Consider the following 144,179-nt stretch of genomic DNA (forward strand, 5'->3'; position numbering starts at 1 on the left):
CCCCCGACCAGTCGGCAACCGGCGAGTGGTGCAAGTGGACCAGACCACTACGTCTCGGCGAGCGGCGGGTACCAGCTTTCAAGCGACGTGGACTAAACGTTAGTCGACTTTAACGAAAATTAAATCTCGCGTAATTTCGCCGCAATTAAGCGGCAGACCGGTAATTTGCGTGCCGCTACGTGGCAATCTTTCGCGGTATTTTTAGCGAGCGCGAGCGCGCGCGAGGGAGAAAGAGAGAGCGTGATCTCGGTTTCAGGATCGAGATAAGCGGATCTCGCGAAGAAATAAGTAGCCTACGACGGTTCGCGTGGCCGGAGATTGGTCTGACGCCGACGTCGTTCACCACCGCGCCGAGAGTGGGGCGGTATTTTATGCCGTCGAGCCCTGGGTGTTGTGCATCGCGTACCCACAGGTGCATCTCGGCCGGTCGGTCGAACCTGCCGATTCCGCGCGAGGTAAACATGAAATCGCGTCGGGGCGGTCGCGTCAGTTCGCGTGTGCTGTCGAAACGTTATCGGCGCGATAAACGGCGGATTTCAAAGGTGCGAGCCCGATGTTATCGCGGATAACCGATGCGCGAGGTTAATTCGGTGGCCCCGGTACCGAAAGATCGGCGTTGAAACGTCGGACCGACGCGAAAACAAACTCTCCTTCTGTTTGGAACTTTGCGATTTTTCGGGCACCGTGTAATTTCGTGGAGAAAACCGCGCCACGATTTTTGTAACGATGGATGGCATCGAGGAATAATGGGAGATAACGGCGGCGCAATCTTCACCGAAGGGTCCGGACGCCTCGAAAGTAATATCGGAATAAAACGTGCCGTAGGTTAAATTCACATTTTTATACGAACCACGTATTTATTATTTTACGTAGACGCTCGTGCCGCTGCGGACGAGATCGCGAGATAAAACGAGCGTGATTTTACAGAAAACTTATCACGTCTATTCCGGTCGGCAATACAAGTGATACTTGGACAAACGAACAGAAGCGATCAATCGATTACTACTTGTTTCAAGGTATTTGTAATGCAGATAAGAACGATTAAATATTCAGTGCTGTTTTACAGCTCACGTGTTATCGCAACAACAAAACGACTTGCCGATAATTAAAAAAATCCATACTTAAATCAATATAACAAAAATAACCGGATTATTCTACAAAATTAATTAAAATTACTCGACGTTGCGCGACCAGTTCGCGAACTCATTGTTCAACCTGCTGAATATAATAAAAATTATGATCGCAGCCGATGTTCTGAACCAAGATAGAGTGAAGTCACGCTATTGGGGAAACCAGCCGATCGTCGCGTCGCACTTACACGCGTGAAGCTGCCTCGGGATCGAGAGGGTAGGCGCGCTCGATCGGTCGGAAAAAAAGGCCGAACCGCTTGTTATTCGCGTGCCGGCGAGATCCCGTCGCCGGTACCCGGGGATGTCGGGATCACGGGGCGATGGTGGGGCAGGACGGTGCTCGCCGCGGCGCGGGGAGCGCGGGAGCGCGCGACGTGCCGTGCTTTGGGGTTCCGTCTGGTGGAGGTGCCGGCGGTTTGTGAGAGGAGCCGACTGATGCCGATGCGCTCGTGTCGCGCCGCGGCCGAGCCGGCGAGAGAGCAAACGGGCACACAAGGCGCGCGCGGGGCCCAGGCCAGGCGCACATCGCACTCGTAACGCGCGCAAGCCACAACGCACTCGGCCACACGCTCACGCTCCGCGCCGCCAGTCAGCCGACGGTCGTCGCCGGTGTTCTCACGGTGGTCTCCGCCGTATGGCCATGCGTCACCCCGCCGACCTGGCCACGATCGCAGGAGCACACATCGCCGATCGCCGAGTCGCCAACCCGGCGCGCGCGTGGACGAGCGGCAGGCGCGCCGTGACTCAACCGCGAGCGGTGCAACAGGCGCATCGCCGAGCGAGCGCATCAACCGGGCCCCGGAAGATCGTCCCGTCGAGATCGCGCGTCGGTTTCGCCGCCACGGAAAACTTTCGTCGAGTTAACCGCGCGTACAGCGGCCCCGTCGGCCGTGCGAAGTCGGGGTACGCCTGAGAAGCAGCGCCAGTGAGAGGATCTATTCGGTCCAAGTATATAACTCTTTATCCTCCCTGAGTCTACGCCACGTGGAAAATCTCGGCCGAGACGAAGGTAGTGCTTTGTTTCCGACGTTCAGACGCGAGTGTTATCGCTTACGGTCGTTCTCTCGCTCGTCCGACGATTACAGTCCGCGCGTCGGTTCCGATTTCACGACGCGTCGAATTCCGTACAGCCGGTCGTCCGATGGCGATTTCTTTTTTTTTTTTTTTTTTGCCGAGTGACACGAAAAAGACGTTCGTAGAGTGATCACGATCGAGCGGAGTGCCGGGAGTAGCCGAAAAGGATAATACAGCTCTCTCGTTCCGAGAACGTTTCCGATGGACTGCCGTTCGCAGAAATTGTGAAGTGACACGCGTTGTAAATTGCCGAGCCTCGTACGTCGCGACCGTTCGCGGTACCAGTCTGACGCCTGCGGCTGCAAGAAGAAGGAAGCCTCTGCCTCGGAATCGCGGACGCGTCGCCGTTTGCGCTATCGAGCCGCGGACACCCGCGAGGGAGACGGCGATGCGAACGCTCTTTGGCGTGATTACGTAAACGGGCCCGCGTCAGAGGTGGTTTTTCTCGCGGGAGGAAGTGGACCGAGCTGCGGCGCCAGCCAGAGAGCCCGTCCCTCTCCGCGCGCGGCCGAGGGAAAGAGAGAAAAGCGGAGGAACGCCGCGAGACACGTGTCCATTATCGGCAATTGCGCCGATCGAGAAAATCCTGTCCTATCACCGAAACGACGATTTCTCCGAGCTCGCGATCGACTGGTTCTGCGGAGGAAGCCGACGTAAACATCGCGGGAGATACCACCACGGCGATGACGAAGACGAGGGATCGACGAGCAACGACGTAGGCCCCGCCGCGCGATCAGTCAATTGTTTGACTTTATCGCCAGGAGGCGACGAGATAACGCGCGAAGAGCTCGGTGACAGTCGCGATCGCGCGACGACACGTCATTCTCCCGGGCGACGAGAAGAATATCGCTGCCCGAAGACGACGTTCGAAACCCGTTGCGTTCGACACCGGGAACCCGGAGGGTATTCCACGCCGAGCCGGAACGCGGTCGGAAGGAAGCGCGCACACAGGCCTCCTACCTGATCGGTGGTAATGCACGCAAATTATGCGTCTCGCGGCTCCGAACGAACGGAAACTAGAGGCAAGAACGAGCGAGAAGCGCGTACGCGCACCGAGATAACACGCCCGCCGCGTTTTCTTCAACCGCGATCTTTCCCTCCGTTTCGCGTTACCGCGGCGAGGTGCTTCGTGACTTAAACGCGGATCCGTCGAGTCGGCCGGTGCCCGCCTTGGTGTCAACGTGTCCGCTCGCGATCAAACGCCGTCGCTTATATTTGCGTAACGCGAAACACGCGCTCTCGCGTGTGTGTAAGTGTGCCATGCGAGAAAACCTCGCCGCGCCGCGCCTTTGAAATTCGTCCGAAAAGGGGGAGGGCCCCACCTCCCCCGACGGCGGATCCCTCGCGATCCATGCGATTCGGGGAAGCTTTACGGTGGACGTCCGCCCGTGATTTTCTCGGAAAGTCTGCCGGGAGAACGGTCGGCGGCGATAATTATGCGCTCCGACGCGGGATATCGCGCCGATGCAACGTAAGAGAGCATTTTAGACTTACGTCAGGGGAGTGAATGGAGGTCGGCGCGAGATTTGAGAACGGCGAAAGTCATCGGAGTTCAAGGCAAACAAATTTTTCTCATTAGTGGTTTGTCCGGCGTGACAACGACGAGGAAGAGGAGCGAGTGACTTTTCCCTCGGCGGTACGCGCGAAACGCTCCGGTACCGTTACTCGAGCTCGTACAGCTGAGAGAATCCCATTTGCTTAGATCTCGAAAGGCAAACTCGTCGACAATAATACATCGAGGAGTGTACACGTCGAGTAACTCGCGCGACTCGTTTTCTTTTTTTTTTTCCCTTCTTTTTTTTTTCTTTTTCACTTTGTAAGAAGCGCTCGCGAGCATCCTCGATCGCGACATTTGATAGGATCTTCGTATGAGAGAATCTGCGATTCTGAAAAGCTCCGGACTCTAACGTGAGGAAGGCCACGAGAAAACTTGAGCGATCTGCCCACGGAAATCGAACCTCCTCGACAGGCCTCGAGTTGCAGCCGGGAGTCTCCCTACATTGCTTCGTTCCGGTAAGTGTTCTCGAGAAATTACGCCTAAGCGATTGCACGTGACGTAAAACTAAATATGTTTGCATATTTAATTGGAATATTTTCGATTCCCGCGACACGTATCCGACGTATGAACTCGACTGACGGCCGGTATGTTTCTCTTAATTATCGTATAAATTACGAATGCGCGGCGGCGGCGCGGCGATCTGGATCTATTCTCACAGCGTGAAAATATTCCACGGCGATTATTCAGGTTTGCAGAATCGTTGACAGGATAATTTATCGATTGACCGCAGCCGCGGCCATCGTGTCGCGCCGTTAATTTTTTTTTCCGCCTGCGTGTCGAAATTAACATAATCAGGTATACGAGCTCGGGAACAAGGCTCCGCGCTAACTAGTCTCGGATAGATAAGAAAAAAAAAAAAAAAAAAAAAAAATGAGGAGGGCGGTAAAAACGGGCGGGAAACGCGATATCCTTGCGGACGCGTGCGTGAGAGGCTTTATCCCAACGTCATCGCCCGTGTCGGCACGAATAATACTATTTCGCCGAGTAATTTACGTTAAGCGAAGATTGAGGAATTAAACGAGAGATTAAGATGGAGTTCTCGAAACAAAGAAGAAAAGACGATGTAAAAAAATACGGTGAGGTGCGTCTCTAGAGCTGCACGTTTTTCGCTCGACAAATTTTATCTTCAATTATTCGTTACCTAATTTAAAAGAAAACGCGAACGAGTGAAATCGCACCGCGCAGACGACGCCAGCGCGAAACCCGAGATCGTAAATCGTGGTTGCACCGTTTCGCGGGATACGCCCCGTTAACTCGCGGGTTAAACGGCGCAGTCCGCCCATGTTTCGGGGTGAACCGACGCTCTTCTTATTCGATCTTTACTCTCGCTCTCTTCCACCGTCGGAATCGGTACGCGGAATCGGGGGAGGAGATCGTGCTCGACCTCTCGTCGATTTCCGATCGGGTTAAGCAAACATTGGCCGGGGTTCTCACCTCTATCGCGATAATGGCTGTTATTTCGGCAGCTTCCCGGTTCCCCGCGTTCACGTCCTCCCACCCCCGCTGTCTCTCTCTCTCGAGTTTCACGTATATACGCGTACGCGTAGATTGCAGAGGCCGATCGCGCGGCGGGTTTGATTGCATGGCGCGCGCGACCGTCGATTTATTAACGCTCTGAGCGCTCGGCGGTCCCTCCCCCGTCCCACCTGCACCTCCCGTCGATCTCACGGAGCAAAATCGCCTACCCCGAGGTAACATTCTTGCGTCCTCTCTCTCCCGTGGAATATGGTCAACGGGTTCACTGCGCGCGATAGGCCTCGGCCGCTCGCCATACATTTCCGTCGTATCAACCGAGCTTTCAATCCGGAGAGATCAAGGCGCGCGCAATACCGCGGCTCGTGTTCTCTTATCCCTAATGAAGCGACGTATCACTCACTCCGCGCTGCCGCGAGATCGCGGTTTTATTAATCGCCGCTGTCCGCGGCGTATACGACCGGCCATCCATTAAGTCATATTTTACTATTGGTTTTGCGTGCGGCGTGCACGTGTTGCACGCGCCTCGGACGGCTCTCCTCTGCAAACGTACGCGGTGTATCTAGGCACGATGCCCGGCGGGAGACGGCAGCGCGAGGTGTGCAATGAAGTGCACATCCGACATGCGGCCGCGTCTGGACGTCGGCTACGGTGAGCATCATCTGACAAGTATCGCGATGAACGACGCAACATATTCCGCGCAACATGTTACCACGTGTCAATAGCGGCTTTCAGAGATTTTTTTCTTTTTTTTTTTTTTTTTTTTTACATCTGCTCGCATACGCGCTCAGCGACACTTCCAAACCGGTATTACCCCCTCGTATAAAGCAGGTACGCGTAAATGAACATTACGCTACGGAACGAGCCGAGGCCGAGTAAGTCACGGAGCTTTTCGCCTCACAAGCCGATTCACTTTTAAGTCCCGTTAATCTAATCGCGGTCGCCTAACGCGAAAGTTATCCTCGACACTAAGAGAATATCGAAAAATTGCTTTAAAATTCGAAAAAAAAAGAAAAAGAAAATTTGGACTTAGATTGATTTAATTATTCAAGATATACACGCGTCGCGTTAAAAGTTCACGGAATATTTCCCCAAACGTGTGCAAATCTTTAGATGAAAAATGTATACGAATATGATTGCGTGTAAAAGATAACGAAGTCATCCGAGGTAATCTATATGTGGCTCGCGTCACTTTTTCCAGATTGCGTTATAACGTTCTTTTGGAACGGCGAGGGGGCTTATCGTTGCAAGTCAGAGCGCCGCGATCGGGGCGTTATCCTCGACTGGCGCCTTCGTTAACCGAGGCAATGATAGCGCGGATTTCGCCAACGTCCCGGTGAAATTAATTACAATTCTCCATCGGTCGCGTTCGGTGAGATCTGCCCGTCGGCAATTGGAACTAAATTAAGCGGCTTGAGTACGGCCGCGCGGTTTGTTTAGCCACGTCCGTCCGCACGGCCGAAAACAAAAAAAGACAAAAACACGCGCGCGTGTAAAACGCGGAATGCAACGCGGGGATGGGGATCAGCTGTGAATGAAACTAACCACTATACGCCGCGCTGGCTGAATGGAGCGACCGCTGCGAGGAGAGCGGAGTATATTTCCGTGCGTGTTTATAGACGCGGATGCGGCCGGCGATGCTGCCGGGAACATTTGAAACGTAGCAGATCCGTCGCGCCGGATTCAAGGGGTGGCTCGCAGGCCGGGAAAAGGGCCTCTCGCCCCGGTGTGACTGTTGTCAGTTGGCAAATAACGACTATTTTCAGTCGCGCCGCTCGCGAGGATATGTCGGGTGAAAACCACACCGTGGTTGTCGCGCGCGCGGAATTTATGCTCGGCCAGACGTGCGACAAGAGTTATTCTCTGTATAGGTAGTCGATGGCGGCTCTCGTTATTGTCGCGCGGCTATTATTCCGGCGGTCGTCAATTCCGTCGACGTCGCCGGCGTTCGCGGGGTCCATCGATCTCGCGTACGCGATGACAAATGTCTCTCGATGGAGATATATATGTCAAGCCCACGTCGGCCCCGTCGCTATTCCCATCGAGAAACGACGATCCTACGCGGAGTAACAAACGGCGCTTTCAATAGAGACATCCTGTCGAGACAGACGCACCTGTATTCTTTCGCGCTGCCCACGTAGGCGCCACGTCCTGTCAGGACGCAGAAGAAGAGGCGTAGAACGGCCCTGTCTTTTATCTGGGGAATGCGATAACGGGCTGTCCGATAATATTCCTCGGAGCGTCACGGGTACCCGAGGATCGCAGCCGCGTCTCCGGTATTTCCCTTTTCTTTCTACTGCACCCCACGAAGGCGTACGCGTGTCTGTGTTATCGAGAAAGGCACGAAATGGTCTCTTATCAGTCGTCAGACGATATCAGTCGCCGATTTTTAACAAAATGTATCTGTAAGATTCTTGTGGGTAAAAAATAAAAAAAAGAAAAATAAAGAAAAGAAAAAAAAACTCTTTCCGCATTATCTAGCGTTTATCTGCCATCCGCAAGAGATTAGTAATCTTACCGCATTTCGCGGCGCGCGATTGTTGGCCGGTATTTTTCTCGGGCGCGTCGAGCAGGTTACGTCAACCAAGCGGAAGCGATAAGCGAAAAGCGAGCGTAATCCCACCGTTCGCATCTTTTCCGCTCGACGATTTTGACGTACGATCCGGGAGCCGTGGGAAGTTGCGACGCTCGCGGATTCGACCGACGTTCTTAGCGGCGCTCACGGGAGAAAGTTTACGAGAGCGCGACTCTTCTTCTCAAGGAAGCCGGGACAGCGATCGTCGGATAGTCGATTATCGATTTTGACGACGGAACCGGCCGTAGATCGGCCTTACGGTACCGTTCACCTACCGTTACCGGCACACGCCTCGGACCAATGGCGGGTCGCGGGCCCGTCGATTGGTTGATCGCGACGCAATTAACGAGATAAATTTACTTGCGAGGTGGAACGACCGGCCGCGGCTGCGAGCGGAGACCCCGATCGAAATCGTATATACCGGCCGGCTTTTCTCAGCGATCCCGCGACAGCCGCGATAATTGCGAGCGTCGCTAAGTCGATCACCGGCCGATCGACCGAAATAGCCCTTTGGAGGGCTGGGAGGATTAATTAGTCACGCCGCGTGCCGCGCGTGACAGCCCGACGGTGCTGTCCGTCTCACCGTCTCGCGCGAAATCCCCGTCGCGTTTTCGTCGCGGCTGCTTATCCGCTTCAACGTTTTAAGCCGACAAGCGTGCGCGCGCCCGACGCGCGAGGCGCGCAGCGAATTCGCACACCTCGACTACGAGCGATCGTCCCCGCGGATGAATCACGTCGACTAAACGCGAGCCCCGGTTTTAGACGCGCCGTTAGAAATAACAAACCGCGCGATCCAATTCCGCAGACGTTTTCACGGCCTCGTCGAAGCGCCCCGTCTTTGATTCGACTAACTGGCTCTCGTACCTCTTTCCACCGTTCCCGATATCAGATTGATCAATGAAGACGTCTCGCGTGGATTAGATCGACGTATATTTCCGACGTGTTTAGCGATTCGCTCTGGGGTTCGGAAGGCTTCATTTTCGGCGTTCCAATTTTATTCGGGAAAGCGCATCGGCAAAATACGTGCCGCGCAACGCCTTTTGATCTTTCGTTATTTCAGGAGGCAATATATCATTTCGCGACGCATTTCCTGAGCTCCTATGATCTGCTCGTCAACGGTGCAACGGTCGAATCCGATCTCCGCGCCGAGATAAGCTATATAACTGCACCCGCGTGAGTTTAAATGTATAAGATTTATTTGTATATTACTTAACTCACGTTCGCACGCATCCGCTATAATTGTATCTATTTACAGTGTTACATTACTTACATCCTAACCGTCTACTTCTATCTGCGTTTACGGAACTCGCGCACAATTCTTTTTATCCGTCCCGGGCGAGCGGTCAGATTTTGCATCTTCGAGGCGTTTACGGTGCTTCGAACTTATACCGGGCGATACATTATCGCGTTGTCAATTAGCGTTTGACGCGCCACGCGGATAATTAGGAACGATTCGCCGGTGTATTTCGAAGCGTCCCGGAGACGAGAGGCTAGGAGGGAGGGAGGGGTGCAGTTGTCACTCGAGTTGACAAAAGATACGAGCCACGCGCATTCTCGCCCTTACCGGGAACGAAAGTATTCCAATGAAAAATAAACCCGGTGAAGCATTCGCGACGACGTTGACGCCACAAGTAGTGGAATACCGGGGCTGAAGAAGCGCGCGCGTTTCCGAGTGACGGCGAAGCACTTCGATGACGTGCCGGCGTATTCAAATTTAAGTACGGAATACTTGACGCGGGTAAGACGGGGCGGCGTAACACCGCGCGAAGCATTATAATTCCCGTTTTTGTGGACACTTTCTCTTCACGACTCGTGTATCCCATATCCTATCCCGAGATCTCCCGGGAATTCACGCGGGGGAGGGGAAATTTTTTCAAGACGCGCCGCTCGCGTGCACGAGCGTGGAATCCGTGTCGAAATCGTAAACGCAGCGTGAATCCGATGCCCGCCTGCGAACGCAGTTTAGCGTCGAATTCCGTGCGCGGCAGTTCCCTTCCCGTTCGATTAAAAAAAAACTTACGAGCGCACCGGCACCTGGCCACACTCCGGCCGGACGAGCGCGCAAATAGGATTGACGGGGCCTAAAGTAGCGTTCGCTTTGCTTTGACACACCTGCGTATCGCGCAATCTTTTCTTATTAGCCGCGTATTTATCGCGACGACGAACATTCTGCGCGCGAGATAACGCGCGCGTCAGGCTCTTAAGCGGTCGATCGACGACGCTCGCGGACTCGACCATCGAAACCGCAATTCTCGTAGGCGTGACTTATGACAACGGATGCTCTTCCGCGGCCGAGACACCGTCGTAACTCTGCGCGACTAATTGGACGCAGCGGGACGTCGATCGGCCCGAGGACGTCATTAGCAGTTATCCCGCGCGGAAACGGAAGTGGAGGATCCCTCGCGATAGTGATTCACTATTACGTCACGCAAACATAATCACTAAATCGTACGCAGTGCTCGCGCGCGAGCAGCGGGGCGTTTGCAACTCGTCTCGGTCGTGTAGAAACGTCGGCAAATGGGAGATATATGTATTTTGCGGCCTGCGAGCGCACTTTCCGCGAGTCGCGACGATCAATTCGAGCACTTCCCGTTTAGCACTTCCAAAAAGCCGCAACTTTATTGTAAACGATCGTCGTTTAACCGAGGGAACACCTGCGCGTATAATGTACCTTGCTCTTCTCAATAACAACGTTTCGCGGTGTACGAGTCACTACGGTCTGCGGCGACGGCGGCATGCGTGCGCTAAAGGCCTACACAAATTGCATAGCCGTAAACTAAAGCAGTAACGTAAGAATAGGCCAATAAAAAAGTGTATTATATATAAAAAACACTTTCTTATATATAGAAGTGACTCGTACACCGCAAAACTCTTTTACTGAAGGGCAAGGTACACCGCAAAATTTACTACAAGCTGTACTAAATTTCACCGTCGATATATTCAGCCCGCGAATGAATTATGCATATCTATAACTACAATGCATAAGAATAGCGATCGCACCGACAGACGAAACGCCGTCTAGGGTTTAGCGTCGCGGGAGTGTCGTAATTCATAACGGTCGCCGTACGGGAAGGATCGTTATCAAAGAATTTTTGCGATATCGCCGCGAGTGAGCCTTCGCCGCGGTGATTTCCGCCTCGAAAATTGCATCGCCGTTGCGCCGCGGCGTTTCTTTCATCCCACCCGTCGAGTCTCGTTATTTCGACTAATTTAGAATTTATCCGCAAACGTTTCGCGAACGCGCGCGAGCCACGCGATATGCGGCTCGGTTCGGCGCGGCCTTTCGCGGCGAACTTTGTGCGATCTCGTCGCCACGGTAAGTACCGTTGCGAGAGGTGTAAATTAAACGGCGATTAGCGGGTGAAACTGCGACAGGCTTCTGTCTGTAAAGTAATTATTATCAAGACGTTCGCGATAAGTTTACGAGCCTTGCGAAGACTCGTTGCGTAAAGCATTGAAATTTCCGTCTCGCGCTTTTGACGCTGCAGCTCCGTCGGAGCAAAAATTATTAATAAATATTACCGTGAGAAGTAAACGCGGGACGAACGATCGAATTTAGAAAGTGCTACTTTCAATTAGATAACGCGACGAATAACGTTATCGTAGCCTAAGTTGTAAATTCGCGCGTTTTATTGTTCGCCGTTTCAAGTTTTACTTCGTTAACGATTGTTTCGCGACATAATTATCTTATGCTTCTGCGCTTTACGATCTTTTCCTCCGCTGTCATAATCTTTCTTACAATCAGTTTATTATTTCTCGAAATAATTTTATGTTTGTTTAACGCGCACGATTATTTACCGCCTATAAAACGGGCCGGTGAGGAGGCGCTTTTTACGATACTCCGCGAAAAGTGCCGATTGACATTTTCCAGACATGCCGTTAGCGCGTCGATTTAACGTTACGCCGTTGGCCGCAAGCACGACAAGACGTCCTTTTATTAGACCTCTGCGACGGTATTGAACGACAGCGTTATGAATTCCCAACGCAACGATTCGATTGTATAACCAATTTTATTTCGCGGAACTGCAATTTTGTCTGTGTAAATACGCGGGGGAATAATTTAACGACGAGCGATCCGGGAAAAAGTTTACCCGGCCCCGGGAATTTCGTTCCTAGCATATTTTTCGACGTCGTCGCATTTCACTTCGTCGCATGCCTCGAGTGAATTTAACGCGTCCAATCGTTTTCTGCACTTAATAAATTTGACGGATCGTCGCGCCTGTAAACACGTCATCGGAGATACGCTTATCAAAACCATAAACGGCACGGAATTAGCCGGTAGCCCGAGATGATCGGAACTTTATACGTCGCTCCGCGATAAGTGGCGTCGTAAACGCGATCGAGTGCATCGTGCCCCGGCGCGATACGTTTCGGCACGCCTCGCTCGGGAGAGTCCGCTGACGAAACAGATCTCGATTCTCTCTCGAAAGCGAATATCCCATAATTATTGTAAACACGTTTTTCCAACTTTAATGGTGATCTGTGTGCCGTGCGCGATCGGAGGGAGTTACGCCTAAAGCTTTAAGGAATTGCGCAAGGTGAGACGCGGAGGTATAAAACGTTACGGGCGATAAATCACACGGCTGAGATAGAATAAGGGTGAAAAAATCCGCGGTCAATATACGGTTTGCACAAAACGCGCGAGGCTTTTAACCGCCTTCGGTTGGCCCCGTCGCGTTTTGCTTCGGCCGCGTACGTCCACCCCGTTTATTGAAAGCAGCCGCGCTGTTCTTTACAAAGTTTGGCGCGGCAAAACCGGCCCCGAGGGCGCAGTCTCGCGACAGCGTGTTCCACGAATGACAATTGATTTTATAAGTAACGATGTCACTTTACGCCCACTTATGATATACGGGCCACACGGCCGAGATTGCCCGTGCGGATCCGAGGCGACGATAAAATTTTAACGCGGGCATAAAAGCGCCACCGTCCGCCTCTCGATACTCAAACGGGAGAGACCAGACGGAGGATATTCGAGAATACGATCCTTGGCCGCAGCGCGACGGCTGTCAGAGCATAAATAACGGAAATCCAACGGCGGTTGTTTCGCGCGCGACCGATGAATATTTACGCCGACATTTAGACTTCCATTACCCCGTTCGCGTATACGGCGCCCGCGACGACGGTAGAACAATAGTCGATGTAACAGTCGCGAAGAATCAATCCCCCGTTATTTATCCGGACAAATAAACGGCTAAGGGCTCGTAGATAAAATAGATCGGAGAAAGAAGAAGGAAAAAAAAAAAAAAATATATTGACCGGTCCAAAAATTCCAGTTTTTCGTCGCGTGAACATTTCCCCGCGGATTTGATTTATCCCGGGCTCTCACCGCCGCCAGAGAGATATCCTTTATTTCCGCGATACGATTTCTCTATAGTATGTGTATTAAAGACGGTAACGATTTATGGGTCGGATTTGTGTTACTCGGCGGTACGTGGCGGATTTAATCCGACGTGCACGATCGTCGGCGCGATCTCGGTAAAAATTCCGATCGCCCGGGCATGATCTTTATCTGGCCAATGGAAAAAAGAAAGAAAGAAAAAAAAAAAACCCAATTACCGGCGCACGATCGTTATCAGCGCGGAAAAATTCTGACGGCCCGTACACGATCGTCCCGTTTCCTCGAAAAAAATCTGATTACCGGGAAGTGAGCGAGGACAGCCGGCATTAATCGGCCGCTAATCGCGCCCGCGCGGGAAGTACCGTTCGATTAATGCCGAGAGCGAGGAGGCGACGTGCATCGCCCGCGTGGATGATGGACCTAATTTATGATTACCCTCGCGAAATCCGCGCGATAATGCGCGTACGCGAATCGCACGGATGACTAAGAGACTCATTAGCCGCGCGGGGATTATATTTCCTACGTTTCGCGGGACGCGCTTTATTAACGCGTACATTCCGTCTGTGAACTGCATCAATTAGAAACGTCGCAAATACACACGCGGGACTTGATAGACGCGTAATTAGCGAATACCGGCCGCTTATCCGATCTCCGCTGACTCCGGTATCCGATGCTAAATTATACGCGCTTCTCACGTCCCAACTGGCGACACGAGACGCCACGTGCTCTCGTTTGCGTTATTTGTTGTCATTAATTAACGTAATGATCCTTCGGCTCTTCCTACCAATAACTTTGTGCTTTACGCGAGGCGATTTTCACGACACGTCGACGAGAGGCATGCTAAAGTTCTCACAAGCCCGGATTTCCGGTCTATTCTGGCTTTCGTACGGCGTCGGACCACCTACGTACATACATACACACGTCGAACGTCGACGGGCATCCCGCAATAAGTCACCGAATACCGTAGCCAGCGGCTATATGCGTTCCAGCATTACCGTCTCATTTGATTCGCACTGTCCATAATTTCGGTCTCGCGAAAGAATAATGGCAAAATACGCAGACTCACCCGCAGGGGATCGATCCCGTGGATGCACCTGCCGGTTTTACAGGACATTCGAACTTAGTTTAATCGCGCGCGAGACAATGAACGGTTATTTTCCATCCATCCTTTTATATTATTTTCAATATTACGCAGACGCATTGGTATATAAGGTATAAATATACTTGCGAACACATATAATTTAGGATTCGAACGCTAAACAGCGAGATAAAAGTTATCGATGCTCAGACACGTCTAAAACCTGGTTGTTAGTACTTTGATTAAAAGCTATACAGTTCTTTAATTAAAACGAATGAAGTGGATATGTATATGTACTCTGTTGGTTTCTCTAACTTGGAAATTAAATAGTAGAAGTTCTATTTAATGTTCTCTTACCGCAGATAATAGCGACAGATAATAAATAATCGCGTTTAAATTAGATTTCAATAACCTACTCGGGCTTATCTACAATCAGCTGCGTTTCCGTTCGAAGAAGAGGTGTACGTAGGGTACAGATATCTGATACGAATACGGGAAAGTAATCGCCATAAATATTTAACGCTCGCGGAAAGAATCAATCAATACAATCGCGACACTAAATCTCTGTCAATAATGGTATCGATAAAAAAAAAAAATCAACTTCATTTCCCAGGAGTACATTGAAATAGTTACGTGGTATCTTGATATGCAAATCATCACAATCGTAGGCCACTGATTAATATCGCGCATTAAATTCACACGAGCAATTTGATTGACGCAATTAAAAAGAAGTTTTTTTTTTTCCTTCAGAGGTAATGCGCGCGATGCGACGTCGAGTGTTCCGCGATTTTGCAATCGTTTCATTTGAAAGTCACCCGTGATGTTAAGTCGACAATTTCTCGTAACGTTTCTCATAATGTCAGATACACATCGCGTGGAAGCCACTGATTTCTCTTATAAGCTCGGCTTCACGCGAACGCGAGTCGCGCGGGACAGACGCGGAAAAGGGACGGCGGACGATTTATACGACAACTCAACGTCGCCGCGTTGGCGATTTAGATTTAGGACCCGGTGGGGAAAATCCTGATAAATTCTCAGACGAAAAAGTAGCGGTTTCTCGGGGCTCGCGGATGGAAACGCGCGCGTCCGCAAATACGATTATCACCTATAAATTTACGGATGGACATAAACTTCTTCGGGATACCGCTTCGTCGATTATCAGTCGAAACAAAACCGTCATAAATGTGGGATATACCCGTAGGATTTCAACCGTAAAGTCGACTTCTCGCGCGCTTAAAATCGCGACAATGTAAGCTGCACGACCGGCTATTAATCAGGCGTTCGACCGTATCCTTCCGCTCTAAATGTCCTCTCGAAAAGCTCGCTGAACTCTCACTACATTCGGCTCGTTTATCAAGTGTATTTTTTTTTTTTTTTATTTACTCACGTATTAAGAGCCGTTTAAATCATCGGTGAGCCGGCGCATCGGATTACTAATTGGACGGATCGATTGTTTCCGCTCTTATATCGGGCTAATCGATCTGCTCGCTTGAAAAACTTTGTCCGTATAATGACACCACGGCCTGATTTACGAACTCGCATTTCGATAAGGCGAGTTTCTAGATGTGACACGAACCTCATCGTTCCTCGAGCCGATAATCTTAGGGTCGTTTGAGCTCGAAAGCTAATACGTACGATTGGGACGCTATATTATACTAATTGTTTTATATTTTGTATTAAATTTCTTCCGGAAAAGTATTGATTTTTAACAGAGCGATGACGTTGCCTCTATTACATTCCGTTTAGATTAATTTTGCAAATTTGCTGTTTGCTCTCGGAGAACGTGTACGTAATGATAGGCGAGCAGCGTTTACTCCCGGTTCCATGTGTTTCACCGACACACGTGCGATAATTCACGGAAGTACGTGCGCGTAGGCGGCCGCGACGTACGATCGGCACGGCGAAAGATCGGAGAAATCGATCGATATTGGTAACAGATTATCAAACGTAATTTCAAACGATTGTCCGATTGTTGAGAACGAGAACGCTCAATCATTTCTCGTATGTTATATTTACGCGTTTACCTGCTGCGTCATTACGATCCTTGATCGTTACACGCGCATACTTCATACTGGCAGGCACAATGCACCGATCCGGTCGCGGCAATTGATCCATTAATTAAACTTACGTAAGACGTGCACGCACCATTTATCACTTCGTGATTTGAATCTCGTAAAGGGAGAAGAAAAATGTGAATTTTATTATGAACTTTTCGGCACGGTTCTCCAATATTGGTCGATCTCTCGAGTAAGAGGCGTAATCGAATAGTCGCACGTTATCTTTTATGGCCCCTTCTCCCTTCTCGGACTCTTGGGACGCCGGGGCTCTTTATTCTCGAGCGTAGGATCTCTCAAAACTTGTTCCCTAATGTCTACGGAGAGCGAGCTCGGCAAACAAAGCGCATTAGTATAATTATCGGGCCACCCCTAGGACCAGAGGTGTGGGAAAATGTTCACTATGTGTAACCTATCGATACCTGATGTTTATTCAATCAATTATGATCCCCCGTGCGCGGATTGGTATGTAAAATCATTCCACTAACCGACAATGATCCTTAGAACAATTGACAATGAAGCCTCATAATCTAACGTTTGAAAGATTAACTGAAGTGACGTTGTTGTTTGTACTTTCAGTTCATATTATTAAAATTCCCTTACTAATCAGGTTCAATGACGACTTGGCATTTGCGTTTGAAAAGTATAAAAATACGTGTCCAATTTTATGTCTGTTAAATATAACGTGAATCAAATCTATTAAATTTTACATTTATAGGAATAACAATTTTTTTTTAACTTTTTTTTTTTTAATTTGAGAATAAAATCTCGTGCAATAATTTCAAGAAATTTTTCTAATTGGTGTAATCTAATTTTTTTTTTTTTTTTTGCAATGCTCGTTGGTAAGATTTTTATTTTCCGTATCGTGGTACTCAATTGAACGAATGGAAGGCAATGCTGTCATCGTCATTTATCTGATTTACCGAGCGTTGACATTAACGTCAATGATCAGTTTACGACTATCGCTTCGAAGTGTGAAATCTTCCGACCATCGTTATCTCCCGTTCGATTGAAGTCTCTGTCATGATTTTCTCCTCACTTCGCTTTCGAAGAGTCGCGCGCTCTTCGAGGAGTATCGCGTAGTATTCCGCGCGATGAAACGCGTCTAGCTTAAGTAATTGTGAGAAAATTTTACGGACGGCAAAATGATTAATGATTATGTTTGAAACGCGAATAGGACCAATCGGGGGAGAGAGAAATGGCTCTCGTTAAGAAACAAATCGTAAATATGCCCGAGACAATCGCTAAACAGTCACCTTTAGTTGTCTCTGCCTTGTTCCAAGCACGAACGTTTCGTAGTTCGACGGTCATTATTGTCGGCGTGTCGCTCGAAGGCAACAGTGAAACGTGAAAATAAGACTCGAAAGTTATTGAGCAGTAACGTTTAACTCGACCGATCACGATAGGTGATTAAAGCGAAGTTCGTCCACTAAAATTAATCGCGCGGTGAATAATCAGTTTCATAATTACGGCGTCTTTTACAACAGATATAATTTAAATTAATTTAGTAGTTAGGAAAATAGCTTCTTTCTATATTCACCCTTACGCAATTTAAGATCCTCGAAAAGGAAAAAAGATTTAGAGAAAAATTTTAGTAGAAAAAAAAAGATGGAATGCGAGATATCCCGAATTAGATAGAATTTCGATGTAAAATACACATCCCGTACGTTCGCCTACCGGGGTTCGATTCTAACGAGTCATCGGGTATCTACCGGGTTCATCGCCGTCGGGTTCCACGCGCAGCGGCTTCGATACGCATATATCGATTGATACGCCACCAGTTTGATAGCTATCTAAGCTGGAGGCACAAGGTACCCTGGTTAGTAGTCATCTGGAACGAGTAGCCGAGTAATTTGCCGGCGACCGCCTCGAGAGATACCGAGCCGGCGGTGTGCACGGGAACGCTCCGGAACGCAAGCAATGCGTTCCTCGAAAATATCCGGAGTTCACTATGACGTCGCGTCACGATGCGCCGGCCACGCTTCTTGCTAACGATAGAGCATCGGATCCGCGCTGATAAATGATCGGTTGGGTCGAAAGTGTCTAGCGATTTCGAGCGGATTCGCTCCTTGGACTATATTCTAGTCTCGCGTTCATCAATCTCCGGCGTTTAGAGATGAAATTTATATTTCCAAGATGATATCTCGAGCTCAGATATTAACACTGAAAAAATATTTTCATCTCCGAGAATTTTTTTTTTTTTTTTTTCTTTTTTTTCTCTCGTAACGCGGTTAACTTGTAAAGATGATCTTACATTAATCACGCGAGAGGATATCGGTTTCAAGGCTGCCGATCGCTACGACGAATCGCGCCGCGACGAGCACCGCTCCGTCGTGTCGTTTCGCCGATAGAATCTGTGGAAAGCTGGTTCTCCCTGCGGTGTTTCCCTGGTTTCCAGCCGTTCCGTGAGCAAAGGACTTCGTTGAAAGAGAGAGGGGAAACAAACAAAAAAAAAAAAAAGAAGAAAGAAAAGAAAAAGATGCCCGGAGCGTCAGGTCTCCCGTTCTTTCTCTCTTTTTCGAGAGCAGGTTTACGAGACATTTATTTCCGCTCGGTTGGCGATTCACAGGGCGTATCGGAGAAGTAGCGGCGGAGTTTCCCCGTTCATCGCGCGCTCGTAAATCTCTCGGTCAACGAGACCGGGGAGACATATTTCGCGAATGAATTATCGGACGAGCTTCGCCGCTTCGAGAGAGAGAACCGTCGCGCTGACAAATTGGTAGAATTAGAGCTCGGGCACGCGATTTTCGCTACGTTTTCGCGCGCAATTGCGTAGAGAGCGCACGCGAAACAGACAGATGGACTTATGATTAAATTTACGGTGGTCTCACTTTCTACACAATATGTATGTATATGCGACTAGACGATATCTCAAAAACAAAATTAAAATCTAGACAATCACAAGTAGAATTTCTTTTTTTTTTTTAATCTATTATACGGAGATTTTTTGCGATTGCGTAATGGTAATTCGCCGGGTGAGAATACATATTTCGCGTAGATGAATCACTTGGAGGTCTGCCGTTTCTAAATGGTGTCTCTACCACTGACCCTCGAGTGTGCCTATGCAACTTATTCAGCTCATGTTCCGAGAAAAGTAATTGTTACCGACTTCAAAGCACCACTAAAACGACGCGCCAGCTATGTTATTCCACGCGAGAGTGACCGGCCGTTACGGCCAACCTTTAATGCGGTGCGTACAAATAGATTATATAAAGCTATTTTTCAGCCGATGATTTCATTGTTCGGTGCAGTTTTGCACGCGCAAAAATATAGCAACGTGATTCAATGCAGAGTTCGTGAAATGAAAGATCAAAACCTCAATTCCCTCGTATCGTCGCAAGTGCCAAGGGCTCGCGAGCAAGCTAACCGATACTTGGTATAATTCTAAAAATTAATCCGGCACAAAAATCAAATTTTAAAAAATCGAGCGTTATTGAGCGAGGGAATAAAATCGGGATAATAAACGCGCTCCACGATTCTACTTCCCACATAATCGAAAATTACGAGGCCGCGTCGAAGAAGCTTGGGGAGTCGTCACGGGGGACATCCGGAGTAGTCGGCATTATCTTGCATGAGTAGACACGTAGACGGGCCGCGTAAGGGGAGGGTGAACAACTCGGAACAACTCACTCAACCTGATCCGAAGCCGGCAGGCATCAACATGGTTTCTCCGCGCCGCGTGTGCTGCGTCTGTCCGGTTTCGTTCTTTCATCCGTCCGCCCGACCGACCGACCGAGTATCCGTCGGTTCCTCGTCCTACCGGCCGCCGTTCCTGGACCGGGTGACCCTTTACGTGTGTTTTGACGCGATTAGTGGCGGCGCGAACAATGCGAACCGTTGTTCTCGCGACGCGTGATTCTCGCGTGTGAATCCCGCCCCGTCTTGGTCCTTCGCCAAGGACACGATCGACTGCCGTACCGCAACGGAAGCGCGGAGGCTCCTCTGAAAGAAGTTTCTGTTGGAAGTTCAAAGGTCTTTACTACTCGGACTACGAGTTGGCACCCGGTCATCGCACGCGTCGACGTACCTCGGGTCTATTATTACCCGGCGCGTCGCTCCGCCGTTAAGTGCATTCTTTTAAAGAAAATTAGTGAAAATTTCGCGAGCGGACTCCGCGAGGCTCTGTAAGTATTTCGTTAATTTTTTTTCACTCTCCCCTTTTGCTTTTGTCCTTCAGCTTAAATGCAATTAATATTCCTATAATAAATTTATCGTCACTTTCTCTTTAACTTCACTTTCCGGCGCGGCTCATTTTTCCCTATATTAATTAAATATTAATTAACTATCGATGGTTATCGGGGGCTGGGTGAGCTGCCGCCGCCCGGAATAATATAATTGAAAGTATCAATTACCCTGTTACGAAATATTGGCGTTATTAACGAGGATATGCAAAGTATGAAATTAATGAAACACGACGTATTTCGCCCGTGCGCAACATTGCCGTCCGGCGTAATGTAAAATTTACGCCGCGAAATTAATCGGGCACGCCGTCGGCGTATTAACTGCGTATTAATCCACTATCGGTTATTAAACGTCCGTATAAGTGAAACGGGAACCACCGCGTGGCCGGCGAGCCGCCACTGTGTAATTTGCTACCGCGTTTTAATTGACCAACGATATTGCCCCCCTCCCTTCCCCCTTTCTCGCGAGAAATAAGAAACGATGCGTGACTAGGGGATTAAGTTTGGCGCGACTTAGGATATCTGGGTGGCAATGGCGGGTAAAATAATTAATTTGTTATTCCCGCATTACATGCATCGGCATTCTGAGGGATTACCAAACCGAATATCGATTCCCGCCGATGTGACAAAGCTATCGGCGGCGCGTGTCGTGTGGAATAATAATTATCTCCGCGGCGGAGAGTCCAAACGGGATCGCTTTCGAATTCCGGCTGCAGGCCGTAATTTGCAATACTGACAGATAATATACAATCTTGACGCGATAATACGGCCCCCTCCCTCCTTTCTCGCGTTGCCGCAAACGCGCGCGGACAGGCGTAAGAACATGGTGCCGGCAATTAAACTCTTTTGCATCGGCACCGGCCGACGCATGAAACGCGAGCGCAATCGTCCATCATTGTCGAAACTATCTATCGCGTCGGGGTAAAGCGATTACCCGCTTCGGAGACAGATGTGACTTCACCGCGACACGCGAGACACGATGTTTGATCGGTTTCGCGAACATCGCCGCCTATCTATCTATCGGCTCTCGCTCGGCGTGGCGTCGCGCGGGGAAACGTGATCTGCAAGTCCCCGCGGAACTTCTGTCGGAATATTTTGTACTTTTCATGCGTGTATATGTTACGCGGCGTGTCCCGATCTCTGCTCGTTTCTTTCTTTTTTTTTTTTTTCTCCATCGGCTGCGACAGCCGAGAGCCTGTGGTCAGCCGAGCATGTGACGATTGACGCACGCTCTTTCGCGCCGCGGCGCGCATATTAAGACCCCGCGCGCTCGCGAGATTCCTTCTGCGCTATTAATTTTCCACGCCGTTAATCCCGATCCCCGGCGTTCAGGCAGCGATCGCGTATTATTCGACGGGTATGCCCGTAGCGGGAGACTTGTCGCGTCCGTGATTTTTTTTCACCGAGACAACGACGGAGGTGCATTCTGCCATACTTCTGAGAACGTACGGTGTCCGATATTCCCTCCCCGGCTTGTCACACGAGTCGCCCGCCGATTTTCAAGAGCTCACCGCGATACCGCCGCGAGCCGATATTAAATAACGCGATCGCCGCGTCGCTCTTCATCGGAATACTTCTCGAAATAATCAGAAACAAAAGCGACCCGGCGGCAGGAACTTCTCGCGCTGAAATATATATCCCCCGAGAATAATCCCGAGCGTGCGTTTTGCCCGCGGAGAATTCTAACGACCCGCGCCAGGCACGCTCGTTATCAAACTTGGGCGTACCGGCTCGTACAACGGCTTTTGAAGCATCCATTTGTTCCTAATATTTTGTCTACGGCGCCGCCGGTCGTGTAAACGATCGTGCCGCGTAATGTATAAATCATCGGGCTCGAGTGTGCGTAAGGGCGCGCGTATTTACGCGTTTACGCGACGCGCCCCCGCTACCTGCCGCGTTTGGCACCTGTGTTCCGGCCGCAAAAAGAACTTCATAAATTGCGTGTAACGATATTTATAGTGCAGTTTCCAAGTCAATAATATCGGACGGAAGCGGAGCGAAATGGAAAGTACGGCGCGCGAAAGACGAGAGCCGATCGTAAAAGCCGCGACTTCCGTGGAAATTCCAGAGCGTATTTCTCACGGAGACAGTAAACGCATTTACGGCGTTCCGACGGAGTGTACTCGTTTCTTGTACGTCGTTATCGGATTACGCGTGGATTACGAAAGTCATACCAAGCGGTAGCCCGGCTCGCGGCAGAAAGAGTCGCGAAAAGAATACCGTTGACAAAGTCGACGAACGCGCGGGGGAACGGTCGTTTTCGTTATTAACGCATCGTCACCGCCGGTCGACACCGGCATTAATTAAAACGCGACACCGCGGCGGTAATCCGACAGGCAAATTACCGCGGATACACGAACCTTTATCCGACCATTGATGACGCGTCGAAGCGATTTTGCCGTCGAGTTTAAGTTGTCGCCGCATTTGGCGGCCGGCGCGCTGTCGTGTTTTGATACTACTCGACTGACCGCGCGAACACGATGTCGAGAGATAGCGTTTTTCGGTTAGGTAAGGATAAAATCTCGTTCGCATCCGTGTTATCCGTTGAAGCCCGAATGTAATCGGACGTCTCCAGTATCAAACGTTCCTCCGACCATTTTTTTTTTTTTTTTTTTTCTTGTATAACGACAAAGTGATATATATTTATTATGAACGAGAGCGTAGGAAGCGTCGATCGGTCCGTATATGGCTCGTCCTTATTACTTCGGATCCTTTTCGCGTGAAATTGTGTCGCGTCGAGCACCATTTCGAGACGGGTCAGTCATTTGGACAAGAAATTCCACCGGCAACGAGTTTTCTTTGTGGATTTAAGCGATATCTTTAAGTATTTCTTTTTACCATTTTCCCCGCGCAGGGAAATCCGTGTGTTCCCCTGCTTTGAATTCAAACTACGTGTAGAAGAGACGGTAGGAAAGTCGTTTTAATTTGTTCGGACAGACAAAATGCACATGGGGAGTTAAGGAATGCGGCATCTGGCTGCTCGTTCGCCATCAGCTGGCGTCTGACAAATTGAATTTACCTCGGTTCGATGGAGGGAGATTATCGTGTCACGACACGCCTTCTTTACGCTTCTAACTCGCAGGGAAAATCAAAATCGTGAGAGGGCCTCCGCGTCGAGCGCCAATAAACTCGCTATGTTATTGCGACGGTACGATAAGCCGTCAAGGAGATGAAAGGAGTCGCCGAAGGTGCCCCGGCGCCCTGAGGACTGTCACTCGGATATTAATGTCGATATCTGATCCCGTCCGATGTATATAACTGCCCTCAGTATCACCGTCACGGTATCTTACTCCAGATATGGCCGTGCGTGCTATGCGCGCGGATGTATAGACTTTACGTTGGAACTTTTTTTTCTTTCTTTCTTTCTTTTTTTTTTCTCTCTCGAGCCCGCTCAGACAGACAGTCTGGTGAAAACGCAGGTTTATTCTAACGAGCACTTTACGAGGCCGGAGAATCTCCGAGGCGTATTGACGCTTGCAAATTACCGCGCGAGATTTTCGCTGCCATGGCCACCGGCCAGCCAAGGCCGTTTCGCAGAAACGTAGAAAACGTCTAGCGGCCGCCCGGAACGGCTTTCTTTCAATGGGAAGAATCACCATTGTCAGCGCGCAGATCTTTCCTCGTGTTTCTCTATCTTGAACTTTAAGAAATTTTCGGAGAATAGTCTCGAGGTGCGAGCACACATTCAGTTGACTAACAAGCTACAATACCGTGTCGTAAAACTCGTTACATACACGAGACGAAAGAAAACGCAGAAAGGAAGAGAGAGAGAGAGACATCGTGTAGCGGCAGCGACACGCGAGATTTTTCAAATGTCTACATTTCAGCGGTAACAAATTAACATATCCGCCGCGGTACTTTACACGCACGGCAGGTATTCCCGAAGCACTTGTAATCGCCCCATTCATGCACTTAAATGCTTTGCAATCGCAGAAGGGGGCTACTCAGACGCGTTTAAGCGATACGGCCACTGAGGTAGGCGAATCCTTATTATCCACTCAGACTACATCCTTGTCAAGGAAGAAAATCTTAGCAAGCGGATAAACGGCAAGCCAGCGCTATTTGAAAGGAAACATTAAGTCGCGACTGCACTTGAGCACGCACGGGCTGAGCATGCACGAGCACGCGAAAAGAAGAAGAAAGTAATCTTTCTTAGCTAGGAATTTTCTACGCGGTAATAAAGTAACAAACACATTAATATTATAAACGTTACTTAAGAAGAAGAAACAGTGGATGCTATAAGCGATTATTTAATTATTTAACGTGTTACTTAATAGCCCTGTTTAAAAAGAAGATGCAAAAATTTCATTGTTACGGTTGCTGCCGTTTTTTTTCCGCTATGCCGCTTTGTTTTTTCGCTTCGTTCATTTCGTGCCGCGAGAGTAAAAGTCAGCTTACTTTTTTTCTTTTTATATTTTATTTTTACACCAACTGCGTATCGCTCGAATACCGACAAAGTCCAACGTTTGTTCGTGTATTTCACTTCTAGCAGTTGAACGAGTTAGAAAATAAATAATTTATACACTGAATATGTTGAATATAAAGTCGAATATTAATTTCACGAGTCGCGCGCTCTGCAATGTCTAGCGTCGTAAAAAATACCGAAGTTGAAGCAGTGACTCATACGCGATTCGATAACGAGAGGGATACGCGAGCGGGTTGTCGGCCGGATAGAAACGTAAAATATCGAGTCGCTAGAGAGCGCGGTTTCGTATTGAGGAATTTTGCTAACCTGATGAGCAAACACGCCGGCCAGCCAAGTGGCTATTGACTAGGCTGACCGTTTAATGGCGCCGGAAATACCGCGCGAAACGGTCACACTCTCGCGTACTTTTAACGCCGCTTCTCGCAGGTAGTCACCGGACTCTTTATGCACCACGTCTGGGAGAGAAAGGATATGCCCAGCACATGCGTAGCATCCTTAAGCGCCAAACGTCGAGACGAGATTTCGAGAAAGTTGGAAAGTATTGCTCGGGTTTCAAACAAGCAACAATTAATGATTCCGTCTCATTAAGAACCCGAGGAAAGATTCGTTTCATGCGAAATTACTTTAGTTATATAATTTGTTCCCCTCGCATTTGAATTAAAATTTCGTTTTTAACAGACCTACCTATCTACCGAGAGTCTCACTTAAAAAAAAAAAAAAAAAGAATGAAATGAAAAGAAAATCTTTGTTAAGCACTGGAAAGGAAACGTAGTCTAGAAAGAAAGGACACCGTTGATTAAATCTACCGTTTAGCTACGTCCGGTAAATTATTACGGTGGCAACGCAAAATCTCCACTTAGAAACGGTGGTGTTGCTTTCTTGAACCGGTACCCTTGTCCGGGAGCGGGAACGAGGATCGAAAGTCGGCGCGATAGACGGGTAGAGTTAAGAGAAGCTCATTGATCGTCGCGCGATGTAACGACGCCGGACCCGCTGTGGACGTTATGTCGCTCTTCTCTCTCTCTCTTTTTGTTCTACGACAGGCGTGCGAGTTACAACGGTGTTACCGCTGGCAATTACTGGCAACATCTTCGTTTGCCCGAGTCGCCCACGGGGCGGATTACGAGGAACTGTCATTGTCGGAAATGATCGCGCCGATTTAAATCTGTCCCGTTCGCCGTCCGTTACCATTATCAAGTCATACGTTACGGCGATAATAATCGTCTCTCTCCCCCGCCACCCTTTTTAAGCCACGGTATTAGCGGCAGAACTGGTTTGTGTCCTTTTTTTTAATTGCCCCGGCGCAGCTAAACGCGCGCCGGTTGAATCCTACCCAGAAAAATGCGCAACAAAGGTTGGCATTAAAAATATACGTAAACGATCGTAATTGCCGTACGCAAAAGTTATCTTTGTAGACGAGTTGAAAATTGCCGATCTCATTACGGCGCATTTATTTTGAATTCCGATCTCCTCCGTGGCGTTTTGCGATTCGTTCGATTTTAATTTTATTCAGGGCGCGCGCGCGCGCGCGCGTATCTTTGCAAATCTGTTATTAGTCCCGTGTGGTCGCGTTTTGTAACTCCCGTCGTATCCTGCAATTTGAAGACACGGTTCGCCAGAGCCGGGCACTGAACGCCGAGTCCCATTACCCAACGATACTTTTTTTACACCGGCGCTTTATCGGCCGCCTACGGAAGTGCCGCGTGTTTGTCTATCAATTTCGATGCCGATTACCACTGGTAGTCATTTGCATAATCGCTCGTAATGGCGCTCGTTTAACGTATCGCGCAATTTAATTTGTTCAGGAGTAACAGCCGTGCCTCGGGAAACCGACGAATCCCCGGTGATTCTGATATTATGTTAAAGTTTTCGGCAAGATCGGCGCGATTGCGGGGTGTAACGTCGCGTAATACGAGTGAACGTGCCGCTTTTGCCCTGGTTCTAAAGATTATCGGCTATCCGCGTTCGTTCGTACCTCGTGGAATGTCGTTAATTAAGTGCGTAAACGTCTCGCTATTGAGCGTACCTGTCATTTCGCGGCGCCAGGTCGCTGATTTCGTTACATTGCGCGCATAATCGCGCGCGCGTTGCTGCACCTTGCCGGTCTCGCGAACGTTACCGGCCACGCGTTGATTTATTTGCTCTGAATGGCGCCTGTACGGATGACGGGTGATCAATAAAGACGGCATACCGCGTGACAAGCGTGAAAGCTGGTCCCGTCTACCGGTGGCAGTGTCGCGCGGTACACTACAACATCATTAACCCACTTTTTCATTATATCCGCGGCGATCGCCGTTACCTTGGGTACTCGCGTGCTACCTCGGGTTAGAATTTCGTGGAAACGCGGGCGCACAGAAAACTACGTTGCGAAACGCGTCCCCGGGGAATGCCTCTCCACGTTGGAGCCCTCACCTGACGAGCAAGCGCGTCTAATCGATCGATAGATCTCGTAATAGCTAGCTACGATGACTCCAATCGAGTCATCAAGTCGATAACAAGACGTTTTTATTCGTTGGTCGACATTATTTATTGCATTCTTGACAGCCGAGCCGTATTTTCTCGTCATTTGATAATCACGTTAAATTATAAATGTTGCTGTAAACATTCTTTTTTTTTTTTTTCTGTTAAGTGTGTTGCAATCGATTCATTATTTTTTTCCTTCTCCTCTCGAAACGTTTTGTTATTTCGCGAGCTGAGGCACAAATTGTTGCACGCGCTAATTGGTAGGTTCGAACGAATTTTATCATCGAGCGGTGCGCCTCGAAGAGAGACGGCACAGGCTCGTGTGATTCGCCTGTCGGGAATGCGTTCTAGTATCCTCGCCAGATAGGATTCTGAGCAGTGGTTAAGACGTAAAGGTAACGGCCCGCCTGCTGTGCACCCTGTCGCGACGGGTCAGCTATTCTCATGTTCCTACTACGTGCACACACGTTCCGAGCGAATAGAAGCGGCATGAAATCGCACACGAAGAATTTCCACTCTCCGGCACGGTAGAATTTAAAATGTCGAGGACAAAAAAGAAATTCGTAAAACTAAAGCGTCGAATAATTTTGAATTTATACTTCTCGTACTTATATAAAATAAGAATATAAAAAAAATAAAAATAAAAAAGTAAGTAAAAATAGATATGTATTTTTTAGGCACGACTTGCGTTTTTAAAGAGCTAGGACTTATTTGGATTTCAATCGTGGATTTTAAACGGTTAAGCAAGTCGAGCCGTCGTAATTCGATTCGCGTCTCTAGGGATCGGTATCGAAAAGGAAGTTTAAAAGAAAATGTAAGAGTACCGGTTGCTCAAACAACGAAAGCCTTAATCAGTGCAAGATCATATATCAAATTTTATCGAGCGTGTAATACGAATGAGGGTCGCCGCATTATTAAATTTCTATACTGCGAATTAACGGTGATATAGTTTTATTCGCTACGGTAAGAATTCCACGTTGCGGTTACACACACGTGTTGGTCTGTTTAACGAAACGTTCAGAAAAAGATAAGAAAAAAAATCAGGAAAGCTTACGAAGACGCGTAGTGCGTGTATTTCGGGTCATAAAACAAATCCCGCATTCGTGCATTCTTTTTTTTTTTCCCTCACGCACACGCCGACTGATTTATACGCGGCAACACCCTGTTTCGTAATCCACGTAAGCTTTACATTTCTGAGATTCAAGATTAAACACGTGGTGTTTCTTGTCGCCGATTTCACCGGTTAAGGGGAGAAAAAAAGAACTGGTTACTGCTCTAAAGGGTTGATCGTCATCTGGCAATACTTTCACCCGAGGAAAGTACACAGCTTTCGTCGCAATAAAATATTGTTTTCACAGCTGAGATACATTTTTCGCCGCCAAGCTTTTTGTTGTCGTTAACATTAGTGGAGCGACAATGTTTTTTAACAATTTACCGACCTACCCGTTCCTGGGGGTATCTCATAAAACGGGGAATCGGCCGTAAAATCGCATACCAAAATTTAATTTTAATGCGAAGATTGTATTTTTTTTTTTTTTTTAATTAATCTCGAGAGAGCTAAGAAGTTAATAAACCGTCGGAATCTTTTTCTGAGGGTCTGTAACACGAAACGGGATGCTGTTTCAAACGCGCGTGTGAATACAGTCACGTGGCATAGTGTGATACTTAACATATATTTTCATAAATTAAGTTTTCGTTCTTCTTCTAACGTTCATTTATAAATACTCAAGGAGGTTCATTGAAATGACCGCAGGTGGTCGCTAAGCTTTTCTTTAATTTTTAAAATTTTACTCCCGTCGTAGTTTTGAATAAAAATTATTACCGTTGAAAGTATTATTTTAAATTTTAGTGCACCATTTGTGAAACTCTTGCGATACGGAATTAATTTTATTTTTTTTATCGCACAAGAGAGATCTCTAATAAAATGTTTAAGCTGTAAAAATAATAAATAAGTTTCTGTAATGCCGCATATCTTTACGTCAAGCCGCGTATAAATCGAAGTCGATATAGAGATTAGCTCGTATTAACATCTACAATTTTCTCTGGCGTCAAAGCAAGCATCGGGTTCAAAATCGGAACATCTTTCCGATCAAAGCTATGATTCCGCGAAAATCTTGGCACGACGCGCACATGACGCGCGGAAGGTGCCAGATCGCGAACATCGCTCTATATTATCTTTCGGCATCTCACGGGTATCACGGTAATTTATGTAAGCGAACCGTCGTAATGTCGATTTCTGAAGAATCCGATAAATCGATATACACGAGCTATTTTGAAGTATTTATTATTAGCACAATTAAAATAAAATAAATAAAAAAAAATTATGGAAATCTCGCTATCGAATTGTATTATCTAAAATTATTAATTAACTAATTACGAGGATCGCGAAGCGTAATCGATGCTGGATAAGATACGCGGGCACGTTCCAACGCGGCGTGCACTGCAACCAAAAGTGTTACAGCCGTGGCGTGACTCGGGATCGATTAGGGACGCTTCTCCTGCGGCGCAGCAAAGGACGGGGAGCCAAAGGGTCTCTCCGGTGCGCATGGTCTTTTTGTTTTTCCGGCGAATAGCTAGCGCGCCAGAAGGAATCCACGACCTTGCCGCCCACAATCCCGTCGACTGTCAGAACTGTCAGTGTTTCGCAGGTGTGGTCGTGTTGCTCGTTTCTGTCTCGTCGTGTATTTTGTATTTCCATCATTGTGTCGTCGTTATTATACTTGCAAGTTTACGTGCGGTAAACCGCCTCCCCAAGTTTCGTCATTTCCCGTGGCATAAATCATTTCGAGATAATTTCAAATTTTTTTAATCGAAAACAAAATAGTTAAGTGTTAAATTAAAATTAATATTGATTTTTCTAACGTCGTGCCGTAAAGAGGAATTCGCGATAATAGCGAAGTAAGCTGCTTTGATCTTAAATCAGATGCTATTTTACTTTGAGATCTTGTGATTCAAGATATTTGATACATCATATATTATATTTTATGCGATTACACGTGAAATGGCTCGTGAGCACGGTAAGACGACATTCATTTAACGCGCATTCAGCTCCGGCCCGCAGTTTGTGCAGTCGTTTGTGACACACACGTGTCGTGCGCGCCGCGCATTAGACGAATTACAGGTCGAGATCCGGTGGTTCGTTAGCGAGATAAAGCATTCTCCAGCGCGGGCAACTCGTCAACCGTAGAAAGCCATCTGACACTCTCCGTCGCGGTATTATTCTTTTGTAAGTCACGCCATAAGAAATTATGAGACCGCCAGTTCGGCAAAATTAAAAGTATCATGTCAACGTTATTAAATCACGTATATCAGAAATTACGCGAGACAATTACGCGCAGAGAAAATGTATAGTGTAATCTCTCAAATCAGGATCTCTTTTCAGTATAACCGAATTCCCTGAAATCGTGAAAAAAAGAAAGAAAGGAAAAAAAAAAAAAAATAAAAATAAAAACCACGACGAGCGATGCCAAGATTACGACGCGACTTATAACTTATAATAATAAAACGGCCTCGTCTCGCGTTGTTATTCCCTTTGTTTTAAAAATTCCGAGATATAATCCCATCAGATTCGTTGATCGTCATGTAGAATCGCAATGTTCAGTCGCGCCGTGCGTGTACCGTTGCCCGGGTGTATTTTTCAAGGCGCGCACGACAATCTTTAATCGGCGATATCGAGCCTTCGTAAGGCGAACTGTATCTTTCCGGCTTTTATCGCGCCACTTCGACGACCGGGGGCCCCCATAATGCCACAAATGAGGTCCAGTCTCTCTCGAGTATACGCGGCAACAACTACGTAATCGTCGGTATCACGAAATGGCTCGCTTAATGCCGGATTTGAGGTAGCCAGTTTCATTAAGTGCCCTACATCCGCCTTCGCACCAGTTCTCGACTCGCTCCCAGATGCTATCTGACCGCGTTCTTCTCCCCCCCGGTTTTTAATAAACGGTCTCGTTCGGTAATCATCATTTCCATCATTCGCTCAACCAAGTTATCTCGCGATACGCGGATTGCCCGACGATTAATTCTACTCTTTTTAACGATTTCTCGCGCGCCTTCCCCTCCGCTTTTTAATTATACCGGAGTTATTAAAATTGCAATAACATCCGGCGGCAGTAACAATGAACGGCGCAGTATTTGCGCACGGTTGAATCAGATCTCCTAGCGCTTTGTAAACGATAAGAAATTCCTACCTATCAATCCCTCGCTAATTTGCCGTAAATAGTGGTCGCCTTCGAGCGTAGGGCTAAAATATCAAATTCCTCGAAACACGATAGCGTGAGGTGGCGATTTTAGGAGGCCCGAAAAGCGCCGCGTCAGTCGGAGACTTTCCCGACGGAATTCGGTAGGTATATGCTTTGAAAACGGATAAGCTACGGCCCGGCATTTTCGGCACGGGTTTCCCCGTAGCTCGTGCTAATCCAAGACATCGCCCGGCGCGTCGCGACGTGGAATCGTGAGATCTCGAGAACAAACACGCACCGGAGGCATGCTCCTTTCCTATCTGATGGACTGTTTGTTCTCTCTCGCTCGTCCGTCTAAAATCCACATAATTACTGTGAGAACCGAGCGCCCGAGAGCCAACCGTGTAACGCTGCATGAGAAAGGAAGAGGAGATTCGAGGACCGTGCCCTCAAAGGGATACGTTTGCTTAGGTGGTGGCCGATCCTTTTGTTTCTGTATCTTGTCTTCTCTCGCGAGAGAAGGGTTGCCGTCTTCCCTTCCGTTGGAGTGGAGCCACTCGGGAACGGGGAGCCTCCGTCGACTCCATCGTCGGTCGCCCGGCGATCGCTAACGCGCGCGCGGCTGTGTGAACGGAATGTAACTCTTGTGTACGGCGTGTCGCGGGCTGGCATGGTCAAATATTGAGGAACATGTGAACGGTAAATAATCGGGGGGGCCTTACGAAGGAGTTAAGCCCGGGCGACTCCCGTGTCTCCTGGTATTTACCTCAATTTAACGGGGGCCGAGAATTCGTTTCTACGAGCGGACGATCGTCGCGCGGATGCATTTCTATTTACTGCTCATAAATAAAAAAGTATCCAGTGAGAATGGATATATACGTGTTGTCTCGGACCGCACTCTGCCTACATCTCTCCGTTCTTAGCTCGAACACCCTCGGCGAATTGATAGGGATTAAGGGTGTGATCTCGGACGTTATCATCTCGCGGATGTCTTTCAACTCGGAATGACTCACGCGCGCGACATTCAATAGACGGGCAACTTTTTGGTTTTTTAAATATTTTTATTTAATTTTCTTTTTTTTTTTTTTTATTCTATCTCGCATTATTCGCTCTGGACAATGGGCTTGTCGATCGGTGTGAATGGAACCGAGATACCGAGAATCGTATAACAATCCAAAGATTTAATATTAAAAAAAAGAAAAAAAGAAAAACTACCTGAATGTGCTGATTGAAAGCTTTAGCCGCCCCCGAGCTTTATTGTTGTCGCGTTGTCGCACCAGCAATAACACGACTGTTAACAATAACGATACTTATTATTAACTGTTCGTGTATTAATTTACTCCGAGAAACAAGCCGTTGGTAATGCATCATCGATGTCGGACATATCGGTGTGGATGCAAATATATCGGATGACATGTGACATATTCAATCGGAGCCGGTTCACGGGCTTGCCGTGCCCCACGTTAACGTATTCACCGGTCGATGCGTTCTCTTCGGAGCGCCGGGGAGAGTTGATAAAGCAGCAACTCGTTCGTAACCCGGGCTTGTAGACGACTTTACGGTATGGTAATGCTTCGGTACTCGCGGCGCGTGACATACTATTGTAACAACGCTCGTAAAACGGATGCAAATGCACGGGGCGTTGCTAAATGCCTTCAATCGTACATTAGACACGCTACAGCTATAGAACCTGCGCCGGGACAAGATTCCAACGGGCTCGTACGCGAGGGGAAGGCACACCGAGTTCCCTCGTTGACTGTTGCGCAAGGCGAAAACGGGCAGATTGATAAACGGAGACGGCATAATATAATTCACCGAGCGAGATCGATTCGCGACGTGATGTGCTATCTAGAAAGAGAGGCGAGAGAACACTTGAAATTTTTTAAGCCGCTCCGAACTGAGTTACGGACTATTGACAGGAGGCGAGAGAATTATTATCCCTCACCGGCGACGGTTGCGACCGCTACCAACGAGGTGCGATTTGTGCGTCGCCAGTGCAAGTTTCCCTGGTGCCCGCCTACAACCGTTTCTTTGCGATGGTAGCCCGCGGTTAGATACGATCTACGAGTCAATTCGTGGGCCGTTCTTGTCTGCGACACGCACCCAGAGAGCCCATTTTGCGCCGCGAATAAAATATTTACTGACGTTTATTTACGACTCGAGGCTGAGAACGATAAGATACCGCCGAATTTTTTTTTTTTCTCTTTTTTTTTCCAATTTCGGAAAAGTCGAATTTCTACGCACAATCCGGGTCCATTGTTGCCGAGAAATGCCGCGCGGGCTCGCGTGACAGCCCTAGATGGAATTACTTTTATTTATTACACGTGAAACGTAGAAATTGGCATCTCGTAATATCGCCTTGCGAGCGTGTATAGTTATATTGAAATAATTATTTTAGCCGTAGGGCCGCGATTTATTGATTACAACTTTCAAACGTAATTCAAGCAGTAAAAGGAAGCTATTAATGCATTAACCGAGGTGGCGAGAAGGTGAATGAGAATAAACGAAGTGAGAAAAACATTTAGAAGGAGCGGCTCCTTTTACATTGAAACCCCACTCGGCATTTATCATCACTGTAACGCTCTAATCCCTCGATTAAGGCTCGGCGCGCGATGAAACTGGATTGCCGGAGGTACATTTACTGGAATTTCTGCCTTCTCGACGATTTAATCTACGTTGCGTTACATCTATTGCGACCCGACGAAAAATAAGGCTCGATAAAATTAATCACTTGTCAGATTATCGCGATCTTTAAAGAAGCGCGAGCGTTTCGCAACGTTGCATAACGTCTCTTACACGAAGAGTTGATTAATAAAAATTACGCGACGACATGTATATCCGAGGGATTTTTCTTTTGACAAATTGAGCGAGCGCGATATACATTTCACACGTGATCCATCTCCTCGTTAACGGTTTTCGCTACCGTGTTACGAGGCCCGTCATTATGTTCCGCGAGAAAGGCCTGTATAACGATCATAATTAATATTTCGTCTAATTATATCGCTCCCAGCACGTCCTCGTGCGGATCGCTCGGCGAAAGAATTCTCGTTACGATGTCATGAAACAGGTTCACGGGGTACGTAGCATTTCACTTACGATAATTGCGAATAATAATAAATAATACGGTGGCGAGTTAATATCGTACAGCGTAAGCGATTTTCCTCATAATGCGCGACCACGGACGCGACGTGCCTAATGATACGGTAAAACCTTAACGATAGTTCGCGTGATAAGATCACCGAGATACCAATCTTTGCGAAACCGCGGGCACATGCAGAATTCAAGCTGCGTCTCGTGTCGCGCGTATGACCTCGCGAAATTTTTTAATCGGCCGTAGTCCGATCCAAAGGTCTTCTTTGAAAAGTAAACGTCATACCGCAGCTATTATAATAATTGGAGGGAAAAGCGAATGGCCGCGCATTATAATTTCTCGCTAAGTGATTATTCGCGTACATCGACGTAACGTCTCCTCGTCGATTATCGACGCTTCGAGTCTTCGTTCGGCCTCTACTATCAAATTGATTTTCACCTTTCGGATTTAGCTCCGGCGGGGTGACATGTTATATATTAGTTCTATCAAATGTTTGAAAGATTTTGAGAGAGAAGCGCGCCGACGTAAATATATGTAAATATAACTCCCCGGGTGTAAAATCGCGGCGCGGTCCCATTTCACGGGGCGCGTCTCATTATGCCGAAATAATAAATCGACGTGATAAAAGGGCATGAAATCAATCGGAGTCGCGGCGCAGAAATAGCCAGGGTGCCGGTCGCTAATGCACGCGGGCTCGCAGAGATCCCGATGTACCGACGCGATTTATCACTGTAAAGCGGGCCGATGGGTGTTAGCTGTCAGGTCGGCCGACCACCGATTTGTCAACCGGCGGCTGGCTCCGCCGCGCTTTGACTAACTTTGTCGCGGTGGAATCGTGGTGGCCGGTCGATGCCGGTAGGCGATGGCATCTTGGCTTCGCGCTAATGCGACCGTCAGAATGACAACCTCGAGAGTACATAAAAGCGCAGATCGTATATCAAGCCCGGTCCCCCCCCCTTCCGTCCGTCTTAATCCTCTAGCTCGTGCCATTTTAGTTGCATCCTTCGCTCAAGTCTCGAGGGAACTCTACGGTTTTTGCGATTTGTTATCGCGTGGCAATAATTAACGTTATTTATACTCGGTTACTTAAAAAAAAAAAAAAGAGAGAGAGAGGAAGAGAAAAGTATACGCGAATTAAAATATAGTCTAATTGTCCTGTCGCGGAGAACATTGTCCAAATAGGAATCGATTCAATTTATTAGTTGCTTCTATTTAAAGCGAAATATTCCGAGTCGTTTATAGTCGGGATTCAATTTACTCGCGTCGTGTGCGGCGGCGACGTAGAGACCGAAGAAATTTACCGTGTAAAATCCTTTACGCCTGATCATTTAAATTACTAGTGTACGGCATATAGATCGGCTTAATCGCTTCGTAATATTCATTGACTCGGTACCTCCCGTTACAAGTATTTTGCGAAATGGAACGCCCAGCATCAGTTATAACTCACGAAACTCGTATTAACTCCTCACCGTTCCGCTACGGACGCGTCGTATTTCATTCCGCGCGAGATGTTATAAATTACCGGTCGTATTTTTAAGTCAAATTATTACATTCTTACGATACGAAATAGTTTACGTAAGCTGTATCGCCGTAATTGGATAAATCGCAGGTCCCAGTGCGCGATAATTGGACAAGTGAAATCCACTTAATTAGCAAATTGCCGTAAATATGTAGGCTTACGTCAATAAATAAAATGCTGTTTGTACAAACGCGGAACTTTGCGCGCTTTGTCTCCTTGTCATCGCACCGTCGTCGCCAAGGGAAGGGAAAGAAAAAAAAAAAGAAAAGAATTACGGTCTTTACGGTAAATCCGTAAACGGGAGCTTTTACATTCCGGTGGCTGGTTGGTATGCCGTCGAGCGCGGCTCCTCGCAAATTTGCAGTCTCTTTACTGCGTAATGACATTACGCCGTTACGGCATTCTCGTGTTTTCACCCTGGTTTATGCATATATGCACGAGGGGGAGGCGGTGGAGGCGGACGGCAAGAAAGAGAGAAGGCGGAGGTGAGAGACGCGCGTTTCTCCGACAGGTAGGGATAATGAGAGGGCGGCCGATGGTGCCGGTTTAATCATCTCGCGAAACACCTAACGGCTGTTACTCACGACGTCGTTGACCACGGATCGCCGTCGCCGCCGCAGCGAAGAATCGAATTCCCGGCGCGAGTCTGCTCAATGAGAAAACGCTCCTCGCTATGAATCATCCCGTAAGTTAGTCGGGCGCTTTTTCGGGCCAATCGTGATACCCACAATTGGCAGCCTCGGGTGAATTTGCACGCACAACTCTAAACTACCTCAATTTCTGACACGAGATAGGTTTGAAACACTTTCATATATATTCTTTTTTTTTTTTTTTTTTGTGCTTTTTTATTTAATATCTAGTATTACGGTGGTCAACGCAGGTACGTAGACGAGGATTACGCAATATATAATAAAGAATGTAACAAAGACGACGGATGTGAAATGCTACACCGGGGTCAGTTAAAATGCCATCTTATCGCGTGGCGTTATCGCGAGACACCGTACTCGAGGTAAGAAATAACACTCGGACCGAAACGGCGAACGTTCGCGGGGAAAAAATGAGGTGCAATCTGGCGATCTTTAATGGCCGGCGATTACATGGACATTGTGCAGTCGGTAATTACACCTTGCGTGCACAGTGATGCACGGGAGGACAACACGTCGCCGACACGTGCGCGCTTTAATTTTCATTCATGAAACCGATAGCGCCCGGCGTAATTACTGGGTTACATGATATATGTACGTACAATCGTTATCGTATCGATTTCCGATTGCTATTGGTGCACGAAATCGTCGTCGACGCCGGACTCTTGTTGCTCATATAAAACCTCAGCATCCTCGATTCACCGTGACTCGATCTCGGTCGCTCCTCGATACGGAGGGAATGAGAGAGAAGAGATCGAGTTTCTCTCGGAAGCCACGATTAGGCGCGGGTCGAATTAGGCGTAAAAGGAGCGCGACCTCGTGCCCGTGCACGGCACACGGTAAATTACCGAACGACAAGCGGCGAGATCAGATCTGACACAACATTTTTACGCTCGTCCGACGGCGCGTACGAGGCCCCCATTACTTATTCGTAATAGGATTAGAGGCATCGCGGCGGTGGTGCAATCCGTACGTTAAGAGAAGTCCGAAGCGGACCGCGGCGCGGCGAAAATTGATAAAACAGCGCGTCTCCGAAAGCTGTACCGCGGTGCCTCGCTTTACGGGGCGTTAGGCCATGAAATTGTAATTTAATTGCTTCTACCGCGAATCGTTTCTGTGGCAGTGATTGCGGTCGGTCGGTCGGTCGGTCGGTCGGTCGGTCGGTCGCAATTTGCATCCTAAATTAAAAATTCTCCCGAAGACCCCGAACTCGTCGACTATCGCGAATCGAGCGGCGCGATAGGCCTGCACGCTGACATGTTGTTCGTTAATTATGCATGAGCGGCTTCCTATTATAATATTCGGCCGATGTTCAGGCAAACAATGTACAAAACACCCTCATCTAATTATGCTACTGCGTGTGGCCGAGTTGCGTTTAGGGGACATTACGATCTGCCGCCTTAACGAGCTGAATCGCACACATCGACATCAATAAGGTTTTAATTTAAATAATGTTTCCTTCGGAGAATGTGCAAAAAAGCGTTGGAAAATATTAATATCCGTGTATTCACATCTCTCTAGAGAGAGTTTTTTTTTTCTTTTATTTCTTTTTTTTTTCCCTACAGTCAATTAAAGTGTTGATTTACGGTTGCCGGGTCACCGAGCTCTGAATGAATTAATTATCGCGATGGATTATTATTTTGCTCGTAAACACGACTAATTAAAAGGCTGCGCTTGCACCTCGCTCGTTTTTTACGACTTCTTGCAAAAAGCTCGCTCCCGTGGGTGAACGTTTACATTATTTATTGCACAAGCGTATACACTTTAAGTAACTCGATTACAACCGAATTTACATAATCGGGTCGAGAGCGCTTGAGCCGGCTTGTAAATCCCGAGTATTGGAGGTAAATTGGTTTCCTACTTTCATTAAAATACCGAAAAACCTCATTTTATATATATGTATATATATTCAAACGATAGTATCAAATTCCTGAAAATTAGCCAAATTAATAGAAGCACGCGGATAAATACGTAAGAAGGCTAATACTTCGTATAGTACTTCTCGCTTTCGAACGGCACGGATTGTGAGAGACTACAGCGATAACAACTGCCAGCACACTCTGGCTTTTCAACGAATGGCCATTACAGATCGCAATTTATCGGTTTGTTGAGCTGTCCCACGTGGATCATTCTCGCAAGATAAACACGTACAAACGCTGTCCATCGTGTGCCGCGCAAGGATTCATCATTCTACCTCATACCCTTCTCCCACCCGAGTTCATCTTTTTCTCTCATCTCCTCGCGCGCGATTTGTCTTACTTCGAGTCCGCCGCGACGGCTGTCACTCCGTTGACACCGAGATCACGCTCGATTATGTTCCCCTCGCGATATTCGTCACGATAATGGAAAGCTAGTTTTGCCGTTGTGCCCACAGAGCGCCGAATGAAATTTGCATAAACATTAGTCACGTTCCCTTTCTTATATTTCGATACGTATCGGCGAATAGATTACGGATGCCAGTCGCGCGGCGTGACGAGGAATCGTCAGCGACTCGCAAAAAAGAAAAAAAAAAAAAAAGAAAAAAGAAAAGAAAGAAAAAAAATGGGACACTCGATAATGGACAGATAATAAGCACAAAATAATAGTCTTATTAGTGAAATTACAATTTCAAATAGCCTTGATGACGCTACTGATGGGTCAATATTGATTGGCATTAAAAAAGAAAAACGCTACGTGACGTCCTCGTGCCGAACAGCGGGCGCCGTGAGAATTCGAAAAAGGTAAATCACTTCGCGGGGACCGGTAACGAAAGGAAAATAAATGACGCAAATAAAGCGATGCCTCGAAATACAGCCGAAATGGTCTCTGTTTGCCTTTGAAGTTTACCGAGACGTTGACATCGATGCGGCTATAGTGATGCAAATGAGATCTACCTCCGACTTCTGTGGGGAGCCTCTCCACGCTCGCCCGTGTTTGAGGGAATACAAGTGAATTTAACGTCGATTTAAATCCCGTAATATTCGATAAGCCCGCGGCATTATTGGCGTCGATGCGCAAAAATATACCGCCGGGGCGTGTCTATATTTTATTATAAACAACCGTTTGAGCGAAAGCAGTGTCCACTCCGAGATGACGCAAGGAGCCGTGACGTTTACGTGCTGATACTGGCGCGATTTTTACGACGGCCCCGGTATTCCAAACAATCCGTGAGTTCTAGTGTTTATGGCGCGTCTGGTAGCTTTTACTATTGCGTACTTCCGGTAATTTCAGCGGTTAACATTATTGCTTATGTGTATATATGCACGCGGCGTGTAGCTATGTATATAATCTGTATAACGTTGTTCTCTTTCTTTCTCGAAGAATCGGGATAAAAAGTTAGTAAGATTCTTAATAAAGTTGTGAAATTCTCATCTTTTTATTTTTTTATTTTTTTTTATTTTTGCCCTCCCTAAAAATATCGCGCTAGACTTAAAAACCTTTTACTGCCGGAATTTTCTAAATCACATAATGCAAATTAAAATGTTAAAAGTTTAACTGTTGCCGTTGATGGGTTCCAATGGGCGCGCTTTCTCCCGTATCTTCTTTAACCTCGTATTAAAGCATATCGCGGCGTAAATGTAGTATAGTCATTAAATTCTCCAAGACTCAAAGTTAACGGCCTGTGAAACTCGGTCACTGGGAACGCACGCCAGCTGCGCCAAAAAGAGTCGCAGAGGCGAAAAGTAGCGGAGAAGAATAAAACGGTTAAGTGACGAGCGCAAATGCCGTGAAGACGATCGCGGCGCGTTGGTCGAACATTTATTACGCGCCCACGCCGCTCGCTCTACCTTATATCGTTCTTGTGAAATTGATAATTGTATTCAAGTTAATTAAATTCTCATTTCATTACAAGTAATAAATAACCTTTCGCGCTGGACTTTTTACAGATAATCGCTCGTACAATTAAGTTGTATTAGATAAGCGGGAGTTAAATTTATTTAATAATCACGAAAAAGCTACCGCGACGCTGTGGCGGCGCTCGATATTTCCCGATCGTACCCATTAGCGTTACTTATTTAATCGAATCGCTTAGGCCGAATCGGATTAATAAAACATGAGCGCGGTCGCGAGGTATTACGCGCAAAATAATCGATCTCCCAAAAGCGAAGGAAAAGCTGATCTCGCGCGTCACGCGCTATTAAGCCCAGACTCGCGGTGTTCGCGCGAAACACCGAAAGAAACGTTGAAAAAACTGTAAATATGTCACTGCGGTCGCGCCTACGAGACCGTTCTCGTTCGCGGTTCGCGGTTCCAAGATTTATGCAGCCGGCGCTAAATCAAGGAGAAAGAGGAAGGGAAGCGGCGAGAAAAAGGCTGCTTTCGTCTCGACGAGGCGCCGCGGTTAAAATACCGGATGTAAGACTACACCGAGTGCTCTCGGCATTATGGTGCAAACAAATCATTTTGTAATCCTAATCTTTGAATTGTTACTACCTATCTTTCCGCATGTAATACACTTCGTATTTTAAACGCAAGAAATACATGAAAAAGAATTAATATAGGTGACTCACCGGTCGATGCGCAGCAGCGGAGTTTTTTCAGCTACTATAATCTGTAACATAAAAATAAAACTTACATTATAGCAGCGTTTAAAAGAAAGTTCATTGTTTAAAAATATAATTTTCACGCAATTTAAATTAATATTTTTTATTATAAAAATTGTCTATTATATCTAATTATTTTCGGAATAAAAAAAGAAATTTTAATTAAAAAAAAAAAAAAACCAAGAAACGATGCATGGAATTGCATGGAAATAAAACCGATATTTACCCTGAGGTTGCTCCGCCGAGACATGATGCCTTTCCAAGGCCTGCTCCTCCTCTCAGTTTTGGGACGAAGCACTTCCTTCCGCGCACTGGACACCTGCGAAAACCGTGACCGAGTGAAATATAATCGCGAACTAATTTAAACAATTATCAATTAAATACCATCGCGCGACGTTGGTATAAGTCACTCGCGTTCGCGAATTTTCGCGCAGCAAAAAATCTTTTGATCGATATCTTGAACAGCAACTTCCCGAGGCAATGATCGACGAACCGGCTGCGGTACACGTGCGTACTAATAATCGACAACGGGGGAGTGTCAGCTTTCTCCGGATTTTATTTAAGCCGAACAATAGTTGTGCCTAGATAACCTCTTTCGGATGGACGAAGCTCATCCACGGCAGCGTGGTTATATCCCTCCGGAAAATGTACTTTATAACGCAAAACTGAACGATCTAACAAGTGCTATAAGGATCTACAAGATAGAATACGAATCAAGACTGTCGCGCAATAGATCATTGAAAGGATTCGTGCGAAGTGTTCACTCTGAAAACCCTCGTCGCGTACGAGATTAGTAATCGCGGAAAGCCACATGATCCGCAGTAGTCGATGGGTACGCTAGAACGAGTTATATTTCGGCAACGTGCGGAATTTCGCTACAGCGCGCGACGTACCGCGTGCTCGACCGGAAATGGAATGCGTCGAGATACGCCGCACGAGGCACGTTCGCTCACCCCCACCCCTCGCACGCTCCGACCTTCGCTCATCCGGCCGCCCGCTTACATACATCTACGTACCACCTATACTTATTGTAAACATTTATTAAATACAAAAGAGCTTATTGTAACGTTACAAAAGCAAGAATAAAATGACGCACGCTTCGTAACACCTAGCAAAATAGTATTTGATTATTTAACGCCTACACTCGTGATTTAAAAAATTGATGTACGTGTATTAAAGTATATGCGTATTGCGTAAGGCGATTTATAATTATCTCATGGCGCGCGCCTCTTTATTTACGACCCGAAACGGCTTTAAGAACGTGCTACGAAATATTTCGTAGATATGAACCGTAGCGGGCCGGGCCCTGAAATTGATTTATTTAAGACAGCGGTCGAGAGCGTCGTAAAACACGGATTGCTGTTCGCCGATCGGAGATACGTGCAGCGATCAGGACAGTGGAGTAGCGTAAACGCGTGAATGTTAACACGTAACGGAGGAACGAGAAGGAGATCTTTACGACGAAGTCGCAATTAACTGTACCCTATTTTGTCGCGCGCTCCACCGATCTTTGTGGTCTCGGAACGAATGCTGCTGAATGTGAATCCGCCGCGGCGTCACGAGCTCCCTGCGAATCTCGCAATAAAAGTGCAATAAATTCATGCAGTTTAGATGCGCCTGACTCGCGACTCAATCTGCTTCTGGTTTTGCCGCGTGCTCATTGGCGGAGAGGCGATAAACTCGTCCGCTGTATACGTAAGCTTATCTTCGCGACTCTAACGCGACTTTTCACTGCAAACCGGCGGCGAGTACTGTCCTCTCTAAATGTCATGACGTATCGGTATATCGTTGGAAAAAAAGAAAGAGAGAAAGAAAAAGAAATAAAGAAAAAAAAAATACGGATTTCATAAAGATGACCGAGTCGCTGGAAATACACGGCGAAAGAGGCGATACCGATCGCAAAGGGTCGAGCGGCGATAACGCGCCGTTGCGTAATGTGACCCGATTGGCGACCACGATATTCCGTTTTATTGTTCCAGTGGTCATTAGTGCCCGAGCATCACGTTCGCGTTAATGCGCTCCTTAGATTTTATTCGTTTATCTCTAATCAGATTTCAGCCGCCGCAGGCGGCGCCGCATATATCGCGGTAATGAAGGCAATCAATTTGCTTATTCACCGTGTCACTCGTGGGAGTGAGATATTAGCGTGGCAACGAGCACTTGCTCGCGCGAGCCGCGGACGTAGGCGCTTCTTTTATACGCTGCACGGCGTCAGTTCCAGATTCGGTCGCCGTGTTTGCTGACGTGTCGAGTGAACGAATCGCGAGCAATTGATTCACGCGTAAAGGTCCCGAATAAAACTTGAGAAAATCGTGAAATTGTCTAATGCTCACGTCATTCGGTACATGTAGATAATATTGTCTCCGTATGCCTTAATATTATTTTCGCGCCGCTGCGAAATTATTTAACGCCTTTGAAATTAATAACGAAATAAAAAGTCTTCAATCAAAAAATTCGTGCATTTATCGTTCGCGATCAAGGCTACCGCGTCGTCACGGAAACACGAATTTCAGGTTTTTCTCTCCTCGAAAAAAAAAAAATTTCACAATTGCTTAATATGCAATGTTATAAATACGGAGCATCGCCTTTGTCGGTGTCACCTTAATTGGCGACTGGGAACCAGTCTTCTCGCCGAGCTCGGTTCATCCAGTGATACCACGGCCAGGTCGAGTTCTCTGAGAGCCATTCACAAATGATATCATGAATGAGCTCCGTTCGTTCTGAATAAAACCTCTCGGCAAATCTTCCCGTCGCGGAATATCTGGTGGCCCGTCCGCGCTTAATATCATAGAGCCGGTTTTGAAGGCGAGTCGGCCTATTTGTGAATACCGTTTAAAAATGAACTTCGACTTTTAAGCCGGATTTACTATCAAATTATTTTACTATCCGAGAAATCGTTCCTTAGCAAACTATCGTCATTACGTAACTGTTATATCACCTAAATTTAATTATGGTAGAAAGTTAAATCTGAATTCACTTTCGCGGTGGCTGCCGCTCAACGTCGCGGAGACCCCGTTTTCGTGAATCGTCGGCGGATTTAAGCGCCAATCTCCAAAGTGCATTTATTAATTATTCGTTCGATCGCGAGACAACTATTCTAAAGAAAAAAAAAAAAAACGCGCCCGAGTAAATAAGTTACGAGTGATAGGCGCTTAACTGATTCGACGATTAGCTTTGACTGCGTTAGCCTCGCTTCACAATTCTCCTTGTGGGCGTTTACACCCGGTAGTTGTCAAGCCACCACCTACCATCTACCGCTTCCTACGGTCGATTAAATACATAGGACACTTGACCTCTGTCGTCTGAATTGAAATTAATTTGTATTCTGACAAACTCAATTAACGACCGCGTATGTCTTTTTATTTTTAGATACCGTATCCTTTATTCGTGAGAAGAAAGAAAAAAAAAAAAGAAAGAAAAAAGTAACTCCTGTCCCGTGTGAAATTCCATGCTTTATCTTATACTAGTCTTTCTACTCAATGCTCTCTGCTCAACGCTCAAATATATCTAGCGACTATTTATCGTATGTCCCCTGCGGTTTTCTCGTAATAAAGTCGTACATAAACCCCACTAATAACTCACCATTAATATATTCCCGCGCGTAATCGCCAGCAGTCGCAAATATGATAATAAAACCGTACGAAATATCGCAATATCCTGTCGCATCGGCATTAGAAATATTATATGAATCGCGGTACAAATTGATCTTATTTTCATAACTAATCATACACGTCTGTACGTATTACGTGCGCGAAGTAAGTCCAGCCATTCACCAGTTTTTCCCAAAGACTTTTTCCCGAGAGCGGTGTCCGTGTGTCAACCACATGTCGGCCCAGGCAATTTGCTAGAGCCATTGGAATATATTAATCTAATATACACCGTTGACATTTTATATACGCGTTATTTTGATACATCAACGGCGAGTAATGATGTTTTCTCACGGAAACAGCCCGCGGGATTCACGCGAGCTCTACTCGACGTTAACGAGTGCGGCTGCACGTCGGCGTATCGTTATTTGTCCCAAGAACCCGACTGTCGGCGTAAATTAAAGACCGCGAATTCGTTAAGGCGGATTCGTTTCGTGGGCGGAGAGAATGATGACGTGTCGAGAAACACGTAAAGAGAATATATATTAACGCTCAGTACGTCAAATGCACGGAAAATTTGTTAGGTTCTCGCGAGATCGATTTAAAATGTACGATCACCCGCAGTTATAAGATTTCCATTTTTTGTGAATAATCGTGGATACGGACAACTTTTTCTAACGATAGTTTCTCCTGTTTTTTTTTTTTTTTTTTTTTTTTTTATCTTCCGATTGCAATCCGATTGCTTGCTCACGATCGGCATTCTTTTCCAAGGGCTCGACACATGTAGTAATTACCGCGAAAGTTAACGGTAATAAACTAATGACAGCTCGCGAGATAGAAGGCGCCGTTAACCAAGCTCAACGCATTCTCCGCGATGTTTTTATCGCGATGTAGCTAGGCGCCGCCGCCGATAAGCGACTCAATGCAAACCGCGGCGGCGGCAGCTCCGCCTCTATTAAATATTAATAGGCTTCTATATACACTGATCGAAAGACAGCTAGCCGCCTTCGTCAGCAGCAAGCGCCATATCTGTCTTTCGATGTACTTCGTATTTATCGACGCGTTACGCAGCGATTTCGTGATACAAAATCCCGAACATACTCTACGTATGTTTCGTTCGGGAAAAAAAAAAAAAAAAAATTTCCGCGACAGCGCAAAAATCCCAATTACGTGTTGCGTTTATCGGGTTGGTTGCAGTTCCATAGCGTCGTCTTACAAAATCATGTATCGCGCACGACTTACGTCACTGTCCGCCTCACTTTATCGTTTTATCTTGTTACAATCGATCGGGGAAAAAGAAAAAAAAAAAAAAAAGTCCACCCGGTTACGTAGCTAGGTTTGCTCGCGTTTAACTATCGGCCAGAATACAATAATCACGATTTGTTCCGCTCAGTGGGATATTAATGCTCGACGGCGATCCGGGCCGGGATAATCTCGCGATAATCAGCAATAAACCATTGAGAATACTCATGCAGGCCAAATTACCGGGATTGCAAGTCACCGTTCGAGAATTATGCGTCTCGTTCATTACTCGTAAACGGCGCTATAATTAAACCACGAGCCTTCGTCGTTATGCCCGCGTCTTCGAGAGCAGACCGATTGACTCTGTTTATCTTGCGGCATCGGGATCGTTAATACATCGATCGCTGGAGATTGCGCATCCGGCTCGACGGGATTCATGTGACGGACCTTGATTATATGCGCGCTCAACGAACAAACGGGACGAAGGACAACGGCAAAAACGGAGGACGAAGAGAGAAAGTTAACGTTGATTTCACGCGGGTGGTTCGACGCTGATGATCGGTTATAGTTATCGGGACATTGGTCACGCTTTCTATGAAGCCTGCCACATTCTGGCATACGCGACGTGGATGCTCGAATTTCGTGTACTCGCTTTTACCGATAGCTCGCGATAATGCAATTCAGTGACGAAAGAGTTACGTTCCTCTTTTATTGCGTTTTTCCGCGCCCCCCGCCGGCAATTTTATCGGAGAAAGACCGTGATAAGGAATGGTGACACGTTTTACCAACCGGTGTCCGAGCATCTTATCACGTAAATTCTACGCGTCATGACTCACTGGCAACGATACCTGTACCGAGCATTATGTTTTCACGTTCGTATGCGCGTTGGCGCTATAATCCAAAATTATAACTCTAATCCGCTTACGATTAGCGGCATCACGCCGCGCGGCCGCTTTCATCGATCCCCGAGACCTCTGCCTCTTGCGAGCAATCGAATCGAATCGCCGTTACTATTTTGATAATCAGCGGAAGGAGGACGTTGATGATTCATGACGACGGACGAGCTTACAATAATTAACGAGAACACCCAGGCCGATCGCCTCGCCACGGATCTGTGTTTTCCAGGCTCATAATTATTCATAATTGTTTTCGATACGTGTCTCAGCTCTATCGCGCTCGCGGTAGGTTCGCCTTCTGATAATAAAAATGATAATTTTATATAGTCTCTGAATTTTATATAGCTGATTTTACTTTCAGCTTATTGCTAAAAAAAAGAAAAAAAAAGAGATCGTTGGAATAACATTTCGCTCAGAACTATTAAATAACTTCGTTTCATTCAACTTTTTTTTTTTTTTATATTCCCCGCACGGAATGCGTTTAGTTAATTTCATGCGACTTCAATACTCAATCAAAGATTAAAAGCGTTAAAAGCACCGTATTTTCTCGACCGACCTAAGTCTATCTTCCTCTTGCGTCTCTCAGAGGCTGACACGAACAGATCGACCTCGGCATTTCGCTTGGAATTAATTTGCGACGAGCGAGGAAACGCGCGACTGCGGACGGGACTTCGTTTCTTGCCGAGTCATCTCGTCCGATCTCTCGAGGGATCCAATGGGGGTTCGTGAGATCCCGCGATCGGTGGCGACGGTTTTCCTCCACATTGTGTCGGCTATCAGAGGCGAAGTCAGTTCCGTTCCGTTCGCTTTGAACGGCGAACGCGCGCACGCGTAAAGTCCCGTCCATTACGGCACGGTGAGAAGGCGTGTTTCCACCGTGTGAGAGGCGTCGCGACTTCCAGACGTGGACCAATCGATGATTTCTCGAGAGTCATTAACTCACATAACGAATGATGCCAAGACAGCGTCGATGCCGATACCGCCATGGCTGTTACACATGGCGCTCGCGCGTCCCATCTTTATCAATCAGAATTAACACGATCGCGGAATTATCGGGATTTAGACAACGGGCGGGATTATCACCTCGCGGTTTATCGTATATTAATCGGCAGTCAAAGCCTGGCATGCAGCACAAATAAATAAGATAGGTAATGAAGATTGCAAAGATGAAAAAAAAAAAAAAAATAAATTAATAAGTTTTCGCGCAAGAAACGCATTTAAGCTTCTTATAAGAGAATATATTCCTGTCTGGTAGGTCAGTAACACGCTTGCTGGACGGACGTAATCGCCGGAATCGTCGGAGACAAGTGAACACAAGATAAGATATCGGCTCGCAGCATCGTTGCGATAGAGTGACGAAACGTACGCCCGCACCTTAGCACGTTTACACGAAACGCCGGCGTTCAGCCTCGTTAACTCTTTATCGGCAAATCTTGAATATCGAGTCCAGTCGGTTGTGATACGTCGCAGTGAACGCGTCGTCCTCTCGATTCCCGCGAGATTCAGATGCCGCGCCGTTCCCGTAAATCAGCCCGCGGAGTTTTACGGATGGGGATTTATTCGAGAACCGAGTCGTCGCTTAGCTTTAGTTACAATATAAAAACGTAATGGGTTTAGAATCAAGTATGTGAACTTTTCAGGGTTGACGCGGCGAGTAGTTTCGCAATGTCGCCGTAGACCTTTCCCGACAGTTTTATCGGCGAAACGGAAAGATGACAATAGAAACCAGTAATCTACATTTCAACGAGATGTAACGTACGCATACGCGACAAAAACTTAATGCGAGCGGGTTCAGGATTCACTTTGAATCGATCGTTGAAGCTAAGAATATTAACGAGCGCCAGAGTGAGAGGTGATGATGAAACGAAAGTAAATCGACCGCGGGCAGTGATAACGATTCGGACGAAGGGGTGGGGGCGATGATTTGACGACGATTATCTCGCGATCAGCAACGACGTAAGAGGCCAGTAATATATGTTTATCAATTCTGTCGACAGATCGGCGGTGCGGTAGCCATGTCATCGCTAGATCGGCAGAGAGGATCATCACGAGAAATCGGTGTGGAGCCGGGAGAGAGTCATTGTCGGCCCGGTATACTTAGGACCGCCGAGTAATCAGGGAGATCGGTGACCGAGGGATCGATACGAGCGGATCGATCCACCAGCTAGAACCTACGGCCTCTTCGCTGGCCTGGCCAGCTACTATGCGAATTGAAGCTCTCAGTACCCTCGTCGCGGTAAGTTTTAATTATAAGTTACCAACGTTTCGCAAATTGTGCTCGTTTAAACGCCCATTAGATTTAACTTTGTCTAAGCTTTCCTGAATCTGCGAGATATTTAAAGAGTTATATAATTTTATATAAGAATATATAAGTGTTATATAAAAAAGAAAATTATATTAATTCGACAATCTAAAGGAAAAAAAAGAAAAAAAAAATTCAGAGATTTGCATTATAAATTTGACGTCGCGCTGCTGGCGTTGAATTATTTTTTTTTCTTTCGGAGAAAGCCCGTCGAAACCTGTTCGGTACTCTGAATGTTAACAGTAGCCTCTTCGAGAATACCTCTTAATAAAGTTCTCCGCACCGTTGCGTGCGGAGTGCATAAGGTTGTCCGTAATTGCAATCGTGCCCCCGTACGATTGATGCAACAATCGACGAGAGCGTGCGATGTCCCTATAGCATTGTACCTGACGAGCGGGGCAACGAAACAATAATTACAATGTCCAGCGAGTACGCAACGATCGTAAAGTACCGCCCGCCGCGTGCGTTATTAGCATATTATTGAGATGGCGGCGTGCACACAAGCGGACAGCCGATAAAGCTGTGGACGTCTCACGTTTTCTTCTTCCAGCCTGTCACGAATACGCCGATAAACCTTTATGATTACGACGCGGATCGCGGCGCTTCGCGTCTCTCTTCCATTTTTCTCCCGTTCCCCGTCAAGGTTTCGTCACAGCCGGACGTCCTAGTCTGCATTTTCCCCGCGGTAGTGCCGCGTCTCGGTATAATTGTTATCCCATTTATAATAACGCGTCGACTCGCGCTGAGATATTCTTTAATAACGTTTCCAACGGCCGCGATCCATTAAGTGAGACGTACGTTTTTTTTTTCTTTTTTTTTTTGTGGCGAGAGTATCGTAGATATCCGCGTGCAATAAACGAACATATTTACTAATACTGATAATTTCTGATAAAACGGCCGATTTAAGAGCCCGTTTATTTTGTTTAGAAGTTTTAATAATAAATTACGTTATAGAATCTCCGTTCGCGATTACGTCGATCGGCAGCGCGATTATATACCGTTCATAATACCGCACGCGGACTGCATCCGCAGGACCGGCTAACGATCCCGCAACGTCGGGAAGAGAGGGCAACATCCCTATCAGTGGTCCACGCATACCGGTGTTATCTACATAACATTACAGGCCCGACGACGTACGGATACACGAGACCGGCGGCAATCTCGCGACGTTACTATGCCCGTGATATTGATAAATGATAATCATTGGTGCACCGCGCGGCTGCAGCGCCGATAATTTAATAATGGTAAGATTAGTGGCGTTCGCACACGCGTGTAAACGGCACGGCAGCAGCTGGGCCCGGCCTCTCTCACGGCGGCATTACTATGCTAATCGGTCCGCATCGGCGCCGATGTCTTCGATAAATAATCCTCTTAACGCGACGTTAAACGGAGATGCCGGTCTGTACGCAGCGCGCATCTCTCGGCACGACGTGACACGGCGACGCGTCGGCAAGTCCGTCGATTTCTGCGAATGTCGGATGCTGCCGCTATATGCGATGAAGATACCGCCGGGATTTTTCGGAGAGCCGAGATATCCGCAACGTATTCCCGATTGCCCCGGATCATCATAAATATTACGCCGCCGTTGGCGCGTCGTCAAACGCGTCGGGCGTGCGACAGCGAAAGTTTAAGAGCGCGTTTAAATTCTGGGAAAGAAACGCGGTTATTTATATCCGTCCTAACAAAATCAAAAAGTCGTAACCATCGATATTCTAATAATTTCAATACGAACTATAATATTTGTCGCGACACTTTTCCTTTTCTTTTTTTTTTTTTTTTCGTTCAACAAAATAATTATAATTTCTCCCTACTTTCGATGTTCGTGCCGAGCCTTCGGTGAAGCAGCGCGGTAATAAAAGGGAGAAAATAGCGATGCGTTTATTTGCATATATGGATCGAATTTGCATAAGTTGTTCACCGATTCGGCGGGATGCTCCGGGTACCCACGAGCGCTTCGCGGGAAGACATCGCTCGATACCTTCTCCTATTACCACGCGAAGTGGTTTGCAATTTAAAATAATTTTGAAATAGCATATTACCGAATCGCAGTTAGATATACATATGTTTAATAATTATATAAACGAGAGGTTGAGTCTCTAAAAGCCACGTGCTCTCGCGCAAGTGATTTAATAATTCGTCGTGGGTGTATTCCGTCGTCTTTTAATAGCTTTTTGTTTTTCGAGCCTGGCTTGATACACGACTGTGTAGTCGCGGGAGAGGAAAATTTCAACGGGAAGGACGTTAACCGCGAGCGGAGTTCATTAAGTTGGTTCCGTACCGGCCGCGACGCACTGCGAGAATCATATTAAAAAAAAATATAAAAAAAAAAGAGACATACCGCGCGCTTCCTCGTTTTCCCAATTAACATTCTACCCGTCCCGACATACCGAACAACCGCGACGTCGCGCTGCCACGCCAAGGACAGGTGTCTCGCAATGGGACATCGGCGGGTACTTGTTTTACGGAAACCGTCGTCGCGCGTCAGTCCGATTCCCGCTTTAATGGCAATCTTTTGCGAATCGCGAGGTGGATACCGAAAAAAAAAAAAAAAAAAGAATTGACGACGGCTTCCTCCGGTTCCGCTCCGATCTGTTCTCGGCCAACACTCGGACCGGTCATCCGCGAAACTTCGCGTGGCGCGTTGTAACGAGCGGATCGTCATTAATTTACCGCGTCGAGAAGCGAGGGAAAAGTGTCCCGCGGTCTCTCACGCGCACGTAACCGCGATTACGCATCGTGCCGCACCACACGCATGCACGCCACGTACGCGGGGCACGAAACGGCAAGGCGACTAACCAAATATTTATACACGTCAATCATAAACCATGGCAAAGCATTCGCTGTCTAAACAGTCCGCGGGTGCCCTTCCGTGCGAGCCACTTCGCCGTTGGCCACTCATTATGCCGGCGGCATGCTGGAGGACCTTTCATTGCTCCTTACCTATCTCTAACAGACACTCGATAGTTGCCGTTTGTCATGCGCTCCACGGTGTTTGCCTTTCCACGGGGAAAAAAAGAAAAAAAAAAAAAAAAAAAAAATTACATCGCGCCGTGCGTCGCGCGCGCCGATACGCACGGTATTAAACGCTGTTATTACTGATATTCCTGTTGTGTGGCTTTTACCATCGCTGAGTGACCGAAATCGAAAAGACGAATCTCTCGCGCGATTCAAATCGCTGGCCACGGCCGCCTCGAGAATGACGGAGTGACACTTACCTCGCGAGGCTCGACCAATTATCAACAAAAGGCGAAGAGAACCTGTACGCGAGATGTATTAGTTGGCGCATGTTAATGTATATCAAGCGCTATGACGAAAATGTCGTAAAAGGTATACGGAGGACCGAACGCCGGAGCGGACCGAGGAAGTGCAACGGAATCGGCGAAAATCGAGTGGACGCGGGCCGAGGGTTGAGTGGCTCTCGCAAAACGTTCGATAAATGGCGGGACGACGGTGTTGAAACGCACCTTTGGCACTTTGCAATAAGCCGGGAGTGCCTCCGGTCCTTATAAACGTGGCACAAAGACTATGCTAATGATACGAGCGTTGCATTGACGGCTGGGTAAATACGGGCCCCGCTGTTACGAGTCCCGCCGCGGAGTTTATCGTGTAAACGGCTGTTAATAATTGCCAGCAAAAGCGAACCGGGCCCACTCCGGGCGCGCTGCCATTTCAGCGGCTCGAGTTTAATTTGGCGTCGCCGCCATCCGATCGTTTGAATCGTCCGGAAGCGTAATACCGGATAATTATCGAACGGTCGTCAACGCGTGGAGATTGTCTAAGAGAGTCATTAGCACCGATTTCCCTCTCGACGCGGAATGACAGGTATTTGTCGCGACTAATCGCGAATTAACGAAGATGATTAAATTTCTTACAAAATACCACGGAGATTCTCACTTTTTTTTTTTCTTTCCCCTTCCCTCCTCCCTCGGACCCGATCCGCGGACAAGAGCGCGGAGCGAGAGAGCTGGAGTGTGTTCTTCGATTTTTTTTTTTTTTTTTTCGCACTTCAACCGCTGTTCGAAGAGTCAAGTATACTATTTCTGACGTGCGTAACATTTAATGTTAGTTGAACAGGCAATAAAATCTCGTCGGAATGCAATTCGCGGGTTGTTACGAGCGCGTAAAAGTCGAAAATACGGCGTGTGCCAAAGCGTGCGCTCCTCTTCGGACACGTTAATCTCGATGAATGGAGTTCTCGCGAAATAGTTCACCCACGAGAGATAAATCAATTCCATGCAGACTCGTCTTTTTTTTTTTTTTTTTTTCTTTAAGTTACAATTTTTACTTTTTTTTATTGCGTTGGTCTTAAAACCTTAAGCACGTCCTACTATACATGCGCGATGACTTCGCGAAATGTGTGTTGCGCTCGGACTCGTTAAAGTTACGCGCGGTGCATCAGCTGTTTCCGTGGGAACGTTTAGCGACATTTTCTCAATCGTTGGGATATAATACGTTTCATGCGCACACCCCGCTGCCGCCTGCGCGTTTTTTTTTTTTTACCGCGGAGTCTTGCATATCCGAGTGCGATTAAAACCAAGTGGGACGGGACATTTTTCAATGCATTTCAAAGGAGAATCTTTCGTCATTCGTCGCGGCGCGGAATTGATACTCAACGGCCGCGATTGACCTGTTAGCGTTACGATCACTTCATGATTTACGACGGAGCCCAGAGGATCGGGAACACGAGCGGCGGCCGGGCGCCTTTGCGCACAATATAACGGCGCAGTTTCTGCGAACGGGAAAATGCACTCGGGTATGTACCCGAGGAGGCCCATAAATTATTGCCACACGTTCCTCCAATCGCTGCACCCGCGATGCCCGCAATGAAAAATTCCGCGGCCAATGACGGGAAAGAGAATGCTAGGCTGGATTACGCTCGCGGTCGTAGTTACACCGCCTCTAGTCGCGCGAGTCCACGGTAGAAGGATCGCGATAATTTTTTATATCGAGGTCGCGGCTTGCCGCCGTCGCGATCTCCCGCGCGGCGTAATACCACCGCGAGCTCCGACGTTCGCCGTTTTTGCGCCAAGTATAATCGCTCGTTAACGATATTCGCGAACGCGGCGTGCCTTACGATTCGGTAACCTCATATCTCCCGCGCGTATGCCTTTTGAATATAATAACACCTCTCGCTTAGATTCCCTCGGTGTACCTTGTAAATCTCGTCGGCGGTCCCGGCGTTGGCGATAAATAACGCGCGCCGATTACGCTATTGAGACTTGACATTAAAATACCGGGGTTTTAATTAAATGTTTACCCACAGTTTCGTTGCGGGGATTGGTAATCGCGCGCGATAAAACCCGCCTAGGAATTATCCTATTAATTACGAGAGGGGAATAGTACGGGGCGAAATAATACACAACGATTGAACGTGAAATATAACGCAAACAAAGTTCACCCGAGTCCGACACCTCGCTTCCAAGACTCTTCCGAGAGTCCCTGGTGCTTCTAAACGCACTTTGTGACGGCACGCACGCCCCGGCGATCAGTCGCCGACGATTGTGCTACGTGTGAGAGATCGGCGTCATTAATTTTACGAATTAATGACTCGCGGCGGGGAAGAAGAGAGCGAGATTTGGAGCGAGAGCGGGCATCGAATGCGGCCCACGTGGCGCGCGCGCGCGGAGAGACGTAAATACGCTGGCCGATAAACCGCGTCCTCACGATACCGGTCCACTCGGGGTTCCTCGAACGTTATCGGTATACCCGGCGCGTATCGCGTAGGCATATCGCGGGGCCCCGAGTGCATTCCAGGAGGCATGAGATACGAAGCGGAGAACTAGTCGGGGCCCCTGGTGGGTCCCGATCGCCCCGGCACGGTAACGTCATCGCCGATGCATTATGGGACTCTAATTGCGCTACAAATTATTTTCTGTCGCCTCCACGTGGGAGGGACGGTATTTCCTTCTCCGGTTAAGGCGCACCGTGACGGCGAAGATATAGCCGAGATAGAAAAGGGAAAAAAAAGGTCACTTTATCGCCGCTTGTAGCAAGTTTTAAGTAACTTTCGGAATTGTATGGTCATTAGTGTAATCGACATTGTTAGCACGGTATCGGCGTAATTAATACGATCGTAATTAATTACACTGATATACACGCGACGTGACGGCACTTCTAGCGATTAATATGTGATCAGCCTTTCTCTAAGAATTGACTCGGAAAATTTTGACGATCGTACATGCGAGAATAGCGGGTAGGAAGAGCCTTAATTAATGCCGATACGCGGCGATGAATAAATTCCTTCCGATAAGGGAATATATCTGACCAGTTTAAAGTGCGTAAAGGAAAGACCTAAAGTGTACGTAAATTATTATACATTTACTCGAACGGAAGCGATAGGACTCGAAGAACGTAAAGAAGCCATAAAAACGTCATCTTCACTTAATTTTACCCGTCACCGTGATTTATAACGAAGTCGCTCGTTTCGTTTGGCGATCGGTACACGAATCTTCTCTGTGCGCGGCAATACTCGCGTAAATGCAGGAACGAGTTTGCGATCCGATCGCCGTAGCTCATATGCGGCTCTTGCGCGGCGTCGACAGCCGCGCGGCGGTAAATCTTTATCCGCCAAGGGATTGATAACGATCGGAGGGCGGGCAGCGGCGAAGTGTCGGACTGTCATTAGTTAAAAATTGCTAAGACAAACGATGATTGCCCGGGACTGGAGCGAACGGGATTATGAAAGTGCGCTCGGGCCCCGCCGAAAGATATCCGGGATTATCTCGCGCTTCTCTCGAGACCACGAGAAACGGCCCCGGCTAATTTCGACTTTCGCGAAAGTGCCTCTCGCGCTCGGCCACGGTTCCACGGCGGTTTCATTATCGCGAGGGAAAGGGGGAGAAGAATCTGCGGGCGCTAATTGACGTCTTCTTGGCCCGGGCGCGGCCGCGCGGCTTAACTTAACGTTTAAATTCTTTAAAAGCGTCACCATAAAATTTTACGTTCGTGGGCGAGAGATAATTTCCACCGTGCATTAGCGTATACGGTTTTACCGGCATACGCCGGGCTGCTTATTTAATCTTGATACAATGTTAATAACTGGACCTTCTCGTCGACGCCCGCGTTGGCACGATCGCACAATTTGACCGCAATGAGGCAATAATCGTTGGATATTTCGATTTAGCGAGTAATTAACGTTAAGTGTCATTAAGTTATGCCGCAACGTCTGCTACCGCGCCACCGGCAACATCTCTATACGATTAAAATCGCGTTGCTAGTGAGAGAATTCCTTTTCCCGTTCGGCTGATGCAAGAATTCGATAAAGATCGCGGAGTGCGCGATGTGTGGTCTCGCGTGTGTGAATATCCGTTTAATCCCAACGCGCGCCGGTCTTCTGCCCAATACGAGTTCTTCGTATGGGAGGCGCCGCCGCTTAGTTAGCCGCTTACCCGGAGGAAGGATGGCTTAATTAAACGTCGGCGATGCTGGCTGTATCGCGTTGTCTCGTTCGTATAGGCTTTACCGAGTAGCTTTCGCTTGACCCGTCGATAGTGTTCCGTAATTATGTGAAAGATAACTGTCGTCGATAATAGCGCGGCTCTCTCTCTCTCTCTCTATTTCTATTTTCAAACGTAGATGCGGGGATATTTAATTGTTCATTTCTAATTGTCATTGAAATGAAAACGATTTTAATGAATAACGAAAATCTGTGAAATTTTTTTTTAATATATAAGAATTAATTACTCACAGTAAAGTCGCTCCATCGAAGCCCGATGTCTCTCGCTGACCTCCTCCTCCTCTCAGCACGTCTGGAATATTGGACCTTATTTTTTTCCCCGCGCGCAGGACACTTCAGTAATTCACTGATTCACTAATTCACATAACAAAATCTTCAGCAGCACTCCTGAAGTAAACAGTCGATGGAACCGGCTGCGGGCGATGATGTTGGCCTCCTGTCTTTTGGTCTCCTCTTTGGATTTTTATCTATAAACAGAACAAAAAGAGTTTTGCTTGAATACTCTGCGCGAAATAATCGCTTAAAAAATACTCTTCGTATTAAGATAAATTAACCGCGATAGTTAATTCGCGTCGTTGTTCGTTCCTCATATTTTCTTATCAATATCGCTTTTTTACTGTTATAATAAACAACCATAAGCATTATACTTTATGTGCATCTGGCGGTCTTTTCTGTTTTGGAAAAAAAAAGAAAAAAAAACGAAGGGAAAGAAAAAAAAAGGGTTTAGGTTCATTTCGGTGAATGAAGCAGGTTCAGCGTACTTTCTGTGCGGTGACGAGTTATATGGCGCAATTAAATCGAAAGTGTGGTGTACAAGAAAGAGGCACGCTCATATTAACAAGCGGCAAGCGACGGCGGCGGCAGCGGCGCCGTGAGGCCTGTTTTGCATAAAAATTATAAGCCGAATTAATGTTTTCACCTTCACGTAAGCTCACACGTACACGCCACGCTCAGCTCACATGTGATTCGGGCGATGCGTGACTAACGCCGTGCTTTATTGCACGTTCATATCGAATCTCTGACGTCCTGTCCAGCACTTTCTCACGCGCGGTCCTTCACCGCGATATTATTATCGATGCGGTTCTAATCGAAAAATTCGGAGAACGCATTGAAGAGTCTTGCGGCGTTAGATTTCTACCAGACGCATATGACTGAACTGTTTACATCGTACCGCGTCAAAATAGCACGCTCGTGGCGTTGAAACGCGCAACCTGTTCCAGTTGAAATTATATATACTCCATCGTTATTAAATGCTAATATAAACGTGCCAAATAATTTAAGCATTCTCATAATTTTCGTTGCAGGTGGTTTGGCTGACCGCAGTCCTGTGCCCGCGGCTTACTGCCGCCAATAATCTAACTTTATTCCCCTCTCGAAGCCCCAAGGAACATTCTTTCAAAGGACATATCTCTGACGTGTAAGTAAAAACTCAAATGTGCGTACGGAATTATAAAACCGGGTGCCACGTTGGCTTTAAATAATCATGGCTCACTTAATAATATTTGCAGCGTTTGATTTACTGAAATGTGACGCGCGTTACATTTGGATTTTACTGCATCAATTGCGCGAAGTTCGCTATCTTAATTATTATACGCTGGTGTGCATAAAATGCTAATAATGTATACGAAACGAAGTAAAATACCATGTCCCATGGAACTCTTTTAAACCGCTACAACATTCTACCGCGTAATTTAGATACGAGCTATTAGCAGTTGGCATGGGAGGAATATCGGCGTTTCCTTCGATGGTTAAGTTGAATCCGATTTAAATTTAACAGGGTACAGCCCAGCCGAGTTGTGCTTTTATTATTCTTTTTTTTTTTTAACACACATTTCCCATTAAGTCACTTGTTAACACGATGATCGTACGCTCGATTAGGCAATGATTAAAATTTAATCCGAAAGTTCCGTGAACAACATCTGCACCTGCACGCTTGGAAAACAGTCAAGTAAACATACGTTCGATTAGGAAATTACTTCTATTGAAAACAAGAATCTATCGAGCGAGAGAAAGAGAGAATCTACTTCATTTGTCTTTGCAATTTGCAGCACAGAGCCGCTGGAGGAGCCGTACAAACGGATGACATATCGAGAGATGCAAATGATTCTGCAAAAGGAAGGGGGCGAGGACGGCCTTCCGGTCGAATGCTGTCCTACGGTGGAGGAAATGATACAACCGCGCGGTGGCCGGACCCGAGAAGACATGCTGGTCCCACTCTATCGGGAGGGCGAGAATGTCCAGAGGTTCTTCGAGTACTCCTGCAGACCAGACGTTCTCGACAAGCCGTGCAGGTTCGTCGACCGGAAGTTCAGCAACCAGTCCAGATGCGTGCAAAAGTACTCGTTCGCGTACGCTATCGTCCAGAATCCTGGATCGGAGGTATGCTAGCGAAACGTCGATTCTTCATTCCATCGTCTAGAGTAGATTCTTTTTTTTTTTTTTTAAAGAGATTACACATATTCGATTAATTGCAGTAATTTTTGGAATTCTTAGTATGTTAAATAAAATTAACTTTCGTGTAGCGCTGGAAAATTACCAAGTCTATAAATCAAGCGAAATTATCGAAAAGTATTAATTATCATATTAATTGTCATCCTAATTGGAATGGAGCAGCACAGAAGGCACCACCACAGGGAACACTATCACTTTTCCGCGTTTTCCGGTAACACCGCGAGCGGATCCGGATGGACGCTGGACTACATCAAGGTGCGAAGCGGCTGCAGCTGCGAGATCATACCGAAGCCGAAGAAGAAGAGAATCGCGTCGACCAAGGCGAGGAAAGCGAAGAGCAAACAGCGCCATCAAAGGAATCAGGAGTTGGACTTTGAGACGTGAAAGTGCCCGTACTGACTCGTGTCCTAATGACAGTATATTGTGCAGTAATTGTGTTGCGACTGACAGGAGAATGCGCGCTGCGAGTGTGAGATTATGTGGCGGAACGTGGAGGAGGTGCGCGTGAAGAATATTACTAATCGTCGGGCGCAATGAAAACGTTACCAACGATCATATCATCGATTTTTCTGATGACAAGTACATAATGATAATTTATTAGACGTTATCGCGGGCGGGAAACGCGTTATTTTGTGAATAACGCGTTCGATGTTGGTCAATTGATTCATATTCCTTGGTGCTTCATTTACAAATATCTTTCTTGGGATATTTTTAATATCTCCTTATTTATTACCAATTATCGTAATAGGAAATTTGTAGGAATTGAATGTAGCTATAATATTTGTTCGAACTATCCAAATTCAAATTACTTTTGACTTTTAAAGTTGACTTTATAATTAGCAAGCTAATCATTTATGAGCAATAAATCAAGAACTTCCATAATAACCATAATAATTAACTAATATCACGATTGAAAAGCAATATTTCGTAATAATGATACATTGAGATAATTTTATTGATTTTAAATAAAATAAGCGTGTGTTTCGATGCTCGTTAATTTAACGCTTGTATTTTAATGTTTAATTAAATCTAATGTTTATTTCGCCGGCGGCCAGTTTCCATTTTGTAATTTTACGCGTATATTATAAATTTATATGTATCCGATAGCTTGCGAGAGTTCTTAAAGTAATAAGATATATGGTACTTTGATTAATTAGAATCTAACTCATTGCATCTATTTAGATCTGCGAGGCACGTTGTTAAATAACGAGATGCAAAAGCAGTGCTACTAAAAAAAAACCCCTATTTAATCAAAATATTGTACTGTACTGTATATTTTTTTAAACTAATATAATTTGGCTTAAGAAACATTGGTATAGATAGGTAAAACGTGCCAACAGCCATGACAATTATTAATATCTGACTATCGTAAGGAGTGCGGAAAAATACTTATAAACCCATTAGATTAAGTATTTTCTTTGCGCGAATTTTTATTGCACGTCAGTACGATGCGCAGAAATACTAAGTGTATCGATGCAGCTGAAATATTAAGTTGAAATATTTTTTTAACATTTTTTTTTCTCAATTTTTCGCACCGCGCAATAATAAATTTGATCAATCCGTTGCATTACTGCGACGTGCAATAAAGATTTGTGGCGAGTTGTACTTTTAATTTACATTTACTCGTAAAATAATTGTATTAGTGCGTTACTTCTGAGAAACCTTTAATGCACAGTTGTACATATTTCCGCGGGAAATAAAAAAAAATTTACTGTTTTATGTCATAATGTCTACGTAAGTTCCATAACACTAATATGCTTACTTTTTAATTACTGTCGACATGTACTTCTTTTATAACTGCCGTATTAATAATAACGTATTAATTTTTTAATGACTTCGAAATAATATTCTTTTCTGTTGTATTATATGTAACGCCGTGAACATGCGAACATGTTTTCTGTATCGCCGTGTAAACATTGTACATAAACGTCATTAATACACTTGTTACAAAATGTGATTCATTAATATATCCTTTTTTTTTTTTTTGCAACATACAAATTCAAATAAAAGACAAATGAGATTTTCAACATACCTGACAATTTGATGATTTCTCGTATCCTAAGCTCCATATCCTTATCAAGGGTGAGAAACGGCACCATCCTTAGATTTTTCCAAGTGCAGTAGATGTGTCTTCTTGTTGAAGAAGTTTCGTGGAAATTAAATAACGTCCAGGACCATAAACTGCGACTCTGCAACATACAAAAATATGTTAGATATAAGGCAAATTATAAACAGTTCATACAAAAAATACAATCTCTGCGAGCTACAATTAAATTACATGTATAAAATATATAATATATAAATTAAAATTATGTGAACCTTATTAATCATTATGTATAAATTATATTATTACAAATATGTAAGTATTGTGTGTTTTTTAAGTAATTTATACGCGCGATCAATCCGTAGAAAATTTATCGCGCTCTTATTATTGCAGTAATACGTCACGAGTAATTCTACGATCGCACGAAGTGACTACTTTACGAATCTGTCGTGGCGTCGGTTTGTCGCAGGCATTATGTGCCATCCAGCGGTGGTCAGTAGCGCTACGATTGCACGAAATGTACTTAATGAATCTGTCGCGTTATCGTATTATTCGTGAAAAAACAGTACCTGGTGGAAAATTTTGTATCGGACGCGCTTCTAAAGCTTCGTTACTGAAGAGGCCTTCGAATTAGGGTAACCTGGCAATTCAAAAGTGCCGAAATGCACTTAATGGACCTCTTGAAATATCGTGGGCTCACGAAGGCACTCGATATGCCGAATCCGCCACGCCTACATGAATTTCTGCTGTACTCCAGCATTTCCGTAACGACTGATACCTTACGAAACTTTTGTGATAGATCTTCGATGCGCGAGAGTCACTTTTGGACCCTGACAACCGCGAGAAATATGGAGAAACGAATACCCGACTTACCGCAACGACTTCCATATTCCAACTTGCTCTGCGCGCGAGATTGCGATTCTCGAAGTATTCGCGACGCGCTGATTGGCCGGTGCGATTCAATGCGCTGATTCGCCGGTGCAATATGACGCGCGAGAAGTGCAGAAGGTGCACATTTGAACGAGGAGATATACTGAATTCGAAATGGTGCAAGAAATATTAAAAAGCGATACGAAATTCGTTTACGAAAAATAGAATATTGAATAGCTCGTTAATTATTCCGACGGGGCTACCTATGTTATACTCGCACTGCGGATTTTCATCCTATCGTACGGCACGTTTTACGTGTGCCGTCTGAGTAGTAATCGTTGACGTGGAGGGGCAGTCGAGGGACGGATCTCGCTGCAGCCTGCAGCGCGTCATCGTGTGTATGTTCGTTACCTCACTCGGCGTCTTCACGCATCTTGGCGAAAACCCGGCGCGCCCGGAGAAGAACGCGGCTGGGGGGATAAGGTGAAGGACCGCGTCCGCCGCCGCTCGCGTTGGCGCGAGGCGACGCGATTAAATGAGACGGGGCAGTACTTGGACAAGTACTACGTCTGGTGCGCGAACATGTCTGCGGAGACCGCCCTGAACGACGTGTCAAACGTCGCGTCGAGGCTCCAGAGCCTGCGGCTAGCGACGCCGGCAGAGGACGAGCGCGACACGACCGAGAACACGGTGGCCGGTGGCTCAGCTGCGGCCAGCGGCGTCGTGGCCGATGCCGGCGGGCCATCGACGGTACGGGAGCCGCTGCGGAATATCACCCTTTCCCGGGCACGACGTGCGCTCAACTTCGTCGGCGACGAGGACCAGCCGTTGATGAGTTCGTCGTCTACCGCACGCTGCGAAGCTTCGTTCTCGAACAGCGACAAGTAAATAAATTACTCTATAAAGTCTAAGTATCTAAGTCTTTAGGACAAAATATCATACACCTTGTCTAAGTCTATTTGAACGTCAATTTGAAGTAGCTATTGCAATATCTTTGACGAAATCGTTAACACTTGTCGTATATTGTCTAATTGTACTTGGTACTTTCAGCCGGCCACCTATTAATGCTGCAAATACGTCGTATTTGGATGGACGAGCTCAAAATAATGGTACAGAGAACTCTACTACGCAGAATCAGCCTGCAGTTATGTACAATTGGCAGGGTACAAAAGCAACAATGCGCGAAAGAATCGTATTTCTTTTTAACAATGAAATACTGTCAGACGTGACTTTTCTGGTGGGAAGAGGAGCACAGCACCAACGCATACCAGCTCACAAACTAGTCCTGTCTTCTGGAAGTGCTGTATTCGACGCAATGTTTAATGGAACGCTTGCGACAGCTTCTTCAGAAATAGAAGTACCTGATGTAGAGCCTGCTGCATTTTTGGCAGTGCTGCTTTTTCTATACACTGATGAAATACAGATAGATCCTGAAACTGTGATGACGACACTATATACTGCTAAGAAGTATGCGGTGGCCGCCTTAGAAAAGCATTGCGTTGATTTTTTGAAAAATAATTTAACGAGTGATAATGCTTTCTTGCTGTTAACACAAGCTCGTCTGTTTGATGAACCTCAATTAGCCTCTGTATGTTTGGACACCATAGACAGATTCACAACCGAGGCTTTCAATGCTGATGGATTCACAGATATTGATATTGATACGTTGATGATAGTTTTAGAAAGAGATACTCTTCGTGTTAGGGAATCTAAATTGTTTCAAGCTGTTCTAAGGTATGTCTAAGTACTGTAAAATGTATTTTTTTATTCTCCATAATGTTCATATTTTTTTAATAGGTGGTCAGAAGCTGAATGTGTAAGACAGCAATTACCAGTGACTCCGGAAAATCAACGTTTGGTCTTGGGTGACGCTTTGTCTTTGGTTCGTTTTCCTCTTATGTCAAAAGAGGAATTTACAGCAGGTCCAGCTCAATCTGGATTATTAAATTATTCAGAGGTTAGTATTACAATTATATTTGTTTTAATACATGTGTTAATCGTAATATTTACATTTTATAGGTCTTATCTTTATTCTCATATTTTATACTGAATCCCAAACCTGCAGTGGGATTTCAAACAATGCCACGATGCTGTATGACAGACAAAGAACAGACTGTGTGCAGATTTCAACATACAAAGAGTAAATGGGGATATTTTGGAACTAGCGATCGTATTCGGTAAAAAGATTATAGTTTATTATACATGGTTACCGACATTCTTCGTGTTCAATATCGTAAAATACATCGATTTTTGCAGATTTAGTGTGGATAGACGTATCTTTCTGCTTGGTTACGGAGTTTACGGTAGCACACAAGAGCCTGCAATATATGAAGTAACGGTCGAATTAATTCACACCGCATCAGGAAAAGTGATAGCTACAAATGCAACAAGTTTTAGCTGTGATGGATCAAAGTACACATACCGTCTAATGTTTAAAGAATTAGCGGAAATCCTACCAAATACGATTTATACGGCATCGGCAACTTTCAAGGTTATTATATTAAGTCTTACTGATTCATTAATCATTATGATTATGCATAATATGGAATTTGTACATGTATTATTTATTTATTCATTTTTTTAGGGGCCATATTCATATTATGGCACAAAAGGAATGAAAACCGTGATGGTAGATTGTGATTCAGGTAATGGAAAAGTGAAATTTAAATTCAGCAGCGAGTTGGGAGATAATAATGGCACATCTACTGAGGAAGGTCAAATACCCGAGCTTATCTTTTACACGTAATGTCATTTGAGTATAATGGCATTCCTGACTTAATTGAATATCGGATAAATCACCTAAATTACGTCTGAAGTATGCCGGATTTTGTCAATTATACATCTTGTGATTATTTAAACAGTGATTTGATTTAAAGAAGTGATCTATGGGCATGCCAAAGGAGATATCCCAAAATTTTTTCATAATTTTATAGATAATGTGTCTTGCTTTTATTGAATAAGTTTACTACAAATTCAACACTTAAGGGATACGAATCATATGATATCTGCAGTACATCAATAATGCTAATATATGCATTTTAATTTTTGGTAAATATTACGAAATATCTTATTTGTTTTACAGATTTTAATATAGGTTTGTTTTTTATTTCTTTCATTAGATTGCACTAGAACTGAAATAGAACTGTATTGAGCTAGTGCAAGCGAGGACTTATACGAAAGTATTATATCGCGTCGAGTTGTATCTTTGAAATTATTATGTTCATCCGATGAAGATGAATGTATAATTGGACCATAAAAGTATTTATAACTCTGTATAAAAAGATATAGTATTATATATTGTTAATTATTACGCATCAAAAGCATAAGATTTTTTAACTTTAAATTTGACATTTAATAGTTACTACTTTTAGTATTTTGTGAAAAGTCAGTGATGATTATTCTAATTTATATGTTTAAACTTTAATTAAATACATTGAAATAAATATCACAAAATATTTTGCTATTTAAGAAAGTTATTTTAATTTTTATATTTACTATTTGATTTAGTTAACTTCTTAAAGTTGCAAAATATAAAGTTATTTTTTTGCATTGCTTGCATTGGCTCTAGACGTGTTAAACCTAGCGCAGCCAATTCAGTAAGCTCTCGCACTGAATTCTGTTGCATTGCAATAAGGAACAACGTCGCCAACGCCAATTTTGTAATAAATGCTTTAAAGAAAGTATACATTTTTGAACTAGTGCAGCTGGTTCAGAAATAAAAAACAATCCTTAAGATTGTTTGAATATATCATTCGTAGCTGATACGTTAATTATTAATTATCTAAGTAAGATTGATGTTTAGAATTGGAGATGTATAATCTATTTTTCTATCATTTTAATTGAGATCACGTGTAAACCAAAAAATATAGTTGTATAACAATGTTAAAAGAAGATCACGAAAATAAGTACAAGGAAAGAGATTGATTATGTGTACATTCTGATTTTGCCTAAACATTTCGCGTTCGGAATATGTATGTCGACATAAATTGAAATTATGGATATGGGATTACTTGATGCAAAAGTTATTATCGCTACAAAAGCCTAAAGCATGCGAAATATTTTTTAGTAAAAATTAGTATTTTGGTAGTCCACAGTGCGCAAAGCAGTGTAGAAATTAATGAAACCTTATTGCTTGTAAAGAAATACGAAAAATAGTCAAACGAAAATAATATAAAACACCATTTTTTTTTAATTCTCTAACAAGCAAAATGCTGTTACCTGTTCGATTTATTTTAATTTAATTGGAATTCAATAAACTAATAAACTATCTTAATTTAAGAACACGCGTTTAAAGTTGGATTGTGTTGTATTAACAATTGAATGGTGCTAGCTAATGAGATAACATTGTTATCCTTGGCATTTTTAGAGATAAGCGTACTGCATATGCATAAGATGTAAGTTCGATATTGTTTTCCTTAAAATAGCGCACATATACCATTTTATTTGTGATTATATTTAATTTTAAATAGAGTATATGTACATGTAATGTTAAATAATTAAATAGATTTATTCCACAAATTATTTGTGCCGCCAATTTTTTAATAGGATTATTTTCCGTTCTCGATAAGGTAATATTAATATTAATTAGAAGGATCTTTTTATTAATTTATTAAAATATTTGAGCTGGCATCGAATTCTTTAGACTAGTTTAGACTTAGACACGTTACAACGTGTCAAATTTACTACAGTATGTACTGTATACCCTGTATACTACAGTATGTACTATATACAACGGTCGCACTTCTAAAATATCAGTGTGTTCCGAAAATCATCGTACACTGACACATACATATGCTGGCCGCGGCCGCCGCGGTAAATGCCATATCTGCCTAATCTGCCTCCTCAGTGTACAAGCATCATCCTACCTCGACTGTATACTCTATACCCTGTGTACGCAGTCGAAGATTTTTGTACAGTCGTTTAATATTAGTTTATTTATCTGCTCGAATACATAATTGAAATAAATAAATTGCGTTTGCGATGGCGGAGGAAGTGCTGAGGGACTTAGAAGCCGCGGCGCAAGTCGTTCTCGTAAGTATCACATGGTTCCTTGTCGTTTTGCGAATAAATCGCCGCGAGGTTTTGAGCTTTAGCATCACCGGTCCAGCGATCCAAACTGGACGTCGCTCGTGGATTCTAGCAGAATTTACCATGAGTGAACGCTAAGCCAAATTTTATTTAGCAAGAAACATCGCGCCTCCTCGAGGACGCCTCGTTTCGCGTCCGTAAGGTCCAATCTCATTTTAAGGTTATTTTCGCGTCGCGACCTATTTAAGATATTTTTCTGCGATTTAACGATGCCTGTACAGATTCTTCTGCGCACACACGCCTCAAAGAACTATGATTTAACGAATTTGTAAAAATACAATTCGCGGAGATTTAATAATGATTGCAGGAGACAAAGTAAAACACGAAATTGTTTTGTATTGTGTATTGGAGTACTGCGATGTTATGTAATTTTTTAATGTTTACTACTCCGAGGAAGCATGGTTTGGTTTGCAAGAGTAAAATTTGTCAATTGTATCTTAAGTTATTTTTACATGCTTGAAAACATAGAAATTAATTATTTAGCATTTGCGCTACTTTCAGGCGCCTCCAAACTTGATCTCAGCAGAACAACGTCAATCTGCAGAAGCTGTATTTCTAAATTTTCGCAAGACAAAGTCACCATATCAATTGTGTCAACAAATCTTGGAGTTGAGCTCTGTGGATTACATACTGTTCGAAACGGCTGGCTTAATAAAGACGGCTCTAATACAAGAGTGGACTACTTTGGTGAAATCCGACATCTCTTCATTGAGACAATATTTGTTACATTATGTTATAAATAAACCTACGTTAGCGCCATACGTTAGAACGAAGATACTCCAAGTTTTTGCAATAATAGTTAAGAGAGGTAGCGTAGACGACTTCGGAGTAGAGAGAAGTCGAATAATAAGCGAAATAGAAAATTTAATTAAGAGTGGCAATTTACCAAACGTAAGTATATATTAATGTAAGCTACTATGATATATGCAAAAGATAAAAAAAAGAGATATATATTTTGTTATTTGCAGCAAATTTTAGGATGCAATATTTTATCTGCAATATTGCAAGAGTACGCGACGACTGCAAAATCATCTGACATCGGTTTAACATGGGAAGTACATTTTAAGCAGAAAAAACATTTCGAACTGAGCGATATGAAACAAATTTTCAAGTTTTGTATGGAAGTGCTCAGCGAATTAATTAAAAAAGATTTTGACGACGGAACGTTACCCCTCGTGAAATCTTTACTTTCCATTGTTGAAAGTATTCTTGTTTGGGGATTTATTTGCCCAACTTATATCCTTTTATTACTGCATTTAAGATTAATACATATATTTATTTATAATATACGGGTTTGGCCTTTTTATATTTAATTATTTTACATGGTGGCATCCATATATCGATAAAATAATATTTTAATTAGATCAAAGTTAAAAAAAAATGTATTGCATTTTAAACTTAATTTATATTTTATATTTAATGTTACTATACATTCCTTAACTCCAGTGCACTACCTAAAAGATTGCTATTAAGAAGCATGTATGAAGTTTATGAATCTGGGAATAACCCACCTCTGAGATTAAGTATGCATTGGCAAGATGTAATATTGGATCCAGCAGTATTAGATTTATTTTTTACTTTATATTGGAAAGTACGTAGCAATCCACAGCTGGCTCACCATGCTATGAATTGTTTAATACAACTAGCAAGCTTACACGGTAAAACTTTGTCTGTGGAGCAAGTGAGAGTGCAGTACTTGACAAATTATATGCAGAGATTTTTGAAGCTCGTGTTGAGTATCGAGATTGGTGATCAAGAAGCAAATGGAATTACTAACATTATAAGAAAAATTAATTATTTCTTTCAAAGCTCATTGAAGAGTCTTCCCGAGGATTTATATAAATCATTTATAGAACAAATAACGAGATTAACATGCTTATTTATTGAATGTGCAGCACAAGAAGAATCGGTAATTATTATTACATCTGTTTTATTTTTATTTGAATTTTGACTAGAGAATGACTTTTAAATTTAGTCCCAAGTATAATATAATATGTAAAATATAACTTATATAAATATTAGTATAGTTATGAATTTAAAAAATTAATATTTTTTAATTTTTACAGATACGCGCTGATGATTGTTTATATATGGAAGCTATGGAACATATGTTTGAAGTATGGTCATGCATGTTATATTCAGCGTTCATATTTCCGCCAGGTTTTTGTAAAGAGAGTTCTATTCAAATATTTAATGTATACTTACGATGTCATCTATCACCTCCGGAGGGCGTAAGAAATCCTGGGAAGAGTCTCAACGAAGAAGTCGCGGATGTAGAAGATGACGATAAAGTTAAATTCAAAGAGCAATTACAAATAATTGGTAAATATTGGTCTTATTAATATGTATTTTATTACTCTAATCAATAGTAATAAGTATTTAATATATTCTTTAGGAAATTTGGGTAGACAAGCACCAGAGCATTCTTTACCTCTATTAGCACAATTACTCGAAGATCGAATACGTAAATTACGCGATAATTTGAACATATTGGTCGAACAAAATGAATCTTCATCTCGACCTGCTTCTATGGACGAGTTATATGAAGATTTGCATTGGCTTATTTTAATCACGGGACATGTTCTTTGCATGGAATCAGAGGGTGAAACTGCGCTAATACCTTTGGAAATTACACGATGTAGCATGAAACAGGTTTGTAATTTTTTTTACTTCTACATTTTCCGTAGATAAAAACTTTAAACGTTTTTATATTTTTTCAGTCCCGAGAAGGAAATGTTGACGTAAACCGTACCTTGGAGTTTTTAGTGTCTTCACAAAATGTTCAGTCGGACATAAGCAGTCCCACAGATTCAATCGATCAAGTTATTCGATTAATCACAGCCGTTTTTCGTTTGTGCACCATTGAGAAGACTGCTATATCAATACATTTAGAAAATATACTTAGCCCTGAATTAAGCAGCACAATAATATGGTTTTTACATAGATGGTCGGAAATCTATCTATTGCCAACAGAAGATTATTATTCCGAATTAAGCACCACGCTTTTGCATGCCTTTGGCGAGGATGGTCCCGGTGCATTGTGGTCTATGAATTTTCTTCTGGATAAAGTAATTTGCAACATCAACGCTTTTAAAAGCGAACCTACACTGATAGACGAAACTATCAAATTATTAATATCTCTTGTTAATTCGCGAACAAGGTAAATATAATAAGTAAAAATTACAACAGTCATATTAATAATTTGTTTAGGGACAACGACATTTTTTTCGTACAAATTGATTAATAAATTTAAGTTTTAAATAGAACTTGACTATAATGGAAAATCTTCCGGATGGAATCCACGGATTATAGATTTCGCTAAGATTTTTGCTGGATGATAATTTGTGAAAAAGATATGGAGCATTTGTTTTCTGGTAGGTGATCATATATATCCGCTTATGCGGCAAAATTTGATCATAAATTTACATGAGAGCAACAAATTTATTAAATTTAGCTCATATTTAATGAAACTGCACTTACAAGTAATGTATATAAGACTTCATAAAATTTGTACACATCAAATTTCGAAAAATTGCATTTTTATCAGCATACAATTGAACTGCTATTTCGCTTTTCATTTCCATATCTAAATCTTTCTGCGATTTTCTAATTCTTATATCTTTATATTCAAAATCACTTATTTTGCTTTCAACGTGTCACTATGTACAATATACGTGCCCTAGACAAATTATCGTGTACTTTAATGACTGTATTTAAATTTACGATTGCTTTAACAATGTAAATACTATGTACTACATGCTATAGCTTGCGTGAAACATTTATTGCATACTGCGAGATTTAATACGTTAAAGTAATCGTGATAACTATTTCCTTGAAATAATTTAAGATATAAATATATTAATTTTCCAGAGCTCACTGTTTGTCAAAGTCTGAACAATTTACCTACATCATAGAATTAGCTATGAAGGGGCAGTACGATTTCCCACAAGTTATCAAGAGAGGTTTAATGCGTGCAGTGGTTCATGCTGGTAGCGTGGTACAAAATACCGAGCAGTACTATTGGTCACGAACGCTAGAATCTTTACAGAATAGATTCACGCAACTAATTTCTAGTGACAATTTTATGTCTTCTTATCACGAAGAACGGATTAAAGTTCAAATTATAGATATACTAGAATCCTGTATAGGTAATGTACCAACTATTTAATTTAATATTTAACTTATTATTATCAATGATGCGTATATCGAACTTTATATACTGTAAACTTTCATATAATCGTTGTTATTTTAAAACAGGTGTAGTACAAGGTGCTGAGAGCCCGATAGTAGCACCTGTGTATCAACATACTTTTCCTATATTAGTTGAACTTCCAAAAATATTATCTCTCTATCATAATTATCAAGATATAGTACAGCTAATATTAGAATTATTTAATGAATATACGAAAATTCTATTTTTCTTAACAGAAGTAAGTTATTATTATTTGTTACATAAACTAATTAATTAAAAAATTTTGTGAACGTGATTCTAATACATTAATATTATTATATTATTTCAGGCTAACAGTATACGTGTATATGAAACTTGTATGCTAGCTATGCAAACGTATGCTCGTTGTAATAGTCATCGGTTTACTGTGGACTCAACCGCTGAGGAGGACAGTTTTCAGGATATTTTATTACTCATGCGATTATTAACTAATTTGTTAATTAAAGATATATTTAATTTTAATCAAGATTCAAATCAGTCAGCCAACCAACTTGCATCTGCAACACCAGCTGCCGAGCATGTTCCATCTACTGACGTTTTTTTACACGGCCTTAATATAATCATGCCTCTGATGACAATGAATTTGTTAAAATTCCCGTCCCTTTGCTTGCAGTGAGTATTATACTTATATAATTATATTTATAATATTAAATACCTTATATATAAATATATATGACATATTTAAACGTTTATTCTTTTACAGGTATTTTAAAATGATAACATTTGTATGCGATTTGTGTCCTGAGAAAGTGTTCAATTTATCTGCTAAATTATTGCAGCAGCTTTTAGCATCAGTAGAATTAGGTTTATATTCATTTGGTAATGAAGTAGCTAGCCTTTGCTGTGATACAATCCAAGTTTTAACCAAGCATATTCACAAAGAAGTCACACAAGGACAGCCGCGTAGAGACATAATGGCACCCTTTTTGAACGTAAGTTTTTATAACTTATTAAACACATAAGCGTGTCTTTTAAGATTAAGTAAAAAAAATATAGAATTTCTTTTTTCTTCTAGTTACTAATGAGTCTCATCTTGTCACATCAAATGGATTCAGATCTGATCCCAAATGCTAGTATACCTCTTTATCATCTCATATATTGCTATCAAGAACAGTATCAGCAACTTATACAAAATATTTTATCCACTCAAACAGATCCGCAAGTAGCACAAAGATTAGCAAATGCATTTACCGCTTTAACGAAAGATGTGAATTTTAGTCAAAACTTGAATAATCGTCCTCAAAGGTTATTATTCAAAGATAATTTTGACAAATTTGTTGTAAACGTACAAGGATTTTTAATGGTTAAGTAATTTTAAAAATTAATGTGTAAATAAACCAAAATAAATGACTTATTTAAACATATACTATATATATATATATATATATATATATATATATATATATATATATATATATATAAATATATATATATAAATACATAGTATTTAGATATTGTTAGATCTCGTTTAAATTTATTGTTACCATTTAAATTTTGACAAATTTAATTTCATCTTTATTCTACATTTAACTGTACAAATCATACTTAAGTTTTTAAAATAAATTTAATACATTTGTAGAAAAATTAATTTATTTAAATTTGTTGCTTTAACTACCATAAATTAATGCAAGTATGTAATATATTTTCAATTTTTTAAAATGTTAATATTTCCTATCATAAGAAAAATGTTAGATCGAATCGATTTCATTGTTACCGTTTTTTTCGCGATAGAGATTAGCTCTCTTGCTTGCTTTATCGTATCGCGAGAGTAAAGGCTAGCTTGATTTTTATTATTTTATAAATTTTAGTTTATTTTATATTATAATATAGAAAATTTAATTAATCATAAAAAAATATATAAAAAATTCATTAATTAGCACATCTTGCGTTAAACTAGTTTTACGTCGAAGAAATAATCCCTGTATAAAATAAATAAAAATAATAAAAAATTCCTGTATTGTCATATATAATTATATCGTAGATAAAACTCCATATGAAGCATGTCAATTGGCACATTTTTCATTCTAAAGCGAATGACTATATTTATGTAGAGGAAATTTGTTGTAAAATCCAGAATAAGTATTTAGCTACATCGACAAAGACGACATATGTTTTAAAATTGCACGTATTAGTTTCTTCATCTAACAAACTCCGCGAAACAATACCTCGTAACTGATAACGTCCCGTGGAAGAGTCGAAGAGTACTAGTCCATTCCCACTGTCACCGTTGCAAGGGCCTCCTTCCCTTCCTGCCCCGGCGCACAAGGTACGATGCGAAGTTAGTCTAACAAAAGGAGTAGCGCTCCAGTGACAGTTTTCCTAAAATTTTTATGACAATACTCTATGTTCATCATTGGAGAGCAAATATTTTGTGAAATTATACAAGGTTTTATGTAAAAAATTTATATGAAAATTTGCAGGTGCATTTTTACCACGCGGTCAATGATTAACATTCATATTTCATATAAAATACAGCGATTTATAAACAATCGTTGTATTTTATTATTTTAAAGATAATGCTTGTGGTATGCAATCTACATATATGCAATCAATGATGCAACAAATGAGTGAATAATTAGTTTTTATAAAGATTCTTACCGTACTCACTATATGCATCTTTGACATATGTGGTTTTTCCGTGAAAGAATTATTTATATTGGTTCTACCCCATCCTGCAACGTATCCTACTCTGTTTTCGATCTCATAAAGGTTAATTGATAAGGACCACAAACAAATAGGCCTGATAAAAGAACTGTATTCTACTGGTGTTTTAAGAATTAAAATCGCTATATCAGAATCAGCTCTTATATCGTGTTTATAATCATGATGAATCGTGTAGTTTGCGACTTGTCGATTGACAGAGCCTGGTTCATGAAACTGATGTAAATTAAATCGCCCTAAGGCCACCAGTAACAGATTGGCGGGCATGGTATTGTTTTGAATAGCAGTCGTCTTTAAACAATGTGCCGCTATAAAAATAAAATAAACGCATGAAATACATTTTATATATTTCTGCAAAAAAGAAACTGCACTATATCTACGGTAAATAAAAAGATTGACCATCTTAAACGTTTCTATACACATTCACGGAACTTTAAATTATTTATCAATATTTTTCAAAGTTGGAAGTTTTTACTTTTTGTATGCAAATATCAATAGATATGAAACTTTTGTGATTCAAAAAAAGAATTCAGTCTTTTAACATACCTGTTAGAACATGTTTGGTGGTCAGGAGATTACCACCACACTGGAACTTGATTTCCTTTCTCACTGTGAAGATTGCTGTCAGCCATGGCCATTGACCCGGTAGGGTTTTCCGTCCGTTAGCGGTGTTGTAAAGATGTATATTTTCTTGGTCGTTGAGACCGCATTGACTGTAGTCAATACTGTTACTGCTGTTATTAGTAATATTATTATTGTTAATGTTGGCGATGTAATTTTGAATCCAGGATTTATATTTGGCTACGTCGACGTAGACCACGTAATTCAGAAGATCGCAAGACGGTATGTGACCACCTAACGATCTTGAAACTATGCCACGCAATTGAAAGCGTTTTGTAATAGTATCGTAGAGCACTAGCCCACTACCACTGTCGCCGTTGCAAGGACCTCTGAGGTCTCGCGACCCTGCGCAAAAGGTGTTGTTAGAGGTGAGAGCGCGGAAAACCTGATGGCTCCGAAGACAGGTCACCTGTAATCGACGCAGTAATAAATGATTATTATTTTTAATATTTTAATCTATATTATTTTAACTATATATTCAATGACGTCTCACTTTCGTCCACTTTAAAATTGTGTAAAATGGCAGCTAAAGTTTTCTTTATCACTCAAAGAGTTTTTTACCTCGTTCACTATCGGCACCGCTACCACTCGAGCGTTTTCGGTGTGACGGTAACCAAATTCATCTTCACCCCATCCCACAACGTACCCAATCTTATCGACTATGTTCAAAAGGTCGGTTGAACCAGGCCATAGGCAAATGGGTTTGATGAAAGAATTAAATGCAACGGGTGTTCTGAGAGTCAAAATCGCTATATCGGCGTCGCCAGTGAGCTTGTGCGTGTAATCCGGATGGATGCCGAAGCTATCAACCTGTCGCTTTACGGTTTCCTCGTCAAGCCATCTGCTCGTTTTAAATGATCCAAAGGCCACCACTAACAGATTGGCGGGTAACGTATCACCGCTGTTAATAGACAGTTTTAAACAATGTGCCGCTAAAAAGAAATAAATATATCCTACAATATTTCGTGTTTAAAAACATATAACATATAATTAATGCATTTAAACGATAATTTAATTGCGATAGATATTATCTATGTGTAAGAATATACGAAACTATATTTTGCTCTGTGATGTAAATCAGTAAGACAATCTTGCTAAGAAGATTCAAGAAAGTAAATGCTAAATAAGAAACTTAGTTTGATAGGAATATTAAAACAATTTTTTTTCCAATTGTCGTACCTGTTACAACATGCTTGGTGGTCAAAACAGAACCACCACAAATAAATTTATAATTTGTTAAAGTAAAAATTCCCGTTGCCCACGGCCAATCGCCCGGTAATACTTCCTCGCCGTTATTAATTAAAGTATTTGTGTTGTTAATATTGCTGCTTATTCCGCACTCATCATTGTCCATGTCATTATTATGTTGTATAGATAGCGTGCCATTATCTGTCGATAGAAATATGTCATCTTTAGAATCGGAGACGAACAATAAATTTCCAGCAACGCTTGAGTTTTGCACTGGACCATTTAATAAAGATAGCTCTTCGTTCGATGGGTATATTTGTTCCATCTCGATAACGGTCGCAAACTTTTCTGAAACAAAATATACCATTGACTTCTGCATTCTTAGTATAAAATATGAACTAACTTGAATTAATAAAATAAAAAAAATCTTTTTCGTCAAACATGATACTTACGGTCAGAGCATAACTCTTGATCGTTAAACGTTATTTTGGTAAATCTTGGAATCGATTGATTAGCAGGGAAAAATATATGATATATCAAAGGGTTTCCTTGTTGAACTTCTCGAATAGTGTTTTCTATTGGTTGTGCTATTTTCAGTCGAGCAGCCGGCTTCTTCTAAAATATATACCAACAATTAAATTATTATATAAGTACATAATACTATTATCTCTATTAAAAATTATTCGATTATATCTAAACGTTTTTCGCCGCGTACTAGTCTACTGTTTTGTATTGATCTTACGCAACGCTCGACTGTCGAATTCGCCGGGTCCACGGATCGCCGCGATAGCGTGAGTACGTGCGTGTGTTTACATCGGCCGGCACCTTGCGCTCGAAGTTCGCAAGGATGGAAGGACGCGTGGACAGCGGACAGCAAGAATCAGTTTTTTCCCGGCGAATTCGGCAGTCGAGCGAGCGTTGCGTGAGGTCAGAACACAACAGTAAAAAAGTACGCGGCGAAAAACGTTCAGATATCTATTTAGATACATGATCCGCGCTGGACAGTGACTAGACGATCGATACTAGACAGATTTTGCTTTTCTTTTTTTTAAATGACAACTTAATTTTTTGAAGATAGTCACTTAATAATAAACACTTTCTTATAATTTATGGCTAATACCAAGCTACTTACTAGTTAAGAAATATATTTAATCTGTGCGATCTAACTACTAGCTGCAAAATTAAATTAGCTATATAAATTTCAACTCGGGGGATACTTACTTTATGTATTGAAGGATGCGTGTAAAGACCAACTCGCAAACGATATTGACCGTTCTTTGGCGGAGATGGAATTCTAATATCTCCCACCGTTTCATTTGTTCCATACGTTTTAGATGTGTAAAAAAAATATTCAGAACATGGAAGTGATTCTTGTCCTTGTACCTCCGTAGAAAATTGTTGTAATAGCAGCACGATCAAGACAGCAATTTTGCACATTTTCATAAAATTCTGTTAAACTGAAAAAAATTAATATATTAATTATAGTTTATGCAAAGTTTAATAAATAAAAAAAAAATTATTTTAATATAAAAATTTCTACTACATAGAGTACAAACGTACGTTTCAGGAAAGTTATTTTGACCTCTTGTCAGTTACGTAGATTACGTAAAAAAAAAAAAAGTTTTGCACAAGTTGTATGACGTTTGCAATAAAATTAGAATCTCTTTCGCACTTATATCAACACAGATTTATCTTCCACTTTAATTATCCAGCAATCGTTATTTAGAATAAAGTACGATTCCTTGCCTACAACTGTCCACTTTCACTTCTTTTATTCCATTTATATGTTAATGCAGCCGATACTGCTTATCTGTCGCGTTTCTTTTTTATCGAAATATGCTGTCATTTCTTCTCGACTGCTAGAACAAGTATTAAGCATTGGAGAATAATATATCTGCGGTATGTTATTTATGCACGTATTTCTTATTCACACTCGGAATTTTTTCAGGTACTTTCAAGATATTTTTATCAATCCGGTAATATAAAACAATTTTGGTTTAGAAATTAATAATATATTTCACTAACGAACGGTCGTAGTTCAGGGTGAGGTATCTCGCAAGTACGTCTCCGTCGTCAGCTCTATCACAACTGGTTATGCGACTTAATCGCAAATTATCGAGGATGCTTTCAGATGCTGCGGTAGTGGGATACCGTGAGGCTTTAACGGCTACGTTAATGCGTGACTTTCAATTTGCTTGAATTCATATTATTAAATTAATTAAAACTTGAATCGTTTTGTTTCTATTTTACATAATAATTAATTTTTAATTTTTATTATTTTACTATTGTCATCAACATATTCTGTGACTCTTAACGACAGTTTCGTTATTCTTACACAGAATAATAATACTAAAAAGATGATAAAATTATTTAGGATATGACGTTCGTCATATTAAAAAAAAATTTTTTATTAATGCATCTTAATATTTTTAAAGACTTATAAAGTAGAGTATAAAAAAGCAGTATATGAATTTAAATTATCATTAAATTTTGCGTTTTAATTCTATATTACTATTATCTTTAATTACGAGTAAAATATTCGATATTTTTTGTACTCTTTATAATACTTTCCAATATAAAACGTTGACAGAGCATTTTACAAATTAACTAATGCAATATACATATAATAAAATATGTACGCATTAGTGAGACAATTTTTTCCCCCCAGTTATTAATAAGCATACAATTACGGCTATAGTTGTATTAATTTTTATTTTATATTCATAATAAATGCATTATGATAAAAGAAATCGTGAAAAGTCCAAAGTAACATTTGGTACTGTCACTTCGGTTGTCGCGTATAAATACCGTGGATAAGACATTACACAAAATGCTTATCAACCGATATACACCGTGCATTCTGTAATACATGACTAGGATTACGTTGAGGAAATCTCCTGTATAATCCAAAATAAATATTTCGCCACATCGACGAAAACGATGTATTTTGTAAGGTCGCACAATGGTTCATTTCCAAGAACTGACCGGGAAACGACGCCGCGCAATTGATAACGGCCTGTGATGGAGTCGAAAAGCACCAGTCCGCTCCCGCTGTCGCCGTTGCAAGGGCCGGTACCGTTTTGCGAACCGGCACAGAAAGTACGGTTCGAGGTGAGCGAAACAAAACCCTGGTAGCTCCAGTGACAGGTTTCCTACATTTCACACCACGATTAGATTCCCATTGTTTCAAAATATAGTTTCGTTATAGTAACGTAAAATGCTCTGTCGACCATTTTGCGGAATTAAATATAAAATTTTATTTTAAGAACTTTTATAGAAATGTAAGATATGCGTCTTCATCATGTGGCCAGCGATAAAATTCTTGGCGATATCTTCTTTGATTGTTTTTAATATGTTTTCAAATTTATCAAACGTATATTACTTTGGAAGACTTTGCTTTTCATTAAGTTCTAATACAATTTGTTTATCGATTTAATAAAGAAGTCCCATAGGTTTAATAAAAGAAAGTCTTACCTGGCTCACTATCGGCATCGTTGCCATTCGCGGTTCTTCGGTGTAACGTTGACCACGTTCGTCTTGGCCCCATCCTACAACGTATCCCATTTTATTTTGAACTTCTTGAAGATTGGATGATTGAGACCACAAACAAATAGGCCTGATAAAAGGACTGAATTCCACAGGTGTCCTAAGGGTTAAAAGCGCCAGATCGGAATCGCCAGTGCTCGTGTGTGTGTAATCAGGATGGATCTTGTAGCTCGCGACTTCTCGATTCACGGTTCCTGCTTCGCGAAACTGACGCAGATTAAATCGCCCTAAGGCCACTATCAACACATTAGGAGGCATGGTATCGTTTCGATTAACACTCATCTTTAAACAATGTGCCGCTGTAAAAAAAAAAAATACATATAAAAAAAATAATAATACATTTTTTATATATTTAAATATAAAAAAGAAAAAAAGTTGAAGTAAACTATTATTAATTTTTTTATTTTTTTCACGTACCTGTTAAAACATGCCTTGCAGTTAAAATGGAACCACCACATTGAAATTCGTATTCGTTTTTGACGACGAAGAGTGCCACTAGCCAGGGCCATTGACCAGGCAACGTTTTCTGTCCGTTGGCGATGAGAAGATTAATTCTTCCAGTGTGACCGCTGATTCCGCATTCGTTGTAATTATTATTATCATTATTATTGTCATTTTTATTCTTATTTTTTTCATTATCTTTATTGCTATTATTATTGCTGCTGTTATTATCGTATTGTAAGTTTGGCGTGGATTGAGTTGGCCGTAGGAATACATTGTTATTATCATTATATTGCGGGGTTCGTTGCGTCAAAGTTGGTAATGTGAATACGTTAGGATTGTTATTATATTGCGGGAGTGGTTGCATCAAAGTTGGTAATGTAAATGTGTTAAAATTATCATTATATTGTGGAGTTACTGTAACTGGGTTCGGTCTGAGGAATATATTATCGTTATTATTGTATTGCGAAGGTAATTGGGCCGAATTAAGGAATATATTATTGCTAATTCCTGGCGAAAGAGTGACGGTGCTGGGCTTTTTCGAAGTGCGTCGTCGCGTTGATGTCGGCCTCGTATTCTGGTGCGACGAACTCGGTTGACTATTTTGCGAAAGCATATTTGGGAGGAATAACGTGTGCTCCAACGTAATAGTAGTAACGATATGTTCCGTTGCTAAAACCAAATTCATAATATTAAATATAATATTAAACATAAGCTGCATTTTACAGAGCAAAAAATTTTCTTTTCGTCAACTGTGTCTTCCAATTAGTTTTTGTATTAATTGAATATTACGCATAATTATATTTAAAATAAAAACTGTATAACTCAAAAGAATGCGTACTTTTTATTTTAATATTCCCGAATATATGGTTCATATTTCTTCAATAATAATAAGTACTTACTGTCCCAGCCTGAGCAATATCGTTCGCCGTTGAACCACATCCCACTCAACGTTGGAATCGGATAGCGTAAGGGAAAATACACATGATATAACAAACGTCTGCCTTGTTGAACAGCTTCTGCTGATTCTTCCTTCGATCGTGCTAATTCCAGTCGGCCAACATATCTCTGAAACACATTGATGAATTAATATTATTATTAATTTCTTTTTTTTTTTTTAATCTAACGTGTTAGAAATTATAACAAGTTATGTTCAGAAAATATTATACATACATGCAAACTTATTATTAATAATATACGAAGAACGAATATTTACTGTAGGCAATTCAGCGGCGAGTTTTAATGCCACTTTTAAATGGAGCTCGCCAATTTTTGGTGGTGATTGGATTTCGATTTGCCCTATCGTTTCGTCGGTTCCAGGTTTGGTCGCATATGTGAAATATTCCGGACAAGGAGACGTTTGTCCCTGTACTAATGTATAAAGCAATTGCGGCAGCAATGCAATCAGGATACAAATCTTAGCCATCTCATAGACTCTGTTATAAATATATTAAACACATTTATAAATGTTCAAACATATTACATAATTTTAAAATAATTATTGTTAATTTACTGAATTTTTTAATTTAATAATAATTTTGTAGATTTCTCTTCCTGCTTATTTACCTATTTACGATTACCTGTTTTTGTTTTTACAATAAGTTATAAGCCGTTTGCTCTAATCTGCATATTTTGCTCTTCAATAATTTTTATTCAGCAGTAAAAAATGTTTTACTCAAAAAAAAAAAAAATTAAAGAACTGATGCGTACTAAATACATTCACTATTGCACACTTCAAACTTGTTTCAACTATTTATTCGATAACCCTTAAAAGATTAATCACTTCGTTTGCAACGCGTCGCAAGGAGGTCAACATAGATAACGGTTTCACTCGTGCAACTTTAATTTCAAATTGGAATAAACCGTTCGAAACAAAATTTATTCATTTTGCACTTTGATTATTCAACAGCCGAATTAATTCCCTCAGTAGCAGCGTCGCCTCGTTAAACAAATCTCAAATCTTAATAGAAACAAACGCGAAAGTACAACCTCTCTTCTATTAAAATACTAAAACGCATTTTCGTCGATTATGCTTCATACATATCAAATTATACCTCTTTGATATATCTTCTTCGTTCGTACATATTCCCGTTTACTTATGCGTCACTTAATCTCGTGCACGCCGGATACTTTTTTGGTGAACCATTCCGCGAGGTGCTTCTCGATGAACCCGGTCTCCAATGGAATTCAAGGTCGCGACAACCGGCTACGGATAGTTGGCGTGTTAATTTTCTCGAGCTTCCACGGCTTCGCCAAACCTTCGCGAGACTGACCAGTTTCTCCATCGAAACACGTTTACAGTTTCTGAGCGAAAGATGCGCTCGCACAGCTGCGGTAGTGGGGTACCGCGAGGCGACCCTGAGTCGGGTCATATCGTTCAACTTGCCGGAATGTACGCGGGCTGACGAACGCAACGAGGAAAATGTAAGATAAGCGTGCCGCGATTCCTTTTCTTTTTCTGGACGATATACATATCGCGGGAAGAGAGAAAAACCCGGGGATTTCGCGTACGCACGTCGAATGAGTCACAGCCGGGTCCCCGCGTGGCTTCACCATCCGCCGTCAAGACTCTACGATTAAAGCAAAACCGGAGACTTATTAGTCTTTCTCCTCGATGACGCACATCTCTGTTCAATTATGCAAGCGCCCGCGCGTGATCGAAAATGGCGTAATAATAATCAACGATTCTTTACGTTGCTTTCGTACGTTTTACCCTTCCTTCTTATTGCTAGACACCTGGATCCAATTGGTGTTCATAAGACGCTTTCGTCGCTTATATTATGACGATTAATTAAAAGAGGATTAAATTATTAATTAAAAAAAAATGTACATGTATATTTCTTTCAAACTGCGTGGGTGCGTCATTGTGCAAAAGGAATTGTATATATATTTTTTTTAATTGTTCAAACTTGTTCGCAGCGGGCATCAGAAACGAGGAAAAGAATAAAAAAGACAAGATGCTCAATAATGTTAATATCTCTTTCGAGTGGTTCGATGGGTCATTGAGAAATTTGGAGAATCCAGAAACACGTTGCTAAAACGCGCTGCGTGCTGTACCTAATGTGATTCACAAAAAAAAAAAAAAAAAATTAGCACGAAAAGATGCGGTTATCATCACAGAAGTGCAGTATCCTGCAATAAAAAAGAAAATAGCGGATAAAAAGAAATAATTAAAGTTTGATTTATATTAAAAAGATTAATGGATCCACAACTGATTTGCATATGTGATATTGATTCGCCTCCAAATTATGCAAATTATGTAAATTGCACCTGTTTATTTGCTTGCCTCTAAAAATAGAAAGTAAAAAAAATATAAAAAAGAAACAAGATAAAGTTTTAAATAGCCGATAATAAATGTGTAAGAAAAACGCGATATTAAATTAATTTGTTTAAATAAATTTATATAATTTTCAATAAAAAATTGTCTAATCCTTATTTCGACATCACCGTCCATGTATTTCGCATCGCGGCGTTATAACACACGTCACTGTGATGTCACAAGTAAAACGGAAAGATTTTTATGAAACTTTGCATATGTAATTATAGATTCTGTGCGTTAGAGTGATGTTCTTAAGAATTTCACAAGGCACAGTTTCCTCGTTGAATTCAACTTCCTTAATTTATGCGGATCAGCGTCAAATTGATACGAGTATCGTCAGTTTCATTTGCTGAACAAGCTCGGGGACTTTCCCATATTACAATGTAGATACATGTGAAGTGTATGTCGAAACGCACAAATACGAGGATCGCGGTATATAAAATAAAATCAAAAAACTAAATAAAAATTATAAATTAAATTCTACGATAGGTTAATATCTTTTTATATCAAAATTAGTTTTTACGTAAACTAGAAGAAACTACTTTGTTTTTAATTTTTGCAAAAAAAAGAAAATAAAAAAAAGGAGAAATATAAAATACTTAAGAATCGATTACATGGTTGACGCGCTTTATTTTAATTTTAATATTTTGATATCTAATATTTTTAAATAAAACATTTTTATTTAACGTTGGGGATAAGAATAAGAACGAGCAATGTTTTGAACGTTCTCTGATGATTGTCTATTAAAATTGATTTTCTTCTTGTACAAGTTTTGAAGTAAACTGAAACACGTTTTGGTAATTTTGATAAATTTGCTTCTACGTTTGTTCCTACTTGTCCAAGATGATTCTAAGAACGTTATGCGGAAGAAACAAGCATAAATAATTAATTATATCTCACTTTTATGGCACGTATTCAATCATTTTACAAAATTTATACAATTTCTCGTTACGATGTGCATCTTGTTTGTAATTATTGAGATACAAAAATAGAAGTGACTTAACAGTACAGATAAATATCCCGGCAAGATCAATGAAAAATAATTATACTCTGTACATGCATCTTTACGTGTTTAAAATTTTTTTTTTTTTTTACAAAGAAGAAAACTCCAAGAACGGATGTGCGCAAGCATAAAACATGTTTCAAGTCTAATATTTCTTTTACTAATTATTAAATTAATTTATACTAATTTTAATTTGAAATTAAAATATAATTTGTAATGGGAATACCAAGTTTCGAGATTTGAGTACAAAAATATAAGTAATTTACAAAAACTAACAAGAAGTAGGTATTGGAAAAAAGAAAAAAAAACAAAAAGATAACTATTTGTCACAAAAAAATCTTTCAAAGTCTTAAAAATTACGATTCTAAAAACTTAGAATAAAAATTGAAATAAAAAATCGATAAAGTGTTAAAAAAAATTAATAGTTACCAACAGTGTTGGCTATGCTTATGTAGCTTTCATTCATTTACTTAATTGGCGGTAGTGTATAGGAGATTTAATAATCTCGCGGACTAAATCGGTGTGATCAAACACATCGGGTAATATACAATTCAAGCTTTCCACTGTCGATCAAGGATGCCGCTGAAGGCGTTCTGACTTTGAACACCTTCTTGTTCAACGTGTATTTCTGTTACTTCTTGAACGTTTTGATCCAAGTCTCATCACCGCTTGCTTTATCGTATCTAATATTTTTAGCGGTTTAAAATCTGGTAAAATTCTCAAATAAAAACCGACATCAAATGATAAATAAATTAAATATCATTCTCTAAACAAACGTAATGAAGTTGATTTGCATAAGAAATACACATATGTATATGGAGCGTGTCGGTTTTTTTTTTTTCTTTTTTATTGAGAATCGTGTGAAGAAGAAGCAGCAGATATACCTGATCTAGCCGACATTAAGTAAGAATGCGCAAAAGGATTCCGAAGTACGTACGCAGGGCGAACGTTTTATTACAGTTTTCATCCGCAGATTAGCCCCTTTGGAACCATCGATACTCGAGAATCGAGATTCCGACAGTTTATAGCCCCCCTCATAAAATCTATTTGGTGTTTCCGACTCGGGCCGACTGGACTCAGGCAAGAATCGAACAAAAAGGTACCTTCACGTTGGCGTAGACCCGTGGAATTTCCAAGCATACGCGCTACGTAAGGCCCACGGTTACTCTTATATGTCTCCGGATTCTCCAATTACGCGCAGGTTGCCGACCGGGTGTCCTTCCCTTTCAGAATTTAATCCTTGAGGATTCCAAAGGATGACGCCGATGCACACACGCCTCGAGTCCAGCCTCTGCCCTACCCGTTTTTCCATCCCGTTATCTTCGACGCCGTGTTTTCACGTGGCGTTCCGCGAATATCACGACGGTCCCAGTGGCCTTTTGTGATCCGCCTTGCGTACCGAAAAATATGACATGGGGTATCTATCTTTGCACCTCGGCCCGGACACGGCACAATAGCAGACAGATTTGCCGCGAATGTAGGACTCCGTTCCCTTTTTTATTCTTATACCTAACAATTTTAACCCCGAAGATATAAAAAAAAAAATATATCTTGGCAGCTTCTCAAGCGCCTTATGGAAACGCAATTAATCTTTTTCGCGTTTTCTTATCGAAATAAATAGTTTCATTAAACGTCGCGTTAACACCTCCGACGGAATAATGAATAAAACATGACTTAGCCACGCTAGAATTTATATTCATTTTTGTTTATTATGTCGCAATTTTAAAAGCACTGAGCGGCCTTTGTCGGCACAACGTCACGGAATAAATTTCGTCCGAACGTCTTCTTTTCGGCTGCGCCTAGCTTTTCGTTACCGTCGATATGCGCGCGATTGATTCATAAAACGTGAAATATTAAATTGCTGTTAATATTTTTTGGAATATTAATTACAGCGGATAAAAATTGTCATCAAAATCTAGATTACAAAATCTTATAAGACCCCGATGATATCGTGCTCTTGTAAAAATCTTTACGCATTCACGATATCCGTTTCTGTCTAGACGCGTGTATAAATATCAATCGACGACTCCCTCTTACCATCCTTGATAAATAATTTCGAGATGAATAAAAAACATGGCGATGCTGAAGTTTCGACTTATAGCAATAACAATCGCTATATTGTAAAAAAAAGTGAAAAAATATACTAATAGTTCGGATAATTCGCGGCAATAAACATTGTTTTAAAATAATTATGTACTTTATCGGCAAAATTAATTCGCGATTCAACCCTGTTAAGTCAAGTAGTTATTATTACTTTAAACAAAAATTTAAAATATGTTTTATCTATTTGATATAGAACCCGTATATTAAAAAAAAAATTATTAGAAAATGTTATTATAATTTTATTTAATACTCTAAAAGTCTAAAAAAGGAATTATATTCTTCTTTCAGTGTATATAAAATTATTCCGCTCATCTCTTTTTTTTTAATGTGATAAATCTTTATTTACACGTCACTTTTTAATTCCTTTCACATTTAAAACAGACTATAAGTTCACGTATGCGAGAAAAATAATTTTCTAAGAATAGTTTTTGGTATACTGTTATTTAAAAAATTCATAGTATAAGAACGTGGCATGAAAAGGTACGGTATAGAAAAGTGGTCTACTTCCTTTTCTTAATTTTTATTTCTTTTCATACCTTTCTTCTGCTTTTTCTTTTTTTTGACCACCACCAGCTGCGATGAATTTTCCGCATTACCAACACCACATTTTAAACGACGTTTTATTTATAACTTTCTTCGCTTTTTTTTTTCCCCTCGTTCTGTCTAGACAGTTTTGACCTTCGATAATATGCTAATTTAAAAAAGATGAAACTTCTTTCTTTTCAATTATACGTACAAAATAGCCACGAAAGTTTCTTATTGCTCGATTAAAATTCACTGCCATTTTTAACTCTATAGTTATTTGGAATTAATCCACCTTTTTACGCGAAGATCTAGATCTTTGTTATTAGAGTGTAAAATAATTAATACAATTTTTGCGAGAGCGTGCAAGATGCAAAATTTTTATGAATTGTAATTAGAGTTAAATTAATAATTTCTTACTGCCTCTTTAAAATTTTTCACACACGTAAACTGCCCGAGGAAAAGAAAAAAAGAAGAAAGTAATTTTTTTATTATACAGTGTGTGTGTGTGTAAAAATAAGTATGTATCACAAGAAATTAGAATTATCTGGCAATGAATATCGTCGTCGTTATCTTCGTGGCGCTATCCATCTAGAAAAAAGTAATTTTCATTATCTTAAAGTTGCAAGTTAGCAAATCATAATCCTTTTAATTTAAACAGTAAACAAAGTTGTGCAAAGAAATTAATTTTAGAATTATTTTCAAGTCTCTTGGACGTCGCATTTAATAACGCAAACCAATAAATACGTTTAAATGCGATTAAAAAAGTGGGAATTAATTTCATTGGTCATTAGAAGATTGAAAATGAAGTCCACCATCGTAATGGAGTCCGCGCGAGGTAAGCAACCGGTCAGTTTCCTTAAAAATTGTATAAAACCAGCAACGGCATGCCTTATCAAGAAGGTGGAGCTACAAGAATCAGGTTCCCTCTCTTTCTTCGGTTCTCTTTTTGTAGGCGGGCGACATTTCTACCGTTCGGCGACGTTCTCGTTGGACACCATTACGTTGGTTGCCGGATGTAGATTGGTCGTTCGATGTTGCACAAGAGGGGCGGAGCCTACCACCAGATCCCCACCAAACCCCCCTCATGTTGGATTTACACCTCAGCTAGTAAACGTTAGAGTTACGTTGTCAGTTCAATATCGATATCGGACAAAACGCGTTTATCGGGTACCAGCAATAACGTTTCGTCTGTGTCAATTTCGTTACTTGTGCCGCTAAGTGTCATAAATGTATAATTTACGTTAATTATTATTAGTTTTATATTTTTTTTTTTTTTTTTTTGGTGATCAATTTGTGTTTACGGAAACGGACGTACGCGTTGTGCAATTCAAGCCCGACGCGAGGAGCCGTCATGCCATCGTTTCGCGACGACGTCATCCCCGGGGAATCCTCGAACGCCATATCGAACCTGAGTAACATCGCTAACGCCATGCCGCACTATAATCAAACGAGCCTTGCGTATCGCCAGCAGCAACAGGTCGCTGACAACCAGCAGCAACATCAACTAATAATGGAGCAAACGCATCAGCAAACGTCGACGCAACAGGTCCAGCCGCACACCGCGGTTGCGGTTGCGGCACCCGCCGCGATTGAAGGGACCCAGTATTGGTACGGCTATCCGTCCAGAGCCATACCCGCGACGCCGGCGTTGCACTCCCAGCATCAGCCGGGTCCGATTCCTCCCCAGTTCTTCAACCACCCGGAAATGCTACCCGGATGGCACTACACGACTCAGTACTCGCCGTATCTTCAATACCAGCCGCAGCACCTGCATTTTCAAACGCAATCTCAACAGCATCACACGCAGGAGCAACACTCGCCGTCGGAGCAGCGTATTCAGCAGCAGCTGTCGCAGCCACATTTGCAGCAAAGCTCGCCGTCCGAGCAGCTCTACCAGCATTCGTCTCCTCAGCAGCACCTCCAGCACAATTCGCCGCCGCAGCAGCTTTGTCAGCAGCATCCGTCGCCCCATCAGCACCTGCAACAAAGCTCGCCGCCGCAGCTTTGCCAGCAACACAGCGGGCAGCAATTAGCTGCTTCGTCGCCGCAGCAGCTGCAGCAAAACTCGCCGCCGCAGCACACGCAGCATACCCAAGCGAATTCATTGCCTCAGCAACGCATTCAGCAGCGAACGCTGCCGAAGCCGCACTTGCAGGAGAGCTCGCCGCCGCAGTTCTTTCAGCAAAACTCGCCGCCGCAGTATCTTCAATCGCAAGTACCGTCGAGGGATCAGGAATACGAGATTTCCTACAAACGACGAATGCTGAAGTGGGGCTTTAGGAACGTAAATATCGATATGGCGATTCGCAATCAATACCCATCGGCGGCCGCGCGAATGAACGGCAATACGGACGGTAACGTAAACGGCAGTATTAATGGCAGCCTGAACGGCAGTATGAACGGCAGCAGTCACAGCAATAACAGCAGTTCTCCTACGACACCGCCTAACTTTCATATTGTGCCATACGACGACTTGCCCTGTTCGTCACGCAACGTGAACTTATCGTCCGCGTCTGGCAATATCAATTTAATATCTTCAGACATGAGTCTGCCGGCCACGTCCAGAGACGTGCCGTCTACATCTAGAGATCTGCCGTCCACGTCTAGAGACATGTCGTCGACATCGAGACGTCACCAGTTATACACGTCTCATAGAATTCAGGGACGAAGAAGCCCGTACGAATGGATGAAAAGGCCGTCGTATCAGAGTCAACCTAAACCCGGTAATTAAAACTTTTTAACGTCGCTAAAATTTTTTTCGAAATTATGCTCCCGAAAAATGACAGCACTGTAGTACAAAAGGGTATTAAAAATTTGAAACATTTGCATGCATAACTCATTGCTAACAATTTCGAACTATGATTGATGACACTTTCTTTCTTTTTTTTTTTTTTTTTTTAGAAAGATGTTAAATATTTTAAACGTTTCAAATATATGTTATAGAATTTTAAATCTTTAAATATAAATAAAAATTAATAATTAAATAAAAATAACAGTCGCGATTCCGCAGGTCGCGAGTTTTTACAAGTAAGACGTCCCGCGCCGATTTTCGTTCGCGAGGAATTAATTTTTTACTCCAAGGATTCGATTAAGAAATTGAATTTTTTTTTTTTAACCCACGTGATAAAGTTACGTACTTAATGAGAACTTTTGTGCATATCGCACGCGGTCATAAACACGTCTCCAGCGGTCTAGATACGGCGGACCATGTAAACACGGTAACGGACGAGCAAACATCTAATTGCTCTCAAATATTTGTGAGATAATCTCCTTTCCTCCCTTCTTCGCTCCTTCTCGTCGTCCACCTTGATTTTTCACCGGGATTCCGAAGTCCCGTCCGTTTCGCACGGGCCCGCGTCCTGAATCAACACGCGCGATTGCGAACGATTAATTCTCACTGTATTTCGCGGGGCCGTCGTCCGGTAATCAAAAATCGGTCGGAAACTCGATCGACTTTCTCGCTCGATAAACACATACGAGGAAATAGCTTTTTTGATGAAAGAGATGTTCTTTCCATTGTTGCAGCATGCAACACCGAAACTGTCGGCAGCGCAGATTCAACGTCGCCAATTAACGAACTCTGTTGCCGGCTCGAAATTCTCGGTACGAATTATAATAAATTGATTGTCGTGTATACAATGTTACTTTTGGTGTTTGCATGCGTATTGTACTTTAATTGTGCATGCGGCTCGCGATTGTTCTTTTTTTTTGTTCTTCTTTTTTTATTGATAGAAACGTGTGTTATTTAATTGAAGGCGCATCAGTTCACGAATGCCCAAGGAATTTAATTTAAACATATTGAAAAGCAGGTATTTAAAAAGAAAACCTGTGAATTTTACAGAATTATTTCTTAATATACTATTTCATATACGTTAAAAAAAATGTATGTGATATATTTTATAACAACTGGCATGCTCGTAATATTACGCTAACAATTCTAACCACAAGTTTCATTAATTTTTCCAATCAAAAGTGATACCATTAGTCACTTTTGACTCGAAAGAATCATACATTTACTCATTAATTGACGCAACTTGTCTGCTGTTCTTTAAGCATTCAATGGATTGTCTTTTAATGTCGCATATTACAAAATTGAATAATAACACTGAAAGACACATTTAGAAAAATATTCATTTAAAAAAAGAAAAAAAGGAAAAAAAAAAGAAAGAGACGCGAAGGCGGAGCGTGTCTGGTGGATATGGTTCAATCTTTAACGCTATCGAGATTAACATGCTAATATATTCAAACTGCTTTACCCCAAATACCAAATTATTCTTCCCCCGATGCACTTCGCAGAATCCATCCCGATTCTTCTCCTTCGTTGTTCTCTCTTCTATTCACTTATTTGCATTTTACCTCACGCGCGTGCAGCAAGTACGCACCTTAAGTACCTTGAAACGAACGTCCCGTACCTTGCAGCGGCAATTATCTGCGTTTTATGGTTATATTGCGGGCAGAAGCCGCATGGCAAAGCCTCTCTCACCACGACAATACAAAAAACGCGAGGCGTGCATTACAATTTCGTGAGGGACGGCCTCGTGTGTATGCGCTTTCTCGTTTGCGCATCGCGGAATCGCCGCCGCCGTTCGGTTCCGTTCCGTGAGAGTGATTCTCCACGAGCATGCGATTTCCACCGCTTTTATGGCACCCCGTCTGGACTGCGATTTCCTTATCGGCACGATTTAAAATAACCAGTAAAAAAAAAAAAAAAAGGAATTGATTTATCATCGTCCGAATAAAGACGCCGATCGCTTTTAATTCTACTAATTACTACGGAAACTATTTAAAAGTCAAATAACTTTTTTTTTCTTTTTCTTCTTTTTTTTTTTTTAATTAGATCCTATTTTTTTTCTAAAACTCGAGATTTTTTCCTTCAAGAAAGCATCTCGCAGCTTGTGGTACGCGCTCCATTCAGTCCGTAAACTGTAAATGTCTTCTTTAAAAGAAAACTCCACCTGATTCTTGATCGCGAATCCTTAGAATAGACTTCGCCCGTTACCAGAGACTACGGCTCTTCATTACGGTCAAGTGTTTTGACAGTGGCAAGATCAACAACGGAATTGGTGTATTGTTGGAGTTTCTACCTAAAACCTTGTCGTCAACTGGGTACGCAGCGGAGAACCCTCGTGTCACGAGGGTTTTGGTGTCGCGCGATTCGACGCGCAGCACGTTACCAGACGTCGTATTTCTCCGTCGCTTCTGTTAAGGGTAGTTAAACGATTCATTATTGGCGACACGAATTTAGAATCAAGCTGAGCCGTGTCAAATTAGATAACCCGAGTGAATGAATCCCGGATGTGCGCGGGGTAAAACGCGATTACAATCGCGCGTGCGAGAAGCTTGCGACTCGATCGATCGGGACAGTTTGACGGAGCGAAAACCGTGAGAAAATTGTTAAGGGACTGAATAAGAATTTGACGAGAATTACGAAATTTTTTTCGGGCAAAGCTTCGACGCTTTTCAGTTCGTTCACTTTCGTAATATTCCTGCGACCTGACCTCGTGCAAGCCGCGTCCAAGGTTGGACAATATGTTCAGTTATTTTACGATAATTACTTCTTCTTGTCGTCACTCGTCATAAAGCGCAGGGCTGCGTGGCAATAAATCAATTACGTCTAAAGACTGTTGAGTTCCGTTTGGTCACGCGCTCCGCAGGTACGCGATAGAATCTTCAGTTTCTGATCTTTTGTGTTCAGCCAATATATGTTTGTTTGCGATTCGTTACATTCATCATTGATCGTAGAAAAGAAAAGATAGATGTTAGTACATTTAACGCATATTTGTCACTTCTTTCTATCGATCAGCAAGTTATTGTTTTCGTTTCGTTATCGTTCTAATTACGCTTCCCTATTCCGTGCGTTGCATGTCCACAAACGGTTAATTATAAAATACAAATTAAAAGAAAATTATTCAAAAACTCTATCACGCGATAATATAATTAAATTAAATTTATCGTAGAAAAGTAATCGTAGCAAAAATTGTAACAATTTTAATTGCTCGTAATAATTTAATATTTTATAATTCGGTGATAACTTTCGCGCTCGCGAAACTAAACCGCTATCGGTGTGTATGATAGAAAGAAATGGAAAAAAAATTCTCTCGCTCTTTTTCTCTCTTCGTTCGCAGGCACTTGATATGCGATATACAAATGCGAGGTGGCACAATAGAGGTAATTGTGACGCCGGTGACGAATGGTACCCGCGCGAGTCGGCGCGCGAGTTCTCGCTAAGCCGACACGAGATATCGTCCGGGGGTTGTCAAACGCCCGCAGGAAAAGCGGGGCACGCGCTTTTGCCATTCCGCGGCGTGAAATGGAAGAGCAAACGCTATAATGGGGTGGCAACGAGTCCCAGGAGCACCGTTTCTTCGTCCCCCTCGCTCGCGTCTTTCTCCCCACGTCACTCCGTCCTCCCGCATCTCGTAGCGGTTCGTAAAATCCGTCGCGTTTTCTCTCGCTCTCTCTCTCTCTTTTCTTCCTCTCTTTTTCTTTGTCCGTCGTGCTCGTTCCGCATTTCACGCACGGATACTCGGGAGAAATGGTTCCGGTAAATTCGTTCGTTCGAAAATATAGACAACGGCAGGACCAACGACGCTAGACATTTTAAGAATCATTCCCGACGCTCCGCCTAGCGTTGATAAACCACAGCGAACAGTTATCGGTATGTGTTTGAAACTAGACGAACTGATCGTTGCGATCTCCGCGTTGCTGGGGCTGAATGATCAAAGACGCAAAATTGGCGAGATAAGAAACGCCGACGGTAATCTTTCCCTAACTCATACGCTTATAAAGTTTGTGCGTGAGAGGAGGAAAAAAAAAACCTACGACTTTGCCCTTTTGAACTACCGCCTGTACCCTGCGAGCCATCCGAGATTTGCCGATTCCTCGGAATGTAAAAAGTTGAACTCGTAGTCGTGCGAAGTTGTTCCGTTAACCGTGAAAAAGTTGGAGAAACTAGAAACATCGATTTCTAAGTTTTCCCTTCGTGTTAGATGGTCACTACGGCGAACGAGCAAATTATTTACTATCGATGTACGTATCAAAATATTTTTGCGCAACTTTACAATTAATATTTTTCTTTTCTTTTATTTTTCATATTTTTTCCCCGACGATTTATTGTTAATATTTGACTTCAAACAACCAATTTCTACAGCTGCCTGCATTTTTACTACGTTGATACTTTCAAATGAATGGAACTCTTTTTTTATCACGCGACAAAAGTGAATTCGGAATCGTGAAGTTATCGTTTGCGAACGTGGTCCGGCGGTCTATCGTACACACATGAGAAATCTATCGCAAATTAAGGCCAGTATCACATATAATTTGGAATTTTTTTTTTTATTCGATTACAATCTTCAAAGATAAAGTCTGCTTTTTGATAAGGTTTAAGGATGTTTCGTGTGTTTGTTTACGTGCATCAGGTTGCGCGACGTTTGCTCTTAACGCGTTAAATATTTGCACGTCTAACAATGCACGTAGCGTAACAGAAAAAAGGAGTGAGAGGAAAAAGGAAAAATCCAAGCTACATTACGTGATATCATATTGACAAAAACCATGGCAAACGCCGTCTAATATTTATTTCTCATTTATCTCGTATAACACTTTATTGATATAACAGAGATTTTAAACTAGGCATTAGGTAATATCGTAAAGAAATCGATTATTGCGAAAAAAAAGAACATTTGTTCCAAATAACGATATTTTTCTTTGATTTGTTTCTCGAAAAAATATAGCTTTTCTTTTTAATTTTTTTTTTTTTTTTGACAAAAGCAGCTTGGATTTTTCTTATTTATATATAAGAAAATTAAATCGCGAGTTTTTACGAGTTGATTAATTTAGTTGATTAATGATGATTAATTCAATTGCATTATGATATGACATGAACGGGACGAATGAGAAGAATGAAATTCTTAGTTTATATTTTAAAATCGATGTTGGAATTGAAATCAGCTGATCGAGAAATGTGTGTAGCGTGTTAAAATGTAGCGATTGGTGACGTGCATGTTAATTTACTTTAATTATACAGTATATTTTTTGCATGAGACATGTAGCAGAGACATGATTCGAGTATTATCATAGATAGTTAGAAGTCAAGAGCTGGAAGTACGATAACGATCTTTCAATCTCATTCTAAGTAGATGAAAACTCCAAAACCAGACAGTCCGTAATATATTGCTCCTTTATTTGAACAGATTACGTGGATTTAATCACGAACGCGCTCTGCATGCGTTGTATATCGCTTAGACGTCAACCAATTCTTCAAATTCTCATTGTTTACAGTACTTCTCATGAAATTTCTACACATTTGCGTTTAAAAAGAAAAAGAAAAAAGACGTCTTACAAATAAGATAAATGTTTCGTAAATGGCTTACATAAAAACGTAAATATGTAAAAATTATTTCTTTTTTTTTCTTAATTACACGAAAATTTTAACGTAAAACTGAAATTTCTTTTTTCTTTAAATATAGTTACACATGTGCATTTAATTAAAAATTTTACTGAAAATATAGAAAACTCTTGCTTAGTAAATCTCTTTGTAAATTTCTTAAAAAAATTAATTAAAAATTTTTTGTACAAACTTCAAGTTTATCTCTCGATCTTTTCTCGATATCAAGATTTTATTTCGCAATCGCCGATTTAAAAAGAAACATAAAAAAAAACATGCAAAAAATATAAAAAGAAAAAAAGGACAAACGGATCTGGAATCTCAAATTTTATCAGATATCTGATTAAAATGGACGCCAAGTCGATTCTGTGAATCTCTTTCATAGAAGCGCGCGACTCGTACGAGTTCCCTTGACTTCATTATTTATTCCCGCCCGTGTTGCGCATCCTTGCGTGCCACGAGGATATTCTGTTGACCCGATATCAGCCATGCTGAGTCAAACTGTGGCCATTCTGTATACCTTGGCGACGAAAAACCTAAGGTCGCTCGCTTATTCGTAACGCCGCGAAGGCCTCGGAGTTCCCTTATCGAAGAGTGGTGGATTAACGTGCACGCCTTTGATCTCGCCGGCGGAGCCTTATCTAATCGTGTCCCTCTCTCTTGGGCCATCTCTTACCGTTCCCACATGCACATTCGTACACGTATCCCTGTTTCCCGCTCTTCTCTCTTTCTCTCTCTTTCTGTATTTTGTACGCGTGTTACCGCCAAGAACATCACGTCGTAAGAAACGCATTCACACCATGCGATTTCCAACGCGCCTTCTTCCTTTTGCCGCCTTCTGGCGCACCGTTTCCTCCCATAAGAAATAATCGCGCCGCTTTATTGCAAATCATAGACGCGTATTTTATTTCGCTAACGCCACCGCTTCGAGCTGTTCGTAATTCTGTGCGCGTACGTGTACTGACTTTTATTTATAATTGTAATGAATACCATAAAACGTAAATTAATCCGCGTCAAGAGTTACATTCCTCTGCATTCTTCTGTCATATCATTTATAATTTTTATGTGGCCGGAACATGATTATAATTATTTTGAACATAAGGTATTAACGGTGACAGTGGATTTAGTACAGTGTTCTACTTATTAAAATTTTGCAACAACTTTAAAATTAATACTGATTGTAAATGCGATTTTTTTTTTCATTTCAGTATTTTAAATTTTTCTTTTTCTTTTTTGTAATTTTTATCTATATTAAATATTCATATTATTAATGGATTAAATTTTTTCTGAGCGTGATTAAGATTAAGTTATAATTATTTTAATATTTGTAATTAACAGAATAGCTTTTATTATACATCTTTGAGGCGAGATGCTTATTGCAATTAAGAACATGCTTTTGATAAAAAGCTCTCAGACTATATTTTATCATTTGCTCTCTTATGTTCTTTCTCTTGAAACGACTGTATTTTATGCGGCGCTTATTCGCAAATTTAGAATTAACGGGTGGTTATTTTTCTCGGGTAGTAGATATACTCATAGAACTGTCCTCTCTCGCATCAGCCCGGCGTGAAATTAATTACGAAACATCCTTTACCTTTATTAACGTCGCCACGCGGTATACACGTTCGCTGAAAACGTTATCTCCTTAACGCGTTATTGACAAGGGAATCAACGCGATAGATATTAACCGCGTAATAACACCGGCCGTTATCTGGCTTTTTTTTCAGGGAAGACTCGCACAAAAGACAAATACCGAGTGGTCTACACGGACTATCAAAGGCTAGAGCTCGAGAAAGAGTTCCATATGAATCACTACACCACTATTAAACGCAAAGCGGACCTCGCCGCTCAGCTCGGCCTCACGGAGCGTCAGGTAAAAATCAATGCCCGTTCGGCGAAAATCCGCGAATTGTCCCCGCCCCTTCCCCCTTTCCCCACGCGAAACGAGCCCAAAACGCAATCGTCTAATTTGCAGATAAAGATTTGGTTTCAAAACCGACGGGCGAAAGAGAGGAAGCTGCTGAAGAAGCAGCAGGAGCAATCGAGGGAGCGGCAAATGAGGGCGCAGGACGTTGTGGCGGCGGTGGCCTCCACCACGATGGAGGCGATGACTGGAGGAATGATGGGGTATTCCACTACCAGCGCGGACATGGGTGGGATGCTGGGCGGTCTGATACAGACCAACGAGAGCACCACCTCCGCACCGCTTCCAACAACGCCGGCGTCGTCGGCGTCTCTACCCGCGTCGCAGCCCGCATCCCAGTCCGCGACGCTTTCCATGCAATATTCGGGCCACGCGAGCGCAATGTAGACGGATGCTGCACGGCGGAGGGTCTTGGGCGACTCCGGATGCTCCGAAAGCTCCGCGAAGCGGGACGGCGGGAAGGGGTTTGCCGTATCTCGCTACGAATATAACGTACAAAAGAGTTCGCGAACGGACGAAGCGAATGGATAGCCGCGTAAAGTAATTAGGACGAGTATTTAAGGTAACCTAGTTGTAGCTCGCACATGATACACCACGGCCTGTGATAAGCGACCGTTATTAAATAGATCGTTCGTCGGCCGCGGATACCGCGGAGAACAGAATTCGATTTCAGTAATCTCGGCGGATTTTTTTTTTTTTTTTTTGCGTCCACGTCTCGATCCCCATTAACGTGACGGTCGTGCTTCGATATTTTTACGTTCTACGTTTGTTAGTTCCGCGAGAATCCGAGCCGAGGGCAAGTGCCGAATGTAAACTGCATCGATGCCTTCGTAACTTGGCAATTCCAAGATTAGAATCTAAATGCACACCTGCATCGTGTATCTAGACGTTCACGCAGTCTGTTACATGATCGTGCTTTGTAATCGTACCTGGATATTAGAACGGGGAAAGGGAGAGGTGAAAATTGAGGGTTAAAAATAGAAAGTTTGTTTGACTATCCCGATAATAGGGAGATATTCAAAACCGTCTGCGCGAATCGGGAATTGCGCGCGGTAGTTTGACGTTAGCTTTAAGATAGGGTTGTATCCAGAAATAATCGAGTTACCCAAACAAGCATATTGACTCTTTAGCTACGGTATGCAGAACGGCTTCTTCGTAATTTACGGAGAAAAATACGTCGTAATTATGACACCGCGCGGATTTATTATCTTCATCGGCACAAAACGACGCCGTAAATTAACCGCGAGAAGTGTCGTAAATTTCGCTCGCCTTCACTTTGTAACCGTTTCAATCCCTGCTAGAACAACATGCACGTATTATATTTATATATAGTATTATATATGGATAAATATATGTGAGATATATTATTTTATATGTATATAGAGATTGTACGCCGAAAAGCAGATACGGCATTTTCTGCGGCGACAAGCGACTAGCGTACGTAACCCTAAGCGGCAGAGGCAGGGGATGAGAAAACGGGGAAAAATCGGTCATCGGCAAACCGGCCGGTGCGGTATATAAATGCAGTACTACAAATGAAACTCGACGCACACGACGCTAAAGTCACGTTCGCTAGCTGCCGTCGCCGTACCTGTCTTTCAGCGTACGATGTTTGCAGCTAAAGAGTTAATTGAGATTTCGAATTTAGTTGAAATTGAGAACGCAATCAAACGCTGGACACTCGACGTTTTTTGGGTATCATTCGTAATATCACTAGTCAATGTAATTTACGACGCTCGTAAATGTAAAATGCAAGATACACAAATACGTACACGTGGCGACGGAACGTGTACGCGTTAGGTGCAAGTGAAAAAGTGCGCATGACATCACACAAATTAATTTTTCTTTCATTTGTTGTGATCGATCGTTAGTTCTTTCTGTATATCGACATTATCCGCATGTGCGAAAGAACATATTTCACATTTGTTATAAATTTTACATTAGCGCGCCTTCTTTTGTTTTTTTTTAATTTCTTCTTTTTTTGCAAAACGTCATAATGCCGTTTGATGACAGTTCTATGGGATTATTATTATTATACGTTGAGTATCTATATTTTTCCTTTTAATATTGTCGCGCTAAAACCAATAAGTAAATGCTCAGCTTTATCGTAATGCAATAATAAAGAAAAAAAAAAATTTAGTGATTGTCGGTGTCGCTTGTGTATGACAATCGGGGGTTTGTTACAGTTTTGGGCGTACTCGCGAACAGTTAAGTACCGCGAATTTTTTTTGTTAATATACTGTAAATACGTGAATTTGTATATAAACGCGTCGTAAACGAAAACGGATCTGTAAATTTTGAAATTAAAGGGGATATATTGTGCCTTAAAATAAATTATAGGTCGAATAATGGATAATGTCGATATGAGGATAATTATTTCGAATACGACACCTTAACATATTACGGCATAATATAATAGTGTTACATTTGTTAATAGCAAAGCAGGTATTGTGCTTAAATATTACAATAACACATCCGCGAAGTCTATATTTTCTCTAGACTTTTCGTATATTTCTTATAGTGAATATTTACACGACGAAAAGCGGCGATGGTGCCGATAAAATCGCTGTTCCCCATAATTATGAAAATAACAAATAATATTGTTCATTGTTTTATAACGTGAGAAAGGTAACGATGTAATATTTAAATCTTCAACATAATAGTTAAGAATAAATCTTATCTGTTGTAACTTTTTTTTTTACTTATAAGAATATTTCTTATCGGCGAAAATTAAAAATTATTTAACTTTTTCTTTTTCGGATTATTATTGTTATAACAATGACTTTTTCGTGGACGAAAATAATCTGCCTTTTTAATTCATTTTTTTTTTTAAAGAGATGAAGTGATATTGTTAATATAATATTTATAGAAATGTGATTTCGTTTCTGTCCAGTATTTTAATAATAATAATTAAAATAATAATAATAATAATAATGGTAATAGTAATAATAATATGTATTGTAATAATATAATTTTTTTGTAAATAGCTGCATACAGTCCCGCAATGAAACTAAGTGGAATTTTCAATTGTCCGAGCCATCTATTTGTCGATTCTTAATAAATTATATATCTTTTATTCGCTTTTTGTGTAACGAATTATCACATACACAGTTTCACAGTCGATTCTTTTTTTAATTTTCTGTAATAAAAGAATTGACTCACCATTCGATCGCAATGCCGCTGTACCTTGCTGTAACTTGATATTATTCGTAACACGAAGTAAATGACTATTGTTCCAATCCTCGTCTATTTTCCTGTTTGTACGTACATACAGCGTGATAGACTACGCGAAATCCATCAAAATCCGATTGTTGCTAACGTTGATTCGAATGCAATAAATTATCGAGGAGGCAAAACGGTCCGGTGCGACGTTGACCATCACGGCGCACGCGAGGAAGTTAATTCTAGATGCACACAAGTTTAAAACGGGCGCTATTAATTAAATTATATAAATTTATCCCAACTCTATCTAAATAACCTAATCTAATTAGCGATGTTTGTTTTATACTGCGCGCATCTGGGACGCTCCCGACTTAAAATAGATAAGCCAAAGTTTTATAAAATAATCGAAAAATAAAGCGGTCGTTCGCGAGTTTGAGCGACTGATTATCATAGAGATAGCTTCATATATTTGATATCGAATGCGATTGCTTTGCCTGCGAATAAATTACAGATTCGAACATTACGTACAGTCCGCGGCAAGAGGCAGCTGTTGTTTCCGATATCGTTTTCAATTATTAATTATTAAAAAATCTTTGGGTTTGACGTGCTGTGCAAGCGAAAACATTATAAATATTATATTCTCTTTTTTTTTTTTAGAGAATAAAATTGCCGTTTCGTCGCGATCGTTACATTTTTAATTAAACAATGCAGAAAAACGTGCCGTTTAAAATTTAGAATTACGCTTTTGATTGTGTAGATTTTACATTATTCGTGCAGCATTTTACTACACATTAAACGTCAGAAACAAATAAAAAATAAAGTTCTAACTACGAATAAAAAATAAAATCTATAACTCCAATTGCAATATAAGTTGAAGCAATGAATGCAATAAATAAAAAAATAATCAGAACGACGTTAATGTAACAAAAAATATATTAGTACGAAACGATATAAAAAAAATGCTAGTGATTGCATTCTTTCACGTTTTGAGAGTCGGATGCGACAGTAAACGGCGGTTAATCTGAGATTATCCAATTCACACTGCCAGTCTAATTTCGATTTAGGAATTACTCCGGGCTGCGAAGTGTACCCTTTTTTTTTTTTTCTTTCCCTTTTTTTCTTTCAATGGAACGTTTGTCTGACCCGCGAGCCGTTTCGGTGCCGCCGTCGGCACGGACGAGCCTCGTTAGAGGTTGCCCGGTAAACACAAACGTTAAAACGCGTAATACGAGCACGCGAATTATCATCCCCCTGGTTTTTCGGATCCCACCCCATCCACGCATACCGCGAGCGCAGACGAAGGTGGCAACGAGTCCCGCGGGGGCACTGAAGTTAACTACCAGATCGATGTCCGACCCCAGTCCACCCTGTTCCCCTTTTCCCCATTCTCCTCTCTGCAACCAACCCCCCCGGCACTTCGACGCAATCGAGTTGGGTCTGTCGCGGCGAACCGAGAACTTTGCGCGGTTTATGCGACACTCGAGTCCGATGATTTCTTCCGACGGCGAGACATCTCTCGAAAGCCCGTAAACACGACCGTCGCAACTCTAATGTAAAATAAAAAAAAAAAAAGAAAGAAAGAAAAACGCTAATATATTTTTTTCTTTTTTCTTTTCTTTTTATTTTTTTTTCTTTTGATTTTTGTTTAAGAAATTATATACAATCTTTTATCGTTTTCTTCATCCATTTTGCAGGAGAATCGTTTCATTGGCAATCAATGCGACGCGGGGTCTTGAACAAATTTGACCCGACGAAATGAGAAACGAGCGCCGCGGAGAATTAATGGACGTGCTGTGCATATCTGTATCTATGCTCCAATTACCGCCGGTGCCAATTGTACGAGGGTTCGATATAACGACCCACTGTCGATGACGTATCATTGTTTTAACGAAAGAAAAATACGAATAGACGGCACCGAGAGCCGATATCGAATGCGGAAATAAATAAATTATTGCCACCCTCATTTCTTGCAATTTATTTCGCTCATCTTTTCTCATTACTAACAAAAATTTAATCTAAAAAGTCTAAAAAGAAACTTGCACAAACGTGAAGTAAAATAAAAAAATTAAAAAATTTCAGAGACATTCGTAACTGATCAAAAATATATTTAACTGTTTCTTCTGAAACATTTCTTATTAAACAGTTATTCTGGTACGATATTCGGAAATAACATTTGTACGTAAGCTACTAGCTCGCTACAAAAGGTCTCACGTCGTGATTGAGGAAGTCCGCGGCTTTAAACTTTGTCCAGGCTCCAAATCATTTTTTTTTTTCTAAGAAAGGCAAGACTAAAGGAAGGGCACAACAGAGTTCGGTCGTAATTTTCACCCTTTTTTTTTTTCTCACGTCTGTCGTATATCATACGTGTCGACGATACGGAATGAAAATCGTCCATAACGAATTCCGAATGCACAATATTTCCAGCGGCGACACACAGTAAGATCCGGACCAATTGTTGCGACCAGATCTTTTTAACCCTTTCGGGACGCAAGTTTATTTTAATCTTGACGTTAACGACTCAATTTTAATTCAATGTTAACTTCGACGGATAAATCGCACGGCATATAAAACATTACCATAAAATTAGAGCACCGCGAGTGACTTTAACGCGTTACGATTTCCGAGACACGCTACCGAGCGAGAGAATCGCGTGGTTCAATAATTATTATCGTTTATTAACAATAAGAAACTAGACGAGACTTTCGTCGGATAAAATTACAAACTTGAGATTATACGACACGTCGTGCGCGAAAGTGTAAGAAAACTAGCGGACTTATCAGCATCATTCGGTATAAGTAGATTGTTACACACTCATCTCTTATTAAACACGTTGCGTTCCCACTTCAACTTGAGTAAACGCAATAAACAATGATTATCGATCTTAATCGCGGCGGCGATAAACTTGAGTTTTCGGTTCTAAATCATCTAAGCAGCGAGATGATTTATGAACTTGCCCGTAAAGTTTAAAGTTGCGCTATACACCCCGGAATCGGATATTGTTATAACCGAGCAATAAAATAATATATTACACGAATGCGGTGATTAATACGGTAGATACTGTTGATATTACAGATAAACATATAACGCGCGCGCCGTGATTTATATGCCGACTGCGCGCAGACAATTTTTTAAAAAGATCCTGATTCGCGTGCATCATTAAAATTCGGAACATCAAATAATTATAATACATCTTTTTATGATAATTAAAATTGGGTGATCTACGACCAACGGTGTGTTGCCAGTTCACTTATCTTTGCATCTCCCGGTTAGGTAAGTTGAAGTAAGTTATTTTCCGTCTTTCCTTCCTTCCTTCCTTCCTTCCGCGGTAGTTTTTGACGTATCCTGACGTGTTGTAGCACTTTACATCCCTTGGCACTATATTACACTGCTCTGCTTTTTTTATAATCACTTTCACTGATCACTGACACTATCACTCTAGAGACGAACGACCGAGAGAATGGCGGTGGTTTATCGCGGCGATTTTTTGACGATTAAAATTAAGAAGCGCGACGAACGATCATTCGTTGTGTGATTTCGCGCTCTCAATGTTCGTGGCGTTGCTTTCTTCCACCGGGTCTTCACGCGAGTCGTCCTCGAGCTTGAGACGAAAAGCTGGCCGCGATGTAAAGCGAGGCTTAGAAGACTCCGTTCGATCCTTCGTTCGATTCCCGTCGGTAGAACAAACGACGCGAAGAATTCGTGCCAAGCGGCGAACGAGACGGGCCGCGAAATGTTCCTCGCGCATTTTATTTTCCTCAAGTTCCTTGCGAGTCACTTGCTCGAAACGAGCCGAGAGTCCCGGCCGCGACGAAGAAGACGCGCGAGGTGCAGATGACGTCACGCTCTGATGTTGGCGATTGCCGGAACCTGCCGAAAAAAATCATGATGGGACCCGGAATCGGAAATGCCCGATGCAAATCCCGCGCAATTGACGCCACCCGCGCACATAACCTTGCTCGACCGATGCACTTTTTCGCGGCACGAAACGAAGCGCAGAACGACGAGTGGAACGGCACCTGAGTACAAAATATGATCGTTCGTTCCCGAAACGCCAACGTCGGCACATATTCGATACGAAAACGTCCTATCCGCGGTCGAAAATACGCGTGATTGCGAAAGCGATTAGCGACACGTCTTTGCACCCGATGCTTCGCAACTAGACTAATATGGCCACTAGAGATTTCGGCCCTTGGAGGAAGCGAGAGTACCGCGGGAGAAAGTGAGACGGACGATAGAGCCGATCGTCAATTGCGCGCTGTCCCGCTCGCGAAAATAAAGAAGACCAAGCCGGGGAGTTCTCGGAAACGCCGAGCTCGAGCAGCTGATTTTTCGTGCTCGATGCGGACGAGTGCTGCTGTTGAAAGAATTTTACCTCTTTTATGTTACGCGCGGCAATGATTCAAGAGACGAACAACGAGCCGATTATCACGCGCTTGATTTTATTAATCGCGTCATGAAAATTTGTGTATTGAAAGTGTACATCTTTAGATTAAATGTTTTTTTTTTTAATTTTTTTTTTTAATTTTTTTATTTGCTTTGTATCATTCGCAGCTTTCTTATTTGACGAGAAGAAAAAGACGGAAGAAAGAAAATACCTTTTTTTTGTCAGATTCATTCTCGGTAACCCTGCTAATGAGTAATTTTCTTCTACGTGATTCCGCAACGTACACGCCGAATGAGATAGAACCGCTATTCGAGACGCCGTTGTAAATATTATGCAATCGCAATTAATAGCTCTTGTGTGTGCTTACCGAGATATCATACACGCGCGATCGTGCGACAACTGTGACATATATGACACAGCGCATACCATAGACACTCAGACGTACACGCATAAAATTACATTATTCTTTTTTAATGCACCTCTTTGATAGCGTCAAGTTTCCGAAGTACGTAAAGTTCGATGCAAATGCGATTTCAAATGTCAAACTTCTGTTCTACGCAGTCATTAATTCGATGAATTTCCATAACATATGATATAAGTTTAACGACAAAAAAATTTTTACATCTTAACTCTTTTAGTTTTAAATTATGCGAGAGCCCGAAATGTTTCAATAAATATTATATGACAAATTAAATGCAATAATATTAAAATTTTACTTTAATATTATTTGAAAGCAATGTAATATGAGAGTGTAAAATGTTAACAAATTTTTTAAGCCTTTCCTTTTTATTCGTCGCTCCTATGTTTAAGTTTTAATTCTTTTTTTTTTTAATTCTAGTATCAAATCCCGTATGAGGTAAAGCCTGGCAATTTCCTGGTGATGTTAATATGCGTTTCCAGGATCTAATGTTATGTTCGCCGATTAAACGCCCAAACTTCCGACCGCCCATAATCCTGGTGCGAGAGCTTTCCGCGGCTCTCGAGGACGAAGGGCTTTTAGGTACTAATTTTATGTAAAGTTATGAGACGTTGCGGGGCGCGCTCCGATGTGCCATCATGTTATCCCGCAGGTGCTATAATCGAGAGGTTGCGCTTCACATAGTCACCGCGCTGCAGTAAAACTAAATATTCGGAACCCGGAAACCTCGGTCTCTTCTAAAGATGACAGAGTTTTTGATAAAAATCAACTGTAGCTCTCTTTCAAGCTTCGTGAAAAATTAACGCGTGCAAAAGTGAACAATTTATAAAATTAAAAAACGCGAGGCACGAAAAATGCTGTTTATTCGATAACATAATTTATTTCATATGTAATCATTGTACGCATTTACATATGTATATATTTTTAAACTTAAATTTTTATTGTAAACGCTACGAAGAGATCGCCGCACAAACAACAAGCTGCAACAGGCACCGTGCGTGCCTTCAGCGGCAAAGTGTTTATGGCATCATAAAAAAATAAAAATAGGAAACATTTTTACGGGCTGATCATTAAAGTCGGCTTGGCGAAGCAACGAAGACGTCCGCCAATTAATGTTCGTGGCCTCACGTAACTATAACTCTCCTGTTGTGCACAACGCGGTGAGTATATCGAATTATCCTCGTCTGTTCAAGTTTCTTTTCGCGCGCTTATCGTTATGAGAGACAGAAATTATTTCTCTTCCCATATTCAATGACACGAAGTCGTAAAATTATACATAGAAGATACAAGCTAAATGAATTAATAAAAAAAAAAAGAAAGAAAAAAAACTGAAAGTTGTGGCAAAAGGTCACATAAGCAAGAAGATTAAGAAAAAGCGATAAAGTTGAATATTTTCAGATTAAAAATTGTAAAAACTGAATACAAAAAAAAAAGAGTAAAGTATTCATTGTGTGTGGTTTATTTTAATACTAGAAGAAACTTACCAATCTGCATGAACTTCAGCGGAGTTGAAGAATTCTGCCGGTGGCTGTAACATAAAAAAATATATTAATGTAGACATGTAAATTATTTATAAAATTAATAAAAAAAAAGTAAATTTTTTTTTAAATAAAGATTTTATTTAAAGAATTGATTCTCACCTAAGAGTTGCTCCGCCGATGCAGGATGCCCGTCCCGGGTCTGCTCCTCCTCTCAGATGGGACGTGTCGAGCCATCCTTCCGCGCACAAGTAACTCGCGAACACTCCGACCGTGATTTTAATCGCGAAAATTTACTATGATCACTTTCGCGCGTCCCATGCTCGGCACTCGCGTTCAGAATAAAGCCATGCGAAAAAAATACGACCGAATACTTAACGAAACTCCCGAAACGGCCGACGAACCGGCTGCGGTTCGTATAATTATTAATCGGCGGTGACGACACTTTTGTAGACGACGGTGGATGCAGCTGCGTCAATCTATAACAAAGAAACAATTAAATTTAATTGTAGAGATATTATTTAATTTTTAGAAAAAAAATGCACGCGCTTCTAAACGGTATATCAAATAATAATTAAAAATAAAATTTTCCTTACCCCTAAGGTTGCTTCATTGATGCACGATGCCTTTCCGAGGCCGCCTCCTCCTCCTCCTCTCAGAACGTCAGTCCTCCTCCCGTCGGAGTGACCAGCTTCCTCTCAGGCCATTCGACCTTCGTCCTCGCTCTGATTATCTGCGAACAAAAAGTCCAGACAATTAATTAAAATTACGCGAGTTTGTACAATACTTCTAAAATAGAAAAGTCACCTCAGGGAGATGAGCGCGTAAGTAAGGATATACTTTACTTATTTTACTTTAACGAATTACTTTAACGATTACTTTAACGAAAGAAGCGTAATCACATGTATTCTCTTCACATGGAGAATAAGGAGGAGAAGATAATTCTCGTGCCGGACGGTTTTCGTGAACGCAAATGCGAATTACTTTCGGCACGAACACACGTGGGTGCCGTACAGTGCGTAGTACGTGTGCTTCGCGCGACCGCTGGAGAAGGACAAAGCGAGAGTGGGAGTAGTGGAGGAATATACCTAGCGCGCGGCACGTAGGCTCGCGCTCGCTCTCACCCCGTCACCCTCCCGTCCCCCCGTCACCCTCCCGTCCTCCCGTCACCCCCCGCGGCTATCTATTCGTTACTTTCGTTCGATTTAATTGTAATATTAAATTAATATGTTCAGACAAAGACAGTACTTTGTCTGGACATATTAATTAAATATTACAATTAAATCGAATTTCAAAATCGCCAATTTGACAGCCGACGTAGACTCTCGCTTGGCGTGAAGCAAGCCAATCGAGAGAGAACTAATCAGCGTCGGTTTTAAGCGGTAACAATTAACAGGTAATTTACGCGTCACACCAATTTTTTAAGACAGGAAAAATTAAAATTATATATTATTCAAATTTTTTTTCTACTGATTTTGGCATTTGTCTTTCTAATGAAAGGGGATTGAAGATTTTTATAAAATTTTATTGCATATGATGTGTAAAGAAATGAATAAATTCATTTGTTGAGACAAGATTATCATCAGACGTTCCGCATATTTGCATTGTTGTGTGTTTAAATGCGTAATACGGCTGATGATTGATATTTTCGAATACATTTTAAAGGCTGTTATGGTACGAAAGTTTTACAAGTAAAAATAGACCAATAAATCTATAAATTAAAGCCAGCGTCTATAATAATGAAACGTGCCACGTGACAAGTGTAATAATTGTGCGTTTTATTGTCTGACTAATGGTATAAGCTCAATAAATCGACGTTTTTAACTTTCATTCCTTACTGGAAATATTATTGGTATGACATAAAGTTTAGTGTCCGTTTGAAAGTGACTGTTACGGAGGCTAACTATAACTGATTGAGTCGCTGAAGCATTTATGACCGATCTTAAATAAACCCTTTACAGGCAGATTATAGAAAGAACGCAAATATAATCGCAATAAAAAAAGAGAAAAAAAAAAGAAAGAAAGAAAATAAAAGTATTAAGTTAACTACGATAGTAAAGGAAATAGAAAATTAACGCGAATTATCACATTGCACACATAGTGAAAAAGAGTGAATCCCAGATGTGCACAGCGTAAAACGAACATCATTCATCGGATTCTCTGTCTAAAAAAAAAAATTGGTGTTACGCGTGAATTAACTGTTAATTGTCGCTTTTTTTGCGACGTTGATTGGTTTTCTCACTTGGCTCGCTTCGTGCTAAGTGAGAGTAAACGTCAGCTATCAATGTTACTACGTGTGATTTTTTAAGAAACATAAACTTTTACGAAACAGAAAAATGTTCGGATTATTAGATTAATATTTTGACTGGTAACAAACAGGTGTTTTATAACGGCGACGATTTGAGAGCCCAAAAATGCGATGGATCTCGAAATCGCAAGAAAACGCTTCGTTTTTTTTTCTTTTGGAAGAAAACTTCTCGAGCTCGCCAAATGCATAAAAAAAGAACGTAAATAGATTAACTCGGCGTTGAGCTCGGTGCTTCCGATAATTCGGTGCGAGAAGGACAGCGTTTAATTCACGATCGCCGGCCAAATAATCAGATTGCGTCAAGATAATTCTGTTTCCTTTTTCATTGGAAACTTCTTTGCCGCGTGCATTCGCAAAACTAAAACTCATGGCTTCGAGGCATAAGTTTTATTTATTGCGAGAAAAGGGTTGAGCCCTATACATGGGAGGATCAGGAAAAACTTTTGTGGCGGAAACATCCGGGATGCATTCTATCCGGCTGGTACTTTTCACAGTTCGAATTTAGACGTTTCAGCAAGACAATAAATTTCAACCCGGCGCTTCCTATTGACATACCGCACGTTCGAATTCTCGGCAGGTAAACGTCTGCGTTCTTTTTTTTTATATATATATATTTTTTTCTAACTTATTTTTGGCCTGAATTTTTGAGATTCGTGTAACAAAAGAAAAGAGAGTTAAAAAGAACAAAAGAACTTTAGGACAAAAGGGTTATCGGTATCACGTTGGAAATGTTTGTTGTACATTTTAACTTGAAAAGAACGGTGCCCAATATTTTACTTTTTTTTTTTTTTTTTTTACACGAAACTGACTTGAATCGAACCAAATAATTAGGGCCTCTGAAAAAAGGTATGTAGGTCGTTATTTGCAATTCTCACAAAAGGAGCAGAGTACACAATGGGGAAAATAAACTGTGATTTCGAATTTCCGAATTGATTATCTCGTGCGTGATTTTTGCGTAATGACGGACTTGAGAATTTTTTAATTGCAGTTGTTCTCATTAAGTTGCTCGTCACTCGTAGATTTTTGCTCTTCGAGCGAAACGTGGATCATTTTTGGTACATGAAACAATTCGTTACCATGTTTCTCGCCGATAAGACGACATCGCGAGAAATGACGCATTATGTTTGCCGCAGATAATGTGTCGAGTATTTCGTGAGGCGCGTAGTTGACGATATCGTACGTATACAGGGTGTCCGAAACAAGGTTTTCAATCCGAAATTTTGGGCAGGGACATATATATAGTGACAAAGAGTCCCGTAAGTTTTTTAAAATTCTTGATAATTTTGAAGAAAAAAAATATCCCCAGAGAAGACGCCGTCCACGAGGCCACAAACGATTTTCCCGTCCCCGCTACCAGCGGAAGTCCCACCGCCTGTTGTACAGTCGTGGTCAGAAAGGTTGAAACACCTTTCTGTTTTAATCATTTTAAGAACGCGCATAAAGAAACAGAATGCGAACCGCTACATTCGTTCATGTGTAATACATAGGTATGGCCATATTCATGTATTGCACATGAACGAATGTAGCGGTTCGCATTCTCTGTTTTTAAAATCGTGTTTCTAACTTGAAATGTCGCAACCATTCTAGCCACGACTGTACATGCCATTCGCTACTCCGTTTGATATAGGTTAAAACGTGTGATCTGCGAGACACACCGTCATTCTTAACTCAGCTTACGTGCGTAACAGCTATTGGAATTCATTATCTGCATAATGACGAGCGTGATTTTTTTTGTGCATAATTTCAGATGTCACATTACGGCAAGAGCACCTGCGACCAAAAGACTGCAGTGACTGACCATGAGAGAAAGTACCAGGAGGACTTGGAGCAGGCCAAGGCCCTCAGTCTGGAAAGCCTGGCTCTAGAGAAGTACAGATTGGAGAAGCTGCGATTGGAAAATCTTAGTAATGTGCAACAGGCGTGCTTTACGCAAAACAATGTATGTAATACAAACAGTGTTTCGGAGACGGATGGCTCGCAGGGTGAAAGGTATTTATTCCTGTGCTTCTTGCTCCTTTTAACTTTACAACATTACTTGTGTTTTATATATATATATATATTTATTAATTTAATCATGTTTATACCTTATTGAAGCACAATTGATTATTGTATAACGATAATTATGCGATTTATCATATAATATGCACAGGTCTCAATGCAGAAGTCGGCCAAGACCAGGATCGATTAACACAAATCAAAAAACTACTATTAGTACGGTAATATTAGCACCGCCACCACCAATACCATGTAGAAGAAACTCAACAACCGCTACGTCGAATCAAGATTCTTCTACGGATCTAATTAATTTTACAAGCCCTGTAAAACAAGATAATCTGGCTGAATATTGTTCGGCTGCACCTCCGCCACCACCGTAAATATATTTTTATGATAATTATATTTAAAAGATACGGCAGATGACTTGCTAAAAAGTTTTTTTTTTTTTTTTCCGTAGGAAAGCACCATTAGAACCTAAATGGGATACTCATCCGTCGTTATTGAAGAAACAGTCAAGAGTGTCTCGAAGTAATAGCTCAGTCAGTGCATATCAATCTAGAGATTTTAGGTATCATTCCCTTTCCCCAGGTCCACGATCTTCCACAGCACCATGCACGCCAGGAACTCCGGGAATTAGCCCTATCATGTCAAGAGCTACTAGCGTCAGCAATACCGTATCTGATATTATTCCGCAGGTAATGAATACATAAAATTTGGTTTGCTTAAAAATATTTTTGTATAAAAAAAATTTTTTTTTTAATAATTTACTTGCGGGAAAGTATTAATACTTGAAGTACTTTGTTAAAACAGTTTTCTTTACAGCCTGCATGGAAATCTATTATCTTTAAACATTTTTTCTTCACACAGGTATATCATATTTGGAAATATGGTAGATGCTGTTTCTCATCTTTCATATCAGCATAGTATTATTAATTATTTTACGTTTTAATTTATTATATATCTTGCACAATTTTTCTTCATATAAAAATATTCAAAACATATATATATATATATTCTATTGTTTTTTATAATTTTTTTAAGCAAGATATTTTTATTAATGATACACAGTTTTCAATATCTTGCCGTGTATATATTTCATACATTAAGTTACATTTTTTTTTTCAGATTCCTCCCTTGCCTATGAATTATAGACCAACACCTGCCATTTGTGCTCCGTTTTGTATGGACGATGAACAGTTGAACGTATTAAAAGTGATAGAGAAGAAACCAAATAGCAATCTTATAGATTTGAATAGTTTTGAACAAACAGAAGACAAAACAAACGTACGAGTTAGCGTATTGGAAGCATTTGATCCGTTACTTATTAAGACTGATCATGAAAATAATTCCATGCAAGAACATAAAAATGGTAAGTGACCATATTTTATCTTTTCTAAATTTCTAATATAAATAAAAATTTTAGTATAATAAATTTAAAACTTAGATATATAACTAAAAAATTAAAATAATTCTGAAAAAAATAATTTAAGTTAAATACCGAATACATTTTATTATTCTTATGTATTGTCATTAAATTATTTTTGCAGATTCACAATCACAAGTTAGTGGCAGTGTATACGATCCATTTGACCCGTTCGATTATATGTATAGCACAAATGAAAGCGTTAATTCGGATCCGGTTTATGCTGCGGTGGAAAAATCAGCAAAATCTCCAGCTGTATCACCAGCTGCACCACCTCCATTGCCTCCTCGAAATTCGGCTGCGTGGAATACTATAGAAAGACGAAGAACTTCATTAGACCGTCGGGTAAGTTCCGAAAAAAAATCTGTTTAACGTTTTACACAATAATTGTTATACTTTAATTGTTTTCAGCAGAAGCGTCAAACACGATTGTATGAAAATGTAACAGTCATTAAAACTACATCGTCTCTGCAAGATTGTGACCTAAAAGCGTTTCACAATATTATAAAGTCTATACGAAGTTAGTACAGAACATTATTTTATTAAGATTTACCGATACATTTTTGTTATTTGTAACTTTAATTTCAGGCGAGTTTCCGTTTAATAATCCTAGTACAAATATTGGATATGTTGTTAGCCCAATAATGGAAAATTTATATCCTGATGGTACAAGTATAAAATTAGTGGTTCATCCACAATTACCTAATAACGATGCGGATCTTGTACAACCTATCACTTTTACTTGTAATGGTAAGTTAAAAAAAAATCTGTTTTTAAAATATTGCTCTTCTTTCTTTAAATCGTCAAAATAAATAATTTTTAAACACATTTCAGTGAACTGCAGTGTTGAGCATGTTATTTTAAACGTTGCCTGTTCCTTGGAAGACGAAGATACGGTGAATGTAGAAAAGTATTGTTTAAGAGTATGGGGATTAGCTGAATATCTTGCACCTAATACAACCTTAGCACAATACGAATATATACATTTATGTATTAAATTAGAAAAAGATATTGAGTTAGCTATAATGAACAGAGCGCAAATTAAACAATCCATTGCTCGAACGGTACGTATAATATAATATAAGCATTATTATAATATTACGCATCGTATTAATATTTTCTTTTTTCTTTTTCTTTTCTAGTTGCAAGATGATAATTGTGATCAATCTTTAAAACTAGAAGATATTTTACCGAATGAACCGTCGCAGCCTATTTCATATGATACGTTAATTATTTTACTGGGTATATTTATATACATATATATCTGTGAAAAAAAATTATTTAAGCTATTTATATATTAAGCTATACATATTTACTTTACATTTTTTTATTATCAATTACAGAGACAGTAGAGAAAGAAATGGAACGCGTAGAAACTGCAGCGTTACAACTGGCAACCACAAATCAAGGCTCTACTTTATTGCCACAACTTCAACCGCACGGCGTAGTGCAAGCGGTAAAAGCAGTGTGTGCCTTAATGGGAAATATCGAGACATTCGAGATTACAGAAGCTATTGACAATTTCGTGAATGCTTGCTGCCAATTTTTGCCTCAAGCTCACACGGCCAATATAGAATGTAAAAAACCTGAGATTATACACGAAGATGGCGATTACGGTGTGGTAACTTTGAGGAAAAAGTTCCCTGATGTAATCGCGTCTCATTGTCATAAAATTCGCGATGCTATTCAGGAACTTGTCGAAACGTACTGTCATGCGTTTAAGGTCAATTTTCAATTAAATAGCAAAGGCGATTTTCCGACAAGTAAGAAGTTATCTATTTACAATAATATATTTTTTATAATGTAAAATTATGACACACTAACGATATATTGCTATATATTTTTTTATACAGATACATTGATTGCGACAGAAGTAATCGATACTATTTTGGTACGTGTTGGAGCTTTACACAGGTTACCATCTACTTGGAAACATGATGATTATATAGTAGCAGCTCAAATTTTTCACGGAACCAGACCTGTGGGAAATCCAGTTTTATCAGAACCAATGACAGTCAGTACGAATTTCTATCCAAGAATTCTATTTAATTCATGGTAAGTACGAAGATAACATTACGTTACTTGAAAATCTCGATTAAATATAAAAAAAATATAAAAAATATAACTTATATAATTTATGTAAGGTTGGAATTTCGCGGAATAAGTGTTTGTCAAGTACCACGGGAAGCCAGACTTGTGTTAGTTCTTTATGGACGCACGCTGCAGCCCGCGGAGCACGAATCTAACTCATCTGCAGAAAATGTAATGCAAAAAGAAGAACTCGGATGGGGTGCTATACAATTTTTCGATTATGATGGGTAAGTGACGTAATTTATATTTTATTAATCGCTCTTTGTATTCAGCTTTTTATCTTCGAAACTTTAAATAGTACTGTAGGCGTTAACGATGCCTGAACGGTGTGCGCTCGAGATTAAAGTTATATGCATGCTTTTAAATGTCTTTATTTTATTTCTAGCGTTATGAGCCAAGGGAGTTTTTTTCTATCTCTTTGGCCAGCCATTGCAGACAAACGATTAGGTCCGGCACCAGCACCTGGAATTCATCCGCGTGGTGATACTCATCCCATAATAGGAGTAGAATTACCCGATTATGGAGGAAAAGTATTATTTCCCAGTTCTTCGGAATTGCGAGATTATGATGTGGACTCGTTAGACTTTAATTCGTTAGATCAAAATACACAAGAATTACTAATAGATATTACGCAACAAGATACATTTTCGAGGTAAGCTAAAATAAAACATAAAAAGATTTGAACTTTTAAAATAACATTTTATAAAAATTAATTTCCATTTTTAGACCGCCTATCGACGAAAGGGAAATTCTGTGGGAGAAAAGACATTATTTACACGATAGACCTGAAGCTTTACCAAAAGTATTACTAGCTGCACATAGTTGGGACTGGGCATGTCTACCGGATTTACATGCGTCACTTAGAATTTGGAGTCCACTGCCTCCTGTGCAGGCGTTACAGTTACTTTTACCGTGGTATATATTTCTATTAATCGCTTCTCTGCAATTAAAAAAAAATAATCTCGTACATTATGTTTTTTTTTTTTTAATTTTATACAGCTTTCCGGATATGAAAGTTAGGGAGATGGCTGTGGATTGGATTCGCGAGCTCAGTAATGACGAACTAGTCGATTATTTGCCACAATTACTTCAAGCAATGAAACACGAAACATATGAAGCATCACCTCTAACTCGATTTTTGTTAGAACGTGCCTTACTTTCACCACGAGTGGCTCATTATATTTATTGGTTGCTAAATCAAGCGCTGCCGGGACAAAGTCCCCAGGTACAGGTTGGGTGATCAACGTTGATGATGTTATTAAATGCTTAAAAATATGGGTTGTAAAAAAAAAAAATAATTTTATAAATACATACAAGGAAGTCCATTTTTTAAAAATTGATTTTATAAATTAAAATAAACCACCTTGTATATACATATATATAATTAAAACAAATAGTTGCTTTATGCGATGTATTAATAATGATTTAAACTTAGTTATTAGATTATTAGATAAGAAATGTGTAAATAAGTAACATATTTTTTTTATAGAATTCTGCTGAAATCGCCGTGGATGATGACAAAGCTATTAGTTGTGCTCGTTATCAACGAAGATTACAATTAATGTTAAGGGCATTATTGGCAGTTATCGGAGATGCGTTAAGAAAAAGTTTCCTCACCCAACAGCTACTAGTTAAAGTATATCTTAATTTTTTTTTAAATATCTTACTTATTTTAAATCCTTTTATTTATTTTAAGTATACTTCAAATTATTATGTTCACAGAATCTGCACGAAGTGGCTGAAAATATTAAAGTTACAAAAGAATCGTTACGAATAGATACGCTTAAAACTGGTTTACAAAATATACACTGCCAATTAATGGAAGACAATGGAACATGCTTGCCATTGTCTCCCAGTAAACTAGTATTTGGTATAAACGTACAGACTTGTGCCTATTTCCCGTCGTTCACTCTCCCGTTAAAAATTAACTTTATCAGTTGTGATAATGTTATAAGTCCAGCTATCTTTAAGGTATTTTTTTTACAAATAATCAGCGATAACGTTATACAAAACACCTTTTTTTTAATCAGTATCGAAATATTTAATATTAATGCATATTGTATTTTTATAGGTTGGCGATGATTTGCAACAGGATATGTTAACTCTTCAAATGGTACGTATTATGGACAAATTGTGGTTGAAGGAAGGTCTTGATTTGAAAATGGTAACTTTTGCCTGTGTGCCCACCGGCCACAAACGTGGAATGATAGAAATGGTGACGGATGCGGAAACATTACGGAAAATTCAAGTCGAATTTGGACTAACTGGATCATTTAAGGATCGACCGATCGCGGAGTGGTTAGCGAAGCATAATCCTTCGGAATTAGAATATGAAAGGGCGGTGGAAAATTTCACTGCTTCTTGCGCTGGGTACAGCGTCGCAACTTACATTTTAGGAATTTGTGATAGGCATAATGACAATATTATGCTAAAAACATCTGGTCATTTGTTTCACATTGATTTCGGAAAATTTCTCGGCGATGCCCAAATGTTTGGAAACTTTAAGAGGTAAGTATAATACAATATATTACATTTTAAAATAATGCAGGATATAATTCTATATGTGGTATTTTTAATCAGAGATAGAACGCCATTCGTACTGACGTCTGATATGGCATATGTTATAAACGGTGGTGACAAGCCTTCAGCAAAGTTTCATCATTTTGTGGACTTGTGCTGCCAAGCTTTTAATATAGTGCGAAAACATGGCAATCTTATTCTTCATCTTTTCGGACTGGTATGTTTTAAAATATTCTTATGCATAAAAATTAATTGATTATAATGTGACTCGGATAACAAAGAAAAAACATAAAGATATTTTATACATTTTTTTTAGACAAATAGTAGCTAAATGTTTTATTTATTTATTTTTATTAATACGATTAATTCATTTTTTACTATACAAACCCATTTTAATCTTGTGAACGATTTAAATATATTTAAAATAAAGAATTTATCAGTTACGGTTTACCACATCGCTATGAAAACAATAAAACCGCAACGGAAGAACGTATCCGTGTGCTTTATCAGAAAGTGGACCGTTATCTCACGAAACTATATGCGATGTAGTTAATTAGTATTTATCACCCGCGCTCCCATAATATCGTATGCTGCAGCAGTCTGAGTCAATCATGTTCAGAGTAAAGTACCGTTCAAAATAATTAAAAACAGTTGGCAAATTACTGCACTGGATTGAAATCCGGGGTAGCATTTATAAATTGCACGGTGTAACTAAAAAAATTATTCGTTATTTTGATATTCATCGAATATATCGTAATGGATAATTTGATATCGCAAAAGAGTCTGCTCAGTGACTTGCATAAGCAAAGTATCATAGCGCGAAAACTGCACGACATCGAAATAAAAGATCATTTAAACAAAGCACGAATGAACGAATACACGACTTCTCAGATGACTTCATCTGGTATACCTGGCGTGACTGTGGACGCAGTTAGTTACGTGCAGAAGGCTCTACTTCCTGGACAAACAAATCCCGAAGCAGCGGCAACCTTCGCTCGTATGATAGAAAGCTCATTGAAAAATTGGTTTACGCAATTTAATTTTTTCCTGCATAACCTGGCCCAGATGAGATTTTCCGGAGATCATAGTGAAGGGGAGCTATTATCCTTTATTCCACGCACATATACGTGAGTTTTTCTACTGGTTACGTGTACAAATTACTTTTAATCAAATTTAATAATATAAACAGTTGTAATTATAAAAAAATTGATTGTATCAACTGTAAAAAATCTAAAATCTTCAAAGTATATTTTTTCTACGAGTATTAGATCTCCAGTATACATATACATATATACCTTTATGAAACAGGTCCTTTTACAAATATTTTAATTTAAAAAACTTGTGCTAGAACTTGGCGCGAATCACTAACGTCTGTCGATGTATACTTTATATGGCGTAATAATATATTTATAATTTTTATAGAATGCAGCAGGAAGGTGAGCTAACAAGCGTTCAGGTTCATGGATATCAAAAACGTTACGATCCGGAGAAGTATTACATGTATATTTTACGAATACAACGAAAAGGCCAACCAGATCCAACATATTTGTTTCGATCGTATAAGGAGTTTTGTGAATTTTATCAAAAATTGTGTATACATTTTCCACTCGCAAAAGTTACCAGGTAAATATACGTATATTTTTTTACACATACTTTTTTCTTATTTTTATAATGCTTAATATTATAAAATTATCACAATCTTTTATAGAGAAAAACGTATAAAATAGTACAGAACTATCCAAATCGAAACAAATATTTTTTTATGCAAGACACATTTTTATATATGTATATGCATTATCTAACATTTTTTATTTATTAAATCACTAACTCGTTATCAGAAGAAACGGGATTTTTTGTATCGGATATATAATTCTGATCGTTGGTTATCTTTTTTAATTCTTCGCCGCTAATTAATTGCTCTTTTATGGTTGAATTTTTGGTGGAAGTAGAAGGTTCCACATTTTCAATTTCGTGGTTATTTATCTGTATTTTTTTATCACTGTCTTTAGTCATGCTTTCTTCCGAATTTATAATTGACGATGACGATTGACTTGTACAATCTGCTTCCGAAAGATCACGTTCAACTGTTCTGTTATTATCATTTATCATTGAATCGTTTACGATTGGAAAAGTTATATCTGAATTTGTACTATACTTCATAATTTTTCCGAATTTCGGAGTTGATTCGAAATCAGACATTCTCCGGTATAAACCAGTCAATTCTGGAACTTTAGCTGCTTCTTTTTCCATTGACAGACGTGCCCGAAACCATTTTAAGCCCATTTTTTTTTTCCAAATTCTGTACTAAACTTTCAAAAATTAATTTTATATTAAAGCTATACTGAGAAGTATTAGAAATATGTTACAATGTTTTTGTAGATACTAAAAAGATATCTACATTGTTTAATATTACTTACTCTTGGAAATAGAAATTAATTATATATTAATCACTAGAGTCCTCTTTTCGTTTTTAGAATTATATATATTTATTGAACGCATCCTAAAAAAAGTTATGTTTCAATATTCACTACCTATTATATTGGAATATTAATGTATTGATTTTTTTTTATATCAAATAATTACTGACTAATAACGTGCAACGAAATAATCTTTTTTTGCAAAACCAATTTTATGTACTTACAATGCAGAATTGTCAAAACAATCGTCATCCGTACTTGTTTTGGAAAAAGTCTTGTATTACGTTGTCACAACCCAAAATACCTGTCGCGATTTTAAAGACACAATACGAAGACAATACATCAAATGAAGAAGATATCTTAAACGCAAAAACTCTTTGCGCACAATGTCATTCCTTTTGATATGCGTTATCTCCTGATCATCTGATATTAGAGTCAAACATATCTCATATTCAACAGTCTTAGTCATGCAATGATTAACTGGTGAACGTCGTATAATTCTTTAAATGTCTAAAGAACTCATTAATTAATATATTATGTTCACGATAAAGCATTTAAATTTTAATTAATTTTTCCTCTGTGCTGTAGTAATACATAAAGATTTCGCAAAACTGTTATTGATTACTCTTAATGCGGCCGTTTGGCCTGCACTCTGTTACTTATTTACAAGACGCTATTATTTCAACGTCTTATTCATTTATTTAATGATATAGAATATCTTTTTTTTATAGTTTACCCAGTGGAATTAGTGTGGGACGGTCTAATATCAAACAAGTGGCCGATAAACGACGAGCGGATATAGAAAAGTTTCTAGTAAGTCTGTTCAAAATGGCACCGGAAATATCTCAAAGCGATCTGGTATATACCTTCTTTCATCCGTTGTTGCGAGACCAAAAGAATCCCGATATTCGTTTACGTAAAGTCAAAGGTATATTGATTTCAAGTGCATTATTATTATTACTTGCAAGATAATTTTATTCATTAAATTAATATAATATAATTAAGTTAATGTAATAAAATGCACCCGAGTGGAAATTGATTCCCACGGTTACCTAATAATTAGCAAATTCGTGGTTCATCTCGTGGCTGTCTAGCAAAATTGTCCAGCACTGAGCCAGAAATGTAACGCTCAAAACGTACTAAATACTTGATAATTATTACTAGCTAATAACGAGCTAGGAAAGCTGGATTTCTAAACGTTTTTCGCCGCGTACTAGTCTACTGTTGTGTGCCGATCTTATGCAGCGTTCGACGGCCGAGTTCGTCGGACCCACGGACCGCCGCGGTAGTGCGAGTACGTGCGTGTGTTTACATCGGCCGGCACCTTGCGCTCGAAGTTCGCAAAGGTGGAGGACGCGCGGGCAGCGGACAGCAAGAACCAGTTTTTTTCCGGCGAATTCGGCAGTCGAGCGAGCGTTGCGTAAGGTCAGACGAAAACAATAAACAAGTACGCGGCGAAAAACGTCTAGACAGTAGCAAGATGATCGATTCTAGACAGATTTTGTTTCTTTTTTTTTTTAATACTTTCTTATAATTTATGGCTAGCACCAAGCTAGTCACCAATTAAAAAATATATTTAATCTGCGCGACCTAATAAATCTACTTTAATAATAAACTACTATAATAAATAACGTTTTATGCAACAGTTGGAAATAATTGGTGGGCTGAAAAAAGAGTTAGAGACAACATGCAAAGTGGTCAGATCAAATTGGCTCTTCATTATGTTCGCGGCACATTATCCGTTATGGTTTGTCATGCACGAGGGCTCCCAAAAGTTGCGAATGCTCAAGAGCCAAATACATACGTGAAGGTGTATCTTAAACCTGATCCTACAAAGGCGACGAAACGGAAAACCAAAGTAGTTAAGAAAAACTGTCATCCATCGTTCATGGAGATGGTAAATAATCAGATTTTTTATAATCAACTACAAATATTTAAAAATACATAAGCGCTAGGTATTAAAATGTATGAATTATTTAATTTTATATCAAGCCTCGTTATAATAATTCTTTTTTCATAGCTGGAGTATAGAATGCCTCTAGAAGTGATTAAAGAAAGAACGCTCGAAGCAACGATATGGAACCATGATACTTTGCAAGAAAATGAATTTCTCGGTGGTATAAGTTTACCACTTGGACGTCTCGAGTTGACAAACGAAACGATTGAATGGTTTCCGTTAGGTAATGTACGATAAGGACGATGTAGCAAGTGTAAAGACTGCCCTGCAATACGTAAAAGTCCCTCAATGCTCATAAATACTATTGGATAGATGACATAATATTAGCGCACAATATTAAAACTATTATGCACAGCCAAGTGCAATAATTTCACTGTGCTTTACGATATAAATAACTTTTACTTATATAATTTTGTGCATCTAACAAGAAAACTTCGTTTCTCTTTGACGAAGTAAAGATTCGAAATTACTCAATATGAAAAGCTGTGTGATATTCGGGAAAAAAAAAAATACAAATGAGGTATACAAAGAGTCAACTTTCACAGTAATTACTAAAAGAGATATTGTATACGTAATAACAATAATACAAAATCTAAAAAAAACATTTAAATCAAGTGTGCATAATAAATAGTTGATGAAGAAAAAGACAAATATTACAAAAGTTCAAAATTATATCGCACACATTTTGGACATATTATACATTGAATATATTTAAAATCGTGATGAGAAAATTCGACATGAATTTATTATATTGGGAGTATACTCTTTTATACGAAATTTTATATACATTTATTTATTTATATCACTTTTTACTAATTAATAATCACTAATTGTAAATAAGAATGTACTTTATATCACGTAGATATGACGATGGAATTATTTGTAACAAACAAATTTTACAATGTAAGTGAAGGAATCTCTTTGCAGTCTTTTATTAAAGACATCACGTACATAAAAGCATTGCAGAAATGTTGAATTTCATATACAACTTATAGTAAATCATGTTTCACTTTTATAGCGTTATTTTAGAGGAGGAATATATACATATAATTATCTGTTTATTTAACGGCCTCATTTACAACAATTGTACTATTAATGAAATTTGTAAATATACTATTAAATCTATGTAATAAATAATTTTTAAATTAGCTGCTGTGTGCACATAAACTATGTACTTTTAATGCAACAGAATATTGAGACTATACATACTATATATTTTACAAATAAAGATAAAGCACATTGTTCTTTAAAATAAAAAAAAAAAAACGTTGGGAGTGAGATACTTTTAAAATTTACGTAATATATCAAATTAAATGTTCGATAACTAGTTAAATAAGTACGTAAAAATGAGAGCGTTAGCACAGCAACTTAATGTTTAAAAATATCTATTCATAAAGGAGCTTCTTGAAATTCAAATTGATCGCAACAGCTTAAATTAAAAAGTAAAAAAAGAAAAAAAAAAGTTAATAAAGTCGAAAATTAATCACATGCTTCGGTATTAACGTATAGAAAAATATAAAAAATAAAAATAAGCTCATTTAACTTCTGAATAATTAAACTGCAGCTCATTCGACTATTCTTTTTTTTCATTGAATATAATAATTTTCTCACAATTGCTACATTAAGAACTGCATTCATGCGCAGTTTGCCAAAAGTTGTTACGCAGCAGATTGACGTAACATGAATCATCGATAACATTTCAACGATCTCGCTTCTCTTTTTCTGTCAACAAAAGTTATTCATTCCTTTGCTGTTCTAGATATCGATTATATATTATACATTTAGATATGTAAAAAAAATATTGTTGCCTTATTTTTAGAAATTTTTTTTTAAAACATTAAAATATACAAAAGGCACATCTGACGATTTATTAATTAATGTTTCTGCGTGTCTAGTCTAAAATTCAATTACATGCAATAAACGACATTTCACAGCCACTGATGACCTATTATTTCGTAACGCAATAAAAAAAAAAATAAAAAAAATTTGTCAAGCTCCGAAATAAATCAATGAAGATGTGAAAATGAGTGAAAATTTTGATAAGACAAGAATTTTTATCGAGACAGAGCTGCATATTTTTTTTTTTTTTTTCGAATAAGATTTTTCCCGAATTTTTTAGGATAAAACGTTTAATGATTGCAGCACATTTTAATTTTATCTTTACATTACAAAGAGATAAGAGAAGAAAATAATGAATCGGTTGACTAAGCATGAAACAAGTCGAGTAAACGTTTAAGAAGAATATAAGAAGTTTCACGTGCTTCGCCGTCTGTTTTCATCGAGGTGGAGATCAATGTTGCAGGGATAAACGCGAAAGGAAAATCTATTTTTATTTGCAATATACGTCGCAATGGAACGAGAAAGAAAGAGATCACACGTCGCAGTGCCTAAATTTTGCACATTTAATGTTTTATCATTATCGAAGCAAATGCGCAAATATCTATCGATGTTGTAAGAGAAAGGAAATTTACTTGATTCTCAGTCTCTTATTTCTAACTTTGCTTGTTTGGAAGAATAAAGCATTTTGTTATTTTTATTTTTTAGTGCAAAGGTTTAACTGGAAAACGACTAGTTCATTGATTTATTTATATGGGGTATAAAAATATATCAGAATATCTCCACGTTCATCTGTCGTGTATTCATGATATCGATCGCATGCGTTTAAGATAACTATCAGTCACTTCTGCAAACCTACATAATGAAATAAAAACTGCCTTACAAAGATTAGATTAATCCATCGAAATTAGTCAGCGAGTATTTCATACAAAGTATAGACGAACTTTTGTCTTTAAAAGATTAATTTTTACTCAAAAATATCGTATGTCTCGAATCCCTAACGTATCCAAATCCGCTTCCTTTTTTTTTTCTTTCTTTCTTTTTCTTGTCAAAAGAACGACACTCGAGTAAGACGACGATTTTCGCCGCGGATAAGGATAGTTGGCCGCGAGCAATAAAGAGAGTGCAGGATTGTTCGGTCGGCTTCGCTCGCTGATACCATGCCACAGAGATGTATGAACCTCTTAAAGATAACCCGGAGCTCGCCGCGGAGGTATCAGATCGGCTATACGGGCTCGACTCAAAGGCATTATAAATGCGTGTCGTGCGTTCGTGCCTTCCAGTCGATGGGAGGCCAGCCTTTCCGCGGGAACAATTCTACTTCGTCGCGACACGTTGCGTACTCGAAATTACCGTGCTATTATTATCTTTTTCTCTCTCAGTGTCTCCTCGCGGATTACCGGCGGCTCGTTTTCGACCGCGACTCGATCAACCGATTCGCGATGTCTCTTACGATTAGCACACTCGACTAGTCTTTACGTTGAGCCAGTGGTACTCTTTAGAATGTTGGTGAATGAGTGGGTATCCCCTCGAAGGAACTGTGTGCCGACGATCGACGGCGCGGCGCGTATTGCGTGATTCAGCGTAAGCGGGACAAAAAAAAAAAAAAAATTATATATCGCTTATCTAATTTAAAATAAATAAATCGGCATCGGAAAGTAGGACAGCTTTATCACTTGGTGGATTAATAAAATATATTCTTTGCAATTAATTTCCAGATTTTTCTTTTAAATTTAAACGCTGAATTAAGACGTAGTGAACGAACGTGATAAAAGTGAATAGTTTTATTAAAAAAAAAAAAAAAGAAAGAAAATTAGTATTTTATGTTAGTATTATAACAGTAAAAATAATCGGATAATTAAGAAAATTAAATAATTGTACAACGCAGGATAAAAATATAAAGGAAAGTGTTTTAGTGGGATCGGTTATTGTCTTAACATCACCGTTGGCATTGGCGACTTATTAAGAAGTGTATTCGAGAATCTGCTAATATCTTTTCGCGCCTTTTGTGTACATACGAACAAAGTTCGTGTAATCGGATCTGTCGCAAATACAGCGTGAGCATCGTAATTTTTCCCCGCTGCTTTCCTACGGGCCAAGTGTTTGTAAAACGAATTTAAAAATAGATCTCGGTGGTCAAACAGCCACGGTCGCCTTGCACATGGGCTCAACGACGACGTAAATTAATATAGCGATTCGCACGGTCATCAAGTAACTCGTTCAGACCGAATACCGTATAAATTCCATATAAATATTATAAAATGCATTAATCGTGTGTGATATCGTGTCGATAATAAATTAGCTAGCAAAGAGAGAGAGAAAAAAAAGAAAAAATAAACTCGTTTCAGCCGTAAGTTGGAAGATACGCTTTTAAAAGCCGCTGCACGAGACTCGCGCGTCGAACGGAAGTCGTCGAAAATGCTCGACGTCGTAACGATATTGCTCGACCCTTTTCTGCTGATCGGACTCTTTCTCGGTAGCCTATACTTTTATCTCACGGCCACCTTTGACTTCTGGGAATGTCGCGGCGTGCCGTTCAAAAAGCCGACCGTGCTCGTCGGGAATTTTGGCCCCCTGCTCCTGTTCCGGAAGTCGCAGCCGGAAGGTGTGAAAGACATGTACCAGTGGTTCGAGAACGAAAGGTTCTTTGGCGCGTTTCGGGTAAGATCGCCCGTGCTGATCCTGCGCGACCCCGACTTGGTGAAGAGCGTGTGCATCAAGGATTTCTCTTACTTCCTGAACCGCGGGATTCCGATTAACAACGATCAAGTACGTGCGATCGCGATCTAGATCGTAGTCTCGGTCGACGCGCCGATTAGATATTCATTAGAACGCGAGAACTTTTACTGGCAGGCTTTAATTTTCGTTTAATCGCACGCACTTCAGGATCCGCTCTCCGGACACCTGTTCAATCTCGAAGGGCGTAAATGGAAGGGCCTTAGGTCGAAGCTTACGCCCGCGTTCTCGTCGGGGAAGCTCAAACAAATGTTCTATCTCCTGGTGGAGTGTTGCGAGGAGCTGCGAAGGCTCATTGGCGAGGCAAGTCGCAACGGCGATCAGACGGTCGAGGTACGAGAGCTCGCCGCAAAATTCATCATCGATGTCATCGGCAGCTGCGCCTTCGGCATACAGATAAACGCGCTCACGGATGATAAGTCCGAGTTCCACAGGGCGGCGAAAAAGCTGTCGAGACCGAGTTACAAGGCCACTCTCTGGAGAATGCTACGAACGGCCATGCCGAAGCTGTACAAGCTGCTGGGCGTCCAAATCGTTGATCCGAGCGTTACTAAATTCTTTACGAGCGTCGTGTCGCAAATGATTAACCAGAGGGAAAACAACGGCATGATCAGGCACGACTTTATGGACTTGCTAATTGAGTTAAAGAACAAAGGCACTCTAGAGAATGGAACTGATAACTCGGCCATTTTCAGCGACGAGGACAAGCAGGCGGCGAAGGAAATCGGTAAGAGTTGCGGTAGGAAATACCACGTTTTACTTCGCGAGGTATTAATATTCATTGTTTTATTGATAGAGTTAGACGAAAATATTATCGCGGCGCAGGCGTTCGTCTTCTTCGCCGCCGGGTATGAAACGTCGTCGAACACGATCGCGTTTTGCCTCTACGAACTGGCCTTGAACCAGGAAATTCAAGATAAGACTAGACGAGAAGTGTGCGACGTAATACAGGCACAAGGTGGAAAATTGACTTACGACGCAGTGCAGGAGATGAAGTATCTCGACATGGTGATATCAGGTACGGTCTTAATTTATCTCAGTTTATATCTAATTATTTATTATAATTAAAAGAAGTAGAAAGTAGATATTATAATTATTTATTATAATTAGAGGGAGTAAGAAAAGATGTTTATGTTTCTCTGAATAGAATATCCTACAATCGCAACGAGATTTAAATTTCATTATACTCGCGATAAAGAGGAAAAAAGAAAAAAAAAAAATGTTACACGGTGATAAATGTAAAATCGATCGGAGATAATCGCTGGTGGCATTTATAAAAATATAAAATTTTTAGAGACTCTAAGGAAATATCCGCCAGCTCCGATGCTCTCTCGAAAATGCGAGTACAACTACCAAATACCGAACAGCAATGTGGAGCTGCCGGCCGGCATGCGGGTCATCATACCGATTTACGGCCTCCACCATGACCCGAATTACTATCCTGATCCGGCAAGATTCAATCCCGAGAGATTCACAAAAGAGAATAAACGCACGAGACACCCCTACACGTATCTTCCATTTGGAGAGGGGCCACGAAACTGCATAGGTACCACAGATTAACACTTATTGTTAGCTAAAAGTGCAGAGTCCCAGTTAGAAAATTGAGAACAGCACAGCGCATAGCTAGTCTCTCCAATCATATTTATCTCATTAGTAATAGATTAAACGAATAGTTAATTCAGTGCTCATAATCCGCAGAATCAACGGGTGATAATCATAACACGTGCAACGTCGATCGTTTAAATAAAACGAGGCCTACTGATTTCGATCGGCACGCATTTAAAAATCACGATAGAGTTATTTGCGATATTGATACAAAACAGCGTGTACAGAATTCGTAAATACGCTGCGCATTCCTCAGTCGTCTTATCGATTCCTACATATTTTTTTATCTCCGTTCAAACTTCACGCGAGAGTGGTTCAATGTTGTTGAGTCACAATCAGCCGATATTCTCCTCGTCACCTTTAAACGATTGTTAATTCAACTAATAATCGACGGGCGGCGGATATTAAAGCGATCGCGTAGTGAAATTTGCCGGTAAAGTAACTCGCTTAGCGATTATTGGCTCGCGCGGCGAAACGTGCCGCTTTGGCGTGCAAATTTATGCGTCTCAGAGGACGACGACCTTGATAATGTACCGTATGCGCGTGTTTTATGCGAAAGCCGCCGTCCCGATATGATAAGCCTGCCTCACGCTCGTCAAGTCGGTAATTAAGCAATAAACGCGCCGTAATTGCAAAACATACGGTGACGATTTCGTAATTCTTTTTTTTTTCAGGTATGCGGTTCGCGTTGCTGCAGATTAAGATGGGAATAATATCATTTCTCAGAGATCATCGGATCAAGATATGCGACAAATCGACGGTGCCGATCAAATTCAGCAGACGGAGTCTCGTTACCACAAACGAGGCTGGATTTTGGCTCACCATCACTCCATCCTCTTATAATTAAACACAGATCGTATTGATTTGAAAATATTTTTTTTTTTTTTCTTCAAAGATTTAGTGATAGAAAGTAGACGTAAATATAAATCCATTACAATGCATTTAATCCGCCGCAGGGAATAGTAGAGTATCAGTTGACACTCAGTTTATTATTCATAACTTAATTAGAGTTAGAAGAAGAAACACCCGCGAACTAAATTAAACTCACGTTTTTATATTGTTTTTTTTTATCTGAATAGAAATTAAGAAAAGATATCTCGTCTTGGTTTTTTCGGATCTTTAATCTTACTTTCGTGAGAATGTGTACTTTAAAACGTTCTTTTTTTTTTATTTTGAGAGATTTCTTACAATAGTTTTAGATATATTTTTATATTGTTTCTAAAATGTGTTTTTGTACTCTTTCCATTTTGTGTTCCACACAAAGATAAAACTATTAAATGTTGTATTAACGCAGAAAAATTGGATTATTTTAAACAAAAATAAATGAGCTATTGACAAACGTAATTACATATATACCATTTTTATAAAATTTAATAACGTTTATAAAAAAGATATCGAATCCCTAACCAGCCGCTGATAATAAACCGACTACGGATCTTGCTGCTTGCCTCGGAAACGACGGATTCCGTTGGAGATGTTTCACGAATTTCACAAAGCGCGGTGCGAAGTTTATGAATATTCCTATTTTTAACATCATCGTCGTAAATATTTTGTTAAAATATTTTTTACTGTATTTTATTATATTACAAGCGAAACTTGAAATTAATTAATATCGTACCGTTTTCATTATCTCGTTTATATATAATACGTATAATTATTATGTCGTATTAATTATCTTAGATTTTAATTACGTAAAATTTTTATGTTTCAATTACTGTAACATTTGATTAAATATACGTTTTGTGCGATGAGAAAAAACATACGCGATGCTGTTTCGAAATTCTCAGACACGACTGCGATTAATCCGAATACCAACATGTCGGATTTTACTAGTTACAGAGGCCAGCGTGAGCTTTGTTCGCAAATTTCGCAACCGTTGTCCACGGAGATTGACTAAATTCGCAGTAAGCGGATCAGCGTGTTCATTTGCTTTTGTCCCACGACCTAAATAAGACTATAAATAAAAATAATCAGCAATCGCATTTATTTGAATGCAATCACTGCACTAAAGGTCGCGTTAACAGTATATTACTTGCCCGAAAGAGTTTGTTCGTAATTTCAATGTTAAACAAAAAAAAAATAAAAAATAAAAAATTCTGTAATACATTTAAACTTTTTTAAATTAAAATTAAATATAATACTTTCGTAAATTAAATGCGTCAAAAACTTAACACCTCAAACGTAATAGATCTGTGTTTAATTAAATAATTATTAGTTTAAACTATTTTTTGTAACAATATTACGTTATTACGAATTAAAGTTTCACAATAACTTCTTTTTAGATGTCGTGTTAATTTGCGACGTTGTTAAAGAATCAAAGACTCAACTTTCGCCGCGGATAACGACACGAGAAACGAGCCGCGAGCATTACCGAAATTATCCGCCGTATCACTGCTCATGATCCTTCGGTATCTTGTGTAACGAATCCGCGTCGGATGAACCGCAGCGGACCCGACGACGTCGATGGAGTCAGAGCCGCGGTTAGGAGAGGCCGCTGTCGCTGCTGGCGGTCGACCGCCTCGAAATGTTGATGCTAAATAAAACTCCTAGCTGCTTGGGCCGATGCCATGCGCTCTAATTTCCGCGAAAGCACAGCCGGCTGTGGACGTGGTGGCCCGGGGTTTGCCACGTCGGAGGCCGATCGGAGCGACTAATCGCCGATAGATTTCTGGGGATTCTTCGTAATCGGGACGCGGAAAGTGTAAAGTGGCAAAGAAAGCGAAGAGGCCGCGAGTGAGGGATACGCCGAAGCCGTTCGTTTCGAACGAGCTCTTCGACGAAAAAAAGAACAAAAGTATTGCTTTCGCGTATCTAAAGACAGGCACTATCGGCAGACTGTGAGTCGAGCCTCGCGAACAACGTCCGGTCCTCGCTTCTTCCATGTGAACGCTGCTCTGTCATGGCTATCGCCCTTCTGGGCAAGTGCGTCGCGTTCCTGGGTCTCGTCGTACTACTCTACACCACCTGCTATGGCTTTCGAATACGCGACGTTGCGCCGCAGACGCAGCATCCGACTGTCTGCGTCCCGGCGCATGGCAGAGCTTGCCCGACGGATAAAACGGTGACGACCGGGGGACTGGTGCATTCGGCCCGGAAATGGCAGGAGGGCACGGTACCACGTACTATCGTTGCTAGTCGGAAACCACCTGCCGAACCGACGTCGGAAACGGAAAGGAAAATCGAGGATATCGTTGAACATCCGAGAGATAAGAATAAGGTTGAACCTGCATCAAGAAGTTCCGGGACAGATAGTGAAGTAAATGACGACGAAGAAGACGCAAAAACAGATGTAGAAGTGGAAAGCGAGGAGGAGGATGAGGAATCAGCAGAGGATTCCGAAAGAGAGCAGGTGGATGAAAAGTCAGATGAAGAGGAAGAAGAAGAAGAAAAAGTATCCGAGGATGAAGAGTTACATGAAGAAGACGACGACGACGAGGATGATGACACGGATGAAGATAAAGATGAAGATAAAGATCGAAATAGCGATAAAAATATTTTAAAAAAGGAATCAAAAAAGCAAGTAAAAGAAATTAAAACAATAAAAATTATTAAATCTGCAAAATATAGTAAAACCGGTAAAGATAAAGAAGAAGAAAGTGATGAGAAAGGAGAAGAAAAAGCAGTCGAGATAGATCAACGAAAATTAGAATTACTTAGAAAACAACTTGAAGAATCACATAAAAAGCCACAAACTGACGAGGATAATAATAAAGATAAAAAATCTAATATAAAAGAAACCACTCCGGCACCCAGAAAATTGGAAAAAGTGAGGCTCGCTGATAAAGACAAAACGAGGACAGCTAAAGTTTTACCTAGCAAATCCGACGATGAAAAGCCAAAAGAAAATAAAAATTTCGCCGATGTGTCAAAACCAACGATTGAGACCGTAAAGAAGAAAACGATCGAAAGCACGAAAGAACCTGTCGACAACACGAAGAAAACAGCAGAAAGCAAGAAATTACCTGAAGACACGAAGAAAGTTGAATCGGTTAAAGCTACTCCTAAATCAAAATCTGAAACCAAGGTGGATGAAAAATCAAAGGCGCAAGTAAAGTCGAAAGCTTCAACGCCTGCGCCGAAAATTAAGGAACAAGTTAAAGAATCGGAGGATGTTAAAAAAATGACAGCGAAACCAACGTCGAAACCGTCGAAGGAAGTTTCGCAAGCAAAGAGTGAGTATAATTACGTGAATATGGCGTAATACAAAAAGCGAATTTATTCAAAAGCGTTTAAAGTGTTTCCGCGTGAGGAAAAAAATACTGCTAGTATCTAAAGTAATAATTTTATTAAAGCAATATCTAAAGCGCGACTGTAATATTTTTTTCTCTTTAAATGGACATTTTTTTTTTTTAACGTTTTTTATTTAACCATTTATTCGATAAAAGCGAAGAAGTTTCGGGCGTTTAAAATATAAAATAGATGCACCTCAAAATTCGAAACCCGTGAAAGAATTTATTGATTTATTTGACACGATTAATTAAGCGATATTTTGTAGAACAAGAAGCGAAACCGAAGAAACAGACAGATGCGTCAATTACATTATCCGAAGTGAATGATGCAATTCTGCGTGTGCCGACCTTCGTGCCAAATTTTACGAACGTTGAGAATCCGGAATGTCAGCAACATGGCAAGATATTCCTGCGACAATTGAGAGGTTACAAGTTGTGGGCGCTGCAAAGTGAGTCGATTGACCGAAATAACTATTCATTCTATTTTCATTCACAAGCCAAAGTTATTGTGATTATTTCAACTAAACGTTCGAATGTTTAGGCTAATAGTCACGTTTTTGAAAATTATATGGTTATTATTAAATTATCAATGGTGTTTAATCGACACTTTTGGCTTGCGTATACATAACTACTGGCTCAAATGTTTCTATCTTGAATAAATATATCAGTTTCATCGATTTAAAGACCTGCCTTTGTTTCTAGTGTTAGATTCCAGCGCAAAAATTTCGTCGAGTTTGTTACGAGGAAATATGAATCAGTTCGGAGATTACGATCAATGTTTAGGCGTGCTGGCACATGTTAAAGTAGACGAGAAGACGATAAAGGTTCAAGGAAAATATTGCCTGGCTACTGTCGACCTGCATGCTTCTCATTCAGATATGAGACTGCCGGTTCACCTAATGCAGGCCCGCGCTTTTATACGAGGAAACATGTACGATGTAAGAAAAGTTTTGTTAAAATAAAATAAAAATATTAAAAAAAAATTAATTATAATAAATCGTATAAATAAAAAAAAATATATATATATATATTTATATATAATAAATAAAAATCTATTTGAAAAATTTATATTTTTTAGAATGAAAAATCTATTTCGAAGCTGCGTTTTTTAGCACTCTGTTTATAAGTCTCAAAAAATTCTTTTAAAATCTAAACAATTCGCACGTTGGAATTCGAAGCTTCTCAGCAATTCATTGAATGTTTCAGCCAGGTCATTTCATTCCAAAGTTCACTACATTTAATTGGGCGCTGTGTTTACCCGCGGCGTGCTCCGCCGAAGACGCCGAACGTGCGTTAGAAGGTACCTTAAAGGATTACAATGGAACTGCTGGAATTAAATTTACGGTGGACGTCGATCCTAATATGTGTTACGTCAAACAAAAGTCTCAGGCTTACTCGAAGGAGACAATCGGTGTCCTGTGCGTATCTTTTTATTTATACCCGGCGAAAAATCGCAATTAATAAATTCAACGTTGCTAATTTATTTTGCAGATACTTTTACGCTATGATCGTTTGCCTCGTGATTGTGGCGACTGTGAGGGATTATTTTGTGGAGACGCGAGGGAAAGGTACGTAAGTCTCGGTAGGATTAATCTCTCACAAAACTGAAATTACGCTCGCCAGAATATTTCGATACGGTGGCCGATTTATGCGGGCATAATGCACATATTTCCTTCGCAGGAAATTATTCTGAGAGGATAATCATGTCATTTTCCTTACGAAGGACGATTAAAGCCTTATTGAAAGAAGCGACAGACGCTGCGGATATTACGTGTATCTACGGAATAAGAGCGTTGGCTACGATCGTTCTTTACGTTGCTCACCAGCTTATAACAATTTCCCGAATGCCGTTTAGCAACCGCACTTTTCTCACCGAGGTAAGGCCGCCGAACAGAACTCGTTTTCCTGCTAGAATGCCTCGACGCATTTTATTTTGCTTAAACAGATCGCCAATAGCCCTGCTAGCTCTATTCTGCGAGTGTCGTTAGTTTACACGGACGCGTTTCTGCTGCTGAGCGGAGTTCTCACCGCTTACAACATGGCGAGGGAGCTGAAGATTCGCGGAGAAATTCGCTGGTTTTGCCGTTTCGTCGCTAGATTCATTAGGTATTTTAAAGTTAAAAAAAAAAAAAAAAACAGTTTTTTAAATATCAAAAATTAAAAATTATATTAATCATTATCGACGTTGACTTTTAGACTTTCGCCGGCATTGCTCGCGGTGATCTTTTGGTACGCTTTCGTAATGGAACACATCGGTTCGGGTCCGCAATGGAACAGCGTCGTCACGGCGAACGCCGAACTTTGCAAGAACAACGCGTGGACGAACTTCTTATACGTACAAAATTTTTTTCCATTCGAGGAGATGGTGAGTAGGTAGCGGTGAATTAAAAAAAATACTTGTAAATCTACGTCTAACCGATGGAATCTTTCACAGTGCGCCACGCACACGTACCAGTTAGCTCTAGACATGCAATTGTCGCTCGTAGCGCCTATTCTAGTCTTCTTTCTACAATACAAACTTCTCGTCGGGCTCCTACTGATAATTTTTCTCGTCCTTCTATCCGCCACTCTCCGTTACGTAGCGACAATCAATAATTATCTCTCCCTCGTCATCTATCACGGGATATCGTAAGTACGAGATTTCAAATACCTTGAGCGCGATCAATTTCGCGGGTCTCACCGCTGATTTTGATTGCAGATTAAAGCGCCTATACAAGACTGCCAATTTGACTTACGCGCTACCGCTACATAGAGCAACGCCGTACATTTTCGGGGTCGGACTCGGCGTGCTGCTGCATTATACCGGAAGGAACGTCCGCATTCACAGGGTACTCTCTCTCAACGTAATTATAATCGCGGGTGATCGCGGCAGCGTTCTAATTTCAGGTGTTAGTGATCTTGGGCTGGCTGATCGCGACGGCCTTGGGATCATGGTCGTTATTTTCACCCTGGCGCCAGGCCAGACGGGACTACGTGTACGACGTTGAAGAAGCTACTCACTATGCAGTAATCGGACCGGTGCTGTGGGCCACGGCTCTATGCTGGTCAATATTTGCCTGCTTCACAGGGCACGGAGGTCTGTTGTAACGCCGCGATAACAACTACTGGATAGGCGTGTAAATAGACAGGAGCACTGACGCAATGATCACTCGCTTCGCAGGCGGCGTTAACAGATTCCTCTCCAGCTACTGGCTAGTGATCCTCAGCAGGATATCGTACGCTGTGTACCTAACGCAATTCGCAGTATTTTTCTACAATGTTGGGACCACGAGATTTTCTACGGAGTTTCAGCCTCATAGAGCGGTAAGTCGCGCGGACGAAGTCGAGAGTGCTTTACAAAATCGCACCGGTTGCTTTAAAACAGCGGATTTATTAAGCTTATATTCTCGCCGCGCGGTATTCGCGAAATTTGTCCGCGATTATTATTTTTTTTTAATTTAATACACATGCACGAATTTAAAAGAATAAAATATTCTTTAGAAATATAAACGGCTTGAAAAAAAATTAATTTAAATGCGAATATTAAAATCGAATTTAAGACGATTTGAAAATGCATATGTGAATACATTGTTTTTACATTTGCAGATTGATCTTTTGGAAGTAGCGGTAGTAATAGTCGCGTCAGTCGTTTTGACGTTACTTTTTGATCTTCCGATGCAGGAGGTAAAGAATGTTATAATGGAAAGCACGGACGCATCGGCAGTCGAAGTTTCCGAGGAAAAAAGGACGCAGACGGATAAAATTAAAAACGCCGAGTCCGTCGAAACCGCTAAAGTGGCGGTCGAGAACTCAAATATTTTCGAGAATGATGAAATTACGTCCACCGGATGGGACTGGCAAAAGGATATAACTCACGGTGTCACTGTTCTCGAGAGGCACAACACGGAAGAGAAAATAATAGACGTGCCGATATTAAAGAAAGCGAATGGAAGGAGAATGCCGTTCGTCGATCGTGATTCCGACGAGACGTCGAGCAAGGATCGAGCCAAGCTGGTGACTAGAAAATCGTCGAGACAAACGGAAAATTACGCGGATCGTAAAACAGACGTAAACAGCCAGAGATACGTCACGGATGACTCGGAAGAGGAGGCTCTCGAATATCTCAGAAGTCAGCGAGAACATGACGAAACTGTAGCTCAGCGAAATAGGCGTTCGTTATCCAGAACTAAAGAGAGTAAGAGACCTTCGTCAAGAGGTAGCGAAAATGAAGAAGAATGGCAGCGTAGAAGAAAGATTGAGGACGATTCGAGGCAGTTTAGGAGATCCGAGTCCAGAGGAAGAACAGCAGCCAGGGAAGCAGACGACTATCGCTCTTGGGAATTCGTTGGGAAGGAAGGTTCGTCTGCTAGAGATCAGCACGACTCGAAACTGCTCCTCGTCATCTCGGCGGACGTCGCCAGAAGAACGTTTTCGTCCGAGAGCGAGGATGAGCCGATAACTAAAGGAAAAGTAAAGCCAGAACGCGTTTCGAGCTCCGAAGCAAAGACGAGCGACGAGGAAGAATGGGAACGCGAGTTGAAAATACGCAGAAAACAATTTATGGAAAAATTGATTGCTCAGCAACGCGAGTCATTGGTCGAGGCGGAAAACGAGACCGGCGGCGAATCTCTGAAGCGGAGATCCTCGGCGGAGGGCAGAATAGCTCTGCTAAGTGACGATATCTCGGGTGAAGATAACATGGACTCGTGGACCGTCAGCGTCGGTCCGCGGATCACGCTTCTTGGATCTTCTCAGGAACCGAGCGAACCCGAAGAGGATAGTATTTATATGCGGCGTAAGGAATATCGCGAACAAGGCCCACCGTCGAGAGAGGAGAGTTTGAGCGAGGAAGAAACCAGTCAAGACACCTCCAGAAGGCAATCGTATACTAGCGGCAGTCAAAAAACATCCTTGGAAGAGGAAGAGGACATTAACAACTATAATTTTATCTTAACAAAAGGAAGCAAGAGAGAATCTTTGCAAGATCTGTCGCAGTTATCGCAAGAAGAATTGACGAGTGCTGGCTGGAACGTTATAAAGAAAGAAGGCGACGTCAAACCGACGTCGACTGGCTTATTTAAACGAGAGTCTATCGTGAAGAGTCAGGCGAGCGAGGAAGATCCCGAATACCTCCTGCCGGAGAGACCGAAGTTAGTTCAGCAAGAGAGAGAGCATCCTTTCAAGAAAGCTTGGCAGATGCAGAAATCCAGATCGGAAGAAGAAGGCTCTTCAGCGTATATTATAAAAGATTCGAAAGAGCAGCAATCCGAAACTAAACCGAAGGAAACGTCAGTTAAACGTGAACATAGTGGTGAACAGGATATCGAATTATTTGCTGACGACGAATCGGTCGAGGCCCATGTGGTGCTGCGAGGTAAGAGCACCGACACGGAGGATACAAGAACCAGCTCGACAAGATCCGGCACAGACGAGGTAGACTCGATCTCGACGGAATGCAGCAGAACTACGCACGAGAGAGATCGCAGGCAAAGTTCGAGATCCGAGACCGACGAGGATTCCGCGAAATTTAATTGGCCCGGCGAGGAAGAACAGGAAGAAGACGAGATCTACGAAGCGGATCGAAGAGAAAGATCGGAGGAGGCAGACTGGGACTGGGAGCGCGAGGAAACTTGACAGAAATGACTTTAGATGATTGTATCGATTGTATCGAGTGACTATATTTTACTTCCTTTACCTTATTCACTCGGTTGAAGGTAAAGACGAGGGGAGACAGTCGAGATCTGAACGGTCAAACAAAGTTGTGCGGCTTGCAAAAGAAAAAAAAAGAAAATAAAATAAAATAAAAAAAAAAAAAAGAAACACTGACGAAGATCCATAAAAATATAAATTTATATTAATCGTTATATCATATCATTACACCATATAAGTTAATAAATATTAAAAAAAAATATTCAAAAAAACATTCTATATTTTTTCACTGTATTAATTTTTTCCCCCCGTATACTATGCGTATATTAATTTAATTTCGCGTATATTATGCCTTCGTTATGTGAATTCTCTTGTTGCTCATAAATTTTCTTGTATTATTACTCACAAATTTTACGAAATTTAGTAAAATGTTCAGATGCGCGTTTGTAATTAGATATAGATATAGATGGTAAGGTATGGTACTTTTTCGCGCGGGGCGCGAAAATACGCATTAGTAGGTTAAAGAGGAGAAACTGCCTGGGCTGATATATTTTACGAGACAAAATCTCGTAAAGAGCTAGCGCGCTCGCGCATAATGTTCACCGCCAGCTCGGGCTGGTAGACGATCCTCGGCCGGACGCGTTATCCATGTGAGGTGATCTACGCTCGCGTTTATGGCGCCACGGGGATTACTTCCGTTCGCCATACCTACGGATCTGCGGGTGGTGGTTTTCATTGCTTTCGCTCGACCGCCGCGGCGGCGGTGGTTTGCCTCGTTTATGCTTGTCACACGGGACACGGAGGTAAACGAAGGCTTTATACCTTTTCGCGTAAACATATCTCCACGGCTCTCGTGCACGCATCGCATAAACTGAAAAGATCGGCGCGTTGTCGATCATATTTCACGATTACGGCATGACCGCTTTATTCGCTCCGCGGCCACATTGAAACTAATTACCGGTTTTCCTTCTCGCCACGGCACGTTAGGGTGACCGTTCGCACGAGCGCTTCGACAGCGCTCGCACAATTACTTAACCGTTTGTTTACAGTGTTATTAAAGCGTTTGTACGGCTTTCCCGCAATATATCCAGTTTCATTCAGTTTCACGAGGGCTCGCGGTCAGCAAGATAATCTAATTAGAAGGTTTTCGCGTCTGGTTAACATTTCCGGAATGAATTTGAGAACCGCGTGGTCGCATTATCTTACTTATTAATTTTTGAATACTCGCGACTTGTTCACTTTCTTTTTTTTTTTTTTATTATTTTCAACAATGACGATTTATCGATTTGTGTTTAAAAATATATCGCAGTGCAGAATGACGGCCAGCATTATTAGGCGACGGAATCCCCGCGTAAAATATATGCGAACATCCGGGGACTTCGACGAGTGCTTTTGGTTTCCGCGCTTTCTCGAGTATGAAGCCGCAAAATTGCATAGTCAACGCGATCCCGGACGTCCGAGGAATCCGAAACGGTTGAAGCGCGAGCGGTACGACCTGCCACGGATCACTTCGTACCCATTTGGACTACGATGCTCTGCGAGATCGTGGCCGTGAGCGAAAGCCTTGGAACGGGACCCTTGAAATTCTAGGCTTCAAGATCTCCGGATCAGCATGGGTCTTCATAAACCAGGAATTCGATAGCGGTTCCGAATCGCGGGCAAAACTGCCCTGCGCTACTCTAAAAACTCGTCCAATCGCGGAGCTCCGGGCTGGCCGTGTAAACTTCCGCCATCTCGACAATTCGTGTAAAAAGGAAAAGAGGAAGAGCGAAAAATGCGTGACCGAGAGAAAAAGAGAGCGAGAAATTCGAGAGAGCGAGAAAAGCGAGAGAGCGAGAAAGAATTGCATCGTAGGTTCTCTCTGGAAGCGGGACAAGTGCGAGAAAGCCCGTGGAGAGGAAGTTTGCTCTGTAATTACCGCGTACTGCACAATTAAAATCTTAATCTTCCCCGCGCAAAAATGGGACAAACTCCATAACGCCATCATACCGCGGAGAATTCCTCAACCGTCGCGGCCGAGTGTTTTCTCGGGACACAGCATACACGACTTGACTTACTTCCTCCGAAAAAATTTCGTTCATTGTGGAAAAAAAATTTCACGAATGCGCTAGCGGTTTAACGCGAGATCCGCTCCAGATACCGCCGATACTACATTTATCCGCATATTTAGACGAAGTTTTAAATTTTCACTAAAGTATGAGACGCGCCCGTGCTGGAGCGATGGGAATACTCGAAAGGCTAAGCTTTGATTTCGCGGTATTTATGTTGGCGAGGTGCTCTTTGGCCGTTTAACGCTGCTGGAGAGGCGCATACCTCTCGGGAAGCGTCGTTACGCGACGGCATCCCGGGTGGTTCGCACCGGAGGAAAGCGGAACCAGGTCTTGAAAATCGAGAGAACAAGAGACAGTAGAGGGATGGAAAGAGAGTTGGCGGTAGTCAGGGCACGTCTCGCGGAATGGAGGGCTGCGCGCGGGCTCCGTCGTGGTGCGGGGGTGTGCGCTCGTGTGGACGCGCGTCGCCGTCGTGTGCGACGGGTGTGTACACGCCGCGTGTGGACCAGGCCGAAATCAACGACAATAGAGGAGAAAACGCGTAGCATTCACGTTGCACTGCCTGGGAACGGGAAAAGCGGATAAGCAGCCATACTAACGAGACGATGCGCGCGGAGAGATCACGTCCGGCGCGCGCATTTCCGAAGAGACGAAGTAGATCCGCGAAAGCTGGCGGCAACGGGAAAGGGACGGAAGGAAAAAAAGGAGTACAAGCTCGGAAAACGGGAAGAAGAACGTAGAAATCGTAACACACCGGAGGCGCCGCGCCGCTCACGCGACTCGCCTTCTCTCGATAAAGTAAATAAGAACGTACCGACACGTACGTCGCGTGGTACGTGCGAGGCAATAACAGACGGGCCCGAGCGAATATTTTCTATTGTATTTTACCTCTTCTGTTACCTCCTCAACTTCTATGTTGCCTCTTTGTCCCGTGCGACATGTCGCCATCGCTTTCATCAAAAATTTTGTCGTTGCCGTTATTAATTACAAAAGATATAATAAATTTTATTATTCCACCCTCGTTATCTTGAACGATTTTAATTATTCGAGGTAAAGCCATCTAGAAAATCTTACACCCAGAGAAAAATATAATTGAAAAAATCATAATTTAACTATAAAAAAAAATTAAAAAAAGAATCAGCAATTTCTTTTTAGTAACTAATTATGCAAATTATACATTATAAATTGTATTATTATAACGCTGGCTTTGTAAGTTAAACGCGATCCGGCGTAAGACCTTAAAAAATTAAATTGCCGATTTTTGGAAGGTTCGAATTTCCTCTTTTCCTTTTCACACGAATTGTCGAGATGGTGGAAGTTTACACGGCCAGCCCGGAGCTCCGCGATTGGACGAGTTTTCAGAGTAGCGCAAGGCAGTTTTGCCTGCTGGAACAGGAGGGAAAGATCTCTTTCCTAGATGGAGTTGGAATAATATTTGTAGATTACGAACCGCGGAACTTATTCGCCGCTTGACAGAATAAAAGTGAGAGACGAAGACGTCGAACCAAGTCGAATGGAGCGAGCGAAGTGAGGAACGGCGGAGAGCGAGGAAGCGTATCTGGATATACCGCGCGCTCGATAGATCAACATCGGCAAATTTCTCACCTTGCTTTACTCATGCGTAAAGGATCACGAAATGATTACATTCCTGCCTGAATATACATATAGATTTTCTCGGCAATTGTGTGAGTTACGCGTAATATATAACTTCTGTAACGTCAACGCAGGGAGAAAATCAATGTTGGCAAGATAAATGATTGATTCTAAGCTTTCACAATTCTCCCCGCGGTAATATCTTAACGTTTAATAATATAAATTAAAAGTGATTGATTAATAAAAGATTAATTATACGCGATGCCAATCTATTTTACAAAAAATGCGAGTGTCATGTAATTTTATTATAATTACGTTTTTGCTGGAAATTGTTACAATAAATTAGTCCGTTTTTTTTTTTAACGTAGAAAACGCGGGAGAAAATGATACGCGCTAAGCGCATATAACTCACTGGATTTCCATACGATGATAAAACGGACGCTCGTATCCCGCCGCGATGATTTATATGATCCCGACGCTGCCTGTCGCGAAATCTTTCTCGTCGTCCGACGATTCGCCTCGGTCTGTCCCGCGGATGTTCGCACGCGATAACGGAATGTCTCACGTGTTCTTTGTTCCCGTCTGTCATTTTTAGTATCCTAATTTGCTAAACAATCTGCGTTGGGTGGACGAACAAATAGCGCGTAAGATTTTTTTTTTTTCTTTTTAATCAATGATTAGCTACGTTTCACGTCTGAAGATCTAACTGTACCTCCCGTTTTTTTTTTCTTCTCATTTTCGGTATATCGATATGGGTTACGATATGAGAGTTACATCCACCCATACAAGCGGTTTCCTATCAATATGTTTGATGAAATATGGATTATTCCCAGTAGACCAGGTTGGTTCAGGAATACCAAGAAATCGCCCAAGACGTCCGTATTCACGTCTTGATGTACGATCCGCGGGTACCGGCGGTTTTCACATCACGTTTCTTTATTGCTACAAATTTTAGCGTCGGTAGATATAATAATAATAATAATAAAATTAAGCTACGTACGTTCTCCATTTTACGACAATTTTATTTCTGGAAATTTTTCGCGAAAATGTACCTTCGTTAAAGATTGACGATGTCAATTAAAAAAGTATCGCAATAATAAATTACTATAGCTTGAAAATAGTAGAATAGAATTTTAGAAACTCGGTTTGTATTCCCACCTGATTGGCGTATTATAAATATTTTATATTCTGAACGGTGATAATAACTTATCGCCGTTAATAATAAATAACACCGTTTTTATATTAGCTATAGAAAAATGTAGATATTTTTTCTAAGATAAACCTGCACTTCTGTCAACAAATCTATACTCCATATGAGTGAACACGCGAGAGATTTTAGTTTCTCACAGATATTTTCGAGCTGCTTGACAAATGACCGACACCGGCGCATCACATAATATATCATGATCCGAATGACGTGATAAAGAATGGAACGCGTGGTAGAAACGAGAAGATAATTTAATTCTGCATCAGTGGTCCTCTACCGATGGCCGACCTATTTTTTTTCCTCCCTCCCCCCCCCCAAAAAAAAAATAAAACTTGAGAGGAAAACTGCAAAATAATCTGACGCCTATTAATTGATTGTTAAGATAGCGGTTCAGCGATATTAAATTTTTCGGTATGCTATGGCGTGCAGCGGAACACACACGAGGAGGGTAATAGGTCGTATGGTTAATCCGATGGATTAATTAACGTGTCGTATGGCGCATCCTCCATTGCGTTAAGGAGCAATAGGACCAGGCAATGAGTTGGCTCTACGGGTTTCTAGTACTTTCGGTGTGGCAAACTTGGTAAGCTCGGAGAGTTATGCGTTCTTCGGCAAACTTGCTCACCGACCCCAACCAGCACGCATCGCGCACCGGCAGCCGTGTTAGGTGGCTATACCACGTACACGGGCTAACTTGAATAATAGACATTGTTGTACGAATTAGGCGGGTAGGGGGTAAAGTCTGGGGTAGCCACGAAGAGCTGTGGTGCCGGCCGACCCTGTGAACGCGCACCTCCGACTTTAATTAACGATGTCTGAACATCCAGTCTACCGGACGTATTATTAACTCGTCCCCGGTTGAGCTGCCGTCCTATCGAGAGAGTTCCGAGAATTTGTGGACGTCGATGGTTTCCCGATGATTCGTTCGGTATCGATGAAAAGAATGTTCAAGTATTCTGACTCGCCTGTTACGGAATCGCTATTTCAATTCGAACATGCGACACAGACTCGCATCGTGGAGCCGCTCTATGTTAATTTTCCAAGTTCTTACGTAGGGAAAGATGATAAAAAAGAAACGTGGATGAATCGCAGCGTATATGTAACGTTCGGGAATTTGGAATGTAGAAAGTGATACGCGAATAGAAATAAAAATTAATCGAGAATAAAAACTTTTTTTTTCTTTTTTTTAACTTAATTTTTTCTTAAAATACAAGCAACTTTCTGCTTTCTTTCGGTATTATATTCAAGATGAGAAATATAGCGAACCATAATTAGTACCTATATTTTATTTTTTATATAAATTAATTATCGGTAAATTCGATGTCAATGCTGTTGGAGACTCAAAGGTGAGAGAACGTATCGAGACAATCGAAGCAATTAGTGTCGGTAAATAGATTTCACGAGCGAAAAGGGAAGTTGGATTAGTTGGAATCCTCCGTATGGCTTTAACAACGATCAGAAAGCCGAATGTACAATACGAGACACAACGAAAAGTCATTGAAAAGAATTGTAACTGTAGTTAACAGTTTATTTGTCAAGTAAACCTGTATAAGACGACAAACTTTTTTTTTCAGCAAAATTTTCAGCAAAAAATTATGAAATTATATACACGTATATCACTGGCGGATTCTAGGGGAGGATTTAAATTCCAAAACTCTTCCTTTTTTCAAATTAAAAGAAATAAATATAAAAAAAAAATTTTTTTTTAATTTAAAGAAATAAAAAAAATTTCAAAAAAATTAAAAAAAACTAAAAAAAAAAAAAACAAAAATGGGATGATAAATTCCGAAGCAAAAGCTAAGCGTGAATTCAAAAAGGTTTAAATAAAAAATTTTTTATTAAAATTCCCCTCATTATTGACGTTAGAATCCGCTAGTGTAGATGAGTATCAGAAAATAAAAGTCGCCTGATTTTAATTAATATCGAGGGTGGTAAGGGGAAGTGGATCCATC

At 41.3% G+C, this 144,179-nt stretch overlaps 9 protein-coding genes across 23 annotated transcripts; 7 read left to right on the forward strand and 2 right to left on the reverse strand.

Moving 5' to 3' along the window:
* Positions 1–2,308: 2,308 nt before the first annotated feature.
* Positions 2,309–61,194, forward strand: LOC139109254 (uncharacterized). The gene is made up of 5 exons (XM_070668157.1): positions 2,309–4,217; positions 49,031–49,269; positions 58,096–58,208; positions 58,840–59,170; positions 59,405–61,194. Exons 2-5 carry the CDS (start codon positions 49,237–49,239, stop codon positions 59,624–59,626), a joined length of 699 nt encoding a protein of 232 aa, XP_070524258.1. The 5' UTR covers positions 2,309–4,217; positions 49,031–49,236; the 3' UTR covers positions 59,627–61,194.
* A 1,324-nt stretch (positions 61,195–62,518) lies between these two features.
* Positions 62,519–66,080, forward strand: LOC139109390 (BTB/POZ domain-containing protein 1). Of its 2 annotated transcripts, XR_011546829.1 has the most exons (7): positions 62,519–63,040; positions 63,207–63,890; positions 63,954–64,113; positions 64,176–64,333; positions 64,413–64,647; positions 64,741–65,204; positions 65,276–66,080. XR_011546829.1 is itself a non-coding variant. In XM_070668429.1 (6 exons), the coding sequence occupies exons 1-6, from the start codon at positions 62,739–62,741 to the stop codon at positions 64,900–64,902; spliced, it is 1,701 nt and encodes a 566-aa protein (XP_070524530.1). In that variant the 5' UTR covers positions 62,519–62,738; the 3' UTR covers positions 64,903–66,080. The 2 variants fall into 2 exon arrangements, 1 of the variants encoding a protein (XP_070524530.1); XM_070668429.1 differs by having other exon boundaries at positions 64,741–66,080.
* A 771-nt stretch (positions 66,081–66,851) lies between these two features.
* Positions 66,852–73,426, forward strand: LOC139109388 (exportin-4). The gene is made up of 12 exons (XM_070668426.1): positions 66,852–67,187; positions 67,746–68,135; positions 68,213–68,480; positions 68,696–69,153; positions 69,311–69,566; positions 69,640–69,896; positions 69,965–70,404; positions 71,115–71,392; positions 71,502–71,674; positions 71,765–72,087; positions 72,179–72,407; positions 72,491–73,426. The coding sequence occupies exons 1-12, from the start codon at positions 67,137–67,139 to the stop codon at positions 72,785–72,787; spliced, it is 3,420 nt and encodes a 1,139-aa protein (XP_070524527.1). The 5' UTR covers positions 66,852–67,136; the 3' UTR covers positions 72,788–73,426.
* LOC139109405 (transmembrane protease serine 9) lies at positions 73,425–82,493 on the reverse strand. The gene is made up of 13 exons (XM_070668456.1): positions 82,319–82,493; positions 81,149–81,368; positions 80,835–81,000; positions 79,909–80,604; positions 79,420–79,790; positions 78,828–79,097; positions 77,167–77,394; positions 76,398–76,560; positions 75,937–76,293; positions 75,319–75,689; positions 74,683–75,166; positions 74,074–74,444; positions 73,425–73,794 (listed from the first exon to the last, which is right to left on the reverse strand). Exons 1-13 carry the CDS (start codon positions 82,486–82,488, stop codon positions 73,519–73,521), a joined length of 4,143 nt encoding a protein of 1,380 aa, XP_070524557.1. The 5' UTR covers positions 82,489–82,493; the 3' UTR covers positions 73,425–73,518.
* A 4,063-nt stretch (positions 82,494–86,556) lies between these two features.
* Positions 86,557–101,302, forward strand: LOC139109389 (homeotic protein caudal). Its single transcript, XM_070668428.1, has 2 exons — positions 86,557–89,605; positions 96,993–101,302. Exons 1-2 carry the CDS (start codon positions 88,234–88,236, stop codon positions 97,574–97,576), a joined length of 1,956 nt encoding a protein of 651 aa, XP_070524529.1. The 5' UTR covers positions 86,557–88,233; the 3' UTR covers positions 97,577–101,302.
* Positions 101,303–110,085: 8,783 nt separating this feature from the next.
* On the forward strand, positions 110,086–124,803 carry Pi3k68d (phosphatidylinositol-4-phosphate 3-kinase catalytic subunit Pi3K68D). 11 transcript variants are annotated; one of them, XM_070668416.1, is made up of 27 exons: positions 110,506–110,616; positions 110,687–110,928; positions 111,089–111,310; positions 111,392–111,462; positions 111,523–111,629; positions 111,757–111,801; positions 112,060–112,303; positions 112,482–112,702; positions 112,769–112,877; positions 112,946–113,107; positions 113,192–113,421; positions 113,500–113,599; positions 113,701–114,120; positions 114,211–114,412; positions 114,502–114,675; positions 114,834–115,100; positions 115,175–115,363; positions 115,448–115,679; positions 115,938–116,084; positions 116,171–116,419; positions 116,520–116,956; positions 117,029–117,185; positions 117,860–118,095; positions 118,391–118,591; positions 120,117–120,313; positions 121,032–121,282; positions 121,406–124,803. In XM_070668416.1, the coding sequence occupies exons 2-27, from the start codon at positions 110,687–110,689 to the stop codon at positions 121,577–121,579; spliced, it is 5,286 nt and encodes a 1,761-aa protein (XP_070524517.1). In that variant the 5' UTR covers positions 110,506–110,616; the 3' UTR covers positions 121,580–124,803. The 11 variants fall into 11 exon arrangements, with proteins under 11 accessions (XP_070524510.1, XP_070524517.1, XP_070524509.1 ...); XM_070668409.1 differs by lacking the exon at positions 110,506–110,616 and adding an exon at positions 110,086–110,195 and having other exon boundaries at positions 111,392–111,629; XM_070668408.1 differs by having other exon boundaries at positions 111,392–111,629.
* Positions 118,451–119,750, reverse strand: LOC139109387 (uncharacterized). Of its 4 annotated transcripts, none has more exons than XM_070668424.1 (3): positions 119,610–119,750; positions 119,386–119,468; positions 118,451–119,272 (listed from the first exon to the last, which is right to left on the reverse strand). In XM_070668424.1, the coding sequence occupies exon 3, from the start codon at positions 119,249–119,251 to the stop codon at positions 118,784–118,786; it is 468 nt and encodes a 155-aa protein (XP_070524525.1). In that variant the 5' UTR covers positions 119,252–119,272; positions 119,386–119,468; positions 119,610–119,750; the 3' UTR covers positions 118,451–118,783. The 4 variants fall into 4 exon arrangements, with proteins under 4 accessions (XP_070524525.1, XP_070524526.1, XP_070524523.1 ...); XM_070668425.1 differs by having other exon boundaries at positions 118,451–119,277; XM_070668422.1 differs by having other exon boundaries at positions 119,386–119,750.
* A 138-nt stretch (positions 124,804–124,941) lies between the features above and the next one.
* Positions 124,942–128,863, forward strand: LOC139109386 (probable cytochrome P450 6a14). The gene is made up of 5 exons (XM_070668421.1): positions 124,942–125,947; positions 126,065–126,641; positions 126,711–126,932; positions 127,209–127,460; positions 128,194–128,863. Exons 1-5 carry the CDS (start codon positions 125,597–125,599, stop codon positions 128,364–128,366), a joined length of 1,575 nt encoding a protein of 524 aa, XP_070524522.1. The 5' UTR covers positions 124,942–125,596; the 3' UTR covers positions 128,367–128,863.
* Positions 128,864–130,095: 1,232 nt separating this feature from the next.
* LOC139109385 (uncharacterized) lies at positions 130,096–137,547 on the forward strand. Its single transcript, XM_070668420.1, has 13 exons — positions 130,096–131,691; positions 132,015–132,197; positions 132,451–132,686; positions 132,955–133,166; positions 133,240–133,316; positions 133,429–133,625; positions 133,694–133,854; positions 133,945–134,113; positions 134,183–134,376; positions 134,447–134,576; positions 134,635–134,824; positions 134,909–135,051; positions 135,334–137,547. Exons 1-13 carry the CDS (start codon positions 130,419–130,421, stop codon positions 137,359–137,361), a joined length of 5,193 nt encoding a protein of 1,730 aa, XP_070524521.1. The 5' UTR covers positions 130,096–130,418; the 3' UTR covers positions 137,362–137,547.
* Positions 137,548–144,179: the final 6,632 nt, after the last annotated feature.

The sequence above is a fragment of the Cardiocondyla obscurior genome, linkage group LG17 (genome assembly GCF_019399895.1).
Source record: "Cardiocondyla obscurior isolate alpha-2009 linkage group LG17, Cobs3.1, whole genome shotgun sequence".
In the NCBI taxonomy this organism is placed as follows: domain Eukaryota; kingdom Metazoa; phylum Arthropoda; class Insecta; order Hymenoptera; family Formicidae; genus Cardiocondyla; species Cardiocondyla obscurior.

Coding starts and splice junctions, on each gene's coding strand:
- LOC139109254 (XM_070668157.1), top strand. CDS start 49,237: ATGCGAATTGAAGCTCTCAGTACCCTCGTCGCG. Junction 49,270..58,095: donor CTCTCAGTACCCTCGTCGCG/GTAAGTTTTAAT, acceptor TTTTCGTTGCAG/GTGGTTTGGCTGACCGCAGT. Junction 58,209..58,839: donor AAAGGACATATCTCTGACGT/GTAAGTAAAAAC, acceptor TGCAATTTGCAG/CACAGAGCCGCTGGAGGAGC.
- LOC139109390 (XM_070668429.1), top strand. CDS start 62,739: ATGTCTGCGGAGACCGCCCTGAACGACGTGTCAAACGTCGCGTCGAGG. Junction 63,041..63,206: donor TCGTTCTCGAACAGCGACAA/GTAAATAAATTA, acceptor TGGTACTTTCAG/CCGGCCACCTATTAATGCTG. Junction 64,334..64,412: donor GGAACTAGCGATCGTATTCG/GTAAAAAGATTA, acceptor CGATTTTTGCAG/ATTTAGTGTGGATAGACGTA.
- LOC139109388 (XM_070668426.1), top strand. CDS start 67,137: ATGGCGGAGGAAGTGCTGAGGGACTTAGAAGCCGCGGCGCAAGTCGTT. Junction 71,393..71,501: donor TATACTAGAATCCTGTATAG/GTAATGTACCAA, acceptor ATTTTAAAACAG/GTGTAGTACAAGGTGCTGAG. Junction 72,088..72,178: donor TTCCCGTCCCTTTGCTTGCA/GTGAGTATTATA, acceptor ATTCTTTTACAG/GTATTTTAAAATGATAACAT.
- LOC139109405 (XM_070668456.1), bottom strand. CDS start 82,488: ATGGTGAAGCCACGCGGGGACCCGGCTGTGACTCATTCGACGTGCGTA. Junction 79,098..79,419: donor CGATGCCGATAGTGAGCCAG/GTAAGACTTTCT, acceptor TGTGAAATGTAG/GAAACCTGTCACTGGAGCTA. Junction 76,561..77,166: donor CGCATCCTTCAATACATAAA/GTAAGTATCCCC, acceptor TATATATTTTAG/AAGAAGCCGGCTGCTCGACT.
- LOC139109389 (XM_070668428.1), top strand. CDS start 88,234: ATGCCATCGTTTCGCGACGACGTCATCCCCGGGGAATCCTCGAACGCC. Junction 89,606..96,992: donor TCAGAGTCAACCTAAACCCG/GTAATTAAAACT, acceptor CTTTTTTTTCAG/GGAAGACTCGCACAAAAGAC.
- Pi3k68d (XM_070668409.1), top strand. CDS start 110,687: ATGTCACATTACGGCAAGAGCACCTGCGACCAAAAGACTGCAGTGACT. Junction 112,304..112,481: donor CATGCAAGAACATAAAAATG/GTAAGTGACCAT, acceptor TTATTTTTGCAG/ATTCACAATCACAAGTTAGT. Junction 115,364..115,447: donor TTACAGTTACTTTTACCGTG/GTATATATTTCT, acceptor AATTTTATACAG/CTTTCCGGATATGAAAGTTA.
- LOC139109387 (XM_070668424.1), bottom strand. CDS start 119,251: ATGGGCTTAAAATGGTTTCGGGCACGTCTGTCAATGGAAAAAGAAGCA.
- LOC139109386 (XM_070668421.1), top strand. CDS start 125,597: ATGCTCGACGTCGTAACGATATTGCTCGACCCTTTTCTGCTGATCGGA. Junction 125,948..126,064: donor TTCCGATTAACAACGATCAA/GTACGTGCGATC, acceptor CACGCACTTCAG/GATCCGCTCTCCGGACACCT. Junction 127,461..128,193: donor GGGGCCACGAAACTGCATAG/GTACCACAGATT, acceptor TTTTTTTTTCAG/GTATGCGGTTCGCGTTGCTG.
- LOC139109385 (XM_070668420.1), top strand. CDS start 130,419: ATGGCTATCGCCCTTCTGGGCAAGTGCGTCGCGTTCCTGGGTCTCGTC. Junction 132,198..132,450: donor CAAGTTGTGGGCGCTGCAAA/GTGAGTCGATTG, acceptor CTTTGTTTCTAG/TGTTAGATTCCAGCGCAAAA. Junction 134,825..134,908: donor CTGCTTCACAGGGCACGGAG/GTCTGTTGTAAC, acceptor CTCGCTTCGCAG/GCGGCGTTAACAGATTCCTC.